General features: G+C 41.6%; 4 protein-coding genes across 6 annotated transcripts; 2 read left to right on the top strand and 2 right to left on the bottom strand.

Annotated features, from left to right (window-relative positions):
* Nucleotides 1-48,185: 48,185 nt before the first annotated feature.
* LOC110493982 (homeobox protein XHOX-7.1) lies at nucleotides 48,186-50,122 on the top strand. Its single transcript, XM_021568626.2, has 2 exons — nucleotides 48,186-48,710; nucleotides 49,083-50,122. Exons 1-2 carry the CDS (start codon nucleotides 48,212-48,214, stop codon nucleotides 49,499-49,501), a joined length of 918 nt encoding a protein of 305 aa, XP_021424301.1. The 5' UTR covers nucleotides 48,186-48,211; the 3' UTR covers nucleotides 49,502-50,122.
* A 22,099-nt stretch (nucleotides 50,123-72,221) lies between these two features.
* Nucleotides 72,222-73,928, bottom strand: LOC110493981. The gene is made up of 4 exons (XM_021568624.2): nucleotides 73,489-73,928; nucleotides 73,350-73,394; nucleotides 72,832-72,978; nucleotides 72,222-72,467 (listed from the first exon to the last, which is right to left on the bottom strand). The coding sequence occupies exons 1-4, from the start codon at nucleotides 73,792-73,794 to the stop codon at nucleotides 72,363-72,365; spliced, it is 603 nt and encodes a 200-aa protein (XP_021424299.1). The 5' UTR covers nucleotides 73,795-73,928; the 3' UTR covers nucleotides 72,222-72,362.
* Nucleotides 73,929-74,506: 578 nt separating this feature from the next.
* LOC110493980 (limbin) lies at nucleotides 74,507-99,369 on the bottom strand. 3 transcript variants are annotated; one of them, XM_021568621.2, is made up of 23 exons: nucleotides 98,846-99,369; nucleotides 98,654-98,723; nucleotides 98,113-98,303; nucleotides 97,924-97,980; nucleotides 97,606-97,792; nucleotides 97,161-97,261; nucleotides 96,940-97,005; nucleotides 96,576-96,710; nucleotides 96,086-96,225; nucleotides 90,296-90,620; nucleotides 89,721-89,960; nucleotides 89,113-89,288; nucleotides 88,780-88,939; nucleotides 86,721-86,909; nucleotides 85,969-86,261; nucleotides 85,564-85,756; nucleotides 83,354-83,497; nucleotides 82,509-82,736; nucleotides 82,072-82,304; nucleotides 81,839-81,926; nucleotides 81,530-81,705; nucleotides 77,720-77,818; nucleotides 74,507-75,694 (listed from the first exon to the last, which is right to left on the bottom strand). In XM_021568621.2, the coding sequence occupies exons 1-23, from the start codon at nucleotides 99,107-99,109 to the stop codon at nucleotides 75,256-75,258; spliced, it is 4,194 nt and encodes a 1,397-aa protein (XP_021424296.2). In that variant the 5' UTR covers nucleotides 99,110-99,369; the 3' UTR covers nucleotides 74,507-75,255. The 3 variants fall into 3 exon arrangements, with proteins under 3 accessions (XP_021424296.2, XP_021424297.2, XP_021424298.2); XM_021568622.2 differs by having other exon boundaries at nucleotides 83,354-83,494; XM_021568623.2 differs by having other exon boundaries at nucleotides 98,113-98,294.
* A 53-nt stretch (nucleotides 99,370-99,422) lies between these two features.
* On the top strand, nucleotides 99,423-117,377 carry LOC110493979 (ellis-van Creveld syndrome protein). The gene is made up of 20 exons (XM_036949990.1): nucleotides 99,423-99,873; nucleotides 100,138-100,251; nucleotides 100,613-100,699; nucleotides 101,083-101,306; nucleotides 101,475-101,559; nucleotides 101,828-101,926; nucleotides 102,048-102,185; nucleotides 102,732-102,893; nucleotides 103,242-103,458; nucleotides 109,341-109,489; nucleotides 109,726-109,824; nucleotides 109,918-110,130; nucleotides 112,014-112,123; nucleotides 112,377-112,590; nucleotides 112,952-113,167; nucleotides 113,553-113,688; nucleotides 113,991-114,093; nucleotides 114,463-114,589; nucleotides 115,070-115,160; nucleotides 117,217-117,377. Exons 1-20 carry the CDS (start codon nucleotides 99,688-99,690, stop codon nucleotides 117,315-117,317), a joined length of 2,871 nt encoding a protein of 956 aa, XP_036805885.1. The 5' UTR covers nucleotides 99,423-99,687; the 3' UTR covers nucleotides 117,318-117,377.
* Nucleotides 117,378-144,179: the final 26,802 nt, after the last annotated feature.

Raw genomic sequence — 144,179 nt, 5'->3', positions numbered from 1 at the left:
CTTGGGTTCTCTTGGCAACGGAACCGTCGGGGACATCTGGGATACCTCGGAGGAGAGGTGGAATCCTCAGATGGGCGAGTGAAATCGAATCTCCTCTCCTTCCTTCATTCCCATAGTCACCCATCGATCCAAATGGTCAAGACGATGAGCGAGTCGAGATCCGTCGGTAGTTTTCGGACTGCAAGCTTCTCCTTTACTTCCTCCGATACTCCGTGTAGGAACATGTCGAACAGCGCTTCCGTGTTCCAGGGACTCTCAGCTGCCAACGTGAGGAAATCCACCTCATAGTCTGCCACACCACGGGAGTCTGACGTAGCTGGAGCAGCTTGCGAGCAGCCTCTCTCCCGGACAACGGAGAATCAAACACCTTCCGACCTCCTCCACAACCTCCTCCAGACTGAGGCAGACGGCAGATGGTGCTCCCACACCGCCATGGCCTAGGCAAGTGCCCTCCATGACATCAGCGCTATGATGTACGCTATCCTCGAGCGGTCCGAAGGGAACGAAGAAGGCTGCAGCCCTGAAAATGAGGGAGCACTGGGAGAGAAAAGCCTGCCAGGTTCTGGAATCTCCAGCATAGCACTCCGGAGGAAATAAGCAGGGTTCTCGGGACACTGGGGAAGGCAGGGAGATTACAGGTGTGACCACATGCCCAGTGGGAAATGCGCGGAATTGATCCAGTAAGGTATTGAACATCTGGTCATGGCGTTCTGTCAGGGTATGGAGTCCTTCCATAAGACCGTGAAGTAACTCCTCGTGTCTTCCAAAGGTGGCTCCTTGCAGGAAGATAGCGTTGTGGAGCTGGTCTGAGTCTGCTGGGTCAGTCATGGCCAGTTCCTACTAACAGGTTTCAGGTATGACCCAGATGCAGACAGTGTCAAAGAAACAAAAGTTTATTTATAGTACATTGGCAGGCAAATTACAGGTCAAAGGCAGGCAGAGGTCAGTAATCCAGATAGGGTGAAAAAGGTCTAGAATAATCCAGTGAGGTGGGGCAAGGTATAGAACGGCAGGCAGGCTCAGGGTCAGGGCAGGCAGAACGGTCCAAATCGGAAAGGACTAGAAAACAGGAGCAAGAACAGACAGGAATAGGGAAACAAATGCTGGCAGGTTTAAAAAAACAAAACAAACTGGCAACAGACAAACAGAGGACACAGGTATAAATAAACAGGGGATAATGAAGAAGATTGGCGACAACTGGAGGGGGGTGGAGACAAGCACAAAGAAGGGTCAAACAGATCAGGGTGTGACACAGATGCACCATTGAGAGCATTCTGTCGGGCTGTATCACCTCCTGGTATGGAAACTGCACCTCCTGCAACCACAGGGCTCTCTCACAGGGTGGTGCGGTCTAACAATTGCATCACTGGGGTCACACTGCCTGCCCTCCAGGACACCCACAGCACCCGGTGTCACAGGAAGGTCAAGAAGATTATCAAGGACATCGGCCACCTGAGCCTGTTCAGCCCGCTATCATCCAGGAGGCGAGGTCAGTACAGGTGGATCAAAGCTGGGGCCGAGAGACTGAAAAGTATCTTCTATCTCAAGGCCATCAGACTGTTAGATAGCCATCACGAGCCGGCCTCCACCCTGCTCTGTCACTAGCCAGCTACTACATGGTTACTCAACCCTGCATCTTAGAGGCTCCTGTCCTATGTACTGTATGTATACATGGACCACTGGTGACTTTAATTATGTTTACATACTGTTTTACTCATTTCATGTACAGTATATACTGTATTCTAGTCAAGGCCTATTCTATTTAACTATTGCTGTACATATACTATTCTTCAGATACTGTGTACTACATATTCTATCCACATACTATCAATGATGTCTATGTATCCCATCCCATATACAGTACATTTGGAAAGTATTATGAAATCCTCATCAATCTACAGAAAATAACCCATAATGATGAAGCGAAAACGGCTTTAAATTTTCTGTGCAAATGTAATGAGAAAAACAACAGAAATACCTTAATTACATAAGTATACAGACCCTTTGCTATGAGACTTGAAACTGAGCACAGGAGCATCCTGTTTCCATTGATCATTCTTGAGATGTTTCTACAACTTGATTGGAGTCCACCTGTGGTAAATTCAATTGACTGGACATGATTTGGAAAGGCACACACCTGTCTATGTTAGGTCCCACAGCATGTCAGATCAAAACCAAGCCATGAGTTTGAAGGAAGTGTCCATAGAGCTCTGAAACAGGATTGTGTCGAGGCACAGGTCTGGGGAAGGGTACCAAAACAATTCTGCATCACTGAAAGTCCCAAAGAACACAGTGGCCTCCATCATTCTTAAATTGAAGAAGTTTGGTACCACCAAGACTCTTCCTAGATCTGGACGCCTGGCCAAACTGAGCACCTGGGGGAGAAGGGACTTGATCACAGAGGTGGCCAAGAATCGTATGGTCACTCTGACAGAGCTCCAGAGTACCTCTGTGGAGATAGGAGAACATTCCAGAAGGACCACCATCTCTGATGGGAGAACCTTCCAGAAGGACAACCATCTCTGCAGCACTCCACCAATCAGGCCTTTATGGTAGAGTGGCCAGACGGAAGCCACTCCTCAGTAAAAGGCACATGAAAGCCCGCTTGGAGTTTGCCAAAAGGCACCTAAAGGACTCTCAGACCATGAGAAACAAGATTCTCCAAAGCCAATAACGAATTTTCTAAACGTGGCTTTGTTCTGGTTCTTGCCCAACCCATTTTTGTACAGGATTTACCCCAGTGTTTAACCCAACAGGCTCAGACTTTTGTGTTTCCATCTACACTTCACTGGGCCATGGTGCCAGCAGACCTGCTTTCACCTGGGGACAAAGCCAGGCCACTGGTACTTTTCAACTGACATTTACAAAACAATGGCCAACTGAGAACTTTAACACATTCTCGAACCAATTGTCTTGATCAAAATCTAATTTTATTGGTTGCATACACATGTTTAGCAGGTGTTATTGCTGGTGTAGTGAAATGATTATGTTCCTACTTCCAGCAGTGCAGTAGTGTCTAACAATTCACAACAATACACATATGATGATGGTGAGGTTGTTGATTCTGCTCTCCCCAAGGTCAGAAGTGTCACACTCCTAATGGAAACATAATTACACTAGAATTTACATTAACATAAAACACTAGCGAAACACTGGTGTGGGGGTAAGTCTCCATGGAACAACACAGGACCAGAGAAGACAGACAGGCCCATGGGGTGTAGTTCTGTTGGAGTCCGAGTCTACAACACCACAGAGAGAGAGAGAGAGAGGGAGAGAGAGAATTGAATGAACTACAGGACAAAATACAAATCCTCCAACCAATACAAACCCCGCTATGGTGTTGATGGCATCCTAAATGAAATGATAAAATATACAGACCACAAATTGGCTATACTTAAACCCTTTAACATCATCCTCAGCTCTGGCATCTTCTCCAATATTTGGAACCAAGTATTGATTATCCCAATCCACAAAAGTGGAGACAAATTTGACCCCAAAACCTGCTGTGGGATCTGCGTCAATGGCAACCTCGTGGAAATCCTCTGCATTATCATTAACAGCAGAGCATGTTATATGGGCTTTTTGCCAAATTACAGTAAGACAGACCAATTATTCACAACACAAACAACAATTTCTTACCGTAGCGCCGTGGGGTGAGACAGGGATGTAGCTTGAGCCCCACCCTCTTCAACATATATATCAACAAATTCGCAAGGGCACTAGAACAGTCTGCAGCACCAGGCCTCACCCTACTACAATCTGAAGATAAACGTCTACTGTTAGCTGATGATCTGGTGCTTCTGTCCCAATCCAAGGAGGGCCTATAGAAGCACCTAGATCTTCTGCACAGATTCTTTCAGACCTGGGCCCTGACAGCACATCTCAGTAAGACAAAAATAATGGTGTTCCAAAAAAGGTCCAGTTGCCCAGTCCACAAATACAAATTCCATTTAGACACCGTTGCCCTAGAGGACACAAACAACTATAGCTACCTTGGCCTAAACATCAGCACCACAGGTAACATCCGCAAAGCTGTGAATGATCTGATTGACAAGGCAAGAAGGGCCGAGGGTGGTCTGGAGGTCTGGGGTCCGCTCAACCAACCATGAATTCACAAAATGGGACTCTGCATGCAGAATTCTGCAAAAACATATTCCGTGTGCAACATAAAACGCCAAATAATGTACGTGGATGACTTTACCCACTAATTATCAAAATCCAGAAAAGAGCTGTTAAATTCTACAACCACCAAAAGGAAATTATTCCCAAACCTTCCATAACCTTCCATAGCAAAGCCCTCACCTATAGAGAGATTAACCTAGAGAAGAGTCCCCTCAGCAAGCTGGTCCTGGGGCTCTGTTCACAAACACAAACAGAACCCACAGTAACACAATTAGACCCAACAAATCATGAAAAAAGATAATGAATTGAATGAATTGAAAAAGAACAAACTGGAATTATATTTAGCTCTAAACAGAGAGTGCACAGTGGCAGAATACTATGTACAGACTCAGTGAGCATAGCCTTGCTATTGAGATAGGCCACCGTAGGCAGACTTGGCTCTCGAGAGAAGACAGACTTTGCCCACTGCCCACAAAATGAGGTGGACACTGAGCTGCATGTCCTAACCTCCTGGTAAATGTATGTCCATATTAGAGACACATATTTCCCTCAGATTACACAGACCCACAAATAATTTTAAAACAAATCCAATTTTGATAAACTCCCATATCTATTAGGTGAAATACTACAACGTGCCATCACAGCAGCAAGACTTGTGACCTGTTGCCACAAGAAAAGGACAACCAGTGAAAACACCATTGTAAATACAAACTATATTTAGTTTTACTTATTTTCCCTTTCGTACTTCTATTATTTGCACATTGTTACAACACTGTACATAGCCATAAAATAACATTTGAAATGTCTCTATTATTTTGGAACTTTTGAGAGTGTCATGTTTACTGTTAATTTCTGATTGTTTATTTAAATTTGGTTTATTATCTATTCCACTTGCTTTGGCAATGTAAACATGTTTTATATGCCAATAAAGCCCAATGAATTTAATTGAGAGAAACTAAATAAAGGGGAGTGTAAAATAAATGGACTTGAGAGAACAGAAAGAGACAGCATTCAAATGTGTGTGTGAGAGAAGAGGGAGAAAGGAGAACGATAGAACAATGGCAAAAGAAATGGAGAGAGAATGAAAAAGAAGCTTTGCGAGAGAGGGAGATTGTAAAGAATCCGTCACAGAAACGGGGGACATTGACCTCACCATTGCCTCATCGCATATCGGATAATTGAAATAATCATAATTGCCTGATTGCACTTGAACATTTCTCAGTGAAGATTATGACTTGACGTTTGGGATGATGAAAGGCATAATAACATCAACACAGTTGGCCTTCGCATTGTAGAAGAAGGTTGGGCGGGGGGGGGGGTCATAGGTTCCATACCCCAAGGCAAAGAATTCTCTCCCTCTCTCCTCCCCCTCTCTCTCTTTCTCTCCCACACACACACGTGCACACACACACACACACACGCACGCACGCACGCACGCACGCACGCACACACACACACACACACACACACACACACACACACACACACACACACACACACACTCAGTCTTTCCCCCTATCTCTCTCTCTCTCTCTCCACCCACAAGGGAGAGAGTAGAAATCCCATTACCCAGACTGGAGCCGGAGTCGGCAGTGAAAAGGCACAGGGACAAAAAGCGATTTTCCACGGAACAAAACCATTACAATGGTGCGCCTTTGATCTCGCTCCCCCCTCTACCAGTGCCAATTGAACTTTGTCACCATGCAACTGTCATCCGCAAAGGGAGAGACACTCTGAATGAAGCGGTCCACAGCAATTTACTCCCAGACAGGGCTTTGAAGTGTCAGTGAAAAGTCAGGGCTCCTTCCCTCTTCTTCTTCTCTCTCTCTATCTCTCTCTCTCTCTCTCTCTCTCTCTCTCTGTTTGTCCAATGGCCAGTGGGGTTGACTGGATGGCAGTTTATTAGAGGGACCAGCAGGGGGGAGAGAGAGAAAGAGAGAGAGAGAGAGAGAGAGAGAGAGAGAGAGAGAGAGAGAGAGAGAGAGAGAGAGAGAGAGAGAGACTACACTCCTTCTCTGTTTCTCCTTCTCTCTCTCTCCATCTAAGAAAGAGGCATGCAGCGCAGGCATGTGGATAACCAGTCTGGGCCCCACAACATCAAAAGCCTGAGAGCCCCTGAGAATACAAATGTGGGGCCTAATGGTACACTTCATTAATGTCCCCCCATCAAAGGCCACTTTACTGACTTTGGAGATTGACTAATTTACACATTGTGGGAAATTGCTCCCAGCCATGCGTGAAACTGCCAAGCATTTATGGAGAGAGAGAGTGTTCGAAAGAGAGAAGGAGAGAGAGAAGAGGGAGGGAGAGCGAAGGAAAGAAGGGGAAGGGAGAAGATAGAGGGAGAGGGCAGGAGGAGACAGAGAAGGAGACGAATGGAGGGAGAGAGAGAGAGGAGGGACACCCTGTCTCTTTCTTGAGTGCATGAACTACTGCGAATGGTTGCTGTCCAAGCCAAATTCTCCCGCATAGCCCACTGTACGTCTTTGGGTTTCTCGAGCACTGCTGTAGAAGTTCTGCTGGTTTCTCTCTCTCTCCCTTTCTGTCTTCTGTCCCTTTCTCCTTTTCTCAGCTAAATCCACTCTCTTCTCTCTCAAGTCACACTCATATTGCTGTCGTCACCAGTTATTACAAGCGCAGGGCCATATGTAGCCCAACATGTTTTACAACCACGTTAACCATGCTTGAGGACTTAAGTTACTGCTTTAAATATTTTCAATAGCTCTCTTATAAACTTCAGTAAGTATGGGCGGGAGAGGGAAGGAAGTTAACGCCTGCGTCCAGCCGGGCACCTGCGATACAGAGGGAGTCTTTCACCTAGAAAATGATATGGCTTTAATTTGTCTTTTTGAAAAAGATTGTAGCGGCAGCAAGTTGGGGCCAAATTGTCAGTGTAGCGAGGGAGAATGTGAAAAGTGTGTTGAGTTTCTGTGTATGTAAGCACACGCTTTGACATAAGTAAATACACCGGCCTGGGTGGAACACCTGTTTATGTTGGACCTGCGGAACTGACAGAAATTAGAAAGGAGTTTTCAATGTGGCAGAGTTCTCATGTAGCGAAAAAAAAAAAAAAATACCAATAGGACTTATTTTCAAAAGCTGGACTGGCAAACAAAGTATGCCACTGGACCTAGATTTGGTCTGCTGGGAGGGAAGGTAGAGTAGCAGGCTAATGTGTCAAGCTAACTGAGCACGGCTTCTGTAACTAGCTGTTGGCAGCCAGCGGTAACTACACACTTCTCCCATTGGTTGGCTAACACCGAATATTTGAATATCATGACTTATTCGACCAATTAAACTGTCACAGGCTTTTTTTTCCCTCACTCGCACTCTCACTGCTCCTTTATCAGAGGCTGCTCATCCATAATACACTCTACTGCTGCTCCGCAGGGCTCCAGGCTTCTCACTTAACTTTGTCCGTAGTCACATCAAAGTGGTAAAAGGAGGTAGATCACAAAGTATGTCAGACATTAGCCAGAGTCTCTCTCTCTTGGGCCAAACCACCATAGGACCAAACATGGCTTCTTCTCTACCATTTGAACACTTAAAACAGTGTAAATGGTGAATAGGTCACTACTATTCAGGGAAAGGCATTCATGCACTTGGTAAAAGTCCCAATACTTGCTAATGATGTCTGGTGAGTTGATTTTTGGACATTGCAGGCTCATTGCCAAATGACAATAAATAGAGGCCTAGATTTTAGTGTAGATGCAGCTTATCCAAATCTTTTCTTGTCAGCTTGTTGGATAAGGTAGAAAAAATGTAACATTTTCATGACATACGGAGTGCTATTGGAACCAATAAAATACTTGAATTTCTATCACTCAAAATATTATACTGATGATGTGATATTCCCTCCCAAATTCCTTTTTAGAATGTTCCTCCTTTGTTTTATGTTTGATGTATAATTTAAAAGGGCTAAACGTTGTCGCTCTAACCGCGGGGACACGACAATGGCTCTTGATCAACTGAAACCCCGGCGAGACTTTATCAATAGACTCGAGGTTGTAGTCACGTGAGCCTTAAAGGAATAGCTGAATTCGTCTTTTGTCCGGCCAAAACGAGACGCTTGAGACCCAGCCAATCTGCCTGCCTGATCAGGAGGAGAAAAGCCACGCACGGATTGAAGTAATGCTGTGCTTCTTGTTGAACAAATTCACCATTGTGACTCGTTAGTGTGATACTATCCACATACCTGCTTAGGAAAAGCCACCAGAAAAGGGGGGAGGGGGGGCTGGGTATTTGCCAACAGTGTGGGATGAGTATGTGTGTGTGTGTCAGTGTGTGAGTGTGTCAGTGTATCGGTGTGTATGTGTGTCGGTGTTGGTGTGTGTGTGTTTGGGGGGAATAGGGGGGGACCACTTACTGGGTCACAAATTCACATTGAGAGGAGCACATCTGCATTTTATCAGCTTCACCCAGATAGGGTTTCAGCGAGCGATTGTCTGCGGATTGGCCATTGGGTTTTTTTAAAGTGGTAAATTGTTGAGGAAAAGCAGAGGACATGCACAATGACGTAGCATGCTGCTGCCACTCACTGAGGCAGTTTGGCTCGGCAGGCTAACGCCACTGTGAGTTAGTGGGATGAAGGGGGGGGGGGGGGGGGGGAGCATGAGGATGGAGGTTGCTATGAAATGTTGATACCCTCCCTTTTCTCCAAACCCAGGAATTTCCAGTTCTCCCAATCCTTCATCCCTCCTATGCTGTGTCAGGTCAGTGTGTGTGTGTGTGTGTGTGTGTGTGTGTGTTGCAGCCTGGTTGAATTCACATGTGAGTATTTCCATTATTCATTTGATTGGTAAGGCCCCAAATTGCTCAAACAGAATACCTCACACAAAACCTCACTAGGAAAAAAAAACCTGTAAAGAAAACAACAGTGCTAAAAACAAGTTTTCTCACCCTGATTTGAAGGCATACCGTTTATCTTGTATCTTCACCAAGCAAGAACAATAATCCACCAAATACATACATAGATAACAGTATCTGAGGAAAAAGCGGGTTGTCTGTTTATGATGATCACCCCCAATACATGACCTTGCACGCTGGACCTATCTGACACCACATCATGCCTACTGATACCCTAAAAGGAGGCCGGAGACTGTGGATGCAGGCATGTGGCGATTGACAAGAAAAACTAGTCCCCTGGGACATTGGACCTTTCTCCTCGTCCCTCTGCTCCATTTCAGTCTTCTTCCTCTTTCCCTTCATTCATCTACAGTCAGGTCCATAATTATTGGCACCCTTGATAAAGATGAACAATAGGGATTCTTTAAAATAAATAATACAAATACTGCGGTATAGTGAATGAATTTAAAAAATATAATTATATTCATTCATAGAAATACAATTACACTAATCAAAATCCCCCCAAAAATTGAGGGATCAAAATCAACATTTCGCATTGGACATCTGTCTCTAGACTTGAACCTCATTGAAAACCTGTGGTTTGAATTGAAGAGGAAAGTCCATAAGAGCAGACGAAGGATATCAATGATCTGGAAAGATTCTGTATGGAGGAATGGTCTAAGATCCTTCCCAACGTGTTCTCCTATCTCATAAAACCATTTTTTGAAAAAGGCTCAATGTCGTTATCCTCGCAAGAATTGTATTGAAAACAGGGGTGCCAATAATTTAGAACCCTATCTTTTTTTTTTCTGAGCAATTGTCTTAGTGTAAAATAATATAATTTCCAAATGTTTTGCTCATATTTATCAAGGGTGCCAATAATTATGAACCTGCCTGTTTATCGCTGGCTCCTAGCCGATAACAGACAAGGAATATGATGAATGTGGGTGTCAGTGGGGATGAAAGAGTGGGAACAGATATGGGAAAAGGCAGGGGAAACATTTACGTTTTTTTATGAGTTTAAGAGTCCACTTTATATTGTTTACTACAGTAGAATAGCGAAATAACCAATTGTTGAAGAAATGGGAGTATAATTGAATGGAATGATAGAATGGAATAAGAACATTTTCACACCCCTTGACTTTTTTCTCCACATTTTTTATTGTGTTACAGTCTGAATTTAAAATTGATCAAATTAAGATTTTGTGTCACTGGCCTACAAACAATACCCCATAATAATGTCAGTGGATTTTTTTGGGGGGGGGTTGGTGTTTTTTTTTTACACATTAAACATGAAAAGCTGAAATGTCTTGAGTCAACAAGTATTCAACCCTTTTGTTATGGCGAACCTAAATCATTTCAGAAGTAAAAATGTGCTTAACAAGTCACGTACAGTATGTTGCATGGTCTCACTCTATGTGCAATAATAGTATTTAACAATTTTTTATGACTACTTCATCTACAGTGCCTTGCGAAAGTATTCGGCCCCCTTGAACTTTGCGACCTTTTGCCACATTTCAGGCTTCAAACATAAAGATATAAAACTGTATTTTTTTGTGAAGAATCAACAACAAGTGGGACACAATCATGAAGTGGAACAACATTTATTGGATATTTCAAACTTTTTTAACAAATCAAAAACTGAAAAATTGGGAGTGCAAAATTATTCAGCCCCCTTAAGTTAATACTTTGTAGCGCCACCTTTTGCTGCGATTACAGCTGTAAGTCGCTTGGGGTATGTCTCTATCAGTTTTGCACATCGAGAGACTGAAATGTTTTCCCATTCCTCCTTGCAAAACAGCTCGAGCTCAGTGAGGTTGGATGGAGAGCATTTGTGAACAGCAGTTTTCAGTTCTTTCCACAGATTCTCGATTGGATTCAGGTCTGGACTTTGACTTGGCCATTCTAACACCTGGATATGTTTATTTTTGAACCATTCCATTGTAGATTTTGCTTTATGTTTTGGATCATTGTCTTGTTGGAAGACAAATCTCCGTCCCAGTCTCAGGTCTTTTGCAGACTCCATCAGGTTTTCTTCCAGAATGGTCCTGTATTTGGCTCCATCCATCTTCCCATCAATTTTAACCATCTTCGCTGTCCCTGCTGAAGAAAAGCAGGCCCAAACCATGATGCTGCCACCACCATGTTTGACAGTGGGGATGGTATGTTCAGCTGTGTTGCTTTTACGCCAAACATAATGTTTTGCATTGTTGCCAAAAAGTTCAATTTTGGTTTCATCTGACCAGAGCACCTTCTTCCACATGTTTGGTGTGTCTCCCAGGTGGCTTGTGGCAAACTTTAAACAACGCTTTTTATGGATATCTTTAAGAAATGGCTTTCTTCTTGCCACTCTTCCATAAAGGCCAGATTTGTGCAATATACGACTGATTGTTGTCCTATGGACAGAGTCTCCCACCTCAGCTGTAGATCTCTGCAGTTCATCCAGAGTGATCATGGGCCTCTTGGCTGCATCTCTGATCAGTCTTCTCCTTGTATGAGCTGAAAGTTTAGAGGGACGGCCAGGTCTTGGTAGATTTGCAGTGGTCTGATACTCCTTCCATTTCAATATTATCGCTTGCACAGTGCTCCTTGGGATGTTTAAAGCTTGGGAAATATTTTTGTATCCAAATCCGGCTTTAAACTTCTTCACAACAGTATCTTGGACCTGCCTGGTGTGTTCCTTGTTCTTCATGATGCTCTCTGCGCTTTTAACGGACCTCTGAGACTATCACAGTGCAGGTGCATTTATACAGAGACTTGATTACACACAGGTGGATTGTATTTATCATCATTCAGGTCAACATTGGATCATTCAGAGATCCTCACTGAACTCTCTCTTTCTGGAGAGAGTTTGCTGCACTGAAAGTAAAGGGGCTGAATAATTATGCACGCCCAATTTTTCAGTTTTTGATTTGTTAAAAAAGTTTGAAATATCCAATAAATGTCGTTCCACTTCATGATTGTGTCCCACTTGTTGTTGATTCTTCACAAAAAAATACAGTTTTATATCTTTATGTTTGAAGCCTGAAATGTGGCAAAAGGTCGCAAAGTTCAAGGGGGCCGAATACTTTCGCAAGGCACTGTATGTACCCCACACATACAGTTATCTGTAAGGTCCTTCAGTCGAGCAGTACATTTCAAACACAGATTCAACCACAAAAACCAGGAAAGTTTTCAAATGCCTCACAAAGAAGGGCACCTATTGGTAGATGGGTACAATAAAAGGACACATTGAATATCACTTTGAGTATGGTGAAATTATTAATTAGGCTTCGGATGGTGTATCAATACACCCAGTCACTACAAAAATAGAGGCGTCCTTCCTAACTCAGTTGCCGGAGAGGAAGGAAACTGCTCAGGAATTTCACCATGAGGTCAATGGTGACTTTAAAACAGTTACAGAGTTTAATGGGTGTGATAGGAGAGAACTGAGGGTGGATCAACAACATTGTAGTTGCTCTACCATACTAACACAAATGACAGAACCAAAAGCAGGAAGCCTCTACAGAATAAAAATATTCCAAAACATGCATCCTGTTAGCAATAAGACACTAAAGTAAAACTGCAAAAAATGTGGCAAATCAATTAACTTGATGTCCTGAATACAAAGTGTTATGTTTCGGGCAAATCCAACACAATATCACTAAGTACCCCTCTTCATATTTTCAAGCATGGGGATGGCTGCATCATGTTATGGGTATGCTTGTCATCAGCAAGGACTAGAGAGTTTTTTGGGGGGACAAAAATAAACGGAATAGAGCTAAGCAGAGGCAAAATCCTAGAGGAAAACCTGGTTCAGTCTGCTTTCCTCCAGACACTGGGAGATGAATTCACCTTTCAGCAATAACCTAAAACACAAGGCCAAATATACAATACACTGGAGTAGCTTACCAATATGACATTGAATGTTCCTGAGTGGCCTAGTTACAGTTTTGACTTAAATCGGCTTGAAAATCTATGACAAGACTTGAAAATGGCTTACTAGCAATGACCAACAACCAACTTGATAGAGCTTGAAGAATTAAAAAAGAATACTGTACAATACAGGAGTGCAAAGCTCTTAGAAACTTAAGCCATCCACATGCTTCCCAGCCAAAACAGTTTGGAAGAGTTTGTGCATATACTATGAAGACATTTTATATAGTTTTTGTTCATTTTGGACTTCAGTGAGGATTTTTGGGCTGTTCGGACACAATATTCTTTCTGGAGGAAAGCCAAAAGTTCAGAACTGAAGTCTACACCCCTTCGTCGGTGATTGGTCAACTGTAGGGATTCTTCAATAAAGTTTTTGTTTTCATTCAATGAGAGATGACCCGTATTCATTCACATTTTTTAATCAACAAATACTGCACCAAACATATTAGTTAGACATAAAATTGCGCGACTGAGATATCCATGGCAAAAACGTCAAAATGAATGCCAGATTTCTTGAGTTATCTTAGATTAATTCGAACTCTTTTAAGAAAGTGTATACTGAGTATGGTGTCTCCAGGCACGGCATCCGGTCCAGCTCCATGGCCGGAGCCTTCTCCTGCACTGATGCTCAGTCCAGATACGGCGTCCAGTCCTGCTCCATGGCAGGAGCCTTCCTCTGCAGTGATGTCCAGTCCAGATCTGGTGGCCAGTCCCGCTACATGGCAGGAGCCTTCCTTGACACCAAGGTCAAAAAAATAAAAAAATCGAATCAAATTTGTTTATATAGCCCTTCGTACATCAGCTGATATCTCAAAGTGCTGTACAGAAACCCAGCCTAAAACCCCAAACAGCAAGCAATGCAGGTGTAGAAGCACGGTGGCTAGGAAAAACTCCCTAGAAAGGCCAAAACCTAGGAAGAAACCTAGAGAGGAACCAGGCTATGTGGGGTGGCCAGTCCTCTTCTGGCTGTGCCGGGTGGAGATTATAACTGAACATGGCCAAGATGTTAAAATGTTCATAAATGACCAGCATGGTCAAATAACAATAAGGCAGAACAGTTGAAACTGGAGCAGCAGCACGGCCAGGTGGACTGGGGACAGCAAGGAGTCATCATGTCAGGTATTCCTGGGGCATGGTCCTAGGGCTCAGGTCCTCCGAGAGAGAGAACGAAAGAGAGAAAGAGAGAATTAGAGAGAGCACACTTAAATTCACACAGGACACCGAATAGTACAGGAGAAATACTCCGGGGGGGCGGGTACATTCAGCGCCCTGACCATAGAGAACCATTGTTTCTCTATGGTATAGTAGGTCAGGGCGTGACTAGGGGGTGATTTAGTACATGTCTATGTTGTATTCCATGTTTCCGTGAAGCAGAGTATGTTAAAATCCCTGGTGTCTCTCTGAAAAGCAACTCTCGCCTTGTGCTCATCAACTTTATTATCCAGAGATTGGACATTAGCGAGTAAAATACTCAGGAACGGTGGGTGGTGTGCACGCTTCCTAAGTCGGACCAGAAGATCGCCCCGAGTACCTCTCCTCCACCGGTGTTGTTTGGAATAAGTTAAATCGCTCTGGGTAGAGCAAAAACAAAGACCCTGCTCCAGGGAAGTCGCAATCAACTTTGAATTCAGGCTGTAACACAACAAAATGTGGAATAAGTCAAGGGGTATGAATATTTTCTGAAGGCACTGTATACTACACAGTCACAAGGGTCTGAAGATCTACATATACATAGCATGGATGTTTCATAAAGTATTAAGACCCCTCCCAGGCCCAACCATACAGTGCATTCGGAAAGTATTCAGACCCCTTCCCTTTTCCCACATTTGTTGCAGTCTTATTCTAAAATTGATTAAATAATTTCCCCCCTCAGCAATCTACACACAATACACCATAATGACAAACCAAAAACAGGTATTTTCTAAACTAGTTCAAAAAACAGAAATACCTTATTTACATAAGACTCGAAATTGAGCTCAGGTGCATCTTGTTTCCAATGATCATCCTTGAGATGTTTCTACAACTTGATTGAAGTCCACCTGTGGTAAATACAACTGACTGGACATGATTTGGAAAGGCAGACATCTGTTTACACAAGGTTCCACAGTTCACAGTGCATGTGGTCGAAGGAGTGGTCCGTAGAGTTCAGAGACAGGATTATGTAGAGTTACAGATCTGGGGAAGGGTACCAAAAATTCTGCAGCATTGAACGTCCCCAAGAACACAGTGGCCTCCATCATCCTTAAATGGAAGAAGTTTGGAACCAGCAAGACTCTTCCGAGAGCTGGTTGCCCGGCCAAAATGAACAATCGGGGGAGAAGGGCCTTGGTCAGGGAGGTGACCAAGAACCCGATGGTCACTCTGAGAGAGCTCCAGAGTTCCTCTGTGGAGATGTGAGAACATTCTAGAAGTACAACCATCTCTGTAGCACTCCACCATCAAGGCCTTTGTGGTAGAGTGGCCAGATGGAAACTCCTCCTCAGTAAAAAGCACATGACAGCCAACTTGGAGTTTGCTAAAAGGCACCTATAGGACTCACAGACCATGAGAAACAAGATTCTCTGGTCTGATGAAACCAAGATTGAACTCTTTGGCCCGATTGCCAAGCATCACGTCTGGAGGAAACCAGGCACCATCCCTACGGTGAAGCATGGTGGCGGCAGCATCATGCTGTGGGGATGTTTTTCAGCGGCAGGGACTGGGAGACTAGTCAGGATTAAGGGAAATATGAACGGAGTAAAGTACAGAGAGATCCTTGATTCACCTTCCAACAGGACAACAACCCTAATTACACAGCCAAGACAATGCAGGACTGGCTTTGGGACAAGTCTCTGGATGTCCTTGAGTGGCCCAGCCAGGGCCCAGACTTGACCTGATCGACATCTCTGGAGAGACCTGAAAATACTGTGCAACGACACTCCCCGTCCAACCTGACAGAGGTTGAGAGGATCTGCAGAGAAGAATGGGATAAACTCCCCAAATACAGGTGTGCCAAGCTTGTAGAATCATACACAAGAAGACTTGATGAAAGTTGTAATTATTGCTGTTTGGGGCAATAATCGCTGCCAAAGGTGCTTCAACAAAGTACTGAGTAAAGTATCAAAATACTTATGTAAATGTAATATTTCAGTTTTTTTTGGAGAAATGTCTTCTGGTCTGATGAAACTGTTTGGCCATAATGACCATCGTTATGTTTGGAGGGAAAAGGGGAGGCTTGCAAGCCAAAGAACACCATCCCAACCGTGAAGCACGGGGGTGGTAGCACCATGTTGTGGGGGTTCTTTGCTGAGGGACTGGTGCACTTTATAAAATAGATGGTATCATGAGGGGGGGAAATTGTGTGGATATATTGAAGCAACATCTCAAGACATCAGTCAGGAAGATAAAGCTTGGTCACAAATGAGTCTTCCAAATGGACAATGACCCCAAGCATACCTCCAAAGTTATGGTAAATGGCTTAAGGATAACAAAGTCAAGGTATTGGAATGGCCATCACAAAGCCCTGACCTCAATCCTATAGAAAATGTGTGGGCAGAACTTAAAAAGCGTGTGCGAACAAGAAAGCCTACAAAACTGACTCAGTTACACCTGCTTTGTCAGGAGGAAATGGTCAAAATTCACCCAACTTATTATGGGAAGCTTGTGGAAGGCTACCCAAAACATTTGACCCAAGTTAAGCAATTTAAAGGAAATGCTACCAAATACTAACTGAGTGTATGTAAACCTCTGACCCACTGGGAATGTGATGAAAGAAATAAAAGCTGAAATAAATCATGCTCTCTATTATTATTCTGACATTTCACATTCTTAAAATAAAGTGGTGATCCTAACTGACCTTAGACAGGGAATTTCTACTAGGATTAAATGTCAGGAATTGTGAAATACTGAGTTTAAATGTATTTGGCTAAGGTGTATGTAAACATCCAACTTCAACTTTATATACAGCTCAAATAAGAAAAGAGAAACGACAGTCCATCATTACTTTTAAGACAAGAAGGTCAGTAAATATGGAACATTTCAAAAATGTTGAAAGTTTCTTCAAGTGCAGTCGCAAAAACCATCAAGCGCTATTATGAAACTGGCTCTCATGAGGACCACCACAGGAATGGAAGACCCAGAGTTACTTCTGCTGCAGAGGATAAGCTCATTAGAGTTACCAGCCCAAATAAATGCTTCATGGAGTTCAAGTAACACATCTCAACATCAACTGTTCAGAGGGACTTCATGTTCAAATTGCTGCAAAAAAAACACTACCAAAGGACAACAATAAGAAGAAGAGACTTACTTGGGCCAAGACACATGATCAATGGACATCAGACCGGTGGAAATTTGTTCTTTGGTCTGGAGTCCAAATTTGAGATTTTTGGTTCCAACCGCTGTGTCTTTGTGAGACGTTGTCTGGATGAACAGATGATCTCCGCATGTGTATTTCCCACAGTAAAGCATGGAGGAGGAGGTGTTTTAGTGTGGGGGTGTTTTAGTGTAGGGGTGCTTTGCTGGTGACACTGTATGTGATTTATTTAGAATTCAAGGCATTCTTAACCAGCATGGCTACCACAGCGTTCTCCATCGAAACGCCATCCCATCTGGTTTGGGCTTAGTGGGACTATCATTTGTTTTTCAACAGGACAATGACCCAACACACCTCCTGGCTTTGTACGGGCTATTTTACCAAGAATGAGAGTGATGGAGTGCTGCATCAGATGACCTGGCCTCCACAATCCCCTGACCTCAACCAAATTGAGATGGTTTGGGATGAGTCAGACTGCAGAGTGAAGGAAAAGCAGCCAAAAAGTGCTCAGCATATGTGGAAACTCCTTCAAGACTGTTGGAAAATCATTCCACGTGAAGCTGGTTGAGATAATGCCAATAGCGTGCAAAGCTGTTATCAAGGCAATGGGTGGCTATTTGAAGAATCTCAAATCTAAAATATATTTTGATTTGTTTAACACTTTTTTGGTTACTACATTATTCCATGTGTTATTTCATAATTTTGAGGTCTTCACTATTATTCTACAATGTAGAAAATAGTGAAAATAAAGACAAACCCCCGAATGAGTCGGTCTTCTAAAATTTTGACCAGAAGTGTATCTATATATTTTACTGTGGCCTACATTTTAATCTATTCTCCTTATCTTAATCAAATGTTGATGATGGGAGGGTGAGCCATTCCGTTCTGTGATCACCTATTTGGCCTGTGAGGATGTTTATGACGAGGACAAGGGTAAACAAACACAAATGGCCACTGATGATGAAGATAAGCCATGAGAAAGAGAAGAGATTGGAACACTATCAAAACAGCCAGCCAGTCCCCATCGCGATCTCTATGGACTGCAGAAGAGCTTCAAAGACAGATGAGATTTTTTCTGAACACACACACTCACGCACGTACTGTACATCTGCTTGCACACACACACACACACACACACACACACACACACACACACACACACACACACACACACACACACACACACACACACACACACACACACACACACACACACACACACACAGAGACAAAGTCTAACTAAGTCAAGGCAGAGAATGGTGTGGGAAGAAATCAAAGAAATGTCAGAGTCCAGGGATTTCTGATGTATGTCTCTGTTACATCACTGGGGACGCATTTCCTCCATCTTTATTTTGACTGCATTAAAATACAGATTCAGATAGAAGAAGAAAAAGACAGGAAATGGGGTGCCGTTTTGACTAGATTTGGTGGGAACAGATTTGAACAAGCTTGGCACATTTAATAGTCAAACCACAGGTTATTTTAACTCGATTTATGACACGCTCATTTACAAGGTACCTTTAAAACAACTTTTCCCATGACATTTGGTTTTGATTTCCCTGACCCCTGACAAACACACACCTTCTCTAAATACATATACATCTATCTGCATCAGTAGTCACTATGTCCCCCCTCCCCCCCACTCTCTCTGCCACTTCACATACACAAACACATGCGTGCACACGCACACACACACACAGAGCTCTTATCGCCAGACACTCATGCACGATTGCGCCCCCAGACTCTCCTAATCAAGACAAACGGCAGCCCCCTCCCCCTGTGCACCTCTCTCATTCCTGCACCCCCCCCCCCCCTTAATCTCTTCCCATCCTACCCCCCTTCCCTCTTGGCCTGGTGTGGCCGCTAGCCCGCTTGGGGTCCTGCTGTAATTGGTTTAGACATAATTTACTGCTCACTTGGTAATGTAGCATTTCAGCATCTGATAAAAATCATATCAAGTCACAGCAATGGGTGCTCCAGCTTGAAAGGGAGTCATTGTAATCATTTAGATACCAAAGGGGGATCCTGCCCTCTCCCTTACTCTCTTACTCCCTCTCTCTCTCTCTCTCTCTCTGTCTCTCTCTCGCTCGCTCCCTCTCTCACAGACACAGACACTCTCTCTCCCTCCTATTCCAGCTCATTTTCACGGGTCGGGGCATGGCACTGTAATCATTGTTGTTTTAAAAAAAACTGGCTCCACTCACAGGCTCCAGTCCCCCTCCTCTCTCCCTCTCTCTTTCTTTCTCTCGTTCTCTCTCCTCCCTCCCTCAGCATGGAAGTGAGGGACCAGGATACAGAGGGGTGCGAATGAGAAAAAAGTCAGAGAGAGAGAGAGAGCGGGTGAGGACTGGGGGATGGAGGGAGGGATTTGTCACAGAAATAAATGCAAAGAAAAAAGTCGCCCTGACAAACTGAATTAATGAAAGTTGTAATTATCCCTGTTTTGGACTTCCTATGGATTTGTGGGTATTGCGGCCCTCTTTACTTCAAACTTTCAATGAGCCGTGAGTTTTGCCACAGGCACTTTCCCTAGCCGCCACATTGGGCTTTTGCTCTATCCCTGCAATGGCGCGTTCCACCATTCTCCCGCAGACCCACCACACATTTTTTTTTACATTTCACAACTCTTTATTTTAACAGCAACGCTCATTTCTGGATGCTATGAACGGACTCTTAATTTGGGATACTTTAGCGTACATCTTCCATCGACATCATAACTTAATCTTACGAGAATAAAGAATGGTTCCCGATGTTGCAACAGGCAGACTCTGCTTAAAAAAAGAAAGATATACTTGGTGTGATGCATATGGATATGAACTTCCGATTCAATTGTGTGCGAAAGGATTTTACTTCCGGGTGTGTGGAAGCGGAAAAGGAGCTTATGAGCCAGTTAATCCAAAGATAACACTTATTATTACCCCTGTGCTTGCAGATTTTGGTCTTTATATCTGTCACATACAGTACAGTATCAGATTTAGGTGGTACATTTGCAAAGAATGGCTAGAATATTGTAGTTCGATTAATCCTTTTCCTTTCAGAATGACCTTTGTTAAAAAATTCTGGACTTAATATTAATATTGAGCCTACTTTTCACACCCATGCAGAGATTTAAGAGAGAGAGTGGGTAAACAGCCACCTTAAAGCTGCAAAAAGTCACTTTTTGGGCTCTATTTCTATGCTCCTCGTTATTCCCGTTTCATTTTTGTGTCTTTTACTTTCAGTTTTTTGTACACCAGCTTCAAACAGCTGAAAATACAACTGCTTTTGGTTATGGAAAATACATTTCACAGCGGTTTAGATGGTACAATCATTCTCTACACTTGCTTGTTTTGTCACATAAACTGAATTTAGGCTAACTTTTGGAATTTTAGCTACCAGGAAATGGCTAAGCGATTTCTGCATATTGCACCTTTAACTCCCTCTGGTATTTGAGGCTGTGATTTAGGAGACCATATTACCCTTACCCGGATAGGGATGACTGTGGAGCACACAAAATGCTTTGTTTTTTTTAACGAGAGGCACTAAATCAGCTTTCATCAGTGTCATTGAGGAAGATCCCTTAGCACTCTTTGGTTTCATACATGCTCTGCGGACTCACTGGCAACACAACTCCAAAGCCCATCTCTCTCTAAATGCTCATTGGTCGCATGCTTGACCACACAAAGGACGACCACATCCAGCTAGTGAAGGTGGACGCTATCTAAACGGAACACAGACGGGTCTTGTTTATAGTCTATATACCGGCCCAGATAACTAGGCAGGTGATAAAAGCCTTGAAAAGTTTTTTTTAGAGAGTTCCCTATCATTTTTAAAAAATGACCTTAACTGATGTTTTGGAACCCAATCGACTACTCACACACAGCCATTCCGTTTCCTATCCATGTATCAGTTGGGTCTTAACATTGCTAGATAGGCTTTGACTTTTTTGGTGATGCCATGTCTAGCAGTCTAGTAGTCATGTCTAATTCTGGTTGGGGTTCCAACGTTATCAACCATGTTTACCCAGCATGTCATTTTCATGAATGACATCAAAATGCATGTTTTTTCCAAAATGTTTATTAACTGAGGTTTTAAATGATGTTTAACTTGGGCATCATTCCATTTCACTTGAGCATCATTTGTTGCCATTGCTGTACAGGCTTCATCCATCACCGTGGGATTAAGATTTGAGTTGGGCGATCCAGAGTGATCGGAGAGTAAAGCAGGCGGGTTGAAACGAACACAGCTGGGGGATCTTCGTGCAAAGAGCCGACTCCAGTGTCGTCTGAGGTTAACCATCTTGTCTTTGTGTTATTTGCATGTAGTTAGAGCCGCCACCACAATGCTTAAGATTTCTCAGGCCCGGGGGGGCCACACAACCAAGGGGGAACTATTAGTACTTATTTCCGAAAAGTGAGTTGTTGGAAGTACTCGCTAAATCAAATGCAGACTCGTGTATATCTCCAGAAAGAGAGGGGTGGGAAGTAAAGAGATGGTTTCCCTGATCGTTCCAAAGTAAATAAGTTAGAAAACTGTTTCCATCCACTTTATAGTGCAATCGTCTGGGTCCTATTTACACCATGAGCTATTTATCCGTCTTCACTAGTGCATCCATGACCATACGCACAGCTGAAAGGTATTGTGCCTTGGGAGAAAACCTTGTGAGGGGCCAAATCTCCTTGAGTTGAAATAACAGAAAAGGGATTAACAATCCGTGTGGCTATGTGGTTTAAATGCCCAACCTCTAACTTGATAGATTTAACAATTTAATCATGTGTACAAAAGGGTGAAAGTGGGGCTCCAATTATGGTGGAACCAAAGTAAAATAAAATCTGATCACAGGCTATTGCTCACGGACTGGAAACCATTTCGAAAACCAAATAACAAGCAAAGTGTTTAATATTGGTTGGGTTCGTTTAAGACGGCCAATAGAAATACAATCGTGTGGCCAAGGCAGACAGCCTAATTGTTGATCAATCCCACCGGATACGACTCAAAACGTTCCCGTCCACACATCTGCATTTAAACAATTAATCCCAAACACCCCCTCTTACTTTGAACGCAAACAAATCACATTTCCAGCCACCCGCCCCCTCCCCCAAAAGGTGTGGGTTGACGACTCAACCAAACTGAAGTCGAGAGTGTATTGGGCACGAATTCTCACCACAAAAGTCTCTTAGTGCATTTCCAGCCCCTTTCCAGAGGGAGTCAAGTGCAGCCCCTTGGCTTTGTTATAAGCACTCCGCCACACCCTGTGGTATCTGAGCGCCTCCAGAAACAAGAGGCACGCCCCCCCCCCATGAAACCTCACTGAGCTGTCAAAGCGACGGGATTAACTTCAGGCCAATAACATGCAATTAGATTCATTTTCCCTCCTTAAGCCTATTTAGACCACAGCTGAGCAGCTAGTGGTCCCCTTTAGCTGAATTTAATTGTGTTTCTTGCACAATGAGCTGTGAGTTACAGGGGTTGGAAATGGGCAACCAAGGCGGGCCGTACTGTATGGTGGAGCGCCTGCTTCCGGAGCAAATGCAGTTTGGTTACAGCAAAGACGTAGAGGAGGTGATTGGGGTTATCGTGGGGCCTCCAGGCAGAATTCTACAGAGTTTCCCATCCACGGCCCGAGAGGAAGACTGCTGGTGGGTGCTCTTTTTGTCACTGCGGCCCGAGAAACCGACACCGTCCTTAATCGTGTAACTTTGTGTGCTGTCCCTTTTACGGGCGTGCTAATCCCATTACTTGCGAATAAAGACGTAATCATGAGTCCCCACCTCTCCTGTTCATTTGCAGGCCTTATTTGCCATTGTCGGGGGAGTCCATTCAGCCACCATTGTGTGCTGACTGACAATCCCTGTTGAGTTGAGAAGGAGAGAACGAAGGTGAGGAGAAGACGAAGGCGGAGGAGGAGGATGGGTGTGTTGGGAGCATCATCACCAAATACTTCTTTCCTAAAAAAGTTACAAAACTAGTGCCACTTGAATCCAGTGGGAAGCATGCAGCGATGATTTGACCGATTGATTGTTTCATCGTAGACAATACCATGCGCTTTGAACACATTCACACCCGAGGCTTAATATAGATCGCTTTTCTCCTAGCTTCTTCTTCCTGCGATGAATAGAAAGCTACCCTTCCATTCTCTATTCTTCTCCTGTCCTCTGCTCCCCATTCATTCAGTTATATAGGTGTTATGTACGTGTAACGCCATTACAGTGCTTGACTAATGAGAGACCATTGCTCTCTGTCTGTAGAACGGTGTACCTTTGCCAACTCGTTGTATAAGCCCATCAGCAGAGCCCTCTATCACATTCTCACTCGAGCAGAATGAGAGGCAGTAGCACCTCAGCAGCGCAAATCAAAGGATATACAGTTGGGGTCCAAAAGTATTGAGCAAAAATACATAATACAAGTACTGAGCTATATTGTATGCCCCCCAAAAATGAAAAATTATATTATTTATATTAATACAATTGCTCAGAGAAAGGATAACGACACTGAGCCTTTCTCTAAAATGTTTTATGAGATTGGAAAACACATAGGGAGGGATCTGAGACCATTCCTCCATACAGATTCTTTTCAGATCCTTGATATCCCTTGTCTGCGCTTGTGGACTGCCTTCTTCAATTCAAACCCTCTTCAATATTCAATCAATATTTTCTGCATATGTATTGTTCTTTCAAAGGTCAAATCCACCATTGGTGTGAGGGGCCAAATACCAGCTGTGGGTTTGGCCCTCGAAAGAACAATGCATACGCAGAAAATACCTCATACCTACTGTAACATATGGTGGTGAATATGTTATGTTATGGGACTGTTTTGTGTCCTGGGGCACATGTTAAGGTCAATGGCATCATGAACTTTATCAAGTACTAGGACATTTTAGCCATGAACCTGGGTTGCCTCCGACAGGAGGCCGCACATGGATCTTCCAGCAAGACAACAACCCCAAGCACTAATCAAAATCTAGATCTAGATTTTGCAATGGCCTTCTCAGTCTCTGGACTTGAACGCCATTGAAAACGTTGGTTTGATTTGAAGAGGGCAGTCCAGAAGCGCAGATGAAGAATATCAAGGATCTGGAAAGATTCTTTACGGAGGAATGGTCTAAGATCCCTTCCCCTGTGTTCTCTAGAAAAAGGCTCAGTGTCATTATCCTCGCAAGGGGAGGGTGCTAGAGTATTTACAGTTTTTTTTCAATCGCTAACATGCGTTGGTCAAAACTGAAGTCACATTGTCAAAACTCTTCATACAGTCAGCGAAACAGAAGTGTATGTGGACCAAACTGTGAATCATTTTGAATTGTTCTCACACAAAATGCATTCGATGACCACATTCTCCGAAATCTCCAACAACATTCTCCGAAATCTCTGACCACATTCTCCGAAACTCTTTTCTCATTCATACTCCACCACCTGTAAAACGATATATTTTCAGCACATTTTCAAATGCTAACACACTGTTTCCAAAACTGTTAAAAACACATTCAAAACAGAATGAATAGCAAATGTCGTGCATTTCTGCAGTAACCAGATTGAAAGGTATAGAAAATCTCAGCAGAATATTTCATCATTCCAGAACACAGCTGATTGCAATGTCAGCTGAAAGCCTACCCAAGTGTCCTGTTTTTAGTCTAGTTACCAAACAGACAAAAGAGGACGGCTTCGAAATTATTTAGTTTGGAAACATGGATCAAGGAATACAGGTTGGTGGGGAAAGAAGAGTGGCAGGGAGAGGGAGAATGTGTGGAGGACAAAGGAGAGGAAGACCAAGAGAGGTGGTCTCTGATGAGATAAGGGCCACAATTATTGACCATGTTGTAAACCATGGTCTCTCTATGAGAGAGGACGGTTTAAGGGTGCAACAAAATCTTCAGCGTTCAACAGTTGCATCAATAGTACGAAATGTGCATGCTTCAATGATAATTGAACTACATATTACAGTACAATACAGTATGTTCACATTTTTACATGTACTGACATTTTAAAATATATTGATTGTTAGGTTTATTTCAGTAGGATCCAAAGGTTGCCTCCCACAGGAGGGAGAGGCATAATATTATCAGATGCGCAGGAAAATGCCATTGTTGACATGGTAATTGGCAACAATGCAATAAAACTGCGGGAAATTCAGGACAGAGTGCTGACAGACACTATCACTTTTGGGAATGTGAATACGGTCAGCACAACGACAATTACCAGAGTCCTAGAGAATCATAAGGCTGAAGCAGTTGTACACTGTACCCTTTGAGAGAAACGGTGAACGTGTGAAAGAACTCCGGTATCAATATGTCCAGGTAAGATGTCTGTTCAATAACCAAACAGGTTACATACACAGCTATGCATAATGTAAAGTACTGTAAAACTGTGGATTTACTGTATTTTAGAGAGTAATGGAGATGGAAGCCAGGCAAACTGCACATACATTCATCTTTGTGGATGAAGCTGGATTCAACCTGGCAAAAACACGCCGCAGGGGGAAGAAATGTGATTGGACAGAGAGCAACCGTGGATGTCCCAGGCCAGAGAGAAGCTAACATCACAAAGTGTGCAGAAGTGTCCAATGATGGTCTGCTGTTAAACAAACAACTCATTGGCCCCTACAATACAGAGATGCTCATTTCTTTTCTGGATGACCTGCATAATCAACTTGTGCCAGTGGAGGAGAGAGGGGAAAGAAACTACCCTACCTTCGTTGTTGTGTGAGATAATGTGGCATTCCACCACTCTGCTGCAGTCACAGACTGGTTAATCAACACATGCGATGGATGTCAGTACTATTCCTGCCTCCATACTCCCCCTTCCTAAACCCCATAGAGGAGTTTTGCTCTGCGTGGAGGTGGAAGGTTTGGACTGGTGCACTTCACAAAATAGATGGCGGAAGGAAAATTGTGTGGATATATTGAACCAACATCTCAAGACATCAGTCAGGAAGTTAAAGCTTGGTCGCAAATGGGTCTTCCAAATGGACAATGACCCCAATCATACCTCCAAAGTTGTGGCAAAATGGCTTAAGGACAACAAAGTCAAGGTATTGGAGTGGCCATCACAAAGCCCTGACCTCAATCCTATAGAAAATGTTTAGGCAGAACTGAAAAAGCGTGTGCGAGCAAGGAGGCCTGCAAACCTGACTCAGTTACACCGGCTCTGTCAGTAGGAATGGGCCAAAGTTCACCCAACTTATTGTGGGAAGCTTGTGGAAGGCTACCCAAAACGTTTGACCCAAGATAAACAATTTAAAGGAAATGCTACCAAATACTAATTGAGTGTATGTAAACTTCTGACCCACTGGGAATGTGATGAAAGAAATAAAAGCTGAAATAAATCATGCTCTCTACTATTATTCTGACATTTCACATTCTTGAAATAAAGTGGTGATTCTAACTGACCTAAAACAGGGAATTTTTACTAGGATTAAATGTCAGGAATTGTGAAAAACTGAGTTTAAATGTACTTGGCTAAGGTGTATGTAAACTTCCTACTTCAACTGTACTTTAGTACAGTCAATAAAGTGAAAAAGTGTTATTCTTATTCTATAATGAAATACTGATTTACAGTATGTGAAAAATCATTCAAACTTCAAAGAGATAGGTTCATCATTTATGTAAGGCTCCCAGTTAGTGTTTTTTAGGTCAGTGTGTTTTGAGTGACAATGTATGCTTTCTGAGTGAGAATTCAAATCAAATCAAATGCAGTTGGTCACATACACATGGTTAGCAGATGTTAATGCGAGTGTAGCGAAATGCTTGTGCTTCTAGTTCCGACTATGCAGTAATATCTAACAAGTAATCTAACAAATTCACAACAACTACCTTATACACACAAATACACACAAATGTGAAGGGATGAATAAGAATATGAACATATAAATATATGGCTGAGCGATGGCCGTGCGGCATAGGCAAGATGCAGTAGATGGTGTAGAATACAGTATATACATATGAGATGAGTAATGTAGGATATGTAAACATTAATAAGTGCCGTTATTTAAAGTGACTAGTGATACCTTTATTAATTAAGGCCAGAGATTTGAGTCTGCATGTTGACAGCAGCCTCTCTTTGTTAGTGATGACTGTTTAACAGTCTGATGGCCTTGAGATAGAAGCTGTTTTTCAGTCTCTCGGTCCCAGCTTTGATGCACCTGTTCTGACCTCGCCTTCTGGATGATAGCAGGTTGAACAAGCAGTGGCTCGGGTGGTTGCTGTCCTTGATGATCTTTTTGGCCTTCCTGTGACATCGGGTGCTGTAGGTGTCCTGGAGGACAGGTAGTTTGCCCCCGGTGATGTGTTGTGAAAACCGCACCACCCTCTGGAGAGCCTTGTGGTTGAGGGCGGTGCAATGTCCGTAGCAGGCGGTGATACAGCACAACAGGATGCTCTCGATTGTGCATCTGTAAACGTTTGTGAGTGTTTTAGATGACAAGCCAAATTTCTTCAGCCTCCTGAGCTGGACGAGGCGCTGTTGCGACTTCTTCACCACGCTGTCTGTGTGGGTAGACCATTTCAGTTCGTACGTGATGTGCACGCCGAGGTACTTCCAACTTCTCCACTACTGTCACATCGATGTGGATGGGGGGGTGTTCCCTCTGCTGTCTCCTGAAGTCCACGATCATCTCCTTTGTTTTGTTGACGTTGAGTGAGAGGTTATTTTCCTGACACCACACTCCGAGGGCCCTCACCTCCTCCCTGTAGGCCACCTCGTTGTTGTTGGTAATCAGGCCTACCACTGTAGTGTCATCTGCAAACTTGATGATTGAGTTGGAAGCATGCATGACCACGCAGGCATGGGTGAACAGGGAGTACAGGAGAGGGCTGAGAAGGCATCCTTGTGGGGCCCCAGTGTTGAGGATCAGCGGGGTGGAGATGTTGTTTTCTACCTTCACCACCTAGGGGCGGCCCGTCAGAAAGTCAAGGACCCAGTTGCACAGGGCGGGGTTGAGACCCAGGGTCTCGAGGGTACTATGGTGTTAAATGCTGAGCTGTAGTCAATGAACAGCATTCTTACATAGGTATTCCTCTTGTCCAGATGGGATAGGGCCGTGTGCAGTGTGATGGCGATTGCATCATCAGTGGACCTATTGGGGCGGTAAGCAAATTGAAGTGGGTCTAGGAAATCAGGTAGGGTGGCGGTAGGGTGATGGTGATATGATCCTTGACTAGTCTCTCAAAGCACTTCATGATGACAGAAGTGAGTGCAATGGGGCAATAGTCATTTAGTTCAGTTACCTTAGCTTTCTTGGGAACAGGCGCAATGGTGGCCATCTTGTGGCCATCTTGAAGCATGTGGGGACAACAGAATGAGATAGAGATTGGTTGAATATGTCCATAAACACACCAGCTGGTCTGCGCATGCTCTGAGGACGCGGCTAGGGATGCCGTCTGGGCCGGCAGCCTTGCAAGGGTTAACACGTTTAAATGTTTTACTCACATTGGCCACGGAGAAGGAGAGCCCACAGGCTTTGGTAGCAGGCAGTGTCAGTGGCACTGTATTGTTCTCAAAGGGAACAAAGAAGTTGTTTAATTTGTCTGGGAGCGAGACGTTGATGTCCGCAACGGGGCTGGTTTTCTTTTTGTAATCCGTGATTGACTGTAGACCCTGCCACATTCGTCTCGTATTTGAGCCGTTGAATTACAACTCTACTTTGTCTCTAAACTCACGCTTTGCTTGTTTGATTGTTTTGCGGTGGGAATAGCTGCATTGTTTGTATTCGGTCATGTTTGCGGTCGCCTTGCCATGATTAAAAGCGGTGGTTCGCGCTTTCAGTTTTGCACGAATGCTGCCATCAATCCATGGTTTCTGGTTAGGGAAGGTTTTAAAAGTCACAGAGTGTATGACATCTCTACTGTCCTGGCTAATAAACTCGCTCACCAAGTCAGTGTATACATCAATGTTGTTGTCTGAGGCCATCCGGAACATATCCCAGTCCATGTGATCGAAGCGTGGAATCTGATTGGTCAGACCAGCGTTGTATTGACCTGAGCACGGGCGTTTCCTGTTTTGCTTTCTGTCTATAGGCTGGGAGCAACAAAATTGAGTCATGGTGAGACTCGGGGGAAGGCTTTGTATGCATTGTGGAAGTTTGAGTAGCAATGGTCCAGAATACTAGCAGCTCCTGTCACGCATTCGATATGCTGATAGAATTTAGGAAGTATTGATCTTGCTAGCTTTGTTAAGATAATGCGGTTGGCATTTGATTGTAAAGAATTCTAGGTCAGGTGAACAAAAGGACTTGAGTTCCTGTATGTTGTTGTGATTACACCATGAATTGTTAATCATAAGGCATACACCCCCGCCATTCATCTTACCAGAGAGATGTTTGTTTCTGTCGGCGTGATGCCTGAAGAAACCAGGTGGCTGTATCGACTCTGAGAACATATCCCAAGTGAGCCATGTTTCCGTCAAACAAGGAATGTTACAATCTCTGATGTCTCTCGGGAAGGCAACTCGTGCCCTAATTTCGTACACTTTATTATCAAGAGATTGGACATTGGCGAGTAATATGCTCGGAACCGGTGGATGGTGTGCTCGCCTTCTGAGTCTGACCAGTACGCCGCTCCGTCTGCCTCCCCTGAGGCAACCGAGTTGTATTGGATCGGCCTCTGAGATAAGATCGCATGTCCAGGGTGGAGGTCCGAACAAAGGATCCGCTTCGAGAAAGACGTATTCCTGGGCGTAATGATGGTAAGTTGACATCGCTTTTATATCCAATAGTTCTTCCCGGCTGTATGTAATAGCACTTGAAATTTTATGCGCGAACAATGTAAGAAATAATACATAAAGAAACAACTAACTGCATAGTTTTCTACGGACCTGAAGCGAGGTGACCATCTCTGTCAGCGCCATTTTCTAATTGTTGGTCGAACGAGCTTATTTTGAGACATATATGAACTGTTTTGGTGGTTTGAGTGACTTTTTGAGGTGAGATTAACTGTTTGGCCAAGATGCATGTTGGTAATGCAGACTGTGTGAAGAGTTTTGAAAAAGTGGCTTCAGTTAGCAATTGAAAAAAACTGTAAATAAGGGATCCAATCATTTTGACCCCTATCTTTTTTAGATTTGTTCAATTATTTGTTAAACAAATTCTGAACATTTGTATTAGTATAAAATAATATATACTGTTATTATATATATATATATATATATATATATATATATATATATATATATATATACATATATTTTGCATACTATATTGCTCAGTATTTGTATTATTTATTTTATACGGTCTTTTTTGCTCATCCAATCATTTCGGACCCCATTGTACATGTAATCCCTGTACTAGCAATGGGGGGTACCATGTTGAAGACTAATATGTCAGCTAAGGTGACATATAACTACAATGGTTAAATTCCCCTATTTATTTTATTTTTTTACATTCTAATGCCACCATTGAAAAGAAGGTAGGATGAAAGTATTCAAAAGGCAAAGGTAAGACTTAAATCATGGTTTCCCAATGAAGTCCAGGCCGTTCTGCATTCCACGACATCTGGAAGCACACACTTGTCTATGTTTCAACTTTCAAGACACTCAAGTAGATCAAGATTTACACTTTTACAAAGAGTATGTGTTCCTTAATATATTCACATCAGTGCACTCATCTTGGTCCTATCTACAAATTGTTTGTGCCATAAAAAGTAGCCAGCTAGACCCACAATAACTCATCCGAACGAGCAGCGGCATTGAAGTCGACATCGGGCCTCCCTCACGTGATTCAATCAGAGCGAAAATAAACAGCTGAGAGCAGTGTGCCCTCCCACCACCACCACCACTTCAATCTGAAACACCTACTTGATGACTAAGCAAATAAATTCATACACTTTTCATGTTTGGCTTGGGGAGTAGTTTTTTTCGATTGCTAAACGACAGTGGACACAACTGGAGTCACATGTGCAAAACTCTAACTACAGTCTGCACAGCAGCAGTTCATGTGGACCAAACTCTAGTTCGTTTTTCATTGCTTGAACACAGTTTTCAAAACTCTACACACTTATCCCATGACTTTAACCACAACCTGCACAACACTGTGGATTTACAGCACTTTGTTCAAATGCTAACACACTGCTGTCAAAACTGTGAACCACACATTCAAAACAGAATAGATTTCAGCCCTGTGCCTTTCAAACACTGCTGATTGCAATTTCAGCTGAAAGGCTAAGCAGGTGTCTTGTTTTAGACTTGTTAGTGAACACACACACATATTACAGTATATATAGGTAGAGCTCAGAAAGACTCATTTTGGAAATGGAACAAGGAAGATGGGTTCGTGGAGGGAGAAGGGTGGCAGGGAGAGGGCGGATGCGTGGAGGAAGACAAAGAAGACAAAGAGCTGTTATTTCAGATGAAATAAGGGCTACACTTATAGACCATGTCGTGAACCATGGTCTCTCATTGAGAGAGGCAGGGTTGAGGGTGCAACCCAATCTGCAAAGATCCACAGTGGCATCTGTAATGCAAATTTTCCATCATGCAAACAGGTGAGAGTTACATCCTTACAGTAAATGAAAACATTACAGGAATCTATTTTGTATTGGAATTATAGAATATTTACACAGATATATATTACAGTAAGTTTGACTGTAAAATGTATTTTTACAACAGGACCCAAAGGCTGCCCCCAACAGGGGGAAGAGGAAAAATATTTTCAGATGCGCAGGAAAATTCTATTGTTGACATGGTTGTTGTCAACAATGCAATAAAACTGCGGGAGATTCAAGATAGAGTGCTGGCTGATAATGATATATTTGAAAATGTTAATTCTGTCAGCACAACAACTATTGCTCGAGTCCTAAAGAAACACCAAGTTACAATTAAACAGTTATACACTCTACCGTTCGAGAGAAACAGTGAACGGGTAAAAGAGCAAAGATACCAATATGTCCAGGTAAGACGTCTGAGGTTACGTACACAGCTATACAAAATATTTACAGTAAAAAAAAAAACTAGCATTTCTACAGTAAAACTGTGCACTTACTGTTTTTCAGAGAGTACTGGAGGTGGAAGCACTGGAAAGACCACATTCATTTGTATTTATCGATGAAGCTGGATTTAACCTTGCCAAAACACGGCGCAGAGGAAGGAATGTTATAGGTCAAAGGGCCACTGTGGAGGTTCCAGGCCAAAGGGGGGGAAATATCACCATGTGTGCTGCAATGGCCAATGATGGTTTGCTTCTCAACACACCACTCATTGGCCCATACAACACAGAAAGGCTTATAGCTTTCCTAGAACAGCTCTATGCTCAGCTAGTGCCAGCAGAACAGGGGGAGCCAGTAAGAAACCCCCAAGTTTTTGTCATAGTTTGCGATAACGTTGCTTTTCACCACTCTGCAGCTGTCACAGATTGGTTTGCAGCACATCACAGATTTATGGTTTTGTACCTGCCTGCATATTCACCCTTCCTCAACCCAATAGAGGAGTTTTTCTCTGCCTGGAGGTGGAAAGTGTTTGGTCACCACCCACAAGACCATATGTCTCTTTTGGAAGCCATGCGTGCCGGATGTGAGGACACGAGTCCAGAGGACTGCCAGGGATGGATAAGGCACTCCAGAACGTTCTTCCCCAGGTGCATCGCAAGAGAAAACATTAGATGTGATGTTGAAGAAAACCTGATGCTAGAGAGAGGCAGGATTAGCCCCTCAATTATTTGTTTGAATTACAGTATGTACTTTTAGTTTCTACCTTTTTTTTCTCATTACTGTAATTCCGTAAATTACTACAGACTATTGAAGCAAACTGCTAATTTTCATTTACCTTAAAGAATTGTTATGTTCTAAAAATGTTAATAAATCATGTGAAAGAATGTCACTCTTTTCTTTGAAGAAAATATTACTTTGTATGAAGTCACTGAAATTGTTCAAACTGTAAAGATGAAAAGTTTGTATTTTCTGTATTGGTGTTTGATGCTAGTGTTTTTACTCTCAGTGTGTTCTGAGTGACAATGTGTGTTATCTCAGTGAGGGTTGTGCATAGTGTTTGGCTGCACTGAGCGTGTTTTGAGCCATGTGTTAAGAGTTGTGTTGCTTGGAATGAGTTTTGCAGGTGATGTGAACTGTTTAGCTCAGGTGACTGATGGTAGTGCAGACTGTGGTTAGAGTTTTGCACATGTGACTCCAGTTGTGCCCACTGTCGTTTAGAAATCGAAAAAAAACTGTAGTAAGCATATCTTTCCCATGTTATTCTTTGTCTGGGGTTGGGGGCGTTTGGGGGGTGGTTGAGATTGTTGCTGAGAATATAATTGGCATGGCCTCTCTGACACTGTCTGTCAGACTGGGTTCTAGTTGTCTATGTGCGTCCCGTTCTGCCCGGCCCCTGCGAGGCCCCAGACGATGTTTCATTAAACAAGAGCGGGGTCTCTGAGGAGATGTTTGTGCAGCCTCCGTGGCTCCAACACACAGCGAGAAGAGCGCCTTCCATTGCGAACTGGCGCTGCTATAATTAGCTATGCACCCCATTTCATAATGGGTCCCCCGTGTAAGCCGGTCGGTGTATGTGTAAGCTGGTGTGTGTGTGTGTGTGTGTGTGTGTGTGTGTGTGTGTGTGTGTGTGTGTGTGTGTGTGTAAGGGGCTTACACTGGTGTAAGAAAGATTGAGACTGGTCTTTGAGGGAGAATACTTTTGTCGTATGACTCAGGGAGAGAGGCCCATGGAAATGTTCTGGGTCATTGCCAGTGGTCGCTGCTGATCATTTTTATTCTGGCGAAAAAAGATTTTAACCTGAGGAAAGGGGTTGACACAAGGCACGTTTAATAATATCTAAATAGGTCAAAGGTTATATATTCATAATTTAAATTTGAGGGCAACACAGCTTCAGTGCGACCTTGATATTACAACAGTACAAATAAACAATTAAACACAATAGGCCACCATGACAGAAGCACACAACTACCAGTGTATTCAAATAGTATCTTCTCTTTTAAAAGCCCCTTGAAACCAGGGCTGCCAGGTGTGGGCCCATTCACTATGTGTCTCAGAGTGTTGATCTAAGATCAGGTGCCCCCTCTTATTCATTATGATTTAAAAAGGCAAAACTGGTCCTATATCAGCACCCTCTACTCTGATTTTTTCTTTTTCTTAAACGGGCCTTTGACCATTGACATTTTGCAGTGCATTACTGAACTTTCCATGTTGTCTGTCTGTAGCTTGTGAGGTGTGAAAGCACTTTCTTTTTTATGGATTTTGTCTTGTTGGTTTTTGTGCTATGTTGCTCTGTCTGCATTGCTTGTCCTATGTTGCTCTGCGTGTGCTCACTGCTCAATGATTGTCTGTTTTGTTATTGTAATTGTTTTTAATAACCTGACCAGGGACTGCGGTTGAAAATTAGCCGGCTGGCTAAAACTGGCACTTTTACTGAAACGTTGATTAATGTGCACTGTCCCTGTAAAAATTAAAAATAAACTCAAACTCAAACTGAATGACAGATGTGGAAAGTGTTGGAGTGACTTTTATAATCTCCTTGAATGAGCCCGGTCCAAATCGGCAACCCTACTCCAAACTCCTATAGTTCCCCTTGCACGTTAACAACTAACACAATGGATACTGAACCATTTACAAAACAGTTGCCCTTTCCTCATAGAAGTCTAAAAACTTGATCCAGCGTGCATAAAAGGTACGTCTTTTGGGATATTGGACCCTCATCTTCAGCCAATGATAATAATCAGAGCTATTGAATGAGGGGATGATGAAGAGATACGGCATACAAAGATGCAAGACGTCCCATCTATTCCTGGGCTCCGGTGGAATCCTGCAGCCTTATAAGGTTGCTGTGGTGCACAGGGATGACAAAATGGGATAGCACGGGTTCAGGAGGATTGAACAGTATTGCTCGGCTCATTGACAAGCCTGCAATGGTTTATAGAGCCTGGATCTCAATCAGAGCTTGTCACAGGACTTCCGGGATAAGTCAAATACTACTTTACCCTTCTGATCAAACTGATTGCAATGCATATCAATTCAAATGTGTTTTTCTTGCTCCAATTAAGAATGTTATTTTTTCACTTGAATCGCTAAACTCTGTAAGCAGATCTGATTCCGTGCGGCCTGTTGTCGGTAATCAACTTAAGTAGGATTACTTTTGTGGAAAGATAGTGAAGAACATACACTCCCATTTAATATGTTCTACTACAGCTAGCGGTTGAGTTGCCAATCCCCTTTCTAAAGTTGCATGGTTCACATTGTTTTGGTGGTATAGCTGCACATCTCACTATGTCCATCTGCCAGTCATGAGAAATTAACGGCTCATATTTGCGTAACTCAACCTCCAAATTACACTGAAGTTTATGACAACAAAGTCAATGGCCCCTCCTCGGCTCCAAAGATCTATTTGTGTCTGTAAGCAATTTGCTCATAGGTTTCTGCTTGACTCCATTGTTTGGGTTGCTGGCTGCTCACCAAGATAATGAAGCATAATCGTTGAAGGACGTGGTAATTGCTAAGGTGTATCATGGCATGGCAACAGCACCGATTATCTTACTTTTGACATCAATGCTCTCATTAAATGATGATGTCATCGAAACATGATGCAATTCTGCCCCACCCCCGACCCTCACAATTTATCTTTGCACACACCAAATATGCACAATATCTTTACCTCCAATTAAATTACAAAGCATCTGCCAAGGTTTGAAGAATGTTGCATATATAAAGCAACCAATAGTAAAATAGCAAGTAGACTTACAACAAAAGCACTTTTTTTTTAGTGTTTGTTTTTTCAAAAACACTTTTCCATTTAGTTTCATTGCCCAAAAGCAATAGCGCAGCAAATTGTTGACCTATCAACTCTTTCCATGATCTCTTTGATCATCGGCTGTGAATATATTATTTTTTTCCATAGAAGACTCTTAATTCTGGCTCACTAACATTTATATTTCACAAAACCACCAATGCCTGACCAAACAATTACTGTATCAAGCTCCTACACTTTTGAAACCAGTTTTGTTGTACTTCGTAATTCACCTCAGCGAAGTTTAACCCCTCATAAGGGGTGGCTAGAAATATTTGTATCTGTTTTCACTCAAACTTTGCTTTGAAAAGGCTGGTTTACAAGGTTCCCGAGCCAAGCGAAGCAAAGTATCCCTTTATTAAGTGTTAAAAGCCACCAATTAAATATGTGCTGTAAACCTGGTCAACTGTACTGAATGTGACTGTAAGGCTGTAGCAGTTCACCTTAAACCTGAGTCAATTATACTTCCATTCCAGTCAATTAAGGGAATTAATCAGAGTTCTAATATATGAAATCTGAAATTATTTGGCATTAGTATAATTCAATTAATTGAATTGATTGAACTTCATGTGAACTTGACCAAACCTGTAGGAAACCAAAATCAGTAGTCCTATATGTTGTTGTTGTCGACCTGCTTCAAAGCTGAAATCATAACACCAATAAAAATGTGCTAACATTTCAATGTTATGGACAGTATACATTACAGTATCTACCTTACTGTAGTTGTATTTCTGTTCATCTGTGATCTATAAACGATGCAGTACTTGCACTTATTTGGAGATTGTGTAATAAGGGAAAATACATAATCTGCCAAGGATAGTGAAACATTGGCAATGTCTGAGGCTCATTTTGGCTACCCGCAACAAAAGAAAGCTGAGCTTTTCCATATTCACATGTCTGAGTGATTTCCCCCCAAAGTTTCATTTCATTTGACTTAGACTTCAATCCGTAGCGCTGAAGATCCACATTACCTCGCGGTTGAAATGTAAAGGTCATTTCCAATTGAGCTGACATATGCAGCGTTTACCGTAAATGCAGTCTCCATGAATGTGGAAATGTTGCGTTTAAATTTCAAACGCCCTATACCGCGAAACTTCAGCGCTACGATTTGAATCCAGGCCTTACACATAGACACAGCCTTGTTCACACCGGCAGTTTGAAGTGACTCAAATCAAAAAATGTTGCATATCCATTTCGAATCTGTTCTGTTTCCTGCACTCTGAACAGCCAAAAGGCACATGGAATCAGATTATTCGTAGGTGGTTTGAAATACATATACAAATCTGATTCCTGGTCATGCACCTTGTGTCTGAATGTATTTGCCCTCAAGTGGTTTTTAGACTGTTATTTGGCATACAGTGTATTGTTGCTTGCTAGCTACTCTGATGACAGTTTGACAAGAACGTGTGGTAGCTTACTAGCTTGTTAATTGTTTACAAACAAATGAGTGAATGTGCTCGAAAGCTAAACAGTTACCTAGTTTTTTTTACCTTTATTTAACTAGGCAAGTCAGTTAAAAACAAATTCTTATTTTCAATGACAGCCTAGGAACAGTGGGCCTTAAAAGTCTTCTTACACTATGATTTTGCAGGCAGGTCACCCGTGATATAAGTCATTATTTGACATCCATCCATGTTTGAGGACGTCGGGAGATGACACCGAAACCAGCCACTAAGGGCAACTATTACCTTCCAGTAGGATTTGGTTTTGCTAAGACATCGTGGATGGGGGTGGCAGATGAGCTTAGACATCTGGTTCTAAAGGTTGCATGTTCAAATCCAGAAATAATATATATATATTTTGAACATATATTTTTTTTGTATATTTTTGTTTTAAGCCTATTTCAAAACTTAACCCTTACCTTAACTTTCAGAGGTAATTCCTAACATTAAGAATTCTGAGTTAATGCCTAACCTTAAGAATTCTAAGTTAATCCCTAAACTTAACCAGAGAATTTGATGTTTGGAACAACTTCGAAATGTGACATTTGAGAAACATGGATGAACGTCTCATTCTGAAGTGAGAAAGTGAGAACATGTTGGATTTTGAACATTCAAAGCAACTGGGAAACGTCCATTGCAGGCATTGCTGTCACCTTAGCTTGATACATAACTTCTGAGTGATAGGAACCATAAGCACCACCAACCATCAGCCTATACCAATGTAGCCATGTCAGCAAATACAATTTGGTCACTTGTAACTTGCTGTTTGGAAAGTCACTATTCCAAAATAGATTTAAGAAAACTAAACGGATTTGAGCATTAAGGCCTGCAGTGTGAACAAGGCCTTAGAAAAGAGTGTCAGTCTGTGTTTACACAGGTAGCCCATTTCTGATCTTTTGCCCAATTATTGGCAAAATAACTGATCTGATTGGTCAAAAGACCAATTATTGGAAAAATAATTGAGTTGGGCTCATGCACGCATGCAGACACACACACACATACAGTACCAATCAAAAGTTTGGACACACATTCATGTGTTTTTCATTATTTTTACTATTTTCTACATTGTAGAATAATAGTTAAGACATCACAACTATGAAATAACACATATGAAATCATGTAGTAACGAAAAAAGTGTTAAACAAATCAAAATATATTTTAGATTTGAGATTCTTCAAAGTAGCCAACCTTTGATGACAGTTTTGCACACTCTTGGCATTATCTCAATGAGTTCGTCACCTGGAATGCATTTCAATTAACAGGTGTGTCTTGTTAAAAGTGAATTTGTGGAATTTCTTTCTTTCTTAATGTGTTTGAGCCAATAATTTGTGTTGTGACAAGGTAGGGTTGGTATACAGAAGATTTGGTAAAAGACCAAGTCCATATTATGGCAAGAACAGCTCAAATAAGCAAAGAGAAATTAAAATCCATCATTACTTTAAGACATGAAGGTCAGTCAATCTGGAAAATTTCAAGAACTTTGAAAGTTTCTTCAAGTGCAGTCGCAAAAACCTGGCTCTCATGAGGACCGACACAGGAAAGGAAGACCCAGAGTTACATCTGCTGCAGAGGATATGTTCGTTAGAGTTACCAGCCTCAGAAATTGCAGCCCAAATAAGCAACAGACACATCTCAACATCAACTGTTCAGAGGAGACTGTGTGAATCAAGCCTTCATGTTTGAATTGCTGGAGACAAAAACCACTACTAAAAGACACCAGTAAGAAGAAGAGACTTGCTTGGGCAAAAAAACACGAGCAATGGACATTAGACCGGTGGAAATCTGTTGAGTCCCAATTTGAGATTTTTGGTTCCTTTGTGAGACGCAGAGTAGGTGAATGGTATGCGCTTAGTGGGACTATCATTTTTTTTTAAACAGGACAATGACCCAACACACCTCCAGGCAGGTTGAGGGCTATTTGACCAAGAAGGAGAGGGATTGAGTGCTGCATCAGATGACGTGGCCTCCACAATCACCCAGCCTCAACACAATTGAGATGGTTTGGAATGAGTTGGACCGCAGAGTGAGGAAAAGCAGACAACAAGTGCTCAGCATATGTGGGAACTCCTTCAAGACTGTTGGAAAAGCATTCCAGATTAAACTGGTTGAGAGAATGCCAAGAGTGTGCAAAGCTGTCATCAAGGCAAAGGGTGGCTACTTTGATGAATCTAAAATCTAAAATATATTTTGATTTGTTTAACACTTTTTTGTTTACTACATTATTCCATATGTGTTATTTCATTGTTTTGATGTCTTCACTATTATTCTACAATGTAGAAAATAGTACAAATAAAGAAAACCCCTTGAATGAGTAGGTGTGTCCAAACTTTACACTGCTACTGTACATACATATATCTAAATAATAATCTCAATGAATGACCTGAGTTCATATTACTGCCATTTAAAGGCCTGCCTCCTGGTAATAGCTACACTGAGCCATTACCATTGCCGACCATCCGGCACAGTGGGAATATACACAACACAACACAAGCAAAAGGCCACATCCATAAATAAACACATTAATTTGTAAGGCTGACTTTTGCAATTAGGACTGCAAGGGGAAATATATCGCTGAGAAACCCTTTAACGAGCTTCCGTGATACCGCCTTGATTTTCACAAAGAATATCCCCCTCCAGTTCATCGTTCAAAAAGTGAGGGGAAAATACGGAGTGGGTAATGGCCATAGAGTGTCATAAAACCCCAAGGCAATTAAAAGTGGTCATTTTTCACCCCCCTCTAAATTCTGTAGTACTTAATCTGCCCAATTTGATTACGAACGGCACAAATTAAACAATAAAGAGCTGTCTAATGACAAATTAATTATGGGGAGCAGAAGGGGAGCTGGGCCGGGGCTGGGGCAATACGTCAGCATCTGTGGCAGACAGGGTCTGCCCATAAGGGAGACAAAGTGCCTTCCCGTCCATGTGGTCCCGCACTGATAGGGCCTTCATCACAGATCAGTAGATCCACGGCCCATAAATGCCGGGCCATAATTGAAAGTGCCAAAATCAATAGCGCTGACAGGTTTTAATTAAATTAAATATATCTACTGCAGGGATGGGGTTCCGACTGTGGTGCCGCTGGCCCCAATGACCTCGCTGAGAACTAACTCTCTCTCTCTCTGTATGCATGTAATGTGTGTGTGTGTGTGTGTGTGTGTGTGTGTGTGTGTGTGTGTGTGTGTGTGTGTGTGTGTGTGTGTGTGTGTGTGTGTGTGTGGATAGCCATGTGTGCTCTATGCGCATAGTGTGTGTATGGGTTGGACAGGAAATGTCATCGTATGTCTTGGCAAAATTGTCTACTGCTCTTCTTTACACCCTACAATGACTTTGCATGATTGGCCAGGGAGTCCACTCACCTCCTGGACTCCTTAAAGGGACTTAAACTTTTCTACAAATACTCACATTTCCAACACTCACCATTTGACAATTTGGAAGAAAAAGAAGAATTTCTTAGAACCCCAATTTGTCAGAATTCCTCCTCCATCCATTTTTGGGCTTTAATTCCTGCTCCATTTCCCCCCCATTAGACATGGGGAGGATCTCCAGCTACTTTACCCATGATCCCACTGGCCACGCGGGGAAACAAAGGGAGGCAGAGGACGTCACCTGTGGCAAAGCATGGCTCCTAGTCATTTCAAGCTTTGCCCCACATTTAAAGGATTAGGGGGCTGGAGTCAGCACAGGGTCACTGGGAGGGAGAGGGGTTGACAATGGGGCTAGGGTTGGGTAGAACAACCCCCTCTAGATAAACTTGGGCTGCAGACTATTGAGTCTTGTGAGATTATGTTGGAGTCAAGTATGCTACATTGTGATCTGGGGGACAGGAGAGGAGGGTGAGTGAGTGTTGCCATCCATAGCCGACAACACCCCCCCCCCCCCCCCCCCCCCCCCCCCTTCCTTTACGGATACCTTGTTGATCTAAGGAGGGAATAAACCAAAACGGGGGCTTGGGGGCTGGGTTATAGTGTGGCACTAGAATGTAAAGACAAGATTAGAACGCAGATATCACAATGTGGAACAACAACACCCCCAGAGCTTTTCTTTATATAAAATTGGCACCTTTATAACTTCCTTACTACCAATTAGATCAAAGTTGTTTTTCACTTGAGCATTGATGATTCAATTATGATTTAGCAATTAATTTAAAGTTGTCTAGATTATCATCGTTGTTGTTCAGATATGCATTTGAACCCTTGATTTGGGGGAATTATTTTAGTTTTCGGGTTACAAGGGAGGTAGCAGAAGCTACATTTTCAGAAAGACGTTAATATCATATCATACTTTATGATTTGTTTGTGAAAAGCCTGTAATTCTAGACTTCATGAAGGAATTTCAAAACCATGCAGCATTGCTGAGATTGTTCAATGAAATACTCTATGGCATTTTGGTATTACAATATAATTATAGTAAGCCTAGGTCTAAAAGTACATACAGTATCACATAATGTGCATACAGATGATTTGTAAATAGGGAAGTTTACCTTCATAGTTTCTGAATCTGTTTTCAGTGTATGGTAATTCCAATATTGTGTCAGATGGGGATCTTTTGAACAGGGTCTAAGTGTCAATAAAAAAATTCAATAAAAACTGCACTTTTGCTGGTCATATCCTCAGGTAAATGGTTCATTTCTATCCTGTGACAAACAATGACAGGAAAAATATGGGATCTATAAAGGATTCAAATAGAAGGACTTGATTTGTAACATGAAACCTTTTTCAACTTTTAATCGGGATTTAATCATGTTTCCGTGACAGGAGAGTGCATTTCATGAAAGTCTTGATATGACTATGTTAAATGCAACGGGTTTTTTTTTATTGAAAAAGCAGGTGAGTTTAATTCATGACTACATTGTCTAAATCTGTGACGTTACCTTCAACGTTTTGTGTGTAACCCATTACAGAACACAAATAATTGTATAAGGTGATGGTTTTTCAAAATATGACATAGGCTAATCATGGCATAGCAAATACCCTTCTAAATATGTATAGGCCTAAGTGCATAGTCCTACTGACATATATATCTGTCTGTCTGTCTGTCTGTCTGTCTGTCTGTCTGTCTGTCTGTCTGTCTGTCTGTCTGTCTGTCTGTCTGTCTGTCTGTCTGTCTGTCTGTCTGTCTGTCTGTCTGTCTTATTAATGTATTATTAATTAGTACTAACTGGACTATGTTAAACCCGACATTGAAAGTTTAGGAGGTGACGTTTCGTCAATCGAGCAATTTGTTTTTGGATCATAGGGAATTAATGGGTGACAGCACTCTGATGACCTCATTTACATAATCGTCAGCATCTTCGACTCGTTTTTAACCAGCGTCTCGAAATGATTTGTTACTGCAGCTATTGCTTGTGGTGCGCTTATTAGGCCAAACACATTTAATTAAGAATACATTTAGCTAGTTCCTAATCAACAAGCGCACTGAGCGTTTGAAGAATGTTGGGGAACGATAAAAAACGAATTCCATTATTCTCGTTAGTTAAATCAACTATTTGCATGACCTATATCATATTAACCGGGCCAATGGTTTGCAAATGATTTTATTAGTTGGCTTTCTGTTTAATGGAATGAGAGAAATAACGGGCGATCATTCAATTTCACACCAATACCTCGGGTAATTGAGTTATAGAGATGTCGTTGATTGAAGGATGGAAGGTTGTAAATCCAAAGAGCTACGCAATTTTATCTAACACTTACAGAAGATAGGGAGCCAGACAATAAGGGCAAGGGCGTCAGATTCGGCAGTTCACATCATGAAATTATTTGTATTTTCATGTCATCCAGAGGTCATGTGCTTGTAGGAACATATATGGTCAACTGTAAGGTGAGTGTGTGTGTGTGTGTGTGTGTGTGTGTGTGAGAGAGAGAGAGAGAGAGAGAGAGAGAGAGAGAGAGAGAGAGAGAGAGAGAGAGAGAGAGAGAGAGAGAGAGATTGCATGTGAAGATATATTAGGTTATATTAACATGTCATATACGGACATTTGAATTAATGCCGGCTGAGACAAGCTAAATATGAGGGCCAAACAGAGTGCCATATGAAGTGATCATCACTGTTGACTACCCTTATCAATAAAATTATTTATATGCTTTGAAAAAAGTATCTTTCCATTTCCTTTTATTACCAACCAAGTGTAATGAATATAGTACTAATAACATCATCATAACATAGAAAATAGCAATAATAAATCATAGTTATTCATAGTAATTCATTAGGCGACTTATTTTCTGAGAGCATTTTTCTATAACATAATGCTTCAATTCCAAAATAACGAAAAGTATCTTCTGCCCTTTCATTAATCCGACACAAACATTTTTTTATTGGTATAACAGGAACATACAGGAAGGTGTCTCGGTTGGGCTATATATACCGCTATTTTTTGCAAACTTTCATTAACTATTCTTAGATGGACGTAAATGTTGCTTAAGGTGTAGAACATTCTCGTTAACACAAAGTCGCGTTTTTTAACAGTATATAACTTGTATTTTCAGTAAGGGTAATAAATGACTATTAGGCCTACCATTTTCTCAGCATGGCATGTCCATTGCAAGACAGGCTACCAAAACAGTCTTGCGGTACTTCGCCTGGATTCGCTTGACGGATGTCAGACTCCCTTGCAAATTATGAGAGTTTCCGAGCATTCGAGGAGACGATGTCACGCAAATATTTCCTTGAATGACACTGGCCTGCGAACAATATTGTCCCCCGCTGCGCAGGCGACAAGCGAACTGAAAACCCCTTTCTTTACCACGAGAGACTTTTGCAGTCACCGTAGGGACACTCTCATCCCTGTCACCCGTGAAAGGTGAGGAGATGAATGGTGAATGCGTTCACAATCTCGGTTTGTACTTGGCGAATTTGTTCAACTTTGAGACTTGAATATGCGGAGTATAGCCACATTTTCTATGCATGAGATGATAAAGCTCCTTTCACCTGTAGTTTTTTCATCACAGTATTCATTATTACGCGCTGGTTTCCTTTTGGGATGTATTCATCGTTCAGTTTTGAAGAATTGTTAGCAGATGTTTTTAAAGCAAGAAACCGTATAACATATGATAGGCTGCGTGCCTGGGTGAAATCCGAAGCAACATTTTGAAATGTGAAAATCAATATAAAATTCCATTGTCACAAAAGTGATGAATAACTTAGGGACCTATATTCTCACAATGTTTTGCTGGAAGTTTTATTTTTTATTTTTACGAATAGCCTATATAAATAGCCTATACTCAAGAGCATTCTAACGCACTACACTAAATACACCCATGCAGCATATTGCCTACACATAGGCTACTTGTCAGTGCTTTTAAAATTAAATATGCTTTATCTATGCTTATGCTCAAGAAGGCCTAGTGTGCTTGGATTTGAGAAAGGCAATATCAGTCAAACTTACCGTGATTATATTATCATTATAGAGTGATGGAAATGCCGACACACACGCACGCACACACGGTCGAGCGTAAATTACCCATACATCGATGTAAAGTCCTAAATATCCTGATTGAGGACATATTGCGCTATTGGTTTGATAGGCCATAGATGTCTATGTAGGATACCATCTGTCCTCAACTTCAAATCTATCTTCATGACTTCATTGGTTTGCTGTGTCAGTAAGAAAGGCGACTTTGAACATACACCTGCCAACTGCGCCAATAGATTTCAGGCGAGCCTGCAAGCTTTGGAGACTGCATGTCATGTTGAAGCTTAAATGACCATAAGGCATTGTTACTTACTGGCAGCAAAGTGCCTCGTTACGCCTGATTGAGCAAATTGCTTTGAAATATGATACATTATCTATAATTATGGAGATCTTGGAGGAGACTGTCGGCTGTCCCTTTAATCTTTCTGAAGTGCATCATAATGTCGAGATCAAATTAATTTAGGCCACTCAAAATTGGACATTCCATTCTGGGATAAGCGCTAGGATTTCTTAAAGAGACAGGTTCAGGGAATGTGTCATGACAAAAGTTCACCAGAGTTCGAAACAACCCATTTGTGGTTTAATGATTGGTCCATAAGGCGTCAAATATACGTGCGCTCATTGACTATTTTATCAAAATGCATAGAAAAAGAACCTCATAGTATTTGGATATCCTGCCACTGTCATTATACTTCAACATCCACAAAAGGGTCAGCTAATCTGAAACTAAGCTATAATATTCACATCACATGCAACGTGATGTTTTGGTTTTAAAACCTGAGAATAAGATCAGTCAGCTCGTCATATAAGCAATGTGGCCAGACGAAAGTCATTTACTTTCACCAAGTGCAAATATTTTGCCTGAAATGCCTTTTGACATCAGCAGTGCCTTTTATGTCTTTTAAGTCAAAACTGACAGACTTTGCATGAAAAGGGTTAAGACAACTTTCAGAGGCGACCACAATGGCCCTTTGTCTCGCCTCCCTGCCTCTTGACTCCGAATCAAAGGTAGTTTATAAAGTTAAACAAAGCTCCGATGAGGCTTACAGTTGTTTTGTATCTCAGCTCAGCCCTCATTTGTTGCCTCGGGATTTAAATAAAATTTGATGGTAATCGTCTTTTCCATGGCACATAATTATTTTGAAAGGGCAGTGTCTGGGATTCTAATTTTCTTCCAGCACTATCCCTCTGTTCACAACGCAAATAAACTGAAGTAAACAAAGACTGTCTTTACCCAGGGCTCTGGCGCTCTTCGAGGGGAAATTTCACATACTACATAAAGTCCCTCCTTTCTCATTTTCTGTGTCCTCTCTACAGCCAAACCGGGTGAAATATGCAGTCACTTGACTAGACGTGGTACTGTATAGGCTATCATCTGTGACTATTTGTGTTTACGAGCGAGGACCATTTTAAGAGTACGTTTTCGAGGATGGAGAAGTGAGCGGGAGCAGAAGACTCGTCGCAGGACTCAACTTTAAACAGACCTGCAACACAAGAGGTCCCAGTGACTTCAAAGAAAGAGAGAGCGCGGTGCATGCAGTGTCACTCAATCTAGGTTATGGGCTTTAAGTGTTTCCCAAATATGCATAGTTACAAATTTATTTCCCCCTGAGAACCGGATGTAGAATGAAGGAAACTCTAAATTACCAATTTGTGTGAAATTGTTTCAGGTATAACCAATGATTAGCCAATTTATCCAAAAACAAAAGTGACATTTACAGTTAATGATGAATATTACAGGTAGGGTAGGCCTGTATAATACACTTAACAACAGTGGAAATAATGGATAGGCCACCTCAAACAGCACTCCTAAATCATGTCACTTTGAATGGTGTAATTACACAACAACAAGAATTTACGCTCAAGAGTTGAGACAGCTTCAGAGCTAAATCACCACGTTCCCCTACTAAACGCAGTAGGGATGCCTATAGCCTACGTTACTTCCGAGGACTCTCTGAAAATAACTAGTAGGAAGCATTTACCTTTTCTTCTGAGTAGCCTACTATTACACCAGCTAGTATCCCATTTAAATAGTTGGAAATGGCGTGCGATCGGCTGAGAAAGCTAATTTTTCATGCTGAATAGTGTCCCAGGGCCAGGGCGGGCAAGGAAGAGGCGGGTTGCGCTCTTGATGCGGGTTAAAGATTTTCAATAGTCTCCCTAAAGTCGAGCGCTTTGATCATGCCGCTGCTGGCGCCTAAAAACAACATAACTTGTCTGACTATTAGAGGGACTGACACATCTTGACAGATTGTTTATACTTAGCAATTAGCGACGCAGACGCTTTCCAGAGAGCTAAACAGACCGCATGAAATAAGAATAGTAACTATTTTCTATACGAATAGTAACTATATTCGTGATTTTCGTACACATTTGAGATTGCATTAACCGCTTAATTTTAGTGAAGAGAAAATTAAAAGAAAATATAGCTTACTATATAGAGTTATAGGCTTAGTTATAATTGAATGACTATGTGTCACGGTCGTTAATAAATCAATTTGAGATAAATAATGGAGATCAAACATAAAAGTAACTGAGGAAACGTTGGCCCTATCTCGCTATATAAAAAAAGCTGATACAGCTAATGTATATCCTATTAGAATATAGATGTTCAAGTATTCCCAAAGTAGACAGGTGGACTAAATCAATGAGTCGTAGGTTAAATCGAACATAGGCTCCACGGTTGCCTCCATGACTCCAAATAATTTTAGACTTTAATGGATGTAGTCAAAGGGAAAGATCCCAGTGATCCCTCCCCCAAGCCCGATAATTACCCCTAAATGATTGCGAAGGCCTGTGTGTTTCAATATGATTAGAGCCCTGCAGCCATCAATAAAAATAGCTCTGCAAGAGGCCGATCACATAAACGAAGGCAGTAAACGTTAGGCAACATTCGAGAGTTTCTACCTTAACTGTTGAACGTAATAGCAAAATAAAGTCGTAAGACATATGATAAAGTAGTATAATAGTATAAATACCTATAGTAGCCTATATAATACTTTGATAATAATTTCAATTTAACATGACACTTATCACGTCCTCTGATAAACTAATTTTTGTGACAGCCCAAGCAGCAATTACACAGTTACTGATATACTACTGCAAGAATGCCACCACCACCACAGTAATAATAACAATAACACCAAATAAGATTGTTAATAATAATATTAATATTTTCTACATAAATGATTATATTGAAAGTAACAACATGTTTTAATTCCTGTTGCTAATTGAATGTCTACCATGCCCAATTTTTGCACAATGTTTGTTAATTTCAAGTTGTAAAATGTAGCCTAACATTGTTTACTTCGCCCTGCCAGTCAAATAGCCAAGCTTCTCATCACATCAGTTGTGGCTGAGATTCCTGCTCAACTGGAATCTCTATGTCCCACCCACCTCACTTCTGATTGGATGGTGGTGTCCCCACGCCTGCCTTATAGCACTGCTCACCAGTGTGTTCAGATAAACATGAGGATGCCATCAGCATAGGAGCACATGAGAAATTTCTGTCACTCTACTTTTCGATACTTCGAGTGTTTACCTCCAAGTGAAGGCCAAACCTGTATGGCCCCAACTATTACCATGTCAGCTTTATCCATTGGCTTGAAAACTGAAGACATTCATTCGCGTTCGGTTCTCGTTGGAAAAGGCGAGATGCAGACCAATCTGATCGTGATGGCCGAGGAGACAGCGATCAAGCCCAAAGTTGCGATTCTTCCCTTCAGCGTCGAGGCTCTGATGGCTGATAGGAAACCGAACAGAGACTTGACATCTCCAGAAAGGTCATCCATTGCGGGGACGTCCCAGGCGCTAGGCTCACGGATGGGCTCGCTTTCGAGCCTGGATAACTCGGTCCCCTCCTTGGCCATCGGGTCGCCGTTCTCGGTAGGCGACATTATGAACATGCAAGAGGACGCAATGGTTAAACCCGAGAGTCCAGAAAGTCAAGACCGAAATTCTTGGATACAGAGCCCTCGCTTTTCACCTACTCCACGTAAGTTTATTTTTTATTTTTAATTTCTATTGATCCTTCCATAATGCGTGAGTAAATTGGGTGAGAAGTTTTGTATGATTTAAAGCAACTTACTGATTGTGGGAATTTTAGTTTGCCATATATATTTGCAGTTTAAGCACCTAGTTGGGTATTTTATCACGTAGTATTTTCTAATGTCTCTGTTTTTACGAATTCATAGGCCTAGCCTAAATTGAAATTTTACTGCAGTTCCATGAAGTGTTTTGGATATAAACTATTTTAAAGTTTATGGGATTATTATGAATTCTACCCATCAAAACAACTTTAACTCATCCATGTCTGTCGATCTGAAAGTATGATTTTTGACGATGTTTTCTATCGTGGTTATTGCAGGAAGACTAAGTCCCCCCGCCTGTCCACTGAGAAAGCACAAGACCAATAGAAAGCCCCGGACCCCTTTCACCACGTCCCAGCTCCTGGCTCTGGAGAGGAAGTTTCGCCAGAAGCAGTACCTCTCCATCGCCGAGCGCGCAGAGTTCTCCAGCTCGCTCAACCTGACTGAGACCCAGGTGAAAATATGGTTTCAGAACAGACGAGCCAAAGCCAAGAGGCTCCAGGAGGCAGAACTGGAAAAACTAAAAATGGCAGCCAAGCCAATGCTGCCTCCGGCGTTCGGAATTTCCTTTCCGCTCGGTGCGCATGTCCCCTCGTCGTATGGAGGGTCGCACCACTTCCAGAGGCACTCCCTGCCGATGTCTCCCATGGGACTGTACGCTGCTCATGTCGGATACAGCATGTATCACCTCGCCTGACGTGAAGGAAGGACATATTCTATGCCATGTTGACTATGAAGTGCTTCAACATAAACCCACATCGCCAAAAGACTACCTGGTGTTGAATATCACGACTGGATAGTCATAAGTAAGGACTGCCTTGTAAAAGTGCAGTCTTCCTCGGTATGTCAAGTATAGTCATCTACTTCGCCATTAGTTTGATGCCATGGTTGATTATTGGGTCACTAAAGCTTAGCTAAGCTCTACCCGAGTCCACTACAAACTTAAACCATGCAAAAGTTTTACTCATTGGGTTTTGCACCAACACACATAAGACCCAAAAGGTAGGTTGGGCTCTCATCACTTCTGTGAACTGCTGTCACTGCAGACTAAGGATAACTAAGATGGTATATTTTTCACTTGCATTCATGTCAATGCGTAAAATAGTGGGTTACTTAATCCAATGTCAATTAATGCTCTTTGTTAAATTCGGAGAACCACAGCATTTTTTAAATATTATAACAACACTGTCTGTTGTTTGAATGATTCCCTTCGGAAGGGATTTGTGTACTGTAAACTACTGTATATTTGAAAAATACCCTCATTTATATTGAATATATTTGTGACATAAATTAACAATAAATGGTTTATTCTTTTTCATTAAGCAGTTGCTCATGTTGATTGGCAGTACACATGACTAGATTCAGTGCTTGGCTTGGGATGAGAGGTGCAGGAGCTGTCTTTTTTCAAATCGGTCCATTAGACTATTGTCACAGTAATCCCCAAATGACATTATGCTACAGAGACCTCTGATTGTTCACCGTTAAGTGTTCATACACATTTTGACAGATGGAATTTCATGACTTTTCCATGACTTTGAACCACATTTCCATTGGTGGCGTCTCTATTTAGCCAGTCTAGATTAGCCTGTATATAGACGTCATTTAAATTCAAACGTGCCAGCAGTTATTAAGTAGTGCCTATTAATTACATATTAGCTAAATGCAGGGATGACTTCACTGCTTTTAAAATTTGAATTTGCTGTTGACATTATGTTTTGTTACACTTTGTTGATTTTAGGCCAACTTCAGTTTCCATAATGTGTGATGTCAGCGTCAGAAAATATCGAGTTCAATGTTCAATGAGTGTAGACTACTTGAATAATGGTTGGCTACTTGAATAATATTTCTAATGGGAAAATGACTCAAATGCTGGGAAAATGTAGGAATAGTAGTCTATATTTCAGACCAATCTACTCTAAAATGTATTTCATTTTTCTATACAATAATTCAATCAACAAAACGTAGCCCTATATGTTTCTTCAAAAATTGTGCGACTTCATTCGAAGCTATTGTTTAATATACATAAAAACAATTTAAGCAGGACTTTAGCCTGATATTTCCGGTTGGACTATCACTGTGGAAAAGTAGCCTAATAAAAAAATAAGCCTTTTGTACTTTTAAAAGGCAGAAACCTTGGAAATAAACGCACACAGAGGCGTCGACAGAATACGCAAATTGCATGCATGCTTTGTCTGTGTGACCATAAGGGAAGCCAGTTTAAAATATCTTTCACCCACGTTTTTTGTTGTCTGTGTAACCATAGGGGTAGCCAGTTTAAAATCTATTTCACCCACATTTTTGTAGGCCTAATTGTGAAAGAGCAGCCGTTTCTTGAACATTGCAGTCAGTGTAAGTGTAACAGCTATGAATTAGACCTGTCAAATGTCATTTCGCTGAGCAAAACGCGGAATATATTTCTACAGCTGTTGCCCATTGCTTTCAAATAACTCACCCAGATTTTGTTGGCGCCAGGAGAGCTCAGTGAGGACCAACATCTACAACCATCAGTTGTGCAGACTTCAAAACACTCCGGCAAATTAGAGATTGAGTCTATAGGGCTCAATTGCCTGTCGGCCTAAACGATTTGGTGGAATGTCATTACCGACTATAATTGGACAGGTGACACCTACATTGTGGAGAAGCCACTTCTACGGTGTTAGCAGACGTGTGTCACTCGACACATGAATGCAGGTTACTTGACATTCTTCAGTTGGGCACAGAGAGAAAATATTTTTGAAACCTAACAAAGTCCATGTCAATTGTTGTAATGATGAAGACTTGTAGCAAAATAGGAAAATAATATGGGCAAATTACTACCCGCTCCCAAATTAAGGCTGCTTTTAACCGGTCATGCCATCCAGGCAGGGGTTAAATTAGAGTAAAATAATTGCTATAATGAGCAGAGGCAATCTTCCGCAGACGAACGCTGGCTCCAGTGAGGCTATAGCTTCAGGCAAGGCAGAACTTTTATCATTCCTAAAATGTCAATGAGGGACTGGCAACGTGCAACAGTTTTCTTCCCTCGCATTTCCTTTCCTTTCCACCATTCACGCGAATGTATTGGGCGCGTTTGAGTGGTTAGGCTAAAGCAAACCGACTGAAGACGAATGAGTGAAGTCGCGGTGGTGCATCTGCAACAGCCTAAAGTCGGACACCAATGTGGTTTTCCAACAGCAAGGCTTAGATCAACATGGCAGTGTTGCTATTGTTTATGCAAGTGTGTCTTTATAATGTTGAAATAAACATGTCTACAACCACCATATCACATCCTCACAAACTGAAATCATGTGTGTAGATTGCACAATTAATTAGTGAGAGAGAGCCTCAAATATCACATTAATTTGTATACCCACTGAGTACACGAATCAAGGCAAAGTTGATTCCTAGTTCAGTCATCTTTTTGGTCACATTTGCATTGGTCAAACAAAAACATCATAATAATTGGTTATAGTTTCCCACAATCCAGGCAATGGCTGCAGGATGAAGTTGGCAAATAGCAACTGCAGACACTTGCAGTCAACTACAGTCAAAACTTCATGACATTTGATCCCGTGATTTTTGTAAAGTTCATGCAGTCGACTAGGTGCAAGTCGGATAATTTGTATTCCCTTAATGCAACACACTTTGAAAAGGTCACCAACTTGACAAAAGTGAATTGCTTAAACGCGCCCAATGTAAACAAGGCTGGGCGAAAAAAATATGATTTCGCCGGATAAACAACAATAGATTTATAGGCTACAGCTTTTATGTTATGGTGAAGTTGAATTGCACCGAGGTTCGCTGGAAGATAATAGGTTATATGCCTGCACAGCACTGCCCTACCATAGGCAGTCAAAAGATAGTTTTTCTGCGATGTGCAGGCTTTTAACGTGCGTTGTGGCGAGTCCCTCGACGCTCAATTTCACCCAGTAGGCATCAATTAATAAATAAGTAATGACAATAAGTTGAGAAATCACACGGATGAACGCTCTGTCTGAATGGGAGAAAAAAACTTCACACAAAAGAGCCAAAGGGGAGCTGTCGGTTCTTTCAAGAAGATTGTCTTTCTTTCGTTTCCCCCTCTATCTTGCCTGAAGCCAAAAAGCAAACCAAACTCACTTGTTTATGTCTTCCAAAGGATCACAACGGGTAGGCCTACAGCGAGGAGAGAAACACCATTTCGTTTCTTGCCCCTCATAGGCATCAGACCCTACTGTCAAGGGACAAGGATGGCAATTATTTTAGTGCCTGTCTGCGATTGTGATAAAATAAACTCATACATAAATAAGTAGTCCTACATTGCATATGAAGTTATACAACACAGTTATACAATAGTATCGAGGCAGAAACAGGCAGCTTCCTCTGTTGACCTGAATTTATTTAAAACGGATCATATTTAGACTATTTTCTTAATGGAGTTGGCTATTGTTGATTATGCTTACTTCATTTTCAAATATTAAGCGGATCACTACACCGTGGTGTGTCATCAGAATATTATATTTAAACATTTTCTCTCACGATGCCACGTTTTTTGCTGTCTAATGTGTTTCAGAATTGACGCTGTTTGATGGGCTATGGACATTGCTGTCCAGGTCATTTCAATAACGCATATAGGCAAATACATATAGGCAATAGGTAAATTAACACCCTCATTAAAAACAAGTTTAACCATTTGATTATAAGCATTAGGCCTATAATGAGATATTTCCAATCCTTTATCAAAATATGAGCTAGGATATTATACCCTCAGGCTCATTCAAGCGGCTGACTATACTTTACTTGAGTGGCAGCGCAAGCAGTCCTATTATCCTCATACAGGCAATGTGTAACGTTTGTCAGGCGGCAGTTAGCCTATCTCTATAGCGGTTGAGAGCGTTGTACCAGTAACCGAAAGGTAGCTTGTTCAAATCCCCGAGCCGATAGATGAAACATCTGTCGATGTGCCCTTGAGCAAAGCACTTAGCCCTAATTGCTCCTGTGAGTCTCTCTGGACAAAGAGCGTCTGCTAGATGACTGAAATGTAGCTTTAATGTAAAAATGTCTGTGTCTGTAAAAAAATATATTGAGAAAATGATTGTTGAATTTACAAACAGTTTACTTATTTGGCTCAAAGTTGAGCATTCAAGTTGTCTAGCTAGCACAATACAAAAATACTGTTGCATGACCATGGGCTATGACATCCATCCAAATGGATTATTGCGATATGCGCATTGTATCAATAAATCATCACGAATAGCCACCAAAACTAGAATTGACCTAATTCAAACCTATAACGCAAGCAAAATTGCTCACATAAATTACGCTCTCACATAAAGGCCTATGTGTCCACCACACATTAAAATGGCCCTTATTGTAGGCTCGAATAATACAGTTATTATAACAAGGCCTATTCATATTTTCATCAGTCTTACTGTCGTTATTTTTGTAATGTATAGTTAGTTATTAGATATACAGTATATAGGCTATAGGAAATTGCCGTTAATGGAACAAACTGACGCTCGTTTGAATTAGATTATAACTGAGTCACACAACATTTTACAAATTGCATTAAAATGCCATGACTGTATTTTTCTTATGCTTGTAGCCTACAATACAATATAAGTCACTGAACCAGAATTTGTACAGTTTGATTGAATCAGTATTTTATGTAGTTACGCATAATCTGAGTCCACATATTGTAGAGGTTAATAACCTATACACGTTTCAAGGTCACATGCAAGATACAGCAGGTGTAAACCAGTACAGTGAAATGCTTAACGTCTGAGCTCTTTCCCAACAATGCACATTAAAGGTAGTAATATAGATACGAAAAACACGTGAAATTAGAGAATTTAAAAAAATGAACACGATAATGCAGTTACAGTGCCTTCAGAAAGTATTTATACTCTGTTTTTTTTCGCATTTTGTTGTGTTTTAGAGCCTGAATCTAAGAATTTAACATGTATTAAATATTTTCTTCTCTATCGCTCATCTACATACAAGACCCCATAATGACAAAGTGAAAACATGTTTTCAGAAATCTTAGTAAATTGATTGAAAATGAAGTACAGAAATATCCAATTAACATAAGTATTCCCAACCCTAAGTTAATACTTTGTAGACTCAACTTTGGCAGCGATTACAGCTGTGACTCTTTCTGGGTAAGTCTCTAAGAGCTTTCCACACCTGGATTGTGCAACATTTGCTCAGTATTATTTTCATAATTCTTCAAGCTCTTTTAAATTGGTTGCTGATCATTGCTAGGCAAGCATTTTCAGGTCTTGACATACATTTTCAAGTAGATTTAAGTCTAAACTGTAACTTGGTCACTCAGGAACATTCACTATCTTCTTGGCAAGCAACTCCAGCGTAGGTTTGGCCTTGTGTTTTAGGTTATTATCATGCTGAAAGGTGAATTCATCTCCCAGTGCCTGATGGAAAACAGACTGAACCAGGTTTTCCTCTAGGATTTTGTCTGTGCTTAGCTCCAGTCTGTTTCTTTTTTATCCTGAAAAACCTCCCAGTCCTTAACAATTACAAGCATACCCATAACATGATGTAGCCACCACTATGCTTGAAAATATGTGGAGTAGTACTCCACGTGTTTTATTGGATATGCCCCAAACACAAAACTTTGTATTCAGGACAAAACGTTTAGTGTCTTGTTGCAAACACAATGTATGTTTTGGAATATTTACATTCTGTATAGGCTTCCTTCTTTTCACTCTGTTTATTAGGTTAGTATTGAGGAGTAACTACAATGTTGTTGACCCATTCTCAGTTTCATCACAGCCATTAAACTCTGTAACTGTTTTAAAGTCACCATTGGTCTCATGATTAAATTCTTGAGCGGTTTCCTTCCCCTGTGGCAACTGAGTTAGGAAGGATGCCCATATCTTTGTAGTGACTGGTTGTATTGATACACCATCCAAATTCGAATAAATTACTTTACCATGCTCAAAGGGATACTCATTGTCGGCTTTTTTGTAAAAATATATTTTTTAAACTAAATCTACCAATAGGTGCCCTTCTTTGTGAGGCATTGGAAAACCTTACTCCCTGGTCTTTGAGGTTGAATCTGTGTTTGAAATTCATTGCTCGACTGAGGGACCTTAGAGATAATTGTATGTGTGGCGTACAGAGATGATGTAGTCGTTCAAAAATCATGTTAAACTCTATCATGCAACTTATTATGTAACATGTTAAACATTTTTTCCCCTGAACTTATTTAGGTTTGCCATAACAAAGGAGTCAAATACTTATTGACTCAAGACATTTCAGATTTTCATTTGAATTTAATTTGTTAAAATTTCAAAAGCCATAATTACACTTTGACATTATGGGGTATTGTGTGTAGGCCAGTGACAGCAAATCTCAATGTAATACATTTAAAATTGAGGCTGTATCAACAAAATGGGGTGTGAATACTTTCTGAAGGCACTGTATACTGTATCTACAGGTCTTATATACAGGGCAGTGCAGTGCCAGTACCATTATTACAATGTGCAGGTTTAGGCTAGTGGAGGGATTGATGAAAGAAGGTACATTTAGGTGTAAAAGTAGCTAGTAGTAGGGTTAATACTAACGGTAATCGTAATAAACAATATAGCAGCATCAAATTATAATATTATGCCATTTTTTATGCATAGGATTTTCAAGTAGTCTAAACTTTTATAAATTGTGTTTACACCTCCTGTTGAGTTTATTTGAAAATATTTGAAATTGCCTTGTAACTGTAGTAAAATGTAGGCCTACTTGTAGCCTATAATTACTATGTTAATAGGCTACTGGTATTTTCTACTACTACAATCCATTGCATTTAATTTTCATTATTGAGAACAATAAATCAACTGATAACAAATTTGGTAGCAAGCAGGGAGAATGTCAACAGTTACAGCAGTAGCAGTAATGATATATGTGTAAGTTTCTGCTTTTCTTTTCTTAGTCAACCTTGTGTGCCTTTTAGTTGTGTTCTTGAACGTAGCCCTGTTTCTTTGTGTTCTGGAACGTAGCCCTGTCTTTAATTTTTGTTCATTGATTTCACCTGTGTTCGTTTCTCACCTGGTCTCATCAGCTCCCTATTTTGTTGAGTTCTTTCTGTTTGTATGGTTGTGAGGTATTGTTTGTTTTTGACTGCCTACCTGTGTTTGACCATTGCCTGCGACCACGATTCCCGCCTTCTGTGAAGGCTTAATAAACATCTGCCGTGCTCTGCGCGTGAATTTACACCTTTTTCTCCCTGAGTATTCATTACAATACGCAAGGACGTGAAATGTCCCTCCATGGAACACAAAACACAACACAGATGGAAATATGATGTCCGTTGCGCAGAATGCAGGATTTAGTTGAGATTGAAGACACCTTTAAGACACTTCCTGAACGTCAGTCAAAATACTATTGCCATCATGTAATGGAATGTGAAAATGAAATTTACTCCATTTAAAAAATATTACAAATTCTAAAGAAGTGGGCATTATTTAACAACTGTGTTATACAGTTAGACCACATAGCAAGATTTCCCCCTAGCTACCAAAATGTATTGGAATGGACCTTCACGTCAAGATCACCTCTAGTTATCCATTTCCAAACATTCTGTCTGAATCAGACAAAAGTATCTCCAGACGAAATGGAAAAAAATAACTCTTAGGTCAGAAGAGGCTAACTCGCGATTGATGGTGTTTTCTGAAGCAGCATAACTAGCATTAGATTACTTGATTAGGCAGGGTTTCCCAAACCCGGTCCTGGAACCAACCCTGGGTGCATGTTTTGGGTTTTTGCCCTAACACTACACAGCTGATTCAAATAATCAAAGCTTGATGATGAGTTATGTAGTGCTAGGGCAAAAACCCAAATCGTGCACCCAGGGTTAGCCCCCAGGACCACGTTTGAGAAACCCTGGATTAGGAGTGGAGCACACTTTTCTGTTTCCTTGTGTGATAACTTCAGGCATCCACCAGGGGTCAGGAGTGTCTTCTGTGTCATGACTGGGTATGAATGGGAAAGGGAAAATGCTGACAGGGAAATGAGAACAGTTGTTCTATGATCTTGTACTAAACCAAATTATGAAAGTCAAATAAACCAAATTATTATGCTCTACAAAACACGGAAATGTCCTTCAAGTAATTCTAAAGCATCTGTATGAGAAGTACGAACAGAATGTTCCCTGAGTGCCATAAGCATTATACACTGGTGGTAATATGCACTGTAAAACATGCTGTAAATATTCATAATAGTTCAGGGCTCCTTAAACTATATGAATGTATAAATAGCTATAATGCATTTATAAGGCAGTACAACATGTCTCATTGAAACTGTAATATTCTAAACCTAATGTTCTCTAAATTCTCTGAAAATGTGACAAATACAGTGCCTTGCGAAAGTATTCGGCTCCCTTGAACTTTGCGACCTTTTGCCACATTTCAGGCTTCAAACATAAAGATATAAAACTGTATTTTTTTGTGAAGAATCAACAACAAGTGGGACACAATCATGAAGTAGAACGACATTTATTGGATATTTCAAACTTTTTTAACAAATCAAAAACTGAAAAATTGGGCGTGCAAAATTATTCAGCCCCCTTAAGTTAATACTTTGTAGCGCCACCTTTTGCTGCGATTACAGCTGTAAGTCGCTTGGGGTATGTCTCTATCAGTTTTGCACATCGAGAGACTGACATTTTTTCCCATTCCTCCTTGCAAAACAGCTCGAGCTCAGTGAGGTTGGATGGAGAGCATTTGTGAACAGCAGTTTTCAGTTCTTTCCACAGATTCTCGATTGGATTCAGGTCTGGACTTTGACTTGGCCATTCTAACACCTGGATATGTTTATTTTTGAACCATTCCATTGTAGATTTTGCTTTATGTTTTGGATCATTGTCTTGTTGGAAGACAAATCTCCGTCCCAGTCTCAGGTCTTTTGCAGACTCCATCAGGTTTTCTTCCAGAATGGTCCTGTATTTGGCTCCATCCATCTTCCCATCAATTTGAACCATCTTTCCTGTCCCTGCTGAAGAAAAGCAGGCCCAAACCATGATGCTGCCACCACCATGTTTGACAGTGGGTATGGTGTGTTCAGGGTGATGAGCTGTGTTGCTTTTAGGCCAAACATAACGTTTTGCATTGTTGCCAAAAAGTTCAATTTTGGTTTCATCTGACCAGAGCACCTTCTTCCACATGTTTGGTGTGTCTCCCAGGTGGCTTGTGGCAAACTTTAAACGACACTTTTTATGGATATCTTTAAGAAATGGCTTTCTTCTTGCCACTCTTCCATAAAGGCCAGATTTGTGCAATATACGACTGATTGTTGTCCTATGGACAGAGTCTCCCACCTCAGCTGTAGATCTCTGCAGTTCATCCAGAGTGATCATGGGCCTCTTGGCTGCATCTCTGATCAGTCTTCTCCTTGTATGAGCTGAACGTTTAGAGGGACGGCCAGGTCTTGGTAGATTTGCAGTGGTCTGATACTCCTTCCATTTCAATATTATCGCTTGCACAGTGCTCCTTGGGATGTTTAAAGCTTGGGAAATCTTTTTGTATCCAAATCCGGCTTTTAACTTCTTCACAACAGTATCTCGGACCTGCCTGGTGTGTTCCTTGTTCTTCATGATGCTCTCTGCGCTTTTAATGGACCTCTGAGACTATCACAGTGCAGGTGCATTTACACGGAGACTTGATTACACACAGGTGGATTGTATTTATCATCATTAGTCATTTAGGTCAACAATTGGATCATTCAGAGATCCTCACTGAACTTCTGGAGAGAGTTTGCTGCACTGAAAGTAAAGGGGCTGAATAATTTTGCACGCCCAATTTTTCAGTTTTTGATTTGTTAAAAAAGTTTGAAATATCCAATAAATGTCGTTCCACTTCATGATTGTGTCCCACTTGTTGTTGATTCTTCACAAAAAAATACAGTTTTATATCTTTATGTTTGAAGCCTGAAATGTGGCAAAAGGTCGCAAAGTTCAAGGGGGCCGAATACTTTCGCAAGGTACTGTATGTTTTAGAACATGGCTGAACAGCTCAGGCCCTGAGTCCTGCTGGTTTTAAGTTTATCTCACCCAGTCAACAGTTTTCTGTTCAAGTCTACTTTCAAGAGTCTTCAAAGGATATCCAAGTTCTTCATCAGCCAGAGCAACCCTGACCAACCCTGACTAACTCTGACCAACCCTGACCAACCCTGACCAAACCTGACCAACCCTGACTAACTCTGACCAACCCTGACCAACCCTGACCAACCCCGACCAACGCCGACCAACCCCGACCAACCCCGACCAACCCCGACCAACCCTGACCAACCCTGACTAACTCTGATACTGTACACATAACCCAACGCACTATTTCTCAAGAGTCAGCTCTCGCCATCCTGGATATTCTTCTGTGTAGATCAAATGCACTTCTGAAAGTACTGACCGGAAATCCACCATGGCTGGATTGATTGAATACTGTCCTCAGAGAATGGTCTTTGTCTGGAATTTGAACATTTTTTAGAAATATGTTCTCTCAGGCTGTTTATGCCATATCTGCAGGTGTCAACCCTGTTATTTCCAACACACTTCATTCGCTGCTTCCCGTTGTGCCCATGTGTACTTTGAACTTTAAAAAAAGTGAACTGTCTAATGATTGACATCAGAGACAAACTGTTGCATTATAACGTCACATCATGATAATCACATTGAATACAATTAAGCAAGTTAACATAAGAAAAGTGTGCAAGTTACATTATACTAATGATAAGAGGAACAAAAGCCTTTATTGGACATTGAATGTAATTTGGAGTACTGCTCAACTCGAAGAGGGTGGAGTACAACGAAACACAAATCTCTGTTTGTGGCCAAATTTGTCAGAGGGGTATAATTACGATTTCTGGCCAGTCATTTAGAACATTTTAAGGGAAATATTTTCTTATGTGAACTAATGAGGCAATATTTGTTTTTAAGACACAATAACATTGTAAATGTGATGGAAAACTGCCTGAAACCCTCATAAATGAAAGCATTAAAAGACACTACTTCGGCAAGCCTTAAATGTAAACAAACACGTTTCTGATCTTTCTTTTACAGACCAATTTAAATCAGCAAACCAGAGAATGATTTCTGCCACCCTTTGGCTAAATTACTGAGTTGTACAATGAGGCGCTTTGCATTTTTTTGTGCAATGTCACAGAACATAGAATTGCAGATTTATCTGCCCCCCTAATAGGTGTGAGTATTGGTTTGCGCTTTGGCTAAATGACACAAAATAGAAGTTGGATAAGGCAAGTATGTTACCCTGTAATGATTATCAATCAGCATTGCAATTATGCTATATTAATGTGAGGACATTGGACCTCCAAACAAGCCACATGTGGATGGTTAAAGATAAATTATATTTTTAATAAGGTTGCATGTTTTGCTAATGAAACTTCATTTCATTCTATTACAATGGAACAGACGCTCAATGTTTGTGTGTTCTATCGTGTGGAAAATAAAGGAGAAAATATTAGAAACCTAACATTTCTGGCCTGTATGTTTTTTTTACATTCGCAGTCGGCGTTCCAATTCATCTCAAAGGTGTTCGATGGGGTAGAGGTCAGGGCTCTGTGCAGGCCGGTCAAGTTCTTCCACACTGACCTCAACAAATCATTTCTGTATGTACCTTGCTTTGTGCAAGGGGGCATTGTCATGCTGAAACGAGAAAGTTGCCACAGACTGTTGCCTCAAAGTTGGAAGCACAGAATCGTCTAAAATGTCATTGTATGCTGTAGCATTGAGATTTCCATACACTAAGGTGCCTAGCCTGAACTATGAAAAACAGCCCCATCCCATTATTCCTCCTCCACTAAACTTTACAGTTGGCACTATGCATTCGGGCAGGTAGCGTGTTCCTGGCATCCGCCAAACCCAGATTCATCTGTTGCACTGCCAGATGGAGAAGCGTGATTCATCACTCCGGAGAACGTGTTTCCACTGCTCCAATGGTGGCAAGCTTTACACCACTCCAGCAGACGCTGGGCATTGGGCATGGTGATTTTAGGCTTGTGTGCAGCTGCTCGGCCATAAAAACCAAACTGACTTGTTGAAAAGGTGGCATCCTATGATGGTGCCACGTTGAAAGTCACTGAGCTCTTCAGTAAGGCCATTCTACTGCCAATGTTTGTCTATGGAGATTGCATGGCTGTTTGCACAATTTTATACACATATAGCAATGGGTGTGGCTGAAATAGCCAAATCCACTAATTTGAGGTGGTGTCCACATACTTTTGTATATATAGTGTATGCTACTGTATCACACTAGATACTTCTACCACATTGTCTCTGGTATAGGGTTCCTTCATTTAAAGCAATCTGGACAGTTGACCTAATTGGACTACAATATTCTGCGTAGGGGAGGTGTACGAACTGTGCTAACACACTGCTTTCGGAAAGTATACAGACCCCAAGACTTTTTCCACATTTTGTTGTGTTATAGCGTTATTCTAAAATGAATTCAAAGTTTTTTCTCCCTCACCGATCTAAAAGCAGTACTCCATAATGACAAAGCAAAATTTTGGGGGTTGAAATTTTGCACATTTATTAAAAATAAAATGGAAATATAGCATATACATAAGTATTCAGACCCTTTACTCAGTACTTTGTTGAAGCACCTTTGACAGCGATTACAGCCTTGAGGCTTCTTGGATACAACGCTATAAGCTTGGCAAATCTGTATTTGGGGAGTTTATCCCATTATTTTCTGCAGATCCTCTCAAGCTCTGTCAGGTTGGATGGGGAGCGTCGCTGCACAGCTATTTTCAGGTCTCTCCAGAGATGTTTGATCAGAGCTCTGGCTGGGCCAGTCAAGGACATTCAGTGACTTGTCCCGAATCCACTCCTGTGTTGTCTTGGCTGAGTGCTTAGGGTCGTTGTCCTGTCGGAAGGTGAACCTTCGCCCCAGTCAGGTCCTAAGCACTCTGGAGCAGGTTTTCATCAAGGATCTCTCTGTACTTTGCTCTGTTCATCTTTCCCTCGATTCTGACTAGTCTCCCAGTACCTGCCGCTGAAAAATATCCCCACAGCATGATGCTGCCATAACCATGCTTCCCCCTTAGGGGTGGTGCCATGTTTCCTCCAGATGTGACACTTGGCATTCTGGAAGGTTCTCGCATCTACACAGAAGAACTCTGGAGCTCTGTCAGAGTGACCATCGAGTTCTTGGTCACCTCCCTGACCAAGGCCCTTTTACCCCGATTGCTCAGTTTGGCTACACGTCCAGCTCTAGGAAGAGTCTTGGTGGTTCCAAACTTCTGCCATTTAAGAATGATGGAGGCCACTGTGTTCTTGGGGACCTTCAATGCTGCATAAATATTTTGGTACACTTCATCAGATCTGTGCCTCGACACAATCCAACTGTGGTTTTCACCAATCATATACAGTTGAAGTCGGAAGTTTACATACACCTTAGCCAAATACATTTACAAATACAACTCAGTTTTTCACAATTGCTGACATTCAATCCCAGTAAGAATTCCCTGTCTTAGGTCAGTTAGGATCACCACTTTATTTTAAGAATGTGAAATGTCAGAATAATAGTAGAGAGAATGATTTATTTCAGCTTTTATTTATTTCATCACATTCCCAGTGGGTCAGAAGTTTACATACACTCAATTAGCCCCTTAAGCCCCTTTCCCACAACTTTGGAAGCATACTTGGGGTCACTGTCCATTTGGAAGACCCATTTGCTACCAAACTCCCTGACTGATGTCTTGAGATGTAGCTTCAAAATATCCACATAATTTTCCTCCTCCTGCTGCCATCTATTTTGTGAAGTGCACCAGTCCCCTCCTGCAGCAAAGTACCCCCACAACATGATGATGCCACCCCCGTGCTTCACTGTTGGGATGGTGTTCTTCGGCTTGCAAGCCTCCCCCTTTTTCCTACAAACATAATGATGGTCATTATGGCAGAACAGTTCTATTTTTGTTTCATCAGACCAAAATGTATGATCTTTGTCCCTATGTGCAGTTGCAAACCGTAGTCTGGCTTATTTATGGCGGTTTAGGAGCAGTGGCTTCTTCCTTGCTGAGCGGCCTTTCAGGTTATGTCGATATAGGACTGTGGATATAGATACTTTTGTACCTGTTTCCTCCAGCATCTTCACAAGGTCTTTTGCTGTGGTTCTGGGATTGATTACGTTCATCTCTAGGAGACATTTGGAAATTGCTCCCAATGTTGAACCAGACTTGTGGAAGTCTACAATTTTCTTTCTGATGTCTTGGCTGATTTCTTTTGATATTCCCATGATGTCAAGCAAAGAGCGACTGAGTTTGAAGGTAGGCCTTGAAATACATCCACAGGTACACCTCCAATGGAATCAAATGATGTCAATTAGTCTATCAGAAGCTTCTAAAGCCATGACATAATTTTATGGAATTTTCTAAGCTTTTAAAAGGCACAGTAAACTTGGTGTATGTAAACTTCTGGCCCACTGGAAGTGTGATACAGTGAATTATAAGTCAAATAATCTGTCTGTAAACAATTGTTGGAAAAATCACTTGTGTCATGCACAAAGTAGATGTACTAACCGACTTGCCAAATCTATAGTTTGTTAAAACCACTTTGGCTAGCGACCCACCTCAACAACATCTGGTGAAATTGCAGAGCGCCAAATTCAAATGACAGAAATAGTAATAATAAACATTCATGAAAATACAAGTGTTATACATCAGTTAAAAGATTAACTTCTTGTTAATCCAGCCGATTTGTCAGATTTCAAAAAGGCTTTACGGTGAAAGCATAACTTGCAATTTTCTGAGGACAGCGCCCCGCACACAAAAGCATACAAACATTTTCCAACCAAGCAGAGGAGTCACGAAAGTCAGAAATAGCAATAAAATAAATCACTTACCTTTGAAGATCTTCATCTGGTTGCAATCACAAAAGTCCCAGCTACATAACAAATGGTCCTTTTGTTCGATAAAGTCCTTCTTTATATCCCAAAAACTCTGTTTTGCTGAAGCGTTTTGTTCAGTAATCCACTGGCTCAAAGGCGGTCAAAACATGCAGACGAATACATTCTAATAGTAAAGTTCGTCGAAACATGTCAAATGATGTTCATAACTAATCTCAGGGTGTCAATAATCTAAATAATCAATAATATTTCAACCGGACAATAGCTTATTCAATAGAAAGGAAAAAGAACGAAGGGCACGAAAACCAGTACTGCATGATTCCATAGACCCCTGACCAAAAGGTATTTTTCTTCGTAATTTTTCAGAAAACAAGCCTGAAACCATGTCTAAAGACTGTTGACATCTAGTGGAAGCCATAGGAACTGCAATCTGGGCCCTAACCAATTACATAGACAATAGGCATTCAAAAACCACTCAATAGGCATTCAGAAACCACTCACATCAAAAAAATCCCACTTCCTGGATGGATTTTCCTCTGGTTTTTGCCTGCCATATTAGTTCTGTTATACTCACGGACATTATATTAACAGTGTTAGAAATTTCAGAGGGTTTTCTATCCAATGCTACCAAGTATATGCATATCCTAGCTTCTGGGCCTGAGTAACAGGCAGTTTACTTTGGGCACGTCAGTCATCTGAAATTCAGACCAAAAACCAGTATGCCAAAGAGGTTAACACGAAATTTGTGGAGTGGTTGAAAAACGAGTTTTAATGACTCCAACCTAAGTGTATGTAAACTTCCGACTTCAACTGTAGATCCTTGTTGCAGACCGATTTACACAAAGCTAACCAAAAACGATGACAAACAATAGCCTACGTCAGTGGAGAAAGAAATGAAAGAAAAGTTAGCCACTGCATTTAAACAAACAGTAAGTATTTTAGAAATACAACATTGGTGAAGTTACTTGATGGTTGCCTTGGACCCCCAAAGCCTCTCCAAACATAAACCATCTGAAAACAACTGAAATCAAAACAGCATTACAGTAGAGGCATAACTTTACAAAAACATTTGTGAACTTAATTGTCAAATATAAAAACACTGATAACCAAACTCAACACACATACTGTACCTTCTCTGCATGGTCACAAAATGGTTATCCTCAAAGAAGTACAACTGTGCAGCAAAGACACAGCATACACAACATATGACATTCAGAATAAAGCACACCTACACAGGTCAGTTTTACAAATATATTTTTTCTACCTATCCCACCCCAACTAGGGTCCTTTGAGAAATAGAAGAAGAAGAAGCCACCTATCTTGCCACAACCGGGTCCAATAGCTCTATCCCAAGACCCAACTTTAACCTACCAATTTTCTTCCTCGAAGTCCCCACACACGGTCCATTTCTTTCCTTGAAGCACGTTTTATTAGCCAGATAATGGTAATTTTGCGCAAAAAAAACCCAAGTTAGACAGGCCCACTGGACTAAAAATGGACCAGCTCATCTGGAATTTGTCCGAAATGCCAGATGGCCAGTTTACTTCTCGTGTAGTACAGGTGACACTGCAATTAGACAACTCTAGTAACAACATTATATAGTCAAATACTGTAATACTTCAGCTTCCCAGCAGAGGGTAGGGCAGCATAATCAAAATATTTTGAATGGTGGAGAAAGCCATTACGGGTTGTAATACTGGGTGTCTGTATTTGAAGTATGAATTTATCTATTTGTGAATTATAATTGTATCTATAGTTCCTCATCTTCACTTTCAATAGTGCTGCTTGAGTCTTCCTCAATACTTATTCATGCGCAAGATTTATGTATTCTTAAGTATCAAATATGTCAAAAAAGTATCATACATTTGCCCAGTTTCCCTTTGGAACAAATGTAATATGCAACTGGTAAAGAAGATACAGTGGATTTTGCTTTACAACAGCTGACAAGCAATATCAGTTTACAAAATCACCTAGATTTCAAGGGACTAGCAAGAAAGAGAATGAGCAATAGGTTACGGTTTGCAGAGATATCATGCCCATATTAGGCACAGGGGCACGTGCCCCCTCAGATTTGTCCTGTTTAAAAAAATTAAATACAAAACATACTACCAGCCATTAGATACCAAGAAGCCATTTCAGGCTATTAATCACGTTAGAGTAGCTAGCTTGTTTAACTACCTTAGCTGGCATGCCTGCTGGCAAGTTTGGTAGAGTTTAGAAAAGCAAGCAATAACTAAATGTACTGAATGAGACTCATATTCCTTTCAATCATTTATCTAGAATTTAGCAGAGATGCGGAGAAGCTTCTTAGTTTCTTTAAAAACAATAACCACCAGTCAGAAAGATACAGACAGCTCAAGAGGTATGTTTAGATATGCAGAAAAAAATTATCTAATTTTGTTTTATTTTACATAGAATTAAGCATAATGATTAATGCTCTAGATTTCGGGTAAAAGCATTTGCAGGCTTTGGAAAAATGCGAAGTTCTCCAATTTAAGGACGTGGGCAGAGACCCTCCAGACCAACCCCAGAAATTATGACGTACTTTTCGCCCCCTCACATTGGGGTAAGTGACGCCCCTGATGGTTTGCATAAGATCTAGATTTCCAGTGTTGGGGAGCAGTAAACTACAAATAGTAATTTAACTATATTTTGCAGTAGCTTGGTGGTAGTTGAACTAAAATCTAGGTAGTGTTTCCAGTAGTTAACTACATTTTTCAGTAGCTTGGTGGTAGTTGAACTAAAGTCTAATCTAGGTAGTGTTTCCAATAGTCATCGATAAAAGATTGTACTGTGCAGCCGTCTTCATCGACTTGGCCAAGTCTTTCGACTCTGTCAATCAACATATTCTTATCGGCAGACTCAACAACCTTGGTTTCTCAAATGACTGCCTCGCCTGGTTCACCAACTACTTCTCAGACAGAGTTCACTGTGTCAAATCGGAGGGCCTGTTGTCTGGACCTCTAGCAGTCTCTATGGGGGTACCACAGGGTTCAATTCTCGGGCCGACTCTTTTCTCTGTATATATCAACGATGTCGCTCTTGCTGCGGGTGATTCCCTGATCCGCCTCTACTCAGACGACACCATTCTGTATACATCTGGCCCTTCTTTGGACACTGTTGTCATGACGTTGGCCTCTTTGGGTATAGCAACCCCATCCCCCTCTCCCTGCCTCCCCCTTGCCTCCTTCAACTAGGCTGCTGTGGTCAGAGGTCGTAAATTCCTGAGAAGACCCTGCCACATGGTCACATAGTAGAGAGAGAGTAAATTTCCATAGAGGACAAAGGAAATCCTTCCACCTCACAGAACTTGAGGTACAAACAAATGTCATGTTCCGGAGAAAGTATAAAAGATCGGTAAAGAATCCAGCTACGAACCGGTCCGTTTGTCACAACTTGGGGAAGCTCATTGGAGACGGTGTGGCCACATTACCATAACGCTGTTTATATAGCCTCAGATATGAGGTTTACATCTAATTGTTGTATAAGATGAATGAGTGAGTATGATACTGTTTGTAGAATTGTGTAATATGATTTTGGACTGTTTAATGATGAAAAATACAATTCCCTTTTGATTTGAACTAAATCAGAGGATCAGAGGAGCCCAGTTAGGGTCAGACATCCTGGGACAGCCCTCTTTGACCCTTCTGAATAAAACCCCCACTCGGGTTTTCGATCAGCAGACCGTGCTTACCTCAATTACGAGATGGCTAAAGGTTGCAGACCATGTTTTTCTTGATTAGGAGGACAAAGGTTGTAGACCATTGCTGAATCTTTTAACCATACCACGTGGTTAAACTCTTAGACTATCGATACCGACAGAATAAGAACAAGTCTTTGATATTAATTACTAGTCTGCAGCTAGGAATTCGGTATCATTGAACGCGAAGAACGACAACCGCAGAAACATCCATTCTATAACGAATGTCACTCTGAACAATCCCCTCTAACCACAACCTAGAGAGAGATGGAGAGAGACGGACAATTCTACAAAAGAAATGAACTTTTCACCAGCGATCAAGACGACACACTGAGCATAAATATTATATATTGATTGCAATTGTTCCCAAATGAGTGAGCGTTCATGTGCAAAGGATTAGTATTTCAATTGCTATAATTATCACTCTGTAGTGACTTCTTAGTCGACCCCCACTTCCCCTTTTGTCTAACAAGCCGCCATGTCGGTTTAGCCCACTAGGGCACATTCTCCTATCATTTCATGTAACCACATTTACCTTGTTTGTTTATGCATTTCTGTGAACTACTTAGTTAATAATAAATAAATGATTTAAGACAATTGATGTATGGATGACTCATAGTGAAGTTTGGGTTCGTGCAGATAACCAACAATTTACGACGTTTGGAATGAGACGAACGAGAGGTAAAGTAAACAATTCATTAATTCAAAGACTAATTGATCAGATAAAATATCTGAAAAGTTATTTTAGGAAATGATAACTTTGTAATCTGAATATTTTTCCTTGGTGCCCCGACTTCCTAATAATTACGGTTACATAATTAATCAGTCTAATCGTGTAATACTTAATTACAGAGAATCTTTGATAAAAACTACAAGTCTTCAGTTAATGACAGTAAAGACACAACACTGTGTTAACAAACTTCCAAACGAGCTTCAATGCTATACATCACTCCTTCCGTGGCCTCCAACTGCTCCTAAACGCTAGTAAAACTAAATGCATGTTTTTCAACTGTTCGCTGCCCGCACCTCGACTTTGGTGACGTCATTTACAAAATAGCCTCCAACACTCTACTCAGCAAACTGGATGTAGTCTATCACAGTGCCATCTGTTTTGTCACCAAAGCCCCATATACCACCCACCACTGCAACCTGTATGCTCTAGTCGGCTGGCCCTCGCTCCATATTCGTTGCCAGACCCACTGGCTCCAGGTCATCTAGAAGTCTGTGCTAGGTAAAGCTTTGCCTTATCTCAGCTCACTGGTCACCATAGCAGCACCCACCCACAGCACGAATCTAGATAGTGTTTTCAATAGTTAACTACATTTCTTTGCGTGTAGCTAACTACTTTACTGGGCAATAATTTCCTGGTCATCCCCAAAGCCAACTCCTCCTTTGGCCACCTTTCCTTCCATTAGTCTGCTGCCAATAACTGGAACGAATTGCAAAAATCGCTGAAGCCTTAAATTTCCCTCACTAACTTTAAACATCAGCTATCTGAGCAGCTAACCGATCGCTGCAGCTGTACATAGCCCATCTGTAAATAGCCCATTCAATCTACCTACCTCATCCCCATATTGTTTTTATTTACTTTTCTGCTCTTTTGCACACCAGTATTTCTACTTGCACATCATTATCTGCACATCTATCACTCCAGTGTTAATTTGCTAACTTGTAATTACTTGCTACTATTGGCCTATTTATTGCCTTACCTCCTCACGCCATTTGCACACACTGTATATAGACTTTCTTTTTTTCTATTGTGTTATTGACAGTACGCTCGTTTACTCCATGTGTAACTCTGTGTTGTTGTTTGTGTTGCACTGCTTTGCTTTATCTTTGCCAGGTCGCAGTTGTAAATGAGAACTTATTCTCAACTAGCCTACCTGGTTAAATAAAGGTTAAATAAAAAATTGTAAAAAATTGTTAACTACATTTTGTAGTAGTTTGGTGGTAGTTGAACTACAGTTTAATCTAGCTAGTGCTTTCCGTAGTTGACTACATTTTGCAGTAGCTTGGTGGTAGTTGAACTAAAATCGAATCTAGATAGTGTTTTCAATAGTTAACTACATTTCTTTGCCGTGTAGCTAACTACTGTACTGGGCCATAATTTCCTTTATTCTTCGGCATCAGACCTGCCTAATTCTCACTTGAAACAGTTTTTGTGTTTAATAGGCTAATTTACATATTCTGTTGACATTTGACCTGAAAGTGATGTGTCTTGAAAGTTATAGTCTATGACATTTCAGATGTACATACTTTATGAACAATTTTCACGAAATAATTTGGATGTAGTGATCTACTTTTTCAAAGCTACTTCAGTTAAGTAAACTACTCTGAACAAAAATACAAACACAACATGTAAAGTGTTGGTCCCATGTTTCATGAGCTGAAATAAAAGATCTCAGAAATTTTACATATGCACAAAAAGTTATTTTGCTCACATCGCTGTCAGTGGCATTTCTTATTTGCCAAGATAATCCATCCACCTGAAAGGTGTGGCATATCAAGAAGCTGATTAAACAGCATGATCATTACACAGGTGCACCTTGTGCTAGAGACAATAAAAGGCCACCCTAAAATGTGCAGTTTTGTCACACAACACAATGCCACAGATGTATCAAGTTTTGAGGGAGTGTACAATTGGCATGCTGACTGTTGGAATGTCCACCAGAGCTGTTGCCAGAGAATTGAATGTTAATTTCTCTACCATAAGCCGCCTCCAACGTCATTTTAGAAAATTTGGCAGTTCGTCCAACCGCAGATCATGTGTATGGCGTCGTATGGGCGAGTGGTTTGCTGATGTCAACGTTGTGAACAGAGTACCACATCGTGGCGGTGGGGTTATGGTATGGGCAGGCATAAGCTACCGACAACAAACACAATTACATTTTATCGATGGCAATTTGAATGCACAAAGATACCGAGACAAAATCCTGAGACCTTTTTTTTAAAGGTCTCTGTGACCAACAGATGGACATCTGTATTCCCAGTCATGTGAAATCCATAGATTAGGGCCTAATGAATGCATTAAACTGACTGATTCCCTAATATTAACTGTAACTCAGTAAAACCTTAGAAATTGTTGCATGTTGCAAAAACAAAAACACACCTGGATTGGAACTGCCACTGCCAATCACAGATTACCAGTCCTGCATGTTACGCCCACTGCCACACCCAGCCAACATCTTTGCATGGCATTTCCTGTTTTCACTCACAATGCGAATTCAATATCAAAACTCACTCGATTGTCTTGCAATACTAAAAGAAAATCAATTGCGTTTGTGCTTGCTGCTCACACACCACATTTGAAAACTCACAGGCACCAAAAAGAGATATAGTTGTTTTATTACATACATATAAGTAATACACTACACAAACGTATATTGTACCAATTACATAGAAAATGCGATAATGATTAAGTTTAGCCTACATCAAAACAAGATACATAACTAAAGGTTAAAGAGTAGGCCTATTCATACAATCAAACAATCAGCATGAGGTAATCATTATTTTCTCAGGGGTGTACAGGCTGGGAACTAGGTATGTGTAAGCCTCAAGACAGCTTAGTAATACGAAGGGTTATGGAAACATACAACATATTTGGATAAATTAGGCATTCCCTTTCAAACAGTATGGTAAGTAAGCAGCGGTAAGCGAGGCTCACAAACATTTCTTATTGGTTTATTATTTTAAGGTTTTCATTGGAATGGCTGGTATTCAGCAAATTTCCTGTGGAAAGTTCTCCGCCACTTGGTGGAATGTAACCAGACACATGCCAACTAACATGAGACTTCACCATTAACATCAACTCTGTAGGCCACCACTACATTGGTTAGAAAATAAACCGTGTTGGCATGTTTTTCCACTAGAGTTGTGTGTTGTGTGTGATGTTATGTATGTGTGTGTGTATGTGATTTTGAGTGAAACAGGGTTTACATACCCTCACACATCCATTCCTGTGTGTGTGTGTGTGTGTGTGTGAGACGTGCGCTGTTTGCACATGTGAGCGTGAGTGTGTTTGTCTCTGGATGGGCTCATCTCTTCTCTTCCACCAGCAGCTGGAGCCTGTCCTCTCCGTAGCGAGGGGTACTCTGTCCAGTCTCAATGGCCTCACAGTCATCTGTGAAATACACTAGGTCCTGTGGGGAGGTCAAACAGTCAGACCTCGGCATACACAACATCTTCAACTGCAGAAAGTGGGTGAAAGGATGAGCAAAACTGGCGAAACGTCGGCAGACAAACTAAATGAGCAGAAGTAATCATTATCTTTTATATTGAATTGAACTCTGGGCTGTAATTCCCTAGCTTGGTTCCAGAAATCTCTTCAACTCATGTCATTGTCATTATAAGGGTTGGCATGGCAGAACAGATCTGGAAACAGACTAGTCATTTCCTGTACCACATACAGAATAGGCTATGACAGATATTTTATTTATTTTAATACTATTCTGGCTATGAGAGACAGCATGGTTCATTCTTCTGCATAGCTAAGCACACACATACCCGATAACAGATTCGGTTGATAATTGTGTACAGGTTGTTGACTTTGCGCTTCAACAACGCGATCCTGGGACGCTCTCTGCAGTACTGTGTAGGAAGGTTCTCCACAACATAGAGGAAGTCACGGAGCTTGGTCACGATGCACGAATTCTACAGGGAAATAACAAAGACATTGTATAACCTATAGCTCAATTAATATTATAATATATTGATTCAAAAGTTACACAGAAACAGTTGCAGATACTGGTGTACAACTGTTTTAGATTAATTTAAATTGATTGGCAGGTTATATTTTTCAACTTTGATATCGGCATCCAATCACATTACGGAATGCATGCATCTTCTCATCTACATCAAACATGCATATTGCATCACCAACACATTACAGTTAATGCGATATAACCCAATGAGACGTCAAATCAGATTCTGGTTCCCTCTGTCGACCTTTTCTTCAATACTGACTGGTATGAGGTCTGAGAATCAACATTTTGTTCAGATAAATTACATGGTGTTAAACTTACGTGCACATCCAGAAACATCTTGGGCAGAATCTCCACGCAGGTTTTCTACGGAATAAAACGTTTACATGAGAAAACGTTTAGATACATAAGAAAATAACTGTTTTTTTTATTATCAAAAAACGAAATTGAAATAGCTCACCGTGAGATGATAATTGTGTAGTTTTTCCAAAAGGTCCATTATTTCCTTGCTCAAGCCAAGCACTCGGGAATAGCATGTCGGTGGTGCACAATCTGCCAACCAAATAAAACTGAAGAAACACAAGAAAGGTGCGAGTCTCATCTTTCTACCCGTTGTTGCGTCGGTTAAAAAAAGTATTCTTCTGTAGAGGCAACTACGCTTGGGCTTTACAAAACGAGTGTGTTCTTTGTCGAGCAACTTTGCAGTTTGTAGTTGGGAGTGACAAAAAAAGAGATGGTGACGTCGAAGATTCACTAAGCGCAACATAACTGGAAATTAAACTTATTACGCGCTCCTGTGCATTTTGGAAACGTGACATTTCTTCCAGCTATCAACATCCTTCAGGATGACAACAAAGTGTATCATCCCATGCTGTAACAATCCACATGTCACTATCAAAATTAATTTAAGCACATGTTGGCAGTGGTGGAAAAAGTACCCAATTGTCATACTTAAGTAAAAGTAAATATACATTACTAGAAAATGACTCAAGTAAAAGTGAAAGTCACCCAGTAAAATACTACTTGAGTAAAAGTATAAAAGTTTTTGGTTTTAAATATACTTTAGTATAAAAATACATGTAGTTGCTAAAATATACTTAAGTATCAAACGTAAAAATATGAATAATAAAACATTCTTTATATTGAGCAAACCAGATGGCACAAAGTTCTTGTTTTTTTTCATATAAGTTGACTCAGGGTCATACGCCAACATTCAGACATCATTTACAAACAAAGCATTTGTGTTTAGTGAGTTCGCCAAATCAGAGACAGTAGGATGACCAGGGATGTTCTCTTGATAAGTGTGTGAATTTGACTATTTTCTGTCCTGCTATGCATTCAAAATGTAACGAGTACTTTTGGGTGTCAGGGAAAATGTATGGAGTAAAAGTATATAATTGTCTTTAGGAATGTTGTGAAGTAAAAGTGAAAGTTGTCAGAAATTTAAATAGTAAAGTACAGATACCCCCAAAAACTACTTCAGTAGTACTTTAAAGTATTTTTTACTTAAGTACTTTACATCACTGCATGTTGGTAACATTTGTATGGCTGTTAATGAAACGATTTACAGAGCTATAGGTAGGCCTAGTTAATAAACTGAGTTTATATAGCTAAACTGATAATTATTAATTTATTGATCGTTTATGAATTTGTAAAAAAAAACAGTTGTAACACATTGGTTGAACTTGTGGGATTGTTATTTTGAAGCTTGCCAAAAAAATGACCGTTGCAGGTGTTTTAACATACAATGGATAGGAACACTCTACGATACAATTTTTTATAAACATTTGTACTTATTTATCATAATTGTATTTATAAAATTAGTTAAAATATTGATAATGGTGATGTGGTTTATGTATATGCCAAGACGTGCAAATCATTCATTATCAGAAAAACTAGCTGTCTACAGACAAAGCCTGCAACTATATGGCTATTTTACAGTACCTTGAGACTACTTCAACTAAATTAAACGTTAATACATATAATTTTGCTCATTGTTACCATAATACCATCATTGAGTACCATAAAGGTGGGACATTTTAAAGCACATAACAGAGTCTAACAGGGCACATGTTCCCCTAGCCTGGTCTCAGATCTGTTTGTGCTGTTTTGCCAACTCCTTCAGTCAAACAGACCTGGGACCAGGCTAGTGGTTCAGTATAGGACCAGTAGGAATCTAATGGCAAGTCTGTGTCTACAGTAGACCCTCTTGAAACCACCAGCAAGCTCAGGGTTGGTCTGTGGGGGCCACCGATCCCTTCTTCAGATTAAGAAAGTTCCTCTTCTTCCTCTTCCTGTTGGTGGCCCCTGTCGTGTTCTGGGGCTCCGGCAGAACGCGGAACACAAACACCCTCTCCCCCGTAGTGGGGATGTCCAGTACTACTGCATTGTTGGCCGAGCCAGAGGTGGAGGGTACTGCTGCAGTAGTGGAGACAAACACAGTTTCACTGTCCACCTCTCCTCCTCCTCCCACTGAAATCTGAACAGAGTCTTGGAGCTGTTCCGAGGCTATGGTTTGGCTCGTTCCAGTCGCGACTGGTTTGGGAATGGCAACAACTCCCTCCCTCCCCTTTTCCTGGACCAACACTTGCATGACGTCCCTGCGAGCCTCGGGTCTGGGATTGAGAAACAGCCTCTCCAGCAGGCTCTGTCTCTTCTCCTGGAACCTGGAAAATGAAGAGTATGACATTTGATTATGATTTCTGAAGCATCTACAGTATACAGTGCCTTGCGAAAGTATTCGGCCCCCTTGAACTTTGCGACCTTTTGCAACATTTCAGGCTTCAAACATAAAGATATAAAACTGTATTTTTTTGTGAAGAATCAACAACAAGTGGGACACAATCATGAAGTGGAACGACATTTATTGGATATTTCAAACTTTTTTAACAAATCAAAAACTGAAAAATTGGGCGTGCAAAATTATTCAGCCCCCTTAAGTTAATACTTTGTAGCGCCACCTTTTGCTGCGATTACAGCTGTAAGTCGCTTGGGGTATGTCTCTATCAGTTTTGCACATCGAGAGACTGAAATGTTTTCCCATTCCTCCTTGCAAAACAGCTCGAGCTCAGTGAGGTTGGATGGAGAGCATTTGTGAACAGCAGTTTTCAGTTCTTTCCACAGATTCTCGATTGGATTCAGGTCTGGACTTTGACTTGGCCATTCTAACACCTGGATATGTTTATTTTTGAACCATTCCATTGTAGATTTTGCTTTATGTTTTGGATCATTGTCTTGTTGGAAGACAAATCTCCGTCCCAGTCTCAGGTCTTTTGCAGACTCCATCAGGTTTTCTTCCAGAATGGTCCTGTATTTGGCTCCATCCATCTTCCCATTAATTTTAACCATCTTCCCTGTCCCTGCTGAAGAAAAGCAGGCCCAAACCATGATGCTGCCACCACCATGTTTGACAGTGGGGATGGTGTGTTCAGCTGTGTTGCTTTTACGCCAAACATAACGTTTTGCATTGTTGCCAAAAAGTTCAATTTTGGTTTCATCTGACCAGAGCACCTTCTTCCACATGTTTGGTGTGTCTCCCAGGTGGCTTGTGGCAAACTTTAAACGACACTTTTTATGGATATCTTTAAGAAATGGCTTTCTTCTATCCACTCTTCCATAAAGGCCAGATTTGTGCAATATACGACTGATTGTTGTCCTATGGACAGAGTCTCCCACCTCAGCTGTAGATCTCTGCAGTTCATCCAGAGTGATCATGGGCCTCTTGGCTGCATCTCTGATCAGTCTTCTCCTTGTATGAGCTGAACGTTTAGAGGGACGGCCAGGTCTTGGTAGATTTGCAGTGGTCTGATACTCCTTCCATTTCAATATTATCGCTTGCACAGTGCTCCTTGGGATGTTTAAAGCTTGGGAAATATTTTTGTATCCAAATCCGGCTTTAAACTTCTTCACAACAGTATCTCGGACCTGCCTGGTGTGTTCCTTGTTCTTCATGATGCTCTCTGCGCTTTTAACGGACCTCTGAGACTATCACAGTGCAGGTGCATTTATACGGAGACTTGATTACACACAGGTGGATTGTATTTATCATCATTAGTCATTTAGGTCAACATTGGATCATTCAGAGATCCTCACTGAACTTCTGGAGAGAGTTTGCTGCACTGAAAGTAAAGGGGCTGAATAATTTTGCCCGCCCAATTTTTCAGTTTTTGATTTGTTAAAAAAGTTTGAAATATCCAATAAATTTAGTTCTACTTCATGATTGTGTCCCACTTGTTGTTGATTCTTCACAAAAAAATACAGTTTTATATCTTTATGTTTGAAGCCTGAAATGTGGCAAAAGGTCGCAAAGTTCAAGGGGGCCGAATACTTTCGCAAGGCACTGTATATAGTATTTTACAAAAGTGGGACCAAAATGCATCTATCACTCTATGTTGCTATGTGCCAAATATTGTCTCTCCCAAGTTATTTCCTAGTACTTTGTAAAAGTACCCTTGGGCTCCAATTCAATCACCGATAAAGAAAAACAGCACTGCAGGTTGACTCACAATCAATGTTTATGCTTTATCGTTATCAAGGTAGTAACCTTTCAAAATTCGCACAGACCCACCTGTCCTTGTTGTCATCATTACATTGTCAACATTCTGAGTTGATGAGAACTGACTGAATTAGGACCTGAAAGTGTATCCACATCTAAAATAAAAGCTCCAGAAAAAAAGTTGTCTTGCACTCACTGGTTTCTGTCCTTGTCCGTGCTGTGGGCTGAGGCATTCCTCCCCACCATTTCCTGCCTCAGTCTGACCAGCAGAGATTTTCCTGCTCCCTCTGGCCACCTGAGAAAAAAAACAGCCAGAATGGAAAAGAAAAATAGCTCTCTGGCTATAAAGAAAATGATTCACGTGGGGGACAAGCGAATTAAGCAGATGGAGACTCCACAAAATGATGCATTTTGTTCTATTTAAGTTAACTTTCTCAGTAACTTCCCTCTTTTCCTGGCTAGACAGGCCAAGTCCCAGGTGTCCTCATACAAAGAGCATTATTCACACAAGCAACAGAGTCCAAACAGAGCGTTGGCCAGCCCAGACAGGACATTGACAGTAAGTGTTCCAAGCTCCCAGCCAATGTATCATGGGCAGATGGGAAGGTATGATCCACATCACTAAGGACTTAACATGGTCAACACACACCTACACAGTAGTGAAGAGGGCACGACAGTACCTCTTCCCTCTCAGGAGGCTGAAAAGAATTGATATGGGCCCTCAGATCACAAAAAAGTTCAACAGCTGCACCATTGAGAGCATCTTGACTGGCTGCATCACCGTTTGGTATAGCAATTGCACCGCACTTGACCGCAAAGCGATACAAAGGGTAGTGAGGACAGCGCAGTACATCACTGGAGCCGAGCTCCCTGCCATCCAGGACCTCTATACCAGGCGGCGTCAGAGCAAGGCCCAAAAATTGACAAAGACTCCTGCCACCCAAGCCATGGACTGTTCACTCTCCTTACCATCCAGCAAACGATACCGGAGCATCGGCTCCTGGACCAACAGGCTCCGAGACAGCTTCTACACCCAAGCCATAATAGCCAGACTGCTAAATAGTAAATTAATGGTACCCAAACTATCTGCACAGACTATTTTGCACTGACCCTACACACACTCACTAGACTTGATATACACACCATATACACACACTACACTGTCACTCCCACACACATCCCTCACACATTCAAACACTAAATATGCACACACAACACAAACAAACATAGACTCACACACACTCACTTTTACACTCATCATTTGCTGCTGCTAATATTTGTATTAATTATTATCTAACCGGACGCCTAGTCACTTTACCCTGCCTTCATGTACATATCTACACCAAATACCTCATACTTCTGCACATTGGTCTGGTACTGGTACTCCCTGTATAGAGCCCCATTCTTGTGTATTTTATTTTACTCCTCTTGAGTTAGTTACTGTTTGTTTTTTTAATATATATTATTTTACTCTGCATCGTTGTGAAAGGTTCGTAAGCAAGCATTTCACAGTAAAGTCCACACCAGTTGTATTCGGCGCATGTGACAAATAAAATGGGATTTGATTTGAATGACTATTCTTTCCTCCTCAGAGAGATCACATTGATTAGTCGCACTACTTCGACAGTGCTGTAAGAATGCGGTTACAACTAACATTTTACACACCAAGTAAATCCGAGGAAGGTCCCAAAGAATTGTCAAAGACTCCAGCCTCCCAAGCCATAGACTGTTCTCTCTGGAACCAGCAGAACTGTGAACAGACTCTACCCCCAAGCCATAAGACTGCTAAACAAGACAGCTAAATAGCTAATCAAATGGCTACCCACTGCTGCTACTGTCTATCTATCCTGTTGCCTAGTCACTTTAACCCTACCTATATGTAAATGGCTACCTTAATTACCTCATGCCTCTGCACATCAACCCGACACTGGTACTCCCTGTATATAGCCATGTTATTTGGGGGGGGTTTGTGTGTATTGTTTTGTATTGTTAGGTATTACAAACCGTTGGAGCTAGAACCATAAGCATTTCGCTGCATCTACAATAACATCCGCAATATGCGTATGCGACCAATAAAATTTGATTTGATATTATATACTCGTCATTGTTATTCGTTACTTACTGTGTATTCATTCCTCGTGACACTAATACATTTGTATCTTTAACTCGAAAAAGGACTCGGAAGTAAGCATTTGACTGTTAGTCCACACCTGTAGTTTACGAAACGTGAAGACTTTATTTTGACTTAATCTTTTCACAGGTTCTGTCAAAAGTTCTCATGTGAACTGAAATGCCAGCGTCCCCTGTATGATCACATAAATCTTAGCTTGCTATTAATTCCCTACATGAATGCTGAAATGTTGAACCATTTTCTTGTAGTTCCTTTTTGTTCTACTTTGGAATCTACTTGAAATTGCTTTTAGTTCTACTTTTTGTGGTAGTATATTTGTGTGTGACAGGTGCTTACAATTAGTGCCATAGCGCAGTTTCGCGGAGCCCACCCTGTAGTTTGAAAGCAAATTTCCTGTAATAAAAAATAAATAAAGAATGGCTTATGACGTGTTCATATGCTATTTGGGGGGCCCAACCTCCGGGGGGACCACTTGCGGAAACTGCGGTGGTGTGCGCGTCGTCAGTTGTTACAATGGCAAGAAGGGACATTTTCACAGTTAAGTTAATAGGAGACAAATTCAATTCTTAAATTGACACATGATGAATATGTCTTATAAGCTTTTCAGATGGGAAACAAACTGAATCCAGCGTTTACTGACAAGTAACACATTGTGCTGGTGTGAGTCACTCATAGACACCCGCCTAAACATCTGGTGCACGGCACAAACTGCTCCGAGAGTTCTATTCTCTAGTGGTATTGGTATTTTGGAGGCTGCTAAGCAGTGAGCATATGTATAACTTCATTTACTTACTGGATGTAAGTGGAGGGTTAAAACTGGGTTAAAACACCAAAGATGTGCAAGCTGTCAGATTACCAACTTGACTAAAGTTTACCCTGAGTTTTCAATGGCCAGGCAGAGAGTTTATGTCTCAGACTTCTTTTCTGCCAAGACTGCTAATTTAAAAAAAAAATACCCCCCCCTTTTCTCCCCAATTTTGTGGTATCCAATTGGTAGTAGTTACTGTCTTGTCTCATCGCTGCAACTCCTGTAAGGAGAGGCGAAGGTCGAGAGCCATGCATCCTCCGAAACACAACCCAACCAAGCCGCACTGCTTCTTGACACAACGCACATCCAACCCGGAAGCCAGCTGCACCAATGTGTCGGAGGAAACGCCGTACACCTAGCAACCTGGTCAGCGTGCACTGCACCATACCCGCCACAGAAGTCGCTAGTGCACGATGAGACAAGGATATCCCTGCCGGCCAAACCCTTCCTAACCCGGACGACGCTGGGCAAATTGTGTGCCGCCCCATGGGCAGCTAGCACTGCGATGCAGTGCCTTAGACCACTGCGCCACCCGGGAGGCCCAAGACTGCTACTTTTTGCTGTTCCAATCTTCGCCCTCCCTTGGGAACAGCCAATATTGGCAATGGAAGATTTGAACTTTGTTGTTGTTAATATCTGTAAGCAGGAACATGCCACAGTGTGTATAGTGATGTCATGCTGACAACTCTACCTTTAAGCTCTGTTGCTGCAAATTTGAAGTCTGTTGCTGTTGTAAAGCAGGAAGTGGCCCTGCTATGTTGATGATGTCATATTGCTGACTCTACCTTTAAATGTCTACTGCGAGATTCTGGCCATGTTCTACTTACCCAGAGTCAAATGAACTCGTGGATACAATTTTTATGTTTCTGCGTGCAGTATGAAGGAAGTTAGCAGACGTTTCGCGAACCAATACTAACTAGCTTTAGCGCAATGACTGGAAGTCTACAGGTACAATAGCAATGCTGGCCTAAATGCCAGAATCTCGCATTTAAACAATTCTGAAGAAAACACTCCAATCCACTACCAATAAAACTATTGATAGACGAAGGAGCTTCAGTAGTTCTTACGCTGTGCTTTCCTGCTCTGCGGACGCTGGAAAGACCGATAGCTTGGGGCAGAGGGCATCAATGAGTGAGAGCAGCTCCGACTCGGGGAGGGTTGGGAGGAGGAGGCGGAGAGCCTCTAGGAGAACCTCGGTGGAGACTTGGCTCTGCCTCACCAACCTGGCCGCAAACTCCAGATCCTGGGGAGGGATGGACGAAAAAGAGGGACGGAGGGATTGGGCTGTCAACAAAATAGTGACTCAGACCCAGATTAAGCCTACTTCCAGGCTAAAAAGCAACTGGAGAATTACAATTATATGATGGCTAGATCACCTGGTCACAGTTTGTGTAGAGTCTCTTCAGCTCCAGCTGCTCCTTGAGATCCTCCATGGCTTGATTCCTAGCGTTGGCCTCTTGCAGCCTGGGGGAAAAAAAGGATAAAATATTCATAATTATTCTGTTCGCACTTGGAGCTGTTCTGTGTTACGCTTCATGGTGCATTTGTGTAAGAATATTTCTCAATTGTACATTTGTTTTAGGCAGAATAATAGCTCCAAAAAGCCCACCTCTCTGTCTGCAGAACAATGACCTGATCACACGTGTACAGGGCCTCGTGAAGGATGGTGGCCATGCGGCTGTCACGCTCTATATGAAACAGCCTCCTTTGCCCTTCCTCTTCCTCCTCTTCCTCATCAGAGTAGTGTGGGTCTTTGGGTGGTCTGTGTTTGGAGGGTCCAGACTCCAGACTCTCCAACTCTGCATGCTCTCTCTGGAGCTGGAGCTCCGCTTCCTCCAAACCCTGTAGTCACACGCCAAGTGATCACACTCTTCACAAAACCTTTATCCACTGAGGATATATCTTATCCTGTATCTGTGTGTGTAACCAAATTGCTCAGGCGGATTTGATCAAAATGAGCCAACGATGTAATATTTCACAGCTAAAGTAGGAATCAGGCTACAGTACATGCTAAAGCATCCAACATGCCACAATGTCCTATCCTACCAGACAGTGGTTCTGGATGCTCTGGGCTATGGGGGCTGCCCCCAGGCTCCTGCTGGCTCGCAGTTCTTCTGTGAGCAGGCTCTGGATGGTGAGCAGAGCTCTGGAGGTCTCCAGGACCCTGGTCCTCCTCTCAGCCTTCTGGTAGTGGAGGGCGGCCATCTGCACGGCCAGGCCGTCTGCCTGATTCCGGAGCTCCGATTCCCTCACGCTACGCATCTCCTCCAGGACCTAGAGAGAGAGAAAGATGTTGGAGGCGTCAGGGAACAAAGGGGTTTAGCTAAAGTTGTAGGAAATGAGTTAGGTTAAGTGATTAGGTCACCGTTACTCAACTAAGCTCTCCCTGGACACTGGTGAGACATACATTGAACACCCTGTGCGCTTACTCTTATTTTGTGTTAAATGGGCACATTTTATAATAGGTTATGGACCAGTTAGGCAGCCCTAGGAACCGTAGTCATAGCAAGAGCAGGTTTATCAGTAGGCTGGCTAACAGGTTTCATAACACTGGCAGCAAACGCTAAGGGACAGTTTTTCTGAATTTGATGATGACTATTCCTGGACTAAAAAGGACGTTCAACGAGATCATTTACAGATTTTGGTCCAGGAGTAGGCTTAATCTAGGTCTGAGATACTCTAAAGGTTTCGGAGTCCGTCCGGGAATATCCCCTTTACCCGCCTCTGCTATATTCCCATCTCGTCCAGCTGGAAGTGTGAGAAAGTGTCAAAGGAGCAAAAAGTGAGTGAATGCGACAAAAGAGGATATGCGCAATATAAAAGCCTTCTCCTCCATTTTATAACTGTCCCTCGGGACAAATAAAGTTTCAGTGAACTGAATTCCACCGAACCTTCTCCCTCACAGTGCGCTCCATTTCTTTTTCTTTCTCAAACAGCTGTATCCTGTCCTCCATCTTCTTCTGGAAGAGCAGCAGTTCTGAGGGGTCTGCTCGCTGTCTGCCCTCAGTGGATTTCCCTTTAGTCCTCGTCTTCTTCTGGAAAACACACAAGATGGTTAGTGAGATGGTGAGGGAAACATCTCCACAGCATAGGCTACTGTCATTTCATCTAGTCTGTTTAGCATTAGTTGCTATTTGTTTTACCATTGACCACTGTGGATATAGCCTAGGTGTTTTTGTCAATACTTTCATACATTCCCACAATGTGCCAATGCTCCAGCTTACATGTCTGTAGAAGTTCTGGCGTCAGTTGGAAGAGAGGGAATGCGTTTGAAATAGGACGGCCATCACCAGTGACTTCACTGCCATATCCGCAATTTGATGTTATTTTAATGGACAAAAAATGTGCTTTTCTTTCAAAAACAAGGACATTTCTAAGTGACCCCAAACTTTTGAACAGTAGTGTATATACACTGCTCAAAAAAATAAAGGGAACACTTAAACAACACAATGTAACTCCAAGTCAATCACACTTCTGTGAAATCAAACTGTCCACTTAGGAAGCAACACTGATTGACAATAAATTTCACATGCTGTTGTGCAAATGGAATAGACAACAGGTGGAAAATATAGACAATAAGCAATGTTTCCCCCAATAAAGGAGTGGTTCTGCAGGTGATAACCACAGACCACTTCTCAGTTCCTATGCTTCCTGGCTGATGTTTTGGTCACTTTTGAATGCTGGCGGTGCTTTCACTCTAGTGGTAGCATGAGACGGAGTCTACAACCCACACAAGTGGCTCAGGTAGTGCAGCTCTTCCAGGATGGCACATCAATGCGAGCTGTGGCAAGAAGGTTTGCTGTGTCTGTCAGCGTAGTGTCCAGAGCATGGAGGCGCTACCAGGAGACAGGCCAGTACATCAGGAGACGTGGAGGAGGCCGTAGGAGGGCAACAACCTAACAGCAGGACCGCTACCTCCGCCTTTGTGCAAGGAGGAGCAGGAGGAGCACTGCCAGAGCCCTGCAAAATGACCTCCAGCAGGCCACAAATGTGCATGTGTCTGCTCAAACGGTCAGAAACAGACTCCATGAGGGTGGTATGAGGGCCCGACGTCTACTGTGCTTACAGCCCAACACCATGCAGGACGTTTGGCATTTACCAGAGAACACCAAGATTGGCAAATTCGCCACTGGCGCCCTGTGCTCTTCACAGATGAAAGCAGGTTCGCACTGAGCACGTGACAGACGTGAGAGTCTGGAGACGCCGTGGAGAACGTTCTGCTGCCTGCAACATCCTCCAGCATGACCGGTTTGGCGGTGGGTCAGTCATGGTGTGGGGTGGCATTTCTTTGGGGGGCCGCACAGCCCTCCACGTGCTCGCCAGAGGTAGCCTGACTGCCATTATGTACCGAGATGAGATCCTCAGACCCCTTGTGAGACCATATGCTGGTGCGGTTGGCCCTGGGTTCCTCCTAATGCAAGACAATGCTAGACCTCATGTGGCTGGAGTGTGTCAGCAGTTCCTGCAAGAGGAAGGCATTGATGCTATGGACTGGCCCGTCCGTTCCCCAGACCTGAATCCAATTGAGCACATCTGGGACATCATGTCTCGCTCCATCCACCAATGCCACGTTGCACCACAGACTGTCCAGGAGTTGGCAGATGCTTTAGTCCAGGTCTGGGAGGAGATCCCTCAGGAGACCATCCGCCACCTCATCAGGAGCATGCCCAGGCGTTGTAGGGAGGTCATACACGTGGAGGCCATACACACTACTGAGCCTCATTTTGACTTGTTTTAAGGACATTACATCAAAGTTGGATCAGCCTGTAGTGTGGTTTTCCACTTTAATTTTGAGTGTGACTCCAAATCCAGACATCCATGGGTTGATACATTTGATTTCCTTTGATAATTTGTGTGATTTTGTTGTCAGCACATTCAACTATGTAAAGAAAAAAGTATTTAATAAGAATATTTCATTAATTCAGATCTAGGATGTGTTATTTTAGTGTTCCCTTTATTTTTTTGAGCAGTGTATATAATGCAACATGTCCAAGTGATCTTTGTCAACTGTATGTTACAGAATGTTAAAGCTAAGGAACCAGCAGAGGGCGGTATTATCATTTTGGCACTACAAACTGTATGTATCAGATACTCCACCTACCTCTTGCTGTGGATGTTCAACCTGCTCCTCCATCTCCTTCCTCCAGGTGGACAGAGCGGCCTGCAGTTTGGAGCGGGAGAGGGCGTGGGGCAGCATTAGGCAGTTGTCCATCCTGGACAGACAGTTCTGGAACTCCAGCTTCATGTGTAGGAGCTCCTCGTCCGATAAGGTGAGCTGTGACGAGCACAGAGACCTTGGAAGGATAGAAAATACACGCAAACACACACACAGTTGGCCACACACACATAATTAGCACAAAGTGCTAATATTTGCATTAAGATACCCCAGAGGTTTATTTTTTGCCCCCTTTCACAAGTATTCTGAAATGTGTACCAACGTGACCATCTTCTCTGTAGCGCAATGGACTGACCTGAAAAAGTGATTGGAAAATAAACATCTGCTCACCTGAAGAAGACCTGTCCCCTGGACCTCAGCTCCTGCTGCTCCTGCAGCTCCCTCTCCATGCCCTGGTGCAGTGAGTCCCTGGAGGCCTGGAGGGTCCTCACTGCCGCCTTGCCCTCCAGATGGAGCCTCTCCTGGGCCTGGGACAGGGCGCTGCTGCTGGCCCCTATGGGGGACCCCGATTCTGGCTGCTGGAGGGGGTCACGGGGGTTCCCCAGGGCCAGCAGAGCCTGGGCGACAGCAGGCTGGATGGCCTTCACCTCCACCATGGCGCTGTGGATCACACGCATGGTGACCTGGGGGAGGTCAAAGGTGAATCTCCAGTCAATAGAAAGTCAGAGAAAGTGAAACTACTTGCTTGGTTAGTTAACAATCCATGTAACTATGTATGTATAATCATGTATGATGTTCATTAGCTGTCTAACAATCGCTTTTTCAAGTTGTGTACTTGTAACAAAGTCTTGTCCGTCAATGGTCTTGAACTGGGGACCTTCTGCAGACCAACACTTTGCACTCACAAAGCAGCATTACCTATTGCTCCACAAAAGCCATGGCCCTGGCAGAGCAAGGGAAACAACTACTTTAAGTCTTAGAGAGCGAGTGCTGTCACTTGCACAATGGATGCTACTAGCACACTGCTAACTAGCTAGCGATTTGAAAATGGCAACATGTGTTGTGCAAGTTATAGCTGCCAGTTACCTAATCTAACCGTTGTATACAAGGAGAGAGGCGGGTGTTGTGTCATTTTGAGTTACCTTACGGATGTCTGCAGCGGCCTCCTCATCCAGGTTGTTGATGAGCTCCCCAAGCTCCAGGCACTGGGCGGTCAGCAGGCTCTGCCAGCAGCGGAGGTGCTGGGCCGGCTCCACCTCCATCCTGTCCTCCTCCAGGCCCCCTCGGGACAGGGCTGACAGCTCCTTCTGCCTTTGCTTGTGGCCCTGCAGCTGGATGAAGAGAAAAAGACAAGGTTGAAAAGCTTAAAATCGAGCCCTGGCCCCTGCAGGCACTCCTTGAGCATGTTCAGTCGGCAAATGTAAAACATTGCAGATAGAAATGGCAAGAACAGAGCTGATGTTGGTTCAATATATATTCATCTGAATATTCCACTACGGTGTGCCCTGCTGAACAGAACAAAACCTAGCTGTTACCTATTTCAATTCAAATTGCTTTATTGGCATGATATACAATTTGTAGATATTGCCAAAGCAGTATAGTGGTACAGCATTTGAGTAAATACAGTACAATGCACAGAGGGTAATGAATACAGTTAATTTCAGCAGTATTAATAATAGTACATATAATCATGTATACAGGAACAACACTACTGCTGTTGTATTGTGTAATCTTCGGTCGATATATTTCATTAAATAAAAATATGATTATATAAAAGAAAGAATGGCTAATCAACAACAAAATGTACATGGATGATGGTTACACTATGTATTACTTGTAAGTTATATACAATGTAAATACTTCAGGGAATTAATGGTTATGGGATGTACTTCAGGCTATGGCAATCATATACATACAGTGACTTCAGAAAGTTTTCCGACTCTTTCCACATTTTGGTAGGTTACAGCCTTATTCTAAAATTGATTCAATTGTTTTTTCCTTCATCAAGGTACACACAATACCCAATAATGGAAAAGCAAAAACAGGTTTTTAGAATTTTAGCTAATTTATTAAAAATAAAAAACAGAAATATCGTATTTACATAAGTATTCAGTATCCTTTAAGTATTCGGATCCTTTACTTGTAGAAGCACCTCCAGACGTCACACTTGGCATTCAGGCCAAAAAGTTAAATCTTGGTTTGATCAGAATCTTGTTTCTCATGGTCTGAGTCCTTTAGGTGCCTTTTGGCAAACTCCACGTGGGCTGTCATGTGCCTTTTACTGAGGAGTGGCTTTCGTCTGGTTTGATTGGTGGGGTGATGCAGAGATGGTTGTCCTTCTGGAAGGTTCTCCCATCTCCACCATGGGGTTCCTGTTCACCTCTCTGACCAAGGCCCTTCTCCCCCGATTGCTCAGTTTGGCCAAGCGGCCAGCTCTAAGAAGAGTCTTGGTGGTTCCAAACTTCTTCCATTTAAGAATAATGGAGGCCACTGTGTTCTTGGGGACCTTCAATGCTGCAGACATTTTCTGGTACCCTTCCCCAGATATGTGCCTCGACACAATCCTATCTCGGAGCTCTATGGACAATTCCTTTGACCACATGGCTTGGTTTTTGATCTGACATGCACTGTCAACTGTGGGACCTTATATAGACAGGTGTGTGCCTTTCCAAATCATGTCCAATCAATTGTATTTACCACAGGTGGACTCCAATCAAGTTGTAGAAACATCTCACGGATAATCAATGGTAACAGGATGCACCTGAGCTCAATTTCGTATCTTATAGCAAAGGGTCTGAATAGTTATGTAAATATTTCAGTTTTTCTAAAAATGTAGTTATGTTAATAAGATATTTCAGTATTTCTAAAAACCTTTTTTCGCTTTGTCATTAAGGGTTATTGTGTGTAGATTGCTGAGGATTTTTATTTATTTTCTCCATTTCAGAATAAGGCTGTAACGTAACAAAATGTGGAAAAAGTCAAGACACAGTATGTATTTGTAATATTCGTGGTTTCTCCATTACCCAGAATAATTCCCAGCTTTATGTTATGAGATATTTTCTTGAAAAAATATTATCTTATTTGGGAGTATTTCTCAAATAAGTGCTAATTCATTATTTATCTAATTAAGATATGCAAATGTATTGCCTGAGGGCAACACTGTGAAGTTTGACTTAAACAACGCACTGTCAATCATCTCACCATGTCAGAGATGAGGTCCCTCCTCTTCTTGACCAGGCCACAGTGCATGGCCCTCCTCTCCTGGTTCAGAGCCTCATCCAGGCCCTGCCTCACCAGCAACAGCTCCTTCTGAGCCTTGTCTAGTAGCAGCTCCACCTGCTCTTGAGACACATCGCTCCCCCTGTTGGAATACAGGCAAGGTTGCATTTTTAGGAATGTAGGCTACATCTACGTTATACAAGTTTCCCGAACTCTTAGTAGTCTACAATGGCTTAAGGACAAGTAGGTAGAAGACAACAGGTGCTATAAAACCTGACATACAGTATAACACATGTAGAGAGCCATAGCACAAACCTCCTATGCTGGCTGAAGCAGTTCTCTATCTGGCTGGAGGTCCTGGAGAAGGTCTCGGAGATGAGGCCCTTCAGGCTGTGGAGGCTGTGCACCAGGAACCTCCTCTGGGCGTGGCGCTCTCCCAGCATGCAACGTTGGTTGGCCAGGACCACATCCAGCACCTCCTCCAGCTGATTCTAGAGAGATGAGATGTGATGAGATCAAATAAAATGAGATGAGATAAGATGAACTGAGAAGACATGCGATGAGACATGATATGTGGTTGTCTCACCTAGCTATCTCAACATGAATGCACTAACTGTAAGTCGCTTTGGATAAGAGCATCTGCTAAATGACTAAAATGTGAATGTCAATTAGATAAGATGAGAAGAGATGGTAAGAGATGAGAAAAAATTAGATGAGACAAGATATGTGAAGAGATTAGTTGAGAGCACAGTATTTCCCCTTGACTTTCCCATTTAGTCCAAAACAACTTTCAGTGATACATACAGCGAAACATTGCTGAAAACTATTGCTGAAGTAGCTCCTACCTGAACATTTACATTGGCTGTTTCAAAGTGTTTCCTCCCATCTGTTCCTACTGAACGGGACCATCTTCACTAGCTCACCTGATAGGCAAAGTAGTCATGCAGGAGACTCCTGGCCTGGGTCTTCTCCAGCTCGCACATCCTGGTGGCTTCCTCCAGCTCCTCTGAGAAGATCTTGTGCAGCTCCACTCTTCTCCACTCCACTATCTGCCTTTGGACCTTGGCTGAGGCCTCCTCGTGTCTCACCAGCAGGGTGCGCTGGAGGTGACTCTGGTTCAGCTTGTGGAGCTTCTCCAGGAGGACACTGCATTGGTGGAGCTCCTGGAGAATCAACCAGAATCAACCAGACCTGTGTTAAATATAAGTGTGAAATACTTGAAGTGCACTTGATTTAGTCTATCCAGTGCCATGGAGAGCTACTGGGTGTGCAGGCTTTTGCTACAGCCCACCACTAATACACCTGCTTCAAATAATCACCTAACCATAGTCTTGACCATAATTAGCTAAATCAGGTATTTAAGCACAGGGCTGGAGTTGCTTCTCCATCTGTGCCCATAGGAGCCATTTCTGGCATGTTTAACTAATTATTTATGCACAAGTCACATTGCTCTCTACCTCCGCCAATGGTTTTTGATTGATAATAGCCACTACAGTACCTGTTCGTCAGAGTGCTGAAACAGCACCTCTGCCCGGGCCTTCTCCTGGGCCTCTCTGCGATGCTCCGCCTCCATCTGCTCCCGGGTCTCCAGGTTGCACTGGGCCGCCAGGGTTGCCATGCGTGCCAAGTGCTCCTCCTTCAGCTTGCCCTCCATGCCCATCAACTGGCCGTGGAGCACGCTCAGTAGCCGCTGCTCGGCCTGCTGGGACATGTGGTTCTGGGAGCGCAGCGCGGCCAGCAGGGCTGCGATCACATCTTTGTACATCTGGACCCGACTGCTCTCCAGGCTGGAAGTGGCTCGCAGCAGGCTGGACATCTCCAGGCTGTGAGGATGTCAGATATACAGTACCAGTCAAAAGTTTGGACACACCTACTCATTCAAGGTTTATTTTTTAATATATTTTTTAAAACTATTTTCTACATTATAGAAAAGTAGTGAAGACAAAAAAAGTGTTAAACAAATCAAAATATATTTTATATTTTAGAATCTTCAAAGCAGCCACCCTTTGACTTGATGACAGCTTTGCACAATTTTGGCATTCTCTCAACCAGCTTCATGAAAAATGATTTTCCAACAGTCTTGAAGGAGTTCCCACATATGCGAAGCACTTGTTGGCTGCTTTTCCTTCAGTCTGCGGTCCAACTCATCCCAAACCATCTCAATTGGGTTGAGGTTGGGCGATTGTGGGGTCCACGTCATCTGATGCAGCCCTCCATCACTCTCCTTCTTGGTCAAATATAACTTACAGAGCCTGGAGGTGTGTTTTAGGTCATTGTCCGGATGATCATCCGTTCACCTACTTGGCGTCTCACAAAGACATAGCGGTTGGAACCAAAAATATCAAATTTGGACTCATCAGACCAAAGGACAGATTTCTACCGGTCTAATGTTCATTGCTCGTGTTTCTTGGCCCAAGCAAGTCTCTTCTTCTTATTGTTGTTCTTTAGTAGTGGTTTCTTTGCAGCAATTCGACCATGAAGGCCTGATTCACGCAGTCTTCTCTGAACAGTTGATGTTGAGATGTGCCTATTACTTAACCGCACTTAAAGAAACTTTCAAAGTTTGTTACATTTTCCGCAATTGACTGACCTTCATGTCTTAAAGTAATGATGGACTGCCATTTCTCTTATTTGAGCTGTTCTTGCCATAATATGGACTTGGTATTTTACCAAATAGGGCTATCTTCTGTATACCACCCCTACCTTGTCACAACACAACGGATTGGCTCATACACATTAACAAAAGAAATTCCACAACTGAACTTTTAACAAGGCACACCTGTTAATTTAAATGCATTCCAGGTGACAACCTCATGAAGCTGGTTGAGAGAATGCTAAGAGTGTGCAAAGTTGACATTAAGTCAAAGGGTGGCTACTTTGAAGAATCTCAAATATAAAATACATTTTGATTTGTTTAACACTTTTTTAGTTACTACATGATTCCATATGTATTATTTCATAGTTTTGATGTCTTCACTATTATTCTACAATATGTAGAAAATAGTCAAAATAAAGAAAAACCCTTGAATGAGTAGGTGTGTCCAAACTTTTGACTGGTACTGTATATTATAAAGCTTTGTCTGACTTTATACTTTATCGTTCATCAACACATAGTTTCCGGGAGACAAATGACCAAACAGCCCTTTAGTGGCCTCATGGGGTGGAACATTATTAAAAAAAAACTTCATATTTTCAGAATTAACAAACATATATTTTTTGTTGTTGTTGAAAATTCGGTGTTTCTATGTCAAACTGTTTTGTTAAAATTCAGTACTAGGTGATGTACAGTGCCTTGCGAAAGTATTCGGCCCCCTTGAACTTTGCGACCTTTTGCCACATTTCAGGCTTCAAACATAAAGATATAAAACTGTATTTTTTTGTGAAGAATCAACAACAAGTGGGACACAATCATGAAGTGGAACGACATTTATTGGATATTTCAAACTTTTTTAACAAATCAAAAACTGAAAAATTGGGCGTGCAAAATTATTCAGCCCCCTTAAGTTAATACTTTGTAGCGCCACCTTTTGCTGCGATTACAGCTGTAAGTCGCTTGGGGTATGTCTCTATCAGTTTTGCACATCGAGAGACTGAAATGTTTTCCCATTCCTCCTTGCAAAACAGCTCGAGCTCAGTGAGGTTGGATGGAGAGCATTTGTGAACAGCAGTTTTCAGTTCTTTCCACAGATTCTCGATTGGATTCAGGTCTGGACTTTGACTTGGCCATTCTAACACCTGGATATGTTTATTTTTGAACCATTCCATTGTAGATTTTGCTTTCTGTTTTGGATCATTGTCTTGTTGGAAGACAAATCTCCGTCCCAGTCTCAGGTCTTTTGCAGACTCCATCAGGTTTTCTTCCAGAATGGTCCTGTATTTGGCTCCATCCATCTTCCCATCAATTTTAACCATCTTCCCTGTCCCTGCTGAAGAAAAGCAGGCCCAAACCATGATGCTGCCACCACCATGTTTGACAGTGGGGATGGTGATGAGCTGTGTTGCTTTTACGCCAAACATAACGTTTTGCATTGTTGCCAAAAAGTTCAATTTTGGTTTCATCTGACCAGAGCACCTTCTTCCACATGTTTGGTGTGTCTCCCAGGTGGCTTGTGGCAAACTTTAAACAACACTTTTTATGGATATCTTTAAGAAATGGCTTTCTCCTATCCACTCTTCCATAAAGGCCAGATTTGTGCAATTTACGACTGATTGTTGTCCTATGGACAGAGTCTCCCACCTCAGCTGTAGATCTCTGCAGTTCATCCAGAGTGATCATGGGCCTCTTGGCTGCATCTCTGATCAGTCTTCTCCTTGTATGAGCTGAAAGTTTAGAGGGACGGCCAGGTCTTGGTAGATTTGCAGTGGTCTGATACTCCTTCCATTTCAATATTATCGCTTGCACAGTGCTCCTTGGGATGTTTAAAGCTTGGGAAATCTTTTTGTATCCAAATCCGGCTTTAAACTTCTTCACAACAGTATCTCGGACCTGCCTGGTGTGTTCCTTGTTCTTCATGATGCTCTCTGCACTTTTAACGGACCTCTGAGACTATCACAGTGCAGGTGCATTTATACGGAGACTTGATTACACACAGGTGGATTGTATTTATCATCATTAGTCATTTAGGTCAACATTGGATCATTCAGAGATCCTCACTGAACTTCTGGAGAGAGTTTGCTGCACTGAAAGTAAAGGGGCTAAATCATTTTGCACTCCCAATTTTTCAGTTTTTGATTTGTTAAAAAAGTTTGACATATCCAATAAATGTCGTTCTACTTCATGATTGTGTCCCACTTGTTGTTGATTCTTCACAAAAAAATACAGTTTAATATCTTTATGTTTGAAGCCTGAAATGTGGCAAAAGGTCGCAAAGTTCAAGGGGGCCGAATACTTTCGCAAGGCACTGTATATAAAGCGTAATATTGGGATGCAAACTCAAAATTGAGTTCATTTCCACTCTATATCTGACATGGTACAGGTGTCTTCTTTTTCTTAAGACTTTAACAATATGTTAGGTGTATACTTTTGTTTCAAAGTTGATTTATACAAAGAAACACTCTGTTTAACCCAGATTTAGCCCACTGCAGTACAAGTTTAATGCAGACAGGTATAATGTCAGTGTTAACCCAATATTCATTTAGCAGTGGCGGGCCACCATTACTAAAACGTGAGCACTACTAAAAAAGAATACTTTCGGGGATGGTAAGTCATTTTCAGTATAAACTTAAATGACTACAACCAGATATAAAGTATGTAGAAAAGATAGAAGCAGAGTTATATATATAAGAAGCAGAGTTATATATTTTTAAATAAGATCATGTTTGAGAACTAACAACCACCAGAATAAAAAATAGACAGTCAGGGAGAGTAAAAATGGCCCAAAATGTTATGGCATGGGGCCCCCATTGATTGTCTTATAGTGTTTGAGTCACTCAGATAGCATAAGAACACATTAAAATGTTTTGAATTGCAGGAAATTTGCTTTAAAACTTTTTTTTTTGCCCCGTGACTAAATGTTTTGAATTGCAGGAAACTAGCTTTAAAACTGTTACATTTTCTCTTCAACCCATGGCAAAATGTGTAGATTTGCAGGAAATTAGCTTTAAAACGGAAAAACAAATTACAGCATGTGCGGCCATGAGGAAGGTCAAAAACCACGCCATTGGCCAAGCCCCACGCTAATTTTGTCACCGCTGCTGGAAAAAATGATAGGGGAAACACGGAATGCAACATGATGCCTCAATAATTATATGCATGTATGGCCCCCTTATAAAGCCTTAGCGACTTCTCAGAATGACCAAATAACAGATACTTTCAGTCTAGCAAGAATAGAAATACACTGAATGATAATATAAACGCAACATCCTTTTGATAATGCAACCACAATGACTCTATTACTTGTCTCTGTTGGTTCCATGTTTCATGAGCTGAAATAAAAGAGTGCAGAATGTTTCCATATGCACATAAAGCTTATTTCTCTCAAATTTTGTGCACAAATTTGTTTACATTCCTGTTAGTGAGCATCCACCTGACAGGTGTTGCATATCAAGAAGCTGATTAAACAGCATGATCATTACACAGGTGCACCTTGTGCTGGGGGACAATAATAGGGTACTCTAAAATCTGCAGTTTTGTCACACAACACAATGCCACAAATGTCTCAAGTTTTGAGGTAGTGTGCAATTGTCATGCTGACTGCAGGAATGTCCACCAGATGTTACCAGAGAATGTAATGTTAATTTCTCTACCATAAATTTGTTTTAGAGAATTTAGCAGCACGTCAATCCGGCCTCACAACAGCAGAACACGTGTAACCACGCCAGCCCAGGACCTTCACATTTGGTTTCTTCACCTGCGGGATTGTCTGAGACCAGCCATCCAAACAGCTGATGAAAACTATAAGAAACCGTCTCAGGGAAGCTCATCTGTGTGCTCGTCGTCCTCACCAGGGTCTTGACCTGACTGCAGTTTGGCGTTGTAATCAACGTCAGTTGGCAAACACTCTCCTTCGATGGCCACTGACACACTGGAGAAGTGTGCTCTTCATGGATGAATCCTGGTTTCAACTGTACAGTGCAGATGGCAGAGAGCATGTATGGCGTTGCGTGGGCAAGCGGTTTGCTGATGTGGAGTTATGGTATGGGCAGACATACACTACGGTGCCTCCCGAGTGGCACAGTGGTCTAAGACACTGCATTGCTAGCTGTGCCACTAGAGATTCTGGGTTTGAGTCCAGGCTCTGTCGCAACCGGGAGACCCATGGGGCAGTGCACAATTGGTCAAGTGTCTTCCGGGTTAGGGGAGGGTTTGGCTGTCAGGGATGTCCTTGTCCCATCTCGCTCTAGCGACTCCTGTGGTGGGCCAGGCGCAGTGCACGCTGACACGGTCACCTGTGAACATTTGAACATCTTGGCCATGTTCTGTTATAATCTCCACCCGGCACAGCCAGAAGAGGACTGGCCACCCCTCATAGCCTGGTTCCTCTCTAGGTTTCTTCCTAGGTTCTGGTCTTTCTAGGGAGTTTTTCCTAGCCACCATGCTTCTACACCTGCATTGCTTGCTGTTTGGGGGTTTAGGCTGGGTTTCTGTACAGCACTTTGTGACATCAACTGATGTAAGAAGGGCTTTATAAATACATTTGATTGATTTAGTTCAATTGACTGATTTCATTATATGAACTGTAATTCGGTAGCATCTTTGAAACACAGTTCCTACTCCTAGAGCATAAGACATCATAAACCATAACGACAAGTAATAAAGCATTATATCCTTTGGCATTTCCATACTCACTTCTCCAGAGCTTGATACATGTTCTGAGGGTCTTCCAGCACCATGATGTCCACCATCTTGTCCTCGAATGCTGCCTCTTCTTTGGCCGTCTCACTCATGTTGCATACCGCATACTCAGGGTCTGAAGCGCCTCGCTTTTTCTTGAGGAATGACAGACATACAAAGAGAAACAGTAACCATCCCTTTACTGTGGATTGCTTTCAAATAGAATAAAAACAATCATAGTCAACGAACAAATGGGAGAAATATCTTTCAAACAATAGTTTAAAAATAAAATACAATAGAGAGTCAATTTGTTGACTTTGTATTGGTGTCATTGTTTTTCTTTTTGCCACGGCTGGGTGGCTAACAAGTATACAGATCTGTTTGTGCTGTCTTGCCAACTTCATTGCTGTCATTGTCACACAGCAATGGAGTTGGCAGGACATCACAATCAGATCTGGGACTCAGGTAAGCTAATAGAGGTGAGGTTACAGTAACAACGTCTTACCCTTCGCTCTAGGGAGTTTTTCCTGGCGCGGGCACATATTAGGTTCATGGCCAGAAATCCCAGGGACAGCAGCAACAAGGACAGAAAGAATCCACCAATAAACCCAGCAAAATGGACATAGTGATTGGGGTAAATCTGAAAGTGTATAGTGAGAGTAGGTCATATTCATCAATATTTGATAAAGAGAAAGAAATTACTATCAGGGGCACGGACAATGCTGTAATCTGATTACTATGATGAAATTTACGTAAGTAAGGTTATATGTAAGGTTTAGCATTGTAAACGCAGCATTACGTTGAACACGACTATCAACCGACATCACATTGATAAACTAAGAAGTAAGAAACGATGGCTTCAAGGTTACCTTGTTCGTGGAGTTAAGCCTCAGTGTCAAATTAGCCACCATTGGACCAAACATATTGACGTCATTCTGTAGAGCGAGAATAACAGTATAAATGACCCTGGAATAGCACCTATGTACAGCAATGTAAAGTGTTGCTGCTTTGGCAATATAAACAGAGCAAGAGAAAAAGGGACAAAGTGTCTATTAATGTTCTATATTATGTCATGAGGTGATTGCAGTACCAGTGATGCATTGGAGAAGGTAAGGAAGGCAGGCAGGTCCAGAATTTCACTCTTGTGACCCTTGATGAGGGCAGTGTACGTCACAACGTACTGAGATCCTGCTGCAGAAAAGCAAACCAAAACAACAACGATATTAACTACGGTTGGAAATATGGAGTAAAAAGCTAATACAATCATTTTAACAATGTTCATAACTCCAATTGGATAAGTTCAGGTGGCACAGCCTTCTGTAGCATGGAGCCTGGGTCATTTTCAGTGAGGTACACTGTAGCAAAACAAACTGAAAATCGGTGCTTCTTATTACACAAGTTCAGGTTGTATCTCCCCGTTTCAAATGTAGGCTATTTTCTCATTTTGTGCATACTGAACACAACCCTGGTGATCTGACTGATTGACAGACTGACGAACAGACTGATGAAACCGATTTCTCATGACTCTTGTGTACCTGGCAGTGAGTCGATAGTGAAGGTCTGGAAGCCTTTCTCCACCACCATTCCCCCACTCTGCAGGGCTGCTATCCCAGAGACGGAGTCCCTGATGGCCAGCTGGGAAAGGTTGCTGTCCCCTGGAGGCCCAGTGTTGTTGATGAGCAGGAAGAACGTCACATGGGGGAACTCGGTACCTGCCTCCACCTGTGTCCCAAAGGATCGTAGAGAACACATGGTATATGAGGGCACATTGTACATACACTTCTATATACCGAGCCTAGCCGAACAGTAACGAGCAAAGCAAGACCATCCTCTACAGAGTCTACATTACTTACCTGGGCACATTTCTGAAATTTGAGTCCAAATGCTGATGGCTGTGCAGCACTTTGAATCTGAAAGAAAGTACAAAGTAAACACAACAAGTTTTTCTGTTTCACAAAAGCATGGATGGAAACTTGTCCCTTTATGTTCCATTATGGCTTTTGACCACAACCCCTGGACTATATCTCTGTTTGTGTACTTACCTGAGGCAGAGTGTGACCAGTGATGTATCTGGTGAGACTGCTCCTGCGGCTCCGGGCCTTATGCTGCATGATGTTGGCCAGGTGGCTTAAGGAGGTGTAGAGGGACTGGCCCCCGGGACCGGCTGGGGCCACAGAACGAAGAGGACCCTCTTCAGCACAGAAAGCCATGGGCCCACATGGCCCTGGTTGTCCTGGGAAGTAACATTAGTAAACATACAATAGTGTACAGTAACAGTACACATAGTTCCGTATGTAGTTACAGTATGTCCTGGAGCTGTTCCTGTCTATTAATGTTCTATATTATGTCATGTTTTATGTTTTGTGTGGACCCCAGGAAGAGTAGCTGCTGCTTTTGCAACAGCTAATAAAATACAAAAAATACCAAATGACACAGTGGGTTTGAGAAGATTTAACAGTTAACTGGTGGAATTACTGTCATAGGCTACTTTCAGTCGAGAAGGCTAAGTGTCTTTTGACATTATACCCTTATCGTTACCCTAGGGATGATAATAAATGTTGCAGAACACATAAAATAACAAACCATCCATCTTCTTCGAGCTCAGCTCTGCTGATTTTCCACCAGGGTCATGCTGAAATGGTCTAAGAGAGTCCTGTTGAATGGGAAACATAGTGAAAAACAAAACCTGTTCCAACAACTGCATAGCAGACAGACAGATATAGATGTACAGCCCATGAAATAGGACAGGCACAGAAATAAGGGAATTTGACTCACTCTAGGTCGACCATTTCCAAATGAGTTCTGTCGAGTTCCCCATGATAGTACAGAGATGTAACAGAACGCGGGATGTACATGGTTGCTGTCCCCCATGATAGCGGAATGGCATGGATTCTCATGATGGCTTACATTATTGAACCCATACGAATGAAAAGGGCGGTGCTGTAGACGTCTCCAAAATACAGGCCTATACTCTTGTTGAAAACAGAAGAAAATAGTGCATACAGTGACTACTTCCACGAGGAAATGTACCTGAAGCATTCGTTTGTTCTAAAACTTTCACTACTTTCCCGAAATCCGTTACATTTTGCATCCTCTTGTTACTGTATTAGACAAAGGAAACATTGTCATTGTTCTCTGATAACACGAAATTGTGTTACAATATGTCTTAAAAACATGTCATGCAAAAGAAACAAACAAGAATAACGGGCGAAACAGATTTTTGTCGACTGTGAAAATATAGGTCATGGAAATGGGTCATCCAAACTTCCTCAAAGACTTTCCCAAAACTATGAAGAAAAGGACAAGCTCCACCCCTAAATGCCTTGCGTTACATCCAATCTGTTCAATGATTGGTTGAATAGTCCGTCTTTGAAACATCGAATCTGACCGCTACAAAAAAAGTGTTTTGTTAGTTACGGTGTCATACCTTAAGTTATTACTTTTCCACCACGCGTTTTTTTTAAAAAGTAACATTTACGGTTGTTTTCGGTAGCTTAATGGTTTACGGTCTTTGTCCATGACCAGTTTGAGTTGTTGTCCTGATTCTTTCTTTCAGGCGTAGAAGAAATGTGCATTTTTCGTCTATTTTCTTCCTTTGCACCCGGGAATTATCCAAAATGAACGACCACGATACGATTAGGCATCCCGATTGCTCAAATGATGTATTAGTTCACTTTGCAGAATCTCTGCACATATTTACAGGATTATTGACAGTGGCCACTGTATGTGGTTTTTTTTCAGGAATCATAGCTGCAGCCGTTCTGTATGTCTTTTGCCTGAAGCCTATGCTTCTAACTCGACAAGTAAGTTTGTAAAGGTGTTTATTATAGGTTTGTATTAGTTAGTGTTATAACTCGTTGTTTGGATAGGCAAATAGCTTAGCCACCTGCATGACCTCATTGGCAATAATAACAGCAATAATCAATAACTCTGCAGTCATCAGCTCACTATTTGGCAAGCGTCAGGATACCATTAACACGATTTATAACTGTTTAATAACTGAGGTGTATAGTCCTTTTGAATAAACCCAATTCAAAATGATACTGTCTTCCATTCCTTTCCACCAGGGCTATGATGCCAGAAGACTGTTCGACGGAGACGACCAGGATAGGGAGAACAACCACAGTGACTGTGTCAGCAACAGCAAGAAGGGTGTCCAAAGTGCCACTACCAATGAAAAAGTAAATATATTCTATTTTAGTTATAGATATAGAATATTTGAGCACCATAAAAGTGCCTAAGTGTGATAGATATATTGCAAGGTATTACACTCTTCAGCTGTTCCCAAATATAACCCCCTTTGGTTCCAGTTCAAACTATTTTGGGTTCCTTGTAGAACCCTCTGGGAAAACGGTTCTACCTGGAACCAAAAAGGGTTATCCTATGGGGGACAGCCAAAGAACTCTTTTAGGTTCTAGATAGCAAATTTTTTTCTAAGAGTGTACAGTATGTGTAAAGAAAAGCTGATTTGGCTTTCATTAACATTCACCTGACTTCATTAACATTTTCCCTAACAATTCACTTTGTTTATTTCTTTACCAGGAAAAGAAGCAGCCACCTGTGAACAGTGATGTGGCTGCTTTTGCATCACGGGCAAAGGTGGTGTACCCCATCAACCAGAAATACAGAGTAAGATCATCTATCTGTTTATATTACAGCCTTCATACCACATGTAACCAAATCTATCCAAATTGGAACACTAATTGCAATGTAATTTTGCCTTTATTCTGATAGTTCAGCACAAAAACATATTTAGATATTTGTTCTGTACCCTTTAAAAGCAGTCTATGGCTGAACTACCCCTTTAAAGATCTAATCTGCATTAGGCGTAACAGTGCCACTGTTCGGCACCAAAGACTTTGTTATTGTGTTTGTTTTGTTGATGAAACGGAGGTGAGGAGCATCCAGGAGTGTGGTAAAAAAAAAAATGTCCACGACATATTCTGCTGAAACATCTGGCAAACTTTCACTTTGAGGTGAACTGGCCCTTTAACGTCACATCCCAACGTCAGCCCTTAGCGGATGGAGCCTCCAACCCCTCACTGCACGAGCACTCCAAGCTGCCTGTCCTCCCCAATGGAGAGTCCTCGTCGGGCTGTAGCGGGGATTCACTGAGCCAGGACCAGGACAACGACGACAGCAGCCAGTTCATCTCCTCCTCACTGGTCCCCAAGAGTCTGCGGAACGAGAGCTTCACCAGGGTGGCCCTCTACCCCCACACGCTCTCACAAACAGGGTGAGATGACGAGGAACAGATATTTCAGTTCATTAAAGTGCTTGCTTCACCATGGAACACTACCATTATATGTCTGTGTATGAGGATGTCATATTGCTGAGTCTCCCTTTACTGTTCTGTACTGTAGATGCAAGCTGTGTTTGTAATGTAATTCTGTTACCACTGTAGTTTTGAGGGCAGGATCAGCCTGTATTGTCTGGCTCTGCAGGACGTGCAGATACACTGTTCACAGGTCCTGGAAGAGAAATGTGTGGTGGGTGACCTCTTTCTTTCACCACACAGTAGCAAACAATTGGGTAGCACATTCCATGAGCCAATTAATGCATTATGAATGCACTTATATGGCCTATTATCTCCTCATATTGAATTATCAAGACTTTATATACTGTATGTTTGTTTTTAAGAACATTTCCATTGATAATATGACAACCGTACTAGTTTGCTTAAATGTTGTGTAACATATTGGTGGGTCCAAATCTCAAGAAGATATCTCCCTTACCTCTCCCATTTCCTTGTTGTAGCTCTTTCTCCAAATTCTCAGAATTATACTCAGCGGTCGTTTTCCCAAGGATAAAAAGGATTCAGCTTTTTTCACCAGTGTTCTTCTCCTGCAAGAAAAGGTACAATCTTAATCCAAATCCTAGCATGAGATGTGCATGCGTAACATGATTTCCCACAAACCTGCTTTTAAATTCTCAAGTAAGGATTCTGATCTTTATTGATTTTCTCATCTCTTTGTAGGAACTGGGTTTATTAAAGAAAGAACTGTCAGCCAGCCTGTTTTCCTGTGAGAGAAACAAAGATCTAAGTTCAGATCCTTGTACCCTGGAGGAGATTGAAAGAACTCAGAAAGATCTACTGGAGCACGTGCTTCAAATGGTACGCGCTTCAAATGGTACGCGCTTCAAATTGTACGCGCTTCAAATTGTAAGCGCTTCAAATGGTACGCGCTTCAAATGGTACGCGCTTCAAATGGTACGTGCTTCAAATGGTACGCACTTCAAATGGTACACGCTTCAAATGGTACGTGCTTCAAATGGTACGTGCTTCAAATGGTACGTGCTTCAAATGGTACGCGCTTCAAATGGTACGTGTTTCAAATGGTACGCGCTTCAAATTGTACACGCTTCAAATGGTACGCGCTTCAAATGGTACGCACTTCAAATGGTACGCGCTTCAAATGGTAACCAAGTCGACTAGATCAAAAAGCACGACCAAACCTTTGAACCACATAGTGTGTAATTCACATTATACAAATTGAACCGCCAACATTGAACCATATTGTCTGCTCTAGCAAAGTAACATGATTTCACCGACAATGCAATTGCCAGTTTGATGGAAAAAATCTTGGACGTTTATGGGGAAACGTTTTCTTTAAAAACTTGGACGTTTGTGAACAAATTTGAAGTATGTCTATCTCCACAGACCAAGGGCTTTAGCAAGCAGGTGGAGGCCTTCTGCCAAAGCCTCCTGGGCAGGTCCAGTGTTCTCCCCAGAGATGAGGCCCAGGATGTCATCCACACCCTTATCCAATGTCTCCTATTGGTCGAAAACCAGCTAACTGAGACTCAGGCGGCAGACATGAAGGTGAGATATGAGAACAAGAAACATTTAAGGATACAGGACAAAGAAGTTATTTTTTTACATACAAGTAAGGCTTTTTCAGAACTTCTCCATTTGCACCCAAAGCTTTGTACCTTTAATGAGGTTCCATGCATGGCCGCTGTTCTACATGGATGCATTACACGTAAAACTTTTTTTGTATTTTTTTAAAACTTACAACATAGAAAATACATAAAAATGTAACACATAAAACAATTATAGGAAGGAATTATTGTCATACTTCTTACACCTATCTAATCTTCATGGCCGATAGGATCTATTTATTGATGAGGGCCTGCATCCATCTCTCTCTTTCCCCTGGCTCTCTCCCAGAGGACCCAGGAGAAGCTGCTGTGGTGGGAGGAGCTGAGGGGTGTGCTGCAGGCCAAGCCGGCCCTGCTCCAGCAGGAGGTGTCCCTCAGACAGGACCTGGTGGCCCGAGGCCTGGAGCAGCTAACCAGTGACGGCCACCTGACATTCGCCACCATGGAGAAGACCCTGGGCGAGCTGCAGACTGCCCTGACTGAGGGGCTGCAGCACTGCAGCGAAGGTGAGTCATGTTGCAGACGCACATGCATGCATGCACGAGCATGGACATACACAGACGCATGCACACACACACACACACACATGCACATACGCACACACACACACCACCTACATTCTTAGATCATCTATAAGTAGTGTTCCCCTATATTCATAAATCTTTGCCGCCACTCAATAACAAAAAAGTAAATTACTTTTTGGGATGGTGAAACTTTTTCAGTATATACTTAATTCTTACGGCTATGGGTTTCGCTAGCGGCACCCCTCGACAACATTCCGCTGAAAAGGCAGCGCCTTAGAAATACAGTGCATTGCGAAAGTATTCGGCCCCCTTGAACTTTGCGACCTTTTGATGGTTAAGATGGTTAACATTTATGGGAAGATGGATGGAGCCAAATACAGGACCATTCTGGAAGAAAACCTGATGGAGTCTGCAAAAGACCTGAGACTGGGACGGAGATTTGTCTTCCAACAAGACAATGATCCAAAACATAAAGCAAAATCTACAATGGAATGGTTCAAAAATAAACATATCCAGGTGTTAGAATGGCCAAGTCAAAGTCCAGACCTGAATCCAATCGAGAATCTGTGGAAAGAACTGAAAACTGCTGTTCACAAATGCTCTCCATCCAACCTCACTGAGCTCGAGCTGTTTTGCAAGGAGGAATGGGAAAAAATTCAGTCTCTCGATGTGCAAAACTGATAGAGACATACCCCAAGCGACTTACAGCTGTAATCGCAGCAAAAGGTGGCACTACAAAGTATTAACTTAAGGGGGCTGAATAATTTTGCACGCCCAATTTTTCAGTTTTTGATTTGTTAAAAAAGTTTGAAATATCCAATAAATGTCGTTCCACTTCATGATTGTGTCCCACTTGTTGTTGATTCTTCACAAAAAAATACAGTTTTATATCTTTATGTCTGAAGCCTGAAATGTGGCAAAAGGTCGCAAAGTTCAAGGGGGCCGAATACTTTCGCAAGGCACTGTATGTAACTTTCACACATTAACAAGTGCAATACACCAAATGAAAGATAAACTTCTTGTTAATCTACCCATCGTGTCTGATTTCAAAAAGGCTTTACAGCCAAGTCAGAGCCAAGTTGCAAAAACACACAGCCATTTTTCCAGCCAAAGAGAGGAGTCACAAAAAGCAGAAATAAAGATAAAATTAATCACTAACCTTTGATGATCTTCATCAGATGACACTCGTAGGACATCATGTTACACAATACATGTATGTTTTGTTCGATAAAGTGCATATTTATATAAAAAAATCTCAGTTTACATTGCCGCGTTATGTTCAGTAATGTTTTGCTTCCCAAACATCCGGTGATTTTACAGAGAGCCACATCAATTCCCAGAAATACTCATAATAAACATTGATAAAAAGATACAAGTGTTATTCACAGAATTAAAGATAAACTTCTCCTTAATGCAACCGCTGTGTCAGATTTCAAAAAAACTTTACGGAAAAAGCACACCATGCAATAATCTGAGTACGGCGTTCAGAGACCAAACCAGCCAAAGAAATATCCGCCATGTTGTGGTGTCAACATTAGTTAGAAATAGCATTATAAATATTCACTTACCTTTGATGATCTTCATCAGAATGCACTCCCAGGAATCCCAGTTCCACAATAAATGTTTGATTTGTTCGATAAAGTTAATAATTTATGTCCAAATTCCTCCTTGTTGTTAGCGCGTTCAGCCCAGTAATCCATCTTCATGAGGCGCGAGCACTAGGTCCAGACGAAAAGTCCAACATTTCTGTTACAGTCCGTAGAAACATGTTAAACAATGAATAGAATCAATCTTTATGTTTTTAACATAAATATTCAATAATGTTCCAACCGGAGAATTCCTTTGTCTTTACAAAAGCAATAGAACGCGAGCTACCTCTCACGTGAACGAGCGTCAAGAGCTTGTGGCACTCTGCCAGACCACTGACTCAAAGAGCCCTTATGAGCCCTTCCTTTACAGTAGAAGCATCAAACAAGTTTCTAAAGACTGTTGACATCTAGTGGAAGCCTTAGGAAGTGAAATTTGACCCACCTCAGATTTCCCACTTCCTGGTTGGATTTTTCTCAGGTTTTCGCCTGCCATATGAGTTCTGTTATACTCACAGACATCATTCAAACAGTTTTAGAAACTTCAGAGTATTTTCTATCCAAATAATATGCATATACTAGCAACTGGGACTGAGTAGCAGGCAGTTTACTCTGGGCACGCTTTTCATCCAAACGTGAAAGTGCTGCTTTTGTTATAATGTTTGAGTCACCCAAATAGCATAAGAACACGACATAAGCCATTGTAAAAATCAAATAAAATCAACGTTTATTTGTCACGTGCACCGAATACAACAGGTGTAGAGCTAACAGTGAAATGCTTACTTACAGGCTCTAACCAACAGTGCAAAAAAGGTATTAGGTGAACAATAGGTAAGTAAAGAAATAAAAACAACAGTAAAAAAGACAGTGAAAAAACAGTAGCGAGGCTATATACAGGCACCGGTTAGTCGGGCTGATTGAGGTAGTATGTACGTACATGTAGATATGGTTAAAGTGACTATGCATATATGATAAACAGAGATTAGCAGCAGCGTAAAAGAGGGGTTGGCGGGTGGTGGGTGGCGGGACACAATGCCGATAGCCCGGTTAGCCAATGTGCGGGGGGACTGGTTGGTCGGACCAATTGAGCTAGTATGTACATGAATGTAGAGTTAAAGTGACTATGCATATATGATAAACAGAGAGTAACAGCAGCATAAAATAGGGGTTGGGGGGGGGCACACAATGCAAATATTCCGGGTAGCCATTTGATTACCTGTTCAGGAGTGGCTTGGAGGTAAAAACTGTTGAGAAGCCTTTTTGTCCTAGACTTGGCACTCCGGTACCGCTTGCCATGCGGTAGTAGAGAGAACAGTCTATGACTGGCGTGGCTGGGGTCTTTGACAATTTTTAGGGCCTTCCTCTGACACCACCTGGTGTAGAGGTCCTGGATGGCAGGCAGCTGCTGATGTACTGGGCCATACGCACTACCCTCTGTAGTGCCTTGCGGTCGGAGGCTGAGCAGGCAGTGATGCAACCAGTCAGGATGCTCTCAATGTTGCAGCTGTAGAACCTTTTGAGGATCTGAGGACCCATGCCAAATATTTTTAGTTTCCTGAGGGGGAATAGGCTTTGACTGTCTTGGTGTGTTGGACCATTCCAGTTTGTTGGTGATGTGAACACCAAGGAACTTGAAGCTCTCAACCTGCTCCACTGCAGCCCTGTCGATAAAAATGGGGCGTGCTCAGTCCTCCTTTTCCTGTAGTCCACGATCATCTCCTTAGTCTAGGCTGTCTTGTCTTTGTCGGTGATCAGGCACTGTTGTGTCGTCTGCAAACTTAATGATGGTGTTGGAGTCGTGCCTGGCCATGCAGTCGTGGGTGAACAGGGAGTACAGGAGGGGACTGAGCACACACCCCTGAGGGGCTCCAGTGTTGAGGATCAGCGTGGCAGATGTATTGCTACCTACCCTCAGCACATTTTCTCTCAGCCCCATGGCATAATTTGTAGAATTGCAGGAAGTTTGCTTTAAAATAGCAAAATGTTGTCTCTGCGGCAAATACTAGAGCCTCTAACATTTTGTGTCAGAGACCACGCCATTGGCCTGACACACATTATTGCTGCCGCGTGCAAATAGCCAACCGCTGAAACGAAGAATCTGGTTTGTGTTCAAAAGTGACCTCCCTGAATTCAGTATCAGGTCAAATCATAGACATTAGGAGTGCGTTCTTAAATTGCCCCCGGTGTCTCAGAGTGCGCTCTGGGACATTCTTAAATGAAGATCATTCAGAGTGTTTCTCTTTTGGGGTTAGGTTGAGTAGGGTTGATCAATGCGTTTTGACCTTACCACAACAGTCAAGCTAACTGGCTAACGTTGCTTTCTAGCTACTTTCAGACACAAATGAGAGAACACCTCACTGTGACCATTTTACTAGCAGAGCTGGTTATACTGTTTTCATGTTATCTAGTGGGTTAACCACTGTACTGGCAACAATTACATTGAGTTTTTTATCCAATGTTTACTGACACAGGCCACTGGTGCTAGGTCTTTCGTAAATTCATGAATTATTCCCCGCTCTGGCACTCTCAAACCAGAGTGCTCTGATACCAGAGTAGATTGCCAGGGTGAATTTACGAACCTAGATTAACATTCTATTTGATGTGAAATGAGTACCCAGAGGGCACAATTTGGCACATGACGTCATAATGACGTCTTTGTAACCAGTTGTGCCCACTGGGAAGTTGTGTAATTATCTAGTACCCTGCTGAACTTCCCCCCTGAGGAATATGGTGGTAATATTTCAGTATTATGTGGCCTAGTTCCTCATCTTAAATTAACTGGCTTCTTAAAATGTTCAGTGCCCTTTCTCCATTACCAAAAAGAGTAAATCAAGCAAATTAATATTGATTATTCTTTGAGTGCACTGTTATAACCAATGCGAACCACACTGTGGTGACAATAAAATATAATTGTATAGTTATACCAATTATGATTTTTCAACACCGATACCGATTATCGAAGGACCAGAAAAGTTGATACCGATTAATCGGCCGATTTAAAAAATGTTTTATTTGTAATAATGACAATTACAACAATACTGAATGAACACTTATTTTAACTTAATATAATACATCAATAAAATAAATTTAGCCTCAAATAAACAATGAAACATGTTCAATTTGGTTTAAATAATGCAAAAACAAAGTGTTGGAGAAGAAAGTAAAAGTGCAATATGTGCCATGTGTAAGAAAGCTAACGTTTAAGTTCCTTGCTCAGAACATGAGAACATATGAAAGCTGGTGGTTCCTTTTAACATGAGTCTTCAATATTCCCAGGTAAGAAGTTTTAGGTTGTAGTTATTATAGGACTATTTCCCTCTATACCATTTGTATTTCATTAACCTTTGCCAATTGGATGTTCTTATAGGCACTTTAGTATTGCCAGTGTAACAGTATAGCTTTCGTCCCTCTCCTCGCTCCTCCCTGGGCTCGAACCAGGAACACAACGACAACAGCCACCCTCGAAGCAGCGTTACCCATGCAGAGCAAGGGAAACAACCACCCCAAGGTTCAGAGCGAGTGACGTTTGAAACGCTACTAGCGCGCGCTAACTAGGCAGCCATTTCACATCGGTTACATCAGCTTCAGTCAGATTATACGCAAAGCAGGACACGCTAGATAGTATCTAATAATATCATCAACCACGTGTAGTTAACTAGTGATTATGATTGATTGATTGTTTTTTATAAGATAAGTTTAATGCTAGCTAGCAACTTATCTTGGCTTACTGCATTCGTGTAACAGGCAGTCAGTCTACATGTGGAGTGCAACGGTCGTTATTGCGTTGGACTAGTTAACTGTAAGGTTGCAAGATTGGATCCCCTGGGATGACAAGGTGAAAATCTGTCGTTCTGCCCCTGAACGAGGCAGTTAACCCACCGTTCCTAGGCCGCCATTAAAATAAGAATGTGTTCTTAACTGACTTGCCTAGTTAAATAAAGATTAAATAAAGGTGTAAAAAAAAAACTTCAAAATCGGTGTCCTAAAATACAGATTTCCGATTGTTATGAAAACTTGAAATCAGCCCTAATTAATCGGCCATTCCGATTAATCGGTCGACCTCTAATTTTGATATAAGTACATTTTGTAGTAATGTAGTTTAATACTCAACTCTAAATGATAAATGCGGCATGACACACAGAAGAATTAAGTGAATTGTGTTAAAAGAAAATTGGTAAAATTCTGTGCCAAATCAACAACTTAGTGTAGTAACATTGTAATTTACAAATAATGATGTCAATAAATCAAAACTACATGTAATTACATTTTTTTATACAGAATGCAGGATAAAGACCAAGGAGATTGTGTATGAAAAAAGCAAGAAGATCGACTCCAAGAAAAATAAACTCCTGAGGACTCACGCAAAGGAGAGAAGCCGTGTACTGGATTCTGCACAGACGCACAGCGACCTACAGGAATTTGTGAAGGTCAGTATCTCTCTTTTAGTAGGCTCATTCGTTCCCTGTCGTGTGTCCAGTGCCATAACAATAGTAGTAGTAGCGGTACTGCTAAACTACTTCTCTGTTCACTCACTTCACAATAAAATCGAATTTGGATAAGTACAAACTCTGTGTATTATGGTTTTCCAGTCCCATTACATGACATTGTTAATTGCTCCTTATAACTCTATGCTCCGGTTTAGCAGTTCAATTCTCTTCTCCAGGTGTATCAGGAGCTGCTTCTGAAGCAGAGGAAGCAGAGCAGTGACTTGGAGCTGCAGCAGGATGGGAGAGTGGCAGAGGCAGTGTGTGATCTTTGGAGGGTAGGTCGTAATTATGGCATTTCACCAAAATCTGTGCAGTGCTAATTCAACTTATTTTCTAATAGAAAATAACCCATGCTTTTGTGTCTCCAGAGGCATCATGCCACCTGGTCCAAGAAGCTGGGAGAGCTGGCCAAAGACATCTTCCTATCTGCTCTCCCTGCTCAGCCCCAGTTGTCCACAAACCAAGGCCAGAGGCTATGGCTGGATCTAGATGGTGACCTGGTTGCACTGCTGCAGCAGGCAGAGTTCAATACCAAACGGCAACTGGAGGGTGTACAGGCTCAATTGGAGCAAGATGGACAGGTACTATATTAGAGGTTGACCGATTATGATTTTTCAACGCCAATACTGATACCGATTATTGGAGGACCCAAAAAAAGCCGATATCGATTAATCGGACGATTTTTATTTATTTATTTGTAATAATGACAATTACAACAATACTGAATGAACACTTATTTTAACTTAATATAATACATCAATAAAATCAATTTAGCCTCAAATAAATAATGAAACATGGTTTAAATAATTCAAAAACAAAGTGTTGGAGAAGAAAGTAAAAGTGCAATATGTGCCTTATAAGAAAGCTAACGTTTAAGTTCCTTGCTCAGAACATGAGAACATATGAAAGCTGGTGGTTCCTTTTAACATGAGTCTTCAATATTCCCAGGTAAGAAGTTTTAGGTTGTAGTTATTATAGGAATTAAAGGACTATTTCCCTCTATACCATTTGTATTTCATTAACCTTTGCCAATTGGATGTTCTTATAGGCACTTTAGTATTGCCAGTGTAACAGTATAGCTTCCGTCCCTCTCCTCGCCCCTACCTGGGCTCGAACCAGGAACACATCGACAATAGCCACCCTCGAAGCAGCGTTACCCATGCTGAGCAAGGGGAATAACTACTCCAAGTCCAAGTTAATTATAACATAATAACACACAGAAATACGAGCCTTAGGTCATTAATGTGGTTGAATCAGGAAATTATCATCTCGAAAACAAGACATTTATTCTTTCAGTGAAATACGGAACCGTTCCGTATTTTATCTAACGGGTGGCATCCATAAGTCTAAATATTCCTGTTACATTGCACAACCTTCAATGTTATGTCATAATTACGTAAAATTCTGGCAAATTAGACGGCCCAAACTGTTGCATATACCCTAACTGCGTGCAATGAACCCAAGACAAGTGACACAATTTCACCGGGTTAATATTGCCTGCTAACCTGGATTTCTTTTAGCTAAATATGCAGGTTCTGTGTATTGATTTTAAGAAAGGCATTGATGTTTATGGTTAGGTACACATTGGAGCAAGGACAGTCCTTTTTCGCGAATACGCACCTCATCGATTGTATGCAACGCAGGACACGCTAGATAAACTAGGAATATCATCAACCATGTGTAGTTAACTAGTGATCATGATTGATTGATTTATTGTTTTTTATAAGATAAATGTAATGCTAGCTAGCAACTTACTTTGGCTTACTGCATTCGCGTAACAGGCAGGCTCCTCGTGCGGTGCAATGAGAGGCAGGTGGTTAGAGCGTTGGACTAGTTAACTGTAAGGTTGCAAGATTGAATCCCCGAGCTGACAAGGTAAAAATCTGTCGTTCTGCCCCTGAACAAGGCAGTTAACCCACTGTTCCTAGGCCATCATTGAAAATAAGAATTTGTTCTTAACTGACTTGCCTAGTTAAATAAAGATTCAATAAAGGTGTAAAAAAATGTTTTATAATAAATAAAAAATGTTTAAAAATCAGCCAAATCGGTATCCAAAAATACAGATTTTCAAATGTTATGAAAACTTGATATCGGCCCTAGTTTATCGGCCATTCCGATTAATCGGTCGACCTCTATACTGTATACATGCTGCCGGACCCAAAAAGGTAATGAATAGAGCTGACTCGATTCCCTATTCTACATGACAGACAGCATATCTCTTCAACTAAATGCATCTTTATCTGGACCTTCTGTAACGTTGCACTCTTCTGGATAAGCGCCAGGTTACACTCCTGGGTCATATTCGTTAGGCACTAAATGGAAGAAAACTTTAGGAAATGTGGAGGTAGTACTACTAGATCTGGTCCAGTTACAACCGATTGTTTTTGCTTTCCGTTTTGAAATGTTTTGCTAATGACTACGCCCATTTTTAATACTGTATTTCTGTATGTTTGTCCTGCTCTAGGTATGGTGTGAGGAAGCGGCCCTGGTGCTGGCCTGTCTCAGACACCTAGGTGAACAGCAGCTGAAGATCCTTAGAGGCATGGTGGTCAGACAGAGCTACATGCTTAACAGGTGAAGCAGGGGGACCCTCTGGCAGGTGGAAATACATAAAAAATACAGTATTTCATATATGATCTGAAATCGATTTGATTTTCAATCGTAAACATTTTATACACTCTAGCACATCTGACAAGCAAAAGCATGGTTTAAAGTGGCACAGTAGTTATCATGCCTGATACTGTAAAAATAGGATGTGCAGGCTTTTGTTCCAGCCCAGAACTAACACATTTGACTCAACCAACGACCAATCCCTATGCTATCCCAGCCACGTGGGGATGTTGATTGAGAAGAAACAGCACCTCCTGCTGGTGGTGGTGCAGAGGCACTTTGTGGCCAGACACTTCTGTCTGAGGGTCTTGAAGGAGATGAGGTTGTCCAAGCTCAAGGTGCTGTCTCAGAGTGACTTCAGGGCCCTGCTGGCTCTAGAGGACCACACCCAGACCATAGTCAGACCAACGCTCCCCAAAGCCCAGCAGCAGGTTCAGTCACACATTCACTAACATTATATTACATGTTATTATACAATCTACAAAGTGAGAAGATGAGGCTTGTTTTGACATTTGCTACAGCCCAGTAGAAACATGCCTGATTCAACTGATCAACTAATCACCAAACCCTTGATTAGTTGAATCAAGTGTTTGTGCAGAGCTAGAACCAAAAAAGTGCACACTTGTGATTCCCCCTAGAAATGAAGAGAAACTACTTTAAAAGGAATACAGTATATAGAGACCCCTACCTGTCCTTCTTGCTCCATCTACAGCTCTTTTTTACACTATCAATATGTCACCTTGTCACTGTGGTCTGTCAATCACCTCCCTCTGTGTCTTGGACTGCCCACAGGAATCCAGTGCCAGTGTTGCCGAGAGGCACCTGGGCCCGGAGACTCTGCTGATTGGCCACAGCTTCCAGCAGGAGTTTCTGTCAGAGTTAGAGACGGGAGCGGAGCTCCTGCAGGCCAACGCCCAGCAGCTGGTGGGCCACGCCCTCAGCCAGAGCCTCTGGCAGCAGATGGACCAGGCCCCTCCCACTAGGCCCCAGCCTGACCACGGCAGGAAGGTAATGGAGCGACTGGCCTCATTCATAAACAACCTCTAGGCCTTTCCCCCTAAGACAGACATGGGCAAATTAGGGCTAATGTGATAATTTTAGATTATGACAAAAACCAAGTATAAATTATAGTGGATCTATGCCAGTGGAGGCGGCTGAGGGGAGGATGGCTCATAGTAAAGTCTGGAACGGAGTCAATGGAATGGTGTCAACCACATGAAAACCACGTTTGATACCATTCCATTAACTATATTCCAGCCACTATTATGAGCCATCCTCCCCTCACCAGCATCCACTGACCTAGGCCTATGTGTTATGTTTAAATAGCCCCCCCCCTCCTTTTTAAAATCTATTTTCTATCTATTCTAATTGTTATTTATTTGGGTATGGGTAGAGCCAGTTGACGGAGGTAGCGTCAGAGAGTGTGTACGTGACCCGGGATTCCCTCAGTGCTCTGGTCACCAGCTACTACTCTCAGATCCAGGACATCACCAAGGGCCTTCAGCAGCAACACCCTAACAAGGCCAGAGGTGAGATGAACAGGTGGCGATTTTGGTCCGTTAGTGCTAATTCTATAGTAAAACTACAGATACTATGAATGTGTAAGGTACCTTACAATCTGTTCACTGAAAAACTACACTAGAAAGTATTTCGGTTCTACTGGCAGAATTGTGGGCTGTTATTGTGCAATGTTGCAATTGATTGGTGTATTGTTTTTTTGCAGGGAGCTGTATGCTATCTCAAACCTTCACATAATCTTCAATTGATTGAATTAGGGGCCAAAGTTAGTAATACAACTATCACTGTGGTGTTGTGTCTGTCCCCTCCCCAGAGGAGTGTGAACGACGAGAGAGCAGCTCTCAGATGAACAAGGACATGCTAAAGGAGCTGGCCAACTGGGGGAGGAAGCCCATGTCCACCGAGTTTCATCAGAGGTACTGTTTACTTTCTCTACTAACTAATTGACTGTTATTTATACTATACATTTGATTCCCTGTCGTTCTCTCCTATGACTTGGCATGGCAATTAATGAACACGGCATAAAGTTGTCTTTTGCAAATTATGTATGTACAAACCTGGGTTCAAATTGAGCGTTTGATTGAGCCTGCCTGGAGTGTCAGATGGATGGGTTTTGCACTTTTGTGACTATTTCATTGGTTCTTTTGAGCCAGGCAGGCTCAATCAAGTGCAGCTGAAGTATGAAAGAAAACAAATACTATATGAACCCATGTCTAATATTGTAACGGTATTATACAGAGAAGAGCTCACTCTTTTTCATTGTACACTACCCACCATGCTAATAGGGTTGAACTGCAGAAGAAGAGGATGTTGGAACAGTATGACTTGGAGCAGGAGGTCGCATGTGAAACTCTGAGGAGAAGGAAGTTAGCCCAGGAACAAACCATGGAGCGAATCAAAGGACAGTTACAGGTAACAGCCACCTTGTAAATGCTAATTCACAACGGTTCATCGGTTAGGGTAGCAGGGTAGCCTAGTGGTTAGAGTGGTGGACTAGTAACCGAAGGTTGCAAGTTCAAATCCCTGAGCTGACAAGGTGCAAATCTGTCTGCCCCTGAACAGGCAGTTAACCCACTGTTCATAGGCCATTGTTGAAAATAAGAATTTGTTCTTAGCTGGCTTGCCTAGTAAAATAGAATTATCATGATGATGTGAAAGCAGAGAATAGTTTAGTTTTAACTTCCATGAATCCGTGGGAGAGTTGGCAAACATTTCTTCAGTCTTATGTGTAAATATCACTACATAGTTTGTTCAGCTAATATAAGTAAATTCATGGATAATGCCTGTTGTTCATGATTTATATATTAAAGATTGTTTTAATAAATATTTTATGAAATAAAAAATACATTTGTATTAATTTTGTATATTGTATTTCTGTGTTTGCTCCATCAGGAGGCAGAAGAGGCCTTCATAGCTAAACTATCTGCCTTAGCTCGGATCCCATTACCCGACAAAGAGCTCAACACTGAGGATGACATCATAGGTAAGGATTTTCAAGGGCTGTATCTGAAATGGCACACTAGCAGTATTAGTAGTAATAGTACTAGTGACTAGAGGTCGACCGATTATTTTTTTTCAACACCGATACTGATACCGATTATTGGAGGACCAAAAAAAAACGCTACCTATTAATCGGCCGATTCTTTTTATTTATTTGTAATAATGACAATTACAACAATACTGAATGAACACTTATTTCAACTTAATATAATACATCAATAAAATCAATTTAGCCTCAAATAAATAATGAAACATGTTCAATTTGGTTTTAATAATGTAAAAACAAAGTGTTGGAGAAGAAAGTAAAAGTGCAATATTTGCCATGTAAGCAAGCTAACGTTTAAGTTCCTTGCTCAGAACATGAGAACATATGAAAGCTGGTGGTTCCTTTTAACATGAGTCTTCAATATTCCCAGGTAAGAAGTTTTAGGTTGTAGTTATTATAGGACTATTTCTCTCTATACCATTTGTATTTCATTAACCTTTGACTATTGGATGTTCTTATAGGCACTTTAGTATTGCCAGTGTAACAGTATAGCTTCCGTCACTCTCCTCGCTCCTACCTGGGCTCGAACCAGGAACACAACGACAACAGCCACCCTCGAAGCAGTGTTACCCATCGCTCCACAAATGCCACAGCCCTTGCAGAGCAAGTGGAACAACCACTCCAAGTCTCAGAGCGAGTGACGTTTGAAACGCTATTAATGCGCACCCCGCTAACTAGCTAGCCATTTCACATCGGTTACATGAGCCTAATCTCGGGAGTTGATAGGCTTGAAGTCATAAACAGCTGCTGGCAAAAGCACGAAAGTGCTGTTTGAATGAATGCTTACGAGCCTGCTGGTGCCTACCACCGCTCAGTCAGACTGCTGTATCAAATCATAGACTTAGTTATAACATGATAACATGTTGAATCCGGAAACTATGGTCGAATCCGGAAACTATCATCTCGAAAACAAGACGTTTATTCTTTCAGTGAAATTTTCAGTGAAATACGGAACCGTTACGTATTTTATCTAACGGGTGGCATCCATAAGTCTAAATATTCCTGTTACATTGCACAAACTTCAATGTTATGTCATAATTACGTAAAATTCTGGCAAATTAGGCGGCCCAAACTGTTGCATATACACTAACTCTGCGTGCAATGAACGCAAGAGAAGTGACACAATTTCACCTGGTTAAAATTGCCTGCTAACCTGGATTTCTTTTAGCTAAATATGCATTTAAAAAAAATATATATACTTCTGTGTATTGATTTTAAGAAAGGCATTGATGTTTATGGTTAGGTACACATTGGAGCAACGATACACACCGCATCGATTATATGCAACGCAAGACATGCTAGATAAACTAGTAATATCATCAACCATGTGTAGTTAACTAGTGATTATGATTGATTGATTGTTTTTTATAAGATAAGTTTAATGCTAGCTAGCAACTTACTTTGGCTTACTGCATTCGCGTAACAGGCAATCTCCTCGTGGAGTGCTATGTGAGGCAGGTGGTTAGAGCGTTGGACAAGTTAACTGTAAGGTTGCAAGATTGAATCCCCCGAGCTGACAAGGTAAAAATCTGTTGTTCTGCCTCTGAAAGAGGCAGTTAACCCACCGTTTCTAGGCAGTCATTGAAAATAAGAATGTGTTCTTAACTGACTTGCCTAGTTAAATAAAGATTCAATAAAGGTGTAAAAAAAAAAAATTGTGTCCAAAAATACAGATTTACGATTGTTATGAAAACTTGAAATCGGCACTAATTAATCGGCCATTCCGATTAATCGGTCGACCTCTACTAGTGACCAGGGCTTCGAAATGACACCCTTTTCCCAGTATAATGCATTCCTTTTGACCAGAGCCAAAGTAGTGCAGTAGTACCATTTCGGACGCATACTTGGTATACAGCCCATTATATTTGCTACTGAAAATAGAAGCTATCACACAGTTTTCTTGTTAATTTTATGATTATGAATATCCTACCATAGTTTTCAAATAAGAGTGTTTGTGAACATGAATTGCATCATCAATGTCACATTTTTACAGGGGAGGAGGAGAGTCCAACATTGAATCCAACATTGTGGAAGAGGCGAGAGAGGCGGGAGCATGAAACTCTGCTCACCAATCCAACCCTTTTATTTTCATGACAGGGAGTGTCACACTTTAGGATTAGGGTAGACAATTGGAACACAACTATGTTTATTACACCTGACCCTGACGGGGGGGGGGGGGGGGGGTTGTACTGGGCTGTTTTCACATGTAATATAACCCTTTTTAATCCTCTTTATGTCCACTGAAAGCAGGCTAGTGATTGCTTTGCAACGCTTGCAGTTAGCCACCGATTCCTTCCAAACCCCTCATTGTGGAATTGCGATTTCCAACTTGTTGTGTAAAGTCCATATCAAATGGCCAATGATCACCGATTCGTTTTATCTATAATTTATCTTCATATGACAAGGATTGAAAAGGATTTGCCAGTTGATTGCAGCATGTCTAAGGCACCTTCACACAGATGAGCAGGGACCCTGGGCACCTTTCTTTGGTGTTTTTCAGAGTCAGTAGAAAGGGCTCTTTAGTGTGCTAAGTTTTCATAACTGTGACCTTAATTGCCTACTGTCTGTAAGCTGTTAGTGTCTTATCGAACGTTCCACAGGAAAATGTTAATTATTTGTTTATGGTTCATTGAAAAAGCATGGGAAAGAGTGTTTAAACCCTTTACAATGAAGATCTGTGAAGTTATTTGGATTTTTACGAACTATCTTTGAAAGACAGGGTCCTGATAAAGGGACGTTTCTTTTTTTGCTGAGTTTATATACTAGGTGGTGTCAGAGGAAGGCCCAAACATTTTTCAAAGACTCCAGTCACCCAAGTCATAGACTGTTCTCTCTGCTACCGCACAGCAAGCGGTGCCAGAGCTCCAAGTCTAGATCCAAATGGTCACTGTTGGTGTTGAATTACAGGAGAGTGAGACCAAATCATGGAAGCTGGACAGAGTGGATTTCAGTTGTAACAAAAAGGCAGTTTATTGAGTCAAAAGATATCTTGTCCTGCAGTTTAACGTGCACGGACCTAGTCACATGACTCAGTAAGGAGTCAGCTGAAAAGGGACCTAGACAGAGGTTGCAGCAGATTTTATACATGGAATAGTGTAGGTGGAGTCTTGTCGTGTTGGTCTTCTGACTGGTCCCGAAGAGTTGGAGGCGGGCCTGCTCCAGCCAGAGCAGGAGCCCCATTGGTGCACAGCAGAGTCCTCTGCTCTTGGCACCCGACCAGTAGAGGGGGGTGGAGTGTGAGTGTGCAGTGCTCATGAAATGTTTGTGTGTCAAGGAAGCGTGAGATAGGGGGACTGGCAGTGTCTGCTTTAGGCTCAGGTGTTTCCTGTCTTTGCAGGAGTGTATGCAAGGATCAATGTCAGTGAGATAGTTTGGCACTCTAAGCTCGTTAGTGTTGCAGGATGTTCTTTGTAGTTTACAGGGGAGTATATTTGAGTGGTGGCAGCCCTGTGTCCTTCGGATAATCATGTTATTGCATGTAGGCTCTAAACTTGACTGAGGACACTGGGCCCAGAGTTATCTGAGGACATCCGGTTTAACCAGAGCGTTGGCCAGCTAGTAATGCTTGATATTTGATTATTTATATAACATCACCCGGCCTACAGTACCTACATGTACAAATTACCTCGACTAACCTGTACCCCTTGTGGTGGTTAATTTATTTACTATCAAATGAGGGGAGACAAACTTATCACACAAGTCAGAGTTATCTCCCAGAGGCCCATCCTCACATACATCTACAATAGTTAACAGAATACTCTATCAGAAACCCAGATTGTAGTCAATACCATATACCCAATGCTATTGAAATGACGAAGAAACCCCGCAAATAACCCAATTTATAATTGTTTGTCGTCGTAAAATCAGGCACATAATAACGACGCAATTCCCAGAAAATAGCCCTAATTAAAGGTCCAAGCATTACTCCGGAGATGATTCTTACATGCCAAATTAATAGATTAGCAGTAGAGTTAAATCGACATTCATTGACTAGAAAATAGAATTTGCGCTTTTGAATAAAACTAGATTATGTTTTCTCATGCAACGTATTTCAATTACTTCACTACATCACATTAATCACGCAATGATACGTAGTTGGATGGATACCCTAGGCTTTATGGAAAAAGGGTTATTCAATACATTCAGCAACTCCTCTCATACTGGGAAGAAAAAAATGAAACACATTTTCAGGCCTTAAGGGCAGTTTAATTTCAAATGTACATTGTCTTATTGGAGAAAATCCAATAAGCGTTTTATAGTTACATCGTTAGGGTAAGTTAACCAAAAGTGGACACACTACTGTCAGTTTCTAGAACACAATTTCCCAGACTTTGTAGACAGTTTGTAACGGCTTTCTTCCTGGGAAGGAGAGGACCAAAGCGCAGCGTGAGAAGTGTCCATGGTTATTTAATGACAGCGACTCAACACATGAATACACTACAAAACAACAAATGTGGCAAAACCAAAACAGTCCTATCTGGTGCAGAGAACACAAAGACAGGAAACAACCACCCACCAACCTAAACACAAAACAAGCTACCTAAATATGGTTCCCAATCAGAGACAATGACTAACACCTGCCTCTGATTGAGAACCATATCAGGCCATACATAGAAACGGACAAACTAGACACACAACATAGAATGCCCACCCAGCTCACGTCCTGACCAACACAAAAACAAGGAAAACACACAAGAACTATGGTCAGGACGTGACAGTTTAATAATGCTTAAACCTCATCTTTATCAAATGATCCATTAAAGATACCAACTCAAAACCTACGTACATCTACGAATGGGTGGTTTAAATTGTACCTAATTATATTCCCAGTATTACTTTGTCACGAGGGACTAGGTGTGTGAGGAAGAATCAGGCGCAGAGAGCAGAGAGTTCCACAGGAAGAAGTGCACTTTAATCTGCCACAAAAGCAATGCCCACAACACAGGGCGCGGAAATATATGGACCAACCCAAAACACAGGGCACCAGGTCTAGAACACGAACACACACACGTAACACAAGAATAATCCCGCTCAAAACAAGGGTGGGTATACGCACTTTAAATAAGGAAGCCCATCAAGCACACACAAATAGACACAGGTGCAACTAATAAGACAAAACAAACAGAAAAGGAAAAAGGGATCGGTGGCGGCTAGTAGACCGGTGACGACGACCACCGAGCACCGCCCGAACAGGCAGGGGAGCCAACTTCGGCGGAAGTCGTGACAACTTTATAAAATCTCTAGTAATCGATTATACACACATACAACTTAGCATATTTTCCTATATTCACAGACTCCATATAAAACGTAAGAAAATCTTAGGTACTCACGACAACCATTCCATTTGCTTTTTCAAGGACTCTCCACAGCTACGACGCAGCTCTCTAAACATACTCCCAGCAGAACCAAAAAACAACAACTTTTGTTTCCCGGACAATGACCATGGGATCCTCAACGGTTCTCTAACCTCCCAGAGATCACTGCAAAATCAAGCCTCTCGGGAACTATAGACCTTCCGCTGCTTTCTAAAATATAATCTCGCTCTTAATACCACCCTGTGATATTCTATGACAGGCAGTGAAGGAACATAACCCCAAGATAACGTTATATCAAAGTTTATTGTCCACATTTCAATAATCTGATTAAGCATATTTCTATATGTTAATATCCAAACGTCAGATGAAGACTAATTTCCATATTCACACAACTCCCATATCACAGTCACACAATGCTATTCTCAAACATTCCTAATCAATTAGTTGTTTATCAACAATATTTTAACCTGCAGGAATATTTTCTAATTTCTATCTCATGATTAGTTCCTAGGATAATGCAACTCATACATTTGCATCTTTCAATACTTCTAAAATGGGGTACAGGTTTCAAACAATTACAGGTTTAAAACAAGTACAGCTCCTCAGCTCCTTACTATCTTATACTATATCATAAATGGTCTTAACTAGTTCACATAGATTCCGGATGTTTTAAAATGAAATGGCCAAAACTAGTTCACACAGATTCGAGATATTTAACACTAAATTACCAAACCCAGGGCATACCTGGCTAGCACATTTAAAATAATTGGAATTCACCACTTCTGAGCGTCACTTAGACAGTCACACAGACACTTTTCAGAATGAGGTCCTTCTTCCAATAGGGTTTAACCAGGTATTCACATCACATCCTTGTCGCCAAATATGGTGGTTCATTTCTTTACTATCAAATGAGGAGAGACAAACTTATCACACAAGTCAGAGTTATCTCCCAGAGGCCCATCCTCAGTAGAACACACACACAATAGTTAACAGAATACTCTATTATGTTGAATAAAACAACCATTTGATGCAATAAAAGCATTATAACATTATCTTTCAATTTTGCCACCATACCCTGCACACAGATTCGGTACCGGTATCGCCTGTATATAGCCTCGTTATTGTTATGTAATCTTATTGTGTTACCTTTTATTTAATTTTCTACTTTAGTGTATTTAGAAAAGATTTTCATAACTCTAGTTCTTGAACTGCTTTGTTGGTTAAGGGCTTGTAAGTAAGCATTTTACGGTAAGGTTGTATTCGGCGTATGTGACATACAATTCTATTTGATTTTATCTGTGGCCAATGACCTTGAGCCTTCTTGGATGGGCACTTCTAATGTATTTATTAACTCAATTATTATTTATATATATATTTTTTACATTGTTTGGAAACTGATGTGACACTTATTAATGACAAAATAACATGCAAAACCGATAAACAGGTGGAGCTCAAAACAGGCTCTGCCCCACCTGCCCTGAATGACGGTTCTCCACTGGAGGGGAAACCAATCCATAAAGTCAGATACTGTATCTACCCTATCTTTGATAATAGCAGAGCAACAACCAAATCAGGGCAATACCAGGAGTCAGATCGCTAACCCGTCTTTGACTCTTATTTACTATTGCTATATATTTACATCTTAACTGTCAATCGGGCGGCTGCTGGTCTCCTGCCACTGCCAATAAGCGAGTTTCTCATAGAATGGATAGTAAAGTATCTATTGTATTATTTCCATATCACCTGTATCAAGGCATTATAATTACCTGAAGGAAATGGATGTGATCTGACAGGAAAGGGAATGATGCTTGCATAATTTCAGTAGCAGTTCATTTTATCCTTCATTTGCAGGCTGAGCAAGTAGACTATGCAGGGTTCATACAGACATTGACAAGTCAAATTCAAGTACTTTCAAGGACTTTTTCAAGCACTTCATTGTAATTTTCAAGGACATACATTTTATATTTAATTGTTGTAATAGCCTTTAGACAAAAACAATGATGGATTTTTTTTTAAGAATATTGCTTTTTGGGGGGGCTACCCAATGGCATTATGCATTGGCATTGTTTTTACATTCTAAAATATGTCAGAATAATATGGGCATTGCCTGACTAAATAGATAGCATGCTCCCGACACAAACACATTAATGAAGTCTGTCCATGTGGTAGATAGTCAGTCTTGCTGTTTGAGATGTTGAGGAGTTATTAAGGCATTTTGTATCCTGTTTTAAAACGATAAACGGACCAAAAACCGGTTCGTATCTACTGTCTGAAAGGCACTCAATGCACATAACTGACGCTAGGTTAATCCAGTCAATGTTTATTTTATTTTTTTTGGCAGGGTTTACGCACACACACTAGCTGAATTTTCAGAGCTAGCGGGCAAACATTAACTATTAAACTAGCTAGTACCTATTCCATTCATGTGGCGTCGTCAAAGATGGAATCTTTGCTATCGTCAATTTATTCCAAGATCAGCATGCAGCTGTAGTGCTTCAAAGTCCCTGTGATAAAGTTAGCGATACTGAACTCCAAACTGAACAGAACAACACTCTCTTCTACCATTGTCTTAATTATCTATAATGGTCTCGTTGCAAAAGCTAAATTGCCGCTATGGGACATTGAAGCACGAGTGCAGATCTTGGAGTAAACTGACGATAGCAAAGATTATAGCAAACACCACAGAAACAGAATTGGTGCTTGCTAGCTTTGCAAATTCAGCTATTGTTGGAAGCCAGCCAATATGAAACAAACTATATTAAAATGACAAAAGGTTGCAGCATATGTTGTGTAAATGGTGAACTCATACAGCTGTCAACTCTTGTCACTGCAATCCGTTTCACATTTGCTAGCTACCTTTTAGATCGAAGCCCATATAGAATGATAGAAGATAAGATGATAGAAGCCCATCTCCTACTGTAAATAACCTACACACTGTGTGTGTGTGTGTGTGTGTGTGTTTGTGCAGCTAGCCAGCCTGCCAGGTAGAAAAATGTCAGAGAAAAGTAAAAAGACAGACATCAGAGTATTTTTCAGTACACCAAAACGCAAAGCAAGAACCCTAGTAGCCTAAGACTAGTTGATAAAATGTCCATTAGGAAGAAGTGAAATGCTAATAGAAATGTTTCACAATGATGGCATTAGGCAGATCAGGCAACAGAGGGCACACAGACAGCAGAGCTGGGGACAGATGGGCAGGGACAGACTGGCAGAGCAGGCAACATAGGGCACACAGACAGCAGAGCTGGGGACAGATGGGCAGGGACAGGGAGTCTCAGGTAAGTTTGTTGAGTCTTTGTTTGGCAACATTATAAAAGGTTCTCAATTTTTTTGACTTGTAAAATAGGGACATAATTGGAAAATGTCATGGATACCCCCACTCTCAACTTAAACTGGTGACTGAACTAAGATTTGTTTAAGGCAATGGTATTGCTGTTGTGATTAATTGTGTAGTTTTGGGTACTGGTAGTTAGGAGTACGGCAAACACCTTATTTATTTTCTAGGAGACAAACTGTGAGGCAGTGAGGGTGGTGAAAGGGAAAGAGCCAAGGAGAGACTTCAGAGGACAGTGTCACAGCCACGGCAGGACCAGGTGTCAACCTTGTTGCCAGCTGCACCAGTATAGGGGACAGTGGCACAGCCACGGCAGGACCAGGTGTTAACCTTGTTGCCAGCAGCCCAGTATAGGGGACAGTGGCACAGCATTGTCCAGTTACCTCAGTGATGGCACAAAACCATATCAGCCACACCCACAATTTATAGAACCGCAAACTCTTGCCAACAGAGTGTTGACGTTTCAAGAGAGATGGTTTCGCGATTTCCCCTTTTCACTAAAAATCTCACGATACATGGCCCCATTCATTCTTTCCTTTACACGGATCAGTCGTCCTGGTCCCTTTGCAGAAAAACAGCCCCAAAGCATGATGTTTCCACCCCCATGCTTCACAGTAGGTATGGTGTTCTTTGGATGCAACTCAGCATTCTTTGTCCTCCAAACACAACGAGTTGAGTTTTTACCAAAAAGTTATATTTTGGTTTCATCTGACCATATGACATTCTCCCAATCTTCCTCTGCATCATCCAAATGCTCTCTAGCAAACTTCAGACGGGCCTGGACATGTACTGGCTTAAGCAGGGGGACACGTCTGGCACTGCAGGATTTGAGTCCCTGGCGGCGTAGTGTGTTACTGATGGTAGGCTTTGTTACTTTGGTCCCAGCTCTCTGCAGGTCATTCACTAGGTCCCCCCGTGTGGTTCTGGGATTTTTGCTCACCGTTCTTGTGATCATTTTGACCCCATGGGGTGAGATCTTGTGTGGAGCCCCAGATCGAGGGAGATTATCAGTGGTCTTGTATGTCTTCCATTTCCTAATAATTGATCCCACAGTTGATTTCTTCAAACCAAGCTGCTTACCTATTGCAGATTCAGTCTTCCCAGCCGGGTGCAGGTCTACAATTTAGTTTCTGGTGTCCTTTGACAGCTCTTTGGTCTTGGCCATAGTGGAGTTTAGAGTGTGACTGTTTGAGGTTGTGGACAGGTGTCTTTTATACTGATAACAAGTTCAAACAGGTGCCATTAATACAGGTAACGAACGAGTGGAGGACAGAGGAGCCTCTTAAAGAAGAGGTTACAGGTCTGTGAGAGCCAGAAATCTTGCTTGTTTGTAGGTGACCAAATACTTATTTTCCACCATAATTTGCAAATAAATTCATTAAAAATCCTACAATGTGATTTTCTGGATTTTTTTTCTCATTTTGTCTGTCATAGTTGAAGTGTACCTATGATGAAAATTACAGGCCTCTCATCTTTTTAAGTGGGAGAACTTGCACAATTGGTGGCTGACTAAATACTTTTTTGCCCCACTGTACATTAACATATTACAACGTAGGCTATGTGTTACAGCATTACTTTTGGGGTCCCCCTCAGGAATTGCTCTTGAGAAAATGTCATGTAATTGTCCCCTCCAAAGTTGATATCAGATTTTCGCCCCTGCAGTCACAGCAGCCATCTTCCTCCTCCCTTACCTACACAATGGAAAACCCAGAGGCCTCTACATTATGGACAAGGTATTTGTATTAAACATCAAAAGTTAACTTTTTTTATTTTTTATTCCTACTGCTTTCCTACCTCTACCACTGTCGGTGTTCTCTCCACCAACATCCAGATGTTTGAGAGCTGCACACTCTCTGCATGACAGATAATCTATGAGGCACTGTAACTAGCTTGCTTACAATTTGTGATGATGAATGAGTGTGCTGTATACCAGAAGTCCATTCATTTCCAATGAAATGCTGCGTTTGTCTTGCAGCATTGCGTTGCAGAGGCAGTTAGTTGTACGGTGTCAAATCAGATCCAAAAGTTGATCGCGCACGCCATTGAAACATCATTGTTCGAGTAAATGTGAAAGCTTGCAAGTGTGACTTTGACAGAGTAGAACATCTAGCTTTGTTTTGATGAATAGAGATGTGCCCTAGGGTTCCATTGTAGCTCCTGTGTTGTTCTCAATTCTTATTAATGATTTGGGAAATGGGATGCAACCAGCAAATATATATTACATCTATATGCAGATGATAGTTATATATTAATGTGCTCCTTCTCTGGTTCAGACTATTGAAGAGCTCCAGACTGATTTTCAGTCACTGCAGGCCTCCCTTTATGGTCTCAAACTGGTCTTGAATGTACAAAAAACTAAATTCATGACCTTTACCAGAGCTAAAACTCTGCCAGAGAACATTAGCATTGTCACATCTGGTGGCTTATCCATTGAAAAAGTGTCATCCTACAAATACCTAGGTATTTGGTTGGATGACAAGTTGTCCTTTAAAGTTCATGTGGATAATCTTGTGAAAAAGCTTAAATTGAAATTGGGTTTTTATTTTCGTAATAAGGCTTGCTTCCTGCTTATGGCTAGAAAGAAGCTTATTCAGGCCACATTTCTCTCTGTAATTGATTATGGTGACTTGTTGCATATGCATGCAACCACCTCCGTCTTACAGAGACTGGACTCTGTTTATCATGCATCCTTGTGCTTTATTACAAATGCCAGGTCACACACCCACCATTGCACATTGTAGCAAATGGTAGGCTCGACCTCACTTTATATGCGCAGAAAGATACATTTGTATGTGTTCATCTACAATGCCCTTTTGGGTAAACTCCCTCTTTACCTCTGTAGTCTGGTCTCCTTCACCAACATACCCGGTCTGCTAGGTGGTTGCTACTTAAAGTCCCCAGGACATTCACAGTATTAGGCAAGACTGCCTTCTCTTCTTGTGCACCAAACGCATGGAATAATCTACAATCCATGTTTCATCTAGATATGTTAGTGCCACTGAAAGAATTTAAAATATTGACGGGAGACTCTGTTACAGAGGAGTGTAAATGCTTTTTTTATTTTATTTTATTTATTTTTACTTTACCTTTATTTAACCAGGCAAGTCAGTTAAGAACAAATTCTTATTTTCAATGACGGCCTGGGAACAGTGGGTTAACTGCCTGTTCAGGGGCAGAACGACAGATTTGTACAGGTTTGAACTCGCAACCTTCCGGTTACTAGTCCAACGCTCTAACCACTAGGCTACCCTGCCGCACCAAGGCTGGATCATGTTGTTGTATTGTATTGTTGTACGTTTTAATTATGTATTGCATTGATTGTTGCTGCCTTCTTGGCCAGGTCTCCCTTGAAAAGCAGGCTCTGGGTCTCAATGGGCTTTTCCTGGTTAAATCAAATGTAAAAAATTGTCACAGATCAAAATTAAAATGTCTTTAACAGTAGGCCTACACTCTACAAATAAACGTTTCCTGTAGTATCCTTTAGGGGTTCTTCAAATTGAAACAGTGGGGGCACCCCTATAAGTTATTTGAAGAACTCCTTTGAATGGATCCTCGAATAACCTTTTGGGATGAATTATGATTTTAGCAGTAAAATAGAATAAAACATTTTTTTTAAATGAGGTGAACTACCAGCAGAGTCCCAAGTCCAATGAGTATATCCTCTGGCGTGTTAATGTTCTCCGTATCCATAGCCAGAAGGATTTTGCAGTGCATGGTGATCAAACATGTCTCCTGTTATAGTCATCAGAGGTTTAGGGAAGGTGAAGTCTATGAATCCCAAAAATAGTTATTATACAGATGATTAACAAAACATGCACACAACAGTATTCATACCTTGGTTTTTGTGGTAAATGTGAATTAAAAAAAAAAAAACTTGATAATGGTTTTCATACACATACCTTGTCCATAATGTAGATGCCTATGGGATCTGCATAACATACCGATTCCAATTGTCATACCTTTGTATGACTCCTCGTCTGTATACCTGCAGACAGAGACAAAACAAAACAAATCAAATCAAATTTTATTTGTCACATACACATGGTTAGCAGATGTTAATGTGAGTGTAGCGAAATGCTTGTGCTTATAGTTCCGACAATGCAGTAATAACAAGTAATCTAACTAACAATTCCAAAACTACTGTCTTGTACACAGTGTAAGGGGATAAAGAATATGTACATAAGGATATATGAATGAGTGATGGTACAGAGCAGCATAGGCAAGATACAGTAGATGGTATCGAGTACAGTATGTACAAATGAGATGAGTATGTAAACAAAGTGGCATAGTTTAAAGTGGCTAGTGATACATGTATTACATAAGGATACAGTCGATGATATAGAGTACAGTATATACGTATGCATATGAGATGAATAATGTAGGGTAAGTAACATTATATAAGGTAGCATTGTTTAAAGTGGCTAGTGATATATTTACATCATTTCCCATCAATTCCCATTTTTAAAGTGGCTGGAGTTGAGTCAGTGTCAGTGTGTTGGCAGCAGCCACTCAGTGTTAGTGGTGGCTGTTTAACAGTCTGATGGCCTTGAGATAGAAGCTGTTTTTCAGTCTCTCGGTCTCAGCTTTGATGCACCTGTACTGACCTCGCCTTCTGGATGATAGCGGGGTGAACAGGCAGTGGCTCGGGTGGTTGATGTCCTTGATGATCTTTATGGCCTTCCTGTGACATCGGGTGGTGTAGGTGTCCTGGAGGGCCGGTAGTTTGCCCCCGGTGATGCGTTGTGCAGACCTCACTACCCTCTGGAGAGCCTTACGGTTGAGGGTGGTGCAGTTGCCATACCAGGCGGTGATACAGCCCGCCAGGATGCTCTCGATTGTGCATCTGTAGAAGTTTGTGAGTGCTTTTGGTGACAAGCCGAATTTCTTCAGCCTCCTGAGGTTGAAGAGGCGCTGCTGCGCCTTCTTCACGATGCTGTCTGTGTGAGTGGACCAATTCAGTTTGTCTGTGATGTGTATGCCGAGGAACTTAAAACTTGCTACCCTCTCCACTACTGTTCCATCGATGTGGATAGGGGGGTGTTCCCTCTGCTGTTTCCTGAAGTCCACAATCATCTCCTTAGTTTTGTTGACGTTGAGTGTGAGGTTATTTTCCTGACACCACACTCCGAGGGCCCTCACCTCCTCCCTGTAGGCCGTCTCGTCGTTGTTGGTAATCAAGCCTACCACTGTTGTGTCGTCCGCAAACTTGATGATTGAGTTGGAGGCGTGCGTGGCCACGCAGTCGTGGGTGAACAGGGAGTACAGGAGAGGGCTCAGAACGCACCCTTGTGGGGCCCCAGTGTTGAGGATCAGCGGGGAGGAGATGTTGTTGCCTACCCTCACCACCTGGGGGCGGCCCGTCAGGAAGTCCAGTACCCAGTTGCACAGGGCGGGGTCGAGACCCAGGGTCTCGAGCTTGATGACGAGCTTGGAGGGTACTATGGTGTTGAATGCCGAGCTGTAGTCGATGAACAGCATTCTCACATAGGTATTCCTCTTGTCCAGATGGGTTAGGGCAGTGTGCAGTGTGGTTGAGATTGCATCGTCTGTGGACCTATTTGGGCGGTAAGCAAATTGGAGTGGGTCTAGGGTGTCAGGTAGGGTGGAGGTGATATGGTCCTTGACTAGTCTCTCAAAGCACTTCATGATGACGGATGTGAGTGCTACGGGGCGGTAGTCGTTTAGCTCAGTTACCTTAGCTTTCTTGGGAACAGGAACAATGGTGGCCCTCTTGAAGCATGTGGGAACAGCAGACTGGTATAGGGATTGATTGAATATGTCCGTAAACACACCGGCCAGCTGGTCTGCGCATGCTCTGAGGGCGCGGCTGGGGATGCCGTCTGGGCCTGCAGCCTTGCGAGGGTTAACACGTTTAAATGTCTTACTCACCTCGGCTGCATGTTTTCGTTGCAGGCCGTGTCAGTGGCACTGTATTGTCCTCAAAGCGGGCAAAAAAGTTATTTAGTCTGCCTGGGAGCAAGACATCCTGGTCCGTGACTGGGCTGGATTTCTTCCTGTAGTCCGTGATTGACTGTAGACCCTGCCACATGCCTCTTGTGTCTGAGCCGTTGAATTGAGATTCTACTTTGTCTCTGTACTGGCGCTTAGCTTGTTTGATAGCCTTGCGGAGGGAATAGCTGCACTGTTTGTATTCGGTCATGTTACCAGACACCTTGCCCTGATTAAAAGCAGTGGTTCGCGCTTTCAGTTTCACACGAATGCTGCCATCAATCCACGGTTTCTGGTTAGGGAATGTTTTAATCGTTGCTATGGGAACGACATCTTCAACACAACTCGCACACCGAATCAGCGTATTCGTCAATGTTGTTATCTGACGCAATACGAAACATCTCCCAGTCCACGTGATGGAAGCAGTCTTGGATTGTGGAGTCAGTTCAGTCATCTGCACCAAATACAGCTAGCCTTCAACATATTCATATTCTTACCTCTTTGCTGGTTGATATCAATTGAATTGTGTCAATTTTCTGTTTTAGAAAGATTTGAACAAATATGAAAAGATAGATGGCATCATCACAAAACATTTTAGATCATACAAGGGACAAACCTTTCCTTAAATTGAGATCTTTAAAATGTTTCAGTTAAGTGCCTGCACCTGCTGTCCTTTCAAATCCAAATGTTTCAGTTGGGCAGTTAGGTTCCTGCAAGAACCCCCACCAACTAAAGAGGCTCCTCAATTAACCCCACCTCCTATGGGGTTCTCGGAAGAACCTTTAGGGGGCAATTTTCAGTGCCAAGAACCCTAGGGTTCTTCATAGAACTTTGAGGATCTTAGAAGAACCCGTGCTGAACCCCATATTATTTGAGTCTACATATAGAACTGTTAACAAAGAAACGTGATTCAAATGTGTATTTTCAAAAAATCACGTCAAACAGTGCAGCCAGAATAACAGCAGCATAGTCATTTGTCATTGTAAAGATTTTGCTCTCAATTTCTCAAATGGCTCTCTCTTAAGTCTTGGCACCTTTGAATTTCAGGCTGATTGGGGTGGGCATAAAGGCGGGTGCGTGTTTAGAAACCTTAGATTGGTCACTTTCACTGGAGTGATGGACAAAGTCACAAATTCCCACCATTGGCCAGTCCAATGTTTTGATTGTCTATTACGAGCCTTCTGTTATCAATGCACTGCAGAGACTTCTGTTTAGCTTCATAGACAAGTATTCATAGCGTGGTCGTTAATATTTAAACATAATTTTTCCCTGCATAGGTATTTCATTTGGAACAATAATGACATTTTGTATACAAACAAGTCTTCATTTTTTACGAACTGGTTCAATAATCATATCCCGCTGGTGAGTCAACTTTTTAATACAGAAGGATTGTTACTCAATTATGAGGAATTTTTATCTCATTACAATATCCTTGTAACACCTAGAGTTCGCCATAGTCTTTGATGATATTCCATATGGAACTCTCATGTTATTTAGAGGTGTAGCCAGACCTCACCTTCTTGACCTACCCTCGCTTAATCCAGTTGACTTTCCAATAGGGAAAATGTGTTTCTCCTCGCTCCCTCAAAACAACAGATCTATATGTGCTTTATTTCAAAAGGGACATTGTATCCATTCCTTATGTCACAAGTTACTGGAATACATTGGTCACTAATATCTGTTGGGAAAAAGTCTGGTTATTACCACACATACTTGCTTGTTAACAAGGTCAAAGAGGTCTGATCCATAAGTATTACCCTGCGAATCATTACCTGAAGAAACTCAAAAAAGACATGAACATTAATTGTACTTTTTGTGTTGAGCAGCCAGAAACAGTTTCACATTTATTTTGGCATTGTCTACATGTAAAACAATTATGGAAAGAGATTCACAGTTTTATAATTGTTAATATTCTTGATGACTTTTGTAATGTGCTGCTCGGTTTTCTTAACCATAATAAAGATAAAGAAAAAATAATATATAAAATTAAACAAAAAAAATGAAAAAGAGACTTCTGTTTAGCTAGCTCGCCAACTTGAGCAGTAAGTGCCAACCGACTTGGGAAACCGAGCTGCTTGATAACCAAATTCACTTGGAAATACATTTCAATATGTATACTACGCCGTGAGTCGAGTGTAATCCACCTGCTAGTTAGCTAGCTAATTACCTGTTAGCCAGCAGACAATCAGCTCTAGCAAACACCATAAAACGAGTCCACTAATATCAAGGAGCCAATATTTAGGGACACACACACCCACATCACATGAGGATTTTAAATTATATGAAGGCAAAGTGGAAAATCTGCTACAGTTCATCCAGTACATAACCAGTCCCAAATTAAGCAATAAGGCTCAAGAGGGTGTGGTATATGGCCAATGGATACAGCCCTTAGTCGTGGCATACTGGCAATATACCACAACCCCCAGAGGTGTCTTATTGCTATAATGAACTGGTTACCAATGCAATTAGAGCATTACAAATAAATGTTTTTCATAACCATGCTATACGGTCTGATATACCACAGCTGTCAGCCAATCAGCATTCAGGGTTCAAACCACCCAGTTTATAACAATAGATTATACAACGAGTGGTTCTAATCCTGAATGATGATTAGTTAAAACCACATTCGTTTGTGTCTATTCCACAAGTTACCACCAGCTAAATCTATGACATTAAAATGCCTATTTACTCTGTTCCATTTGACTGCGCTATCCACCGTCTCATCAGCTCAGCCAGGCAATTTATACACTTGATCTCCACTATAAAAAGCATCTAGACATTCTCACGTTTCTTTTAGACTAACATTTAGTTTTTAACAGCAGAGATTTGTACAAACCTTTTTTGTGTCTCTCCAACATTTGCAGCATTGTTTCAATATTCAAATTCGATTTCCAGCTGTCCTAAAGTAATGAACGTGTCGGGACGAGACAGAACAGGCAGGCAGCGTTTCTCAGCCAGTCGAAATCGTGAATCAGCTGGCATAATATTTATGGATATATACAAAGAAATGTCAATTGAAAAAAAAGTTACAATGAAATTAAGTGTAGCTAGTTTGCGGTCTTTCCAGCTTCAGTTTGAAGTTATTGTGTTAGATATGTTCTTGGTTAGCTCCTCTGAACAAGTGTCCTGACGAGAGAGCACATTTTCTATTCCTGTCGAAATCTCGCCTCATTAGCTCATTGTTATGGATGTATCCAAATAAATGTCACTAGAAAACAGCTTAAACAAATGCAAATGCTGCTGTTATTCTGGCTGCACTGTTTGACGTGATTGTAAATTAGCTGTAGTTGGCTAGTTAGCAAGCAAGGAAAAATAACATTGCCAGCCAGTATGGCAAAGGAACATTTAGACTTTGTCTCGGGCATAACAACACCAGTGCCAATATATCCTCCAAACACCGGCTTCTCTGGCATTATCACTTAAAATCTAAACTGACATATGATAAACCAGCTTTAGAATTAGAATCAGCTTTATTCGCCAAACATTTGCATGTACAGAAATTTGACTCTGTGAAATGGTGCTGCCACAATAAACAGACAAAATATGAATATACAGAATGTGTATCTATGGAAATTCTGCATATATATATTTTTTGTCTGTTTATTGTGGCAGAACCATTAAGCTACATTATAAATTATGAATGTAAGATGATAGTGCACGGTTTATAGTCTGGATGAATAGCGCGGAGTCCATGGATGAGAGGATCATTGTGGACCAGGTGGCCCGTTGGTGAGGGCCATGGCACGGGGGAAGAAACGGTTCAGGTGGTGGGAAGTTTTGGTCGTGATTGACTTGAACCGTTTGCCAGATGGGAGTCTGTGGAAGAAAGGGTGGAAGTGGTCGGTGATGATCTTTCATGCATGCTTCATTGCCCTGGAGTCGTGCAGGACCTCAATGGAGGGCAGGTGGCAGCCAATGACCCTCTCAGCAGACCCAGACAATCTGTTGAAGTGATGGAGGTGGTGAGGATGGACGTTTAGAACTGAATCAGTACACACAGCATTCAAAGGAGCACTGAGGACAAAACAACACCATGCATTCATGACGACTCCAGAGTGACGCAGCGGTCTAAGCCACTGGATCTCAGTGCTAGAGGCGCCACTACAGACACTCTGGTTCGAATCCAGGCTGTATCACAACCGACCGTGATTGGGAGTCCCATAGGGCGGTGCACAATTGGCCCAGCGTCGTCCAGGTTTGGCCCGTCATTGTAAATAAGAATTTGTTCTTAACTGACTTGCTTGGTTAAATAAAAGGTTTTTAAAAATTCACCAAACATTGCACTGTGGAAAACAGATTTGTTTTATAGTAATTGTCTAATTGAGAGCTACCATTGTCTATCAAATTATAAATCTCAAATTATAAAAAATGGGGCATTGGAAGTTGTATTGAATACAATCAGTAATACCCGAGTCAAATCGCAGAGGGAGTCTTATCATATCAGATGTTATGAGTAAGCCAGAGCCATCGGTGGAAAGAGCACAAGTAGAACCAAGATAGAAGTGCAAACAGAATAAATATATCATTAAACATAAGATTCCACCTAAAACAATGACATGATCTCTGTCCCAATTCATCTCTGCTCAACTCCTCACTTCCAATCTACTTGCGTCCTTCTCAAAACCCATTGTAAGTCTGAGGAGAGGAACCTTTGGATCATCTCCTCTAATAAGGTTTCAAAAGGAGGTGCGATGGTCAATCCTTGTATCCATAGCTCGGTCTATGAATTTGAGTGGTTACATTTCCCAAGCCCCATCCCTCAGCTTTTTACCGAAACAGGGGCAGGGAGAATGCTCTGTTATTGTTTCAACTGCTGATTGTCACTTTAAGAAACACATAAATGATCATACAAGTATGTTTGAGCATACATGACTGTTGGGTGTGAGGTGCCATACCTTCCCAGGTGCAGCCGAGCTGACACACTGTTGCAACAGACCACCCTCTGGCTGTTTTCCAGACAGCGGTAGCGCTGGAAGGTGTCCCAGGCACTGTTTGTGGCAATGTCACCTCCCTCAAAATCAGTAGAGATCTCCAGGTTCATACAGTTGGGGCATCACCATAATTAAAAGAGCAGTGGAGGCTGGTGGGAGGAGCTATAGGAGGACAGGCTCATTGTAATGGCTGGAATGGAATCAATGGAACAGTATCAAACACATCAAACGTATGAAAATCACGTGTTTCACTCCGTTCCATTTATTCCATTCCTCTATAGAGAAGGCAGAACAATACAGGAGATGGAATTAGATGTTAGTATGGTTGAAGTCCCAACTTAAAATCCTTGTACAATCCAGACATTGGTAAAAAGGTAAACAAAAGTAGGGCACTGGAGTTTGAGGAAAGTGGAAAGATACACAACTCTGCACATACAGTGCCTTGCGAAAGTATTCGGCCCCCTTGAACTTTGCGACCTTTTGCCACATTTCAGGCTTCAAACATAAAGATATAAAACTGTATTTTTTTGTGAAGAATCAACAACAAGTGGGACACAATCATGAAGTGGAACGACATTTATTGGATATTTCAAACTTTTTTAACAAATCAAAAACTGAAAAATTGGGCGTGCAAAATTATTCAGCCCCCTTAAGTTAATACTTTGTAGCGCCACCTTTTGCTGCGATTACAGCTGTAAGTCGCTTGGGGTATGTCTCTATCAGTTTTGCACATCGAGAGACTGAAATTTTTTCCCATTCCTCCTTGCAAAACAGCTCGAGCTCAGTGAGGTTGGATGGAGAGCATTTGTGAACAGCAGTTTTCAGTTCTTTCCACAGATTCTCGATTGGATTCAGGTCTGGACTTTGACTTGGCCATTCTAACACCTGGATATGTTTACTTTTGAACCATTCCATTGTAGATGGTTGGTGGATAACATCTTTACCTGCAGGAAGTCCCTGGAGTGCTGTGAATAGAGGAGAGCCAAGGTGACCTACTTGGAACAGAATGGACTCCTGTCTCTGTATCTCCTGTCTGTCAGCTGAGCAGAGAACAACTTCACCACCACACAATAGTGACAGTAGACCTGCATGGAAAGAGGGATGGAGAGAAATAAATGGTTTAAGGTCATGCTCATTTATTGTAACTGCACAAAAACTGAGAGTAAAAAGTAACACATCTTTATTTCAAATCAGATTGTATCTCAAAGTATGTGGTTAGCGGTTTACAATATTGACTATTATTTGGTTCAGAGACTGCCCTCTCTTGGCTCCCCCTCCTCTATCACTAACCTTTTCCCTATTGAGGGTCATCCCGGTCTGTTCTCACCCTACCCCTCTCCCATCTTCTGCCACCCAGTCATGCTCCTCTACTAAACTCCTCCTCGACTTAGATACAATGCTCCTAGTTAAATCGGAGACGGTAAAGAAAACGAAACCCCCTTGTTAAACTACATGGTTCCCTGCTAGCTTGCCTCATCAATAGCCTGCTTTAATAACAGAAGACCAAACAACTAGCTACTTACATTTCAATATTCAAATCACAGTAGATTAGCTAGTTAGTTGATTATCTAGTTTCTATACTGAAAAACGATCAAACTTACCTCTATATTATTGTCAGTCATAGTTCATCTTTCACCGTCCTCTTTTCATCTGTATGGTCAAAATCCGATGAGAGAGCAGTCGAGCCGTGATTGGTCCAAAAACCTGACCAATTGCGTTTCAGTAGCCTGCACCAGCAATGTTCATTCGCTAGAATGTTCCCCTGTTATAAAATTATAGTAAGCGGTTGCGAGAGCAAAATGTGTCTTGGAGAACAAACTGGAAAATTGGTGTGAGTGGGATGAAAACACATCCGTGCGTGGAGCGGTAGACATGCGTGTGGAAAATGCCGTTGGGCTCGCTCAAAGTCACACTTGCAAGCCCTCAAGTTGAATTTGCGCACACCACGTTGGCCTGCGCTCGCGGAACATGTCCTCTGCTCGCTCGACCACATTTCTCTCTCGATAAAAGTGTTTGATTGAGCAATGTTTCCTTCCTGATTTCTCGCGCCCGTTCGATTTTTATATAATCGGATTTGACACCATACAGTTGTAGTGGTTTCTATGTGGTGTATACATTGGATTTATCCAACGTTTGCGTCAAATTGTATGCGTAGACTTTCCTGAAATAGTGACAAAAGGTGAGTGTTGAACTTTTGTTGCACACATAACCACTAAAATGTTGAAATGCATAATGAACAAAGTTTGACTGCAGAATTGATTCCGCAGTACTGATGCAATGACGCTGTCGGTTGCCCGCCATCCACCACCAACGCCCATCCTTGCAAGGTGATCTTTGCAAACTGTTAAGGCACTCAGCTGCCTCTGGTGGATGAATTGCCGTGTCGGCTCACAATGTGTAACTCACTAGGACAGACATCTACCTTAATAAAGCAGTCGGTGGCTCCTGACCTGGTTTATTATCTACATGTAAAACTTTGCAGCTGGCCCATTTAGCGGAAATCGCAGCTGGGCAAGAAACGTCAACCCGATTTACACTCGTCACAGCTTGTGGAAACAATTGCCAGAAATTAGCTATTATTTCTAGGTAAATACATACACAGTAATTTATGTACTGTAAAATAAAAATCCTACCCAAAAACAGTTTCCTATACCAATCATTCATTTTATGGATTGGAAAAGATTCCGTACTCTTCATATGATGGCTGACAGGTGAAACCAGGGGTGGACTGGGACCAGATATCAGCCCATTTTTTTCCTTGAGACACCACACTGGCTCATTTTTCCCCTAAGGTCCCCATTTAATTACATGAAATTGCCACGTGGCAGAGCTAAAAAAAATTAAGCAAAAGCAGTTTTACAGCTAATTTCCTGCAATTCTACACATGTTGCCATGATTTACGCAATGTTACAATGATATCTGAGTGAGAGTGACTAACAAAATAAATAAGGGCCCCCTGGAGGTCAGGGCCCCTTTGTGCCCTGGCGATAATTACAACAGATATCTGGGTAGACTAGATTACCAATCCAGAAAAGGTTGCTTGGGCTAATTGACTGACGGTCAGTGACTGACATAGCAAGAGGAAAACTGCTGATGCACAACCTAATTTAGAAATTGTGTGTATTCTACTTTTTCGGGGCCCGCTCGCGGCCGGGTGCCCTAGGCAAACACCTATGTTGCTTATGCCCCGGGCTGGGCCTTCCACCATTATTAGCCAGATAATTATAATTTTGTGCACATAAAGAAGCCCAGTAAGACTGCCCACCGGACTAAAAATGGGCCTGCATTTACCTGAAATGCCAGATGTTCAGTCCGCCCCTGGGTGAAACCATCCAAGATGTTGGGTTTGATTCTGGTCAAAGTGCAACTACTCAGTGATGATAGCTTTCCTCTTTCCCCAGTCTAATGGGGTTTTAAGTATGGACATTTATGGGGGATGCTAATGTTCGGTAATGGCGACAGGTCCACGAGGACTGATCGGCAGGAGTGTGTGTGTGTGTACGCTAGCAGGTCCTTCAGGCCTTATTGTCAAGCTAGATGTTGTTGAGGGTCCTCAATTATGAAAGCATCCATTTTTTATATTTTTTCTCCTTTACACACAAACACTTTTGTTATCTGACAATGAAAAACCACTCCTACACTCCATCACACACGTTTTATGTATGTGATAACACAATAAGATATTTATTGTACCAACTGGTATGTCTTTATTATAGACTAGCTTATGATTCATAGCTAACACATAGCCTCTAGTTTATATTGACATTTCAGGTGTCATGCAGCTATTCCATATGGAGAGAGAATGCTTAGTTGAATGGTTGCTTTTTTGAGGTCCCCTTGGGGACTGGAGGGACCAGTGAGAGGATGACCTGGTTTAAATTTTCTCCTCTCTGCCTTGTTGGTAGCTACCCATTTTAACAGAGTCCATCCGAGCAGATGAGAATCAACTGTGCGGGTGGATTGGTTCTTTTTTTACTAAGGAATATTGTAATTTTATTCATCTGCAGATAATTAGGTATACCTGAGGTCGTTTTGCGCTTCTCTAAGTCAATGTTGTTATTCTAACGGGTGCAGGTGTGGCTGTGGAAATCCAACGATTCTCTGTCCAGAGATAACAAGTAAGTCACCTACTTTGTGTGGTCGTTATTTAAAACCTGACTGCTGATCAAATATATATATGTTTAATAGGCTATGTGGTAGGCTACAGTGACCTTGCAACAAGCACGAGTGACAATGATTTATGGCAGAGATTTGACACTGAATGGAACGAGTGTGATTCATTGTATTCTGTCCTCTAATTCTCTTAAGTTTTCGTGCTTCTGAGATGGCTTAGTAAAATGACAAAATTATCAGCTATAAATAGAGTAAAGGATACCATATGTCATATCTAATTTATTTAAGATGTAGGCTATTTAAAAACACCCGCTACTTGAGTTCGGCTTTTCATTTGGCCTAAATCTGGTTCAATTCATGGTTTTAAATGGTTTAATTAATGTGCCTGTTCAGTAACGCACCGCTGTCTTACCCATTACAGACAGAAGATGTGATATATTACCTGTAATAAATATAAGGCAATGTTTATATGACCCCCGTTCAAACAGCCCCTTATTTACCATTGTCATGCAGGTTTACCCCTTTTATACACATCAGTTGTTAACTTGCAAATTGTTAGGGGAGAGAGTGGGCAGTTCTGTTAAATCATGGTAGCTGTTTGCATTTCAAATTAGTGAGATATTTAACAATGGAAGTGTTAATGAATTTACTTGCAAAAAAGCAGAGAACCATTCACACAGACCCAATACCTGTATTTTTCACAGGGTCTGTGAAAATGCAGGAATAATGACAATACTCTTCGCAAAAAAAGTGCTATCTAGACCCTAAAAGAGTTATTCAGCTGTCCCCATAAGAGAACAGTTTGAATAACCCTTTTTGGATCCAGGTATAACTTTTTGTGGTTTCTTGTGGAAGCATTTCTGCAGAAGGTACTACTTGGAATCCAAAATTGTTCTACCTGGAACCAAAAAGGGTTATCCTATGGGGACAGCAGAATAATCCTTTTGGAACCCTTTTTTCTAAGAGAGTTGGTCTTTAGGTGGCTTTTAATTTGCTATGTTTTTTACCACTTTAAGACGTACCAAAAAGCCGGTAAAAAGAAACAGGCATGGTGAATTAGTGGAATCTATCTGTGTATGATAGGGGTAACGTTTCCTTGTAAATGTACAGCATTATACTGGCAGCAGAGTTGCCAGCTAAATACTGTATTTTCATTTTACAGCAGGGGATGCTGTAAAATGTTTTACAGTAAGAAAATCAGAATTACAATACGGTAAATGAGCCTACTGTAATCATTACAGCAACACAGCTGTATTATATAATTACAGTAATTTACTGGCAACTCTGCTGCCAGTATAATGCTGTAAATGTACAGTACAGCATGTTACCGTAATCAGTTTTATGGTACCAATATTCTTACTGTAATTTTTTTACAGTAATGGTAATGAATGACTGGATTAATTAATTAAAATCATTGAGGGGTGGTGGGTTTACTTGACTGTAATTGCATCTGGTTGGTGCAATAAGGTTGGCTGCTAGGTAATGTGCTTTCATATTACAGCATATAAAATATATACACTACGTTTCAAAAGTTTGGGTCGCTTAGAAATGTCCTTGTTTTTGAAAGAAAAGCAATTTTTTTGTCCATTAAAATAACATCAAATTGATCAGAAATATAGTGTACACATAGTTAACGTTGTAAATGACTATTGTAGCTGGAAACGGCAGATTCTTTATGGAATACAGAGGCCCATTATCAGCAGCCATCATTCCTGTGTTCTGAAGGCGCGTTGTGTTAGCTAATCCAAGTTTATAATTTTAAAAGGCTAATTGATCATTAGAAAACCCTTTTGCGTAATGTTAGCACAGCTGAAAATTGTTGTCCTGATTTAAAGAAGCAGTAAAACTGGCCTTCTTTAGACTAGTTTAGTATCTGGAGCATCAGCATTTGTGGGTCCGATTACAGGCTCCAAATGGCCAAATGGCCCTATATTCTGAAATTCGTCAGTCTATTCTTGTTCTGAGAAATGAAGGCTATTCCATGTGAGAAATTGCTTAGAAACTGAAGATATCGTACAACGCTGTGTACTACTCCCTTCACAGAACAGCGCAAACTGGCTCTAACGAGAATGGAAGGAGGAGTGGGAGGCCCCGGTGAACAACTGAGCAAGAGGACTAGTACATTAGTGTGTCTAGTTTGAGAAACCGACGCTTCACAAGTCCTCAACTGGCAGCTTCATTAAATAGTACTCACAAAACACCAAAGGTGAATCCAGGATGCTGGCCTTCTAGGCAGAGTTGAAGAAAAAGCCATATCTCAGACTGACTAATAAAAAAGAAAAGATTAAGATGGGCAAAAGAAAACAGACACTGGACAGAGATGGCTTTTTCTTTAGCTAACATAACATGCCATTGGAACACAGGAGTGATGGTAATGGGCCTCTGTATGCCTATGTAGATGGATTATCTTGAATTCTTGGACCGACTCTCTTTTCTGTATACATCAATGATGTCGCTCTTGCTGCTGGTGAGTCTCTGATCCACCTCTATGCAGACGACACCATTCGGTATACTTCTGGCCCTTCTTTGGACACTGTGTTAACAACCCTCCAGGCAAGCTTCAATGCCATACAACTCTCCTTCCGTGGCCTCCAATTGCTCTTAAATACAAGTAAAACTAAATGCATGCTCTTCAACCGATCGCTGCCTGCACCAGCCCGCCTGTCCAACATCACTACTCTGGACGGCTCTGACTTGAATACGTGGACAACTACAAATACCTAGGTGTCTGGTTAGACTGTAAACTCTCCTTCTAGACCCACATCAAACATCTCCAATCCAAAGTTAAATCTAGAATTGGCTTCCTATTTCGCAACAAAGCATCCTTCACTCATGCTGCCAAACATACCCTTGTAAAACTGACCATCCTACCAATCCTCGACTTCGGCGATGTCATTTACAAAATAGCCTCCAATACCCTACTCAACAAATTGGATGCAGTCTATCACAGTGCAATCCTTTTGTCACCAAAGCCCCATATACTACCCACCATTGCGACCTGTACGCTCTCGTTGGCTGGCCCTCGCTTCATACTCGTCGCCAAACCCACTGGCTCCATGTCATCTACAAGACCCTGCTAGGTAAAGTCCCCCCTTATCTCAGCTCGCCGGTCACCATAGCATCACCCACCTGTAGCACGCGCTCCAGCAGGTATATCTCTCTGGTCACCCCCAAAACCAATTCTTTCTTTGGCCGCCTCTCCTTCCAGTTCGCTGCTGCCAATGACTGGAACAACTACAAAAATCTCTGAAACTGGAAACACTTATCTCCCTCACTAGCTTTAAGCACCAACTGTCAGAGCAGCTCACAGATTACTGTACCTGTACATAGCCCATCTATAATTTAGCCCAAACAACTACCTCTTTCCCTACTGTATTTATTTTATTTATTTTGCTCCTTTGCACCCCATTATTTTTTATTTCTACTTTGCATATTCTTACACTGCAAATCTACCATTCCAGTGTTTTACTTGCTATATTGTATTTACTTTGCAACCATGGCCTTTTTTTTGCCTTTACCTCCCTTATCTCACCTCATTTGCTCACATCGTATATAGACTTGTTTATACTGTATTATTGACTGTATGTTTGTTTTACTCCATGTGTAACTCTGTGTCGTTGTATGTGTCGAACTGCTTTGCTTTATCTTGACCAGGTCGCAATTGTAAATGAGAACTTGTTCTCAACTTGTCTACCTGGTTAAATAAAGGTGAAATAAAAATAAATAAAATAAAAACTATAGCTCTGTCAGAGCGACCATCGTGTTTTTGGTCACCTCTGACCAAGGCCCTTCTCCCCCGATTGCTCATTTTCGCCTGGCGGCCAGCTCTAGTACGAGTCTTGGTGGTTCCAAACTTCTTCCATTTAAGAATAATGGAGGCCACTGTGTTCATGGGGACCTTCAATGCTGCAGACATTTTTTGGTACCCTTCCCCAGATCTGTGCCTTGACCTAATCCTGTCTCGGAGCTCAATGGACAATTCCTTCAACCTCATGGCTTGGTTTTTGCTCTGACACTGCACTGTCAACTGTGTGACCTTATATAGACAGGTGTGTGCCTTTCAAAATCATTTCCAATCAATTGAGTTTACCACAGGTGGACTCCAATCAAGTTTTAGAAACATGTCAAGGACGATCAATGGAAATACCTAAGCAAAATGTTGAGTCTCTTAACGAAGGGTCTGAATACTTATGTAAATAAGATGTTTTTTTTTTAATTATACATTTGCAAACATTTCTAAAAATCTGTTTTCGCTTTGTCATTATGGGGTATTGTGAGTAGATTGCTGAGATTTGTAATTATTTAATCAATTTTAGAATAAGGCTGTAACGTCACAAAATGTGGACAAAGTCAAGGGGTCTGAAAACTCATCGAAGGCACTGTATCTTTGTATATTTCCAAATATCTTTATTAGATATAAGGAGTAGACATGCTCCAGATACGCATGTCCTTAATTTCATATACGGAGCTCGGACATTCTCCGTAATGGGACAGTTTCTACATGCATCCAATCCGAACCTCAGAAATCTCCCTGCTACCATATGAGTCCAGGAGATATATCTAGGGTGAGAAAAGTTCAAAACACACACCTGATGCGCGTGCACCCGCTTACACTTTGCGGCGTTAGAATATACTACAAATACAGTGCCTTGCAAAAGTTTTCGGCCCCCTTGAACTTTGCGACCTTTTGCCACATTTCAGGCTTCAAACATAAAGATATAAAACTGTATTTTTTTGTGAAGAATCAACAACAAGTGGGACACAATAAAGAAGTGGAACGACATTTATTGGATATTTCAAACTTTTTTAACAAATCAAAAACTGAAAAGTTGGGCGTGCAAAATTATTCAGCCCCCTTAAGTTAATACTTTGTAGCGCCACCTTTTGCTGCGATTACAGCTGTAAGTCGCTTGGGGTATGTCTCTATCAGTTTTGCACATCGAGAGATGGAATTTTTTTCCCATTCCTCTTTGCAAAACAGCTCGAGCTCAGTGAGGTTGGATGGAGAGCATTTGTGAACAGCAGTTTTCAGTTCTTTCCACAGATTCTCGATTGGATTCAGGTCTGGACTTTGACTTGGCCATTCTAACACCTGGATATGTTTATTTTTGAACCATTCCATTGTAGATTTTGCTTTATGTTTTGGATCATTGTCTTGTTGGAAGACAAATCTCTGTCCCAGTCTCAGGTCTTTTGCAGACTCCATCAGGTTTTCTTCCAGAATGGTCCTGTATTTGGCTCCATCCATCTTCCCATCAATTTTAACCATCTTCCCTGATGATGATGAGCTGTGTTGCTTTTACGCCAAACATAA

This window comes from Oncorhynchus mykiss, chromosome 17, assembly GCF_013265735.2.
Source record: "Oncorhynchus mykiss isolate Arlee chromosome 17, USDA_OmykA_1.1, whole genome shotgun sequence".
NCBI lineage: Eukaryota > Metazoa > Chordata > Actinopteri > Salmoniformes > Salmonidae > Oncorhynchus > Oncorhynchus mykiss.
This window is presented reverse-complemented; position numbering and strand designations above follow the sequence as displayed.

Bases quoted from the DNA above. Each gene is read 5' to 3' on its own strand.
- LOC110493982 (XM_021568626.2), top strand. From the start codon at position 48,212: ATGAGAAATTTCTGTCACTCTACTTTTCGATACTTCGAGTGTTTACCT. The intron at 48,711-49,082 runs GTAAGTTTATTT...TGGTTATTGCAG, and splicing joins TCGCTTTTCACCTACTCCAC to GAAGACTAAGTCCCCCCGCC.
- LOC110493981 (XM_021568624.2), bottom strand. From the start codon at position 73,794: ATGTTGCGCTTAGTGAATCTTCGACGTCACCATCTCTTTTTTTGTCAC. The intron at 72,979-73,349 runs GTAAGTTTAACA...ATTTCCCTGTAG, and splicing joins AGATGTTTCTGGATGTGCAC to AATTCGTGCATCGTGACCAA. The intron at 72,468-72,831 runs GTATGTGTGTGC...ACCTCCCCACAG, and splicing joins TCAACCGAATCTGTTATCGG to GACCTAGTGTATTTCACAGA.
- LOC110493980 (XM_021568621.2), bottom strand. From the start codon at position 99,109: ATGCTTCAGGTACATTTCCTCGTGGAAGTAGTCACTGTATGCACTATT. The intron at 96,226-96,575 runs GTAAGACGTTGT...TCATTCCTCAAG, and splicing joins AAAACTCCCTAGAGCGAAGG to AAAAAGCGAGGCGCTTCAGA. The intron at 75,695-77,719 runs GTGAGTGCAAGA...TTCATTTTCCAG, and splicing joins ACGGACAAGGACAGAAACCA to GTTCCAGGAGAAGAGACAGA.
- LOC110493979 (XM_036949990.1), top strand. From the start codon at position 99,688: ATGAACGACCACGATACGATTAGGCATCCCGATTGCTCAAATGATGTA. The intron at 113,689-113,990 runs GTGAGATGAACA...TCCCCTCCCCAG, and splicing joins ACACCCTAACAAGGCCAGAG to AGGAGTGTGAACGACGAGAG. The intron at 114,590-115,069 runs GTAACAGCCACC...TTGCTCCATCAG, and splicing joins GAATCAAAGGACAGTTACAG to GAGGCAGAAGAGGCCTTCAT.